General features: G+C 43.3%; 2 protein-coding genes across 6 annotated transcripts; one reads left to right on the forward strand and one right to left on the reverse strand.

Annotated features, from left to right (window-relative positions):
* The first annotated feature begins 18829 nt into the window (after positions 1-18829).
* LOC124799257 (ejaculatory bulb-specific protein 3-like) lies at positions 18830-93516 on the forward strand. 5 transcript variants are annotated; one of them, XM_047262816.1, is made up of 3 exons: positions 18830-19046; positions 42358-42565; positions 93265-93513. In XM_047262816.1, exons 1-2 carry the CDS (start codon positions 18842-18844, stop codon positions 42549-42551), a joined length of 399 nt encoding a protein of 132 aa, XP_047118772.1. In that variant the 5' UTR covers positions 18830-18841; the 3' UTR covers positions 42552-42565; positions 93265-93513. The 5 variants fall into 5 exon arrangements, with proteins under 5 accessions (XP_047118772.1, XP_047118773.1, XP_047118774.1 ...); XM_047262817.1 differs by lacking the exon at positions 93265-93513 and adding an exon at positions 60699-60714; XM_047262818.1 differs by lacking the exon at positions 42358-42565 and having other exon boundaries at positions 93265-93516.
* Positions 93517-124731: 31215 nt separating this feature from the next.
* LOC124798550 (allergen Tha p 1-like) lies at positions 124732-134984 on the reverse strand. The gene is made up of 2 exons (XM_047262002.1): positions 134764-134984; positions 124732-124994 (listed from the first exon to the last, which is right to left on the reverse strand). Exons 1-2 carry the CDS (start codon positions 134966-134968, stop codon positions 124801-124803), a joined length of 399 nt encoding a protein of 132 aa, XP_047117958.1. The 5' UTR covers positions 134969-134984; the 3' UTR covers positions 124732-124800.
* Positions 134985-144179: the final 9195 nt, after the last annotated feature.

Genomic DNA, 144179 nt, shown 5'->3' on the forward strand with positions numbered 1-144179 from the left:
TCACTTGGTGTCAGAAAGTGGAGCTGCTCTTTTTTCTAGCACACTCCACGAGCACACCGATTAATGAACATACCTGCGATGTTTCAGCGTGCCGCGATGTATAAAACCTGCACTGCGGCACTTCGAACACTAGAAAAAGCTCTCAACAGTGTCAAATAGTGCAAGATGTTAGAAATGCTGAGATAAATTTGGGTAAGCTATAGGGAAAGTCGGGTAATATGCAATATGTACTAGAGCCAGCAGGGAACAATTAGTGTGGAAGACCAAGAACGACACTCTCGAATTAAAAAGGGTGTAAGGCAGGGACGCAGTGTTTCGACACTACTGTTCAATCTGCACGTCGAAGAAGCAATGATGATAATAAACAGAAGTTTCAAGAGTGAGATTAAAGTTCAGGGTGAAAGGATTTCAATGATAAGATACTCTGGAGACATTGCTATCTTCATTGAAAGTGAAGAAGAATTACAGAATCGCCGGCCGGAGTGGTCGAGCGGTTCTAGGCGCTACAGTCTGATATCGAGCGACCGCTACGGTCGCAGGTTCGAATCCCGCCCCGGCCATGGATGTGTGTGACGTCCATAGGTTAGTTAGGTTTAAGTAGTTCTAAGTTCTAGGGGGCTGATGACCTCGGCGGTTGTCCCTTAGTGCTCAGAGCCATTTTTGAATTACAGAATCTGCTGAATGGAATGAACGGTGTAATGGGTATAGGATATGAACTGAGAGTATATCGAAGAAAGACGAAAGTAATGAAAAGTAGCATAAATGAAAACAGCGAAATACTTAACATCAGGACTGACGGTCACGAAGTAAATGAAATTAAGAAAAATTCTGCTACCTAGTCAGCAAAATAACCAATGACGGTAGGAGCAAGGAGGACATCAAAAACAGGTTAGCACCGGCAAAGAGGGCGTTCCTGGCCAAGAGAAGTCTACTAGTATCAAAAATAGGTCTTAATTTAAAAAAAAAATTCTGAGAATGTACGTTTCGAGCACAGCATTGTACTGTGGTGGGATATGGACTGGATAAAAACCAGAACAGATGTGAACCTAAGCTTTTGAAATGTGGTGCTACAGAAGAATGTTGAAAATTAGAAGAAATGAGGTTCTCCGCACAGTCGGCGAAGAAAGAAATATTTGGAAAACACTGTGAAGGAGAAAGGACGGGATGATGGAGCGCTATTAAGACATCGTGGAGAAACCACTATGGTACTAGGCGGAGTTTTAGAGTGTAAAAACTGTAGAGGAAGACAAAATGGTTCAAATGGCTCTGAGCACTATGGGACTCAACTGCTGAGGTCATTAGTCCCCTAGAACTTAGAACTAGTTAAACCTAACTAACATAAGGACATCACAAACATCCATGCCCGAGGCAGGATTCGAACCTGCGACCGTAGCGGTCTTGCGGTTCCAGACTGCAGCGCCTTTAACAGCACGGCCACTTCGGCCGGCAGAGGAAGACAGTGACTGGAATACATCCAGCAGATAATTGAGGACATTCGTTGCTATTGCTACTCTGAGATGCAAAGCTTGCGACAGGAGAATAATTCGTACTGGCAGCATCGAACCAATTACATGATTCATGATTTTTTTTAAAAAAGAAAAAGGGACAGGTCTACCATTTCCTGGCCACGCCCGCTCGCTGCTGTGATCGCCGGCGATAGTTTTTCTTTTTCTATAGGTAGGGGCCGTTATCCATATAAGTGGTGATTTTTCCCCAACACGTTGGCTCGAAAGACAGGTCAGGAGAGCACATTCATGTGAAAAAAATCACATAAAATGTAGTTGCTTTACTCCATCATTTCTAATACAAGACACTTGTAGTTTCAAATTTTGAGAAAAAGTCTAGGATGGCTGCACATATGACACGTTTCATTGTAAGATGTGAACTCAGCATGTCATGAGGAAACAGACTACTGCAGTTTAATTATCTCATAAGGCGAATTAGATACAAAAACTAGTTTTCACGTCCACAGTATGCGATTTATTGAGTTGACGAATAGAAAAGACGATGCACGTACATAGAAATCACTGCATCTGTGAATAACGATGTGGCCAGAGCCGGTTTCAGTCGTTTCAAGACTTCAGAAACTCAATTACACTCCTGGAAATGGAAAAAAGAACACATTGACACCGGTGTGTCAGACCCACCATACTTGCTCCGGACACTGCGAGAGGGCTGTACAAGCAATGATCACACGCACGGCACAGCGGACACACCAGGAACCGCGGTGTTGGCCGTCGAATGGCGCTAGCTGCGCAGCATTTGTGCACCGCCGCCGTCAGTGTCAGCCAGTTTGCCGTGGCATACGGAGCTCCATCGCAGTCTTTAACACTGGTAGCATGCCGCGACAGCGTGGACGTGAACCGTATGTGCAGTTGACGGACTTTGAGCGAGGGCGTATAGTGGGCATGCGGGAGGCCGGGTGGACGTACCGCCGAATTGCTCAACACGTGGGGCGTGAGGTCTCCACAGTACATCGAAGTTGTCGCCAGTGGTCGGCGGAAGGTGCACGTGCCCGTCGACCTGGGACCGGACCGCAGCGACGCACGGATGCACGCCAAGACCGTAGGATCCTACGCAGTGCCGTAGGGGACCGCACCGCCACTTCCCAGCAAATTAGGGACACTGTTGCTCCTGGGGTATCGGCGAGGACCATTCGCAACCGTCTCCATGAAGCTGGGCTACGGTCCCGCACACCGTTAGGCCGTCTTCCGCTCGCGCCCCAACATCGTGCAGCCCACCTCCAGTGGTGTCGCGACAGGCGTGAATGGAGGGACGAATGGAGACGTGTCGTCTTCAGCGATGAGAGTCGCTTCTGCCTTGGTGCCAATGATGGTCGTATGCGTGTTTGGCGCCGTGCAGGTGAGCGCCACAATCAGGACTGCATACGACCGGGGAACACAGGGCCAACACCCGGCATCATGGTGTGGGGAGCGATCTCCTACACTGGCCGTACACCACTGGTGATCGTCGAGGGGACACTGAATAGTGCACGGTACATCCAAACCGTCATCGAACCCATCGTTCTACCATTCCTAGACCGGCAAGGGAACTTGCTGTTCCAACAGGACAATGCACGTCCGCATGTATCCCGTGCCACCCAACGTGCTCTAGAAGGTGTAAGTCAACTACCCTGGCCAGCAAGATCTCCGGATCTGTCCCCCATTGAGCATGTTTGGGACTGGATGAAGCGTCGTCTCACGCGGTCTGCACGTCCAGCACGAACGCTGGTCCAACTGAGGCGCCAGGTGGAAATGGCATGGCAAGCCGTTCCACAGGACTACATCCAGCATCTCTACGATCGTCTCCATGGGAGAATAGCAGCCTGCATTGCTGCGAAAGGTGGATATACACTGTACTAGTGCCGACATTGTGCATGCTCTGTTGCCTGTGTCTATGTGCCTGTGATTCTGTCAGTGTGATCATGTGATGTATCTGACCCCAGGAACGTGTCAGTTAAGTTTCCCCTTCCTGGGACAATGAATTCACGGTGTTCTTATTTCAATTTCCAGGAGTGTAGTTTCAAAAATATTTACGAAAACTCCTTCTCTATTCTTTCGCGCTTTTTTAGTTCTGTTGTGTTTCACTCGAGTGACCGTCAGGCAGCGGCCTGTTGTATTTCCTGGTGTTGGACCGTGAGTTTGCGGTACTTCTTATTGGTTCCTAGAGAACGTTGGACCATTTCCAGTACATCTACGTCTACATCTAGGTCATTTTTAGATTAGATTAGATCAGATTAGTTTTTCGTTCCATAGATCCGTGCTGAGGAGATCCTCGTGGATGTGGAAGATGTCAATTTTTTTTTAAAAAAAAAGCTGAAATAACAATACTAATAGTATGAAAATATACAACACATCATTTGTTTCTATTAAAAAATTCGTCAATGGAGTAGAAGGAGTTGGCCACTAGTAAACCTTTCAGGCTCCTTTTAAACTGATCTTTATTTGTAACTAAATTTTTTATGTTTGCTGGCAAATTATTGTTGATGAGTGTTCCTGAGTAGTGAATTTACTCCACAAATAATACGTATTACACGCTTTTGGACTCTGAAAACTTTTGTTTGACTTTAAGAGTTACCCAAAAATGTTATACCATATGACATTATGGAATGAAAGTAGGCAAAGTATGCAAGCTTTTTTCATTTTTATGTCGCCTATGTCTGCTAACACTCGAATTGCAAATACAGATTTGTTAAGGCTTTTCTGCAGTTCTGTGGTGTGCTCCTCCCAACTGAATTTATTATCAAGTTGTAATCCCAGGAATTTTGACTGTCAACCTCTTCTATCTGCTCTTCTTCATACTTTATGCATATGCTGGGTGGAAACCTCTTACAGGTTCTGAATTGCATATAGTGAGTCTTTTCGAAGTTTAATGTCAGTGAGTTGGCTTTAAACCATTTATTAATATCCATGAAAATATCATTAGCAGATCTTTCTAGAACTACACTCGACATACTATTTATTGCAATACTTGTGTCATCTGCAAAGAAACCGAACTCTGCTTCTGGCAGTGTAACTGATGAGAGATCATTAATGTACACAAGAAAAAGCAATGACCCTAAGAGGGATCCTTGTGGGACACCACATGTAATTTCTTTCCATTCTGATGATGACTGATGACTTAATTCACTAGTCCCTTGCACTGATACCCTTTGTTTCCTGTTAGCGAGTTATGACTTGAACCATTTTGCAGCACTGTCTGTGACACCATAGAATTCTAATTTATTTAAAAGTATGTTGTGGGTAACACAATCGAATGCCTTTGACAAATCACAGAAAATACCTGCTGCTTGTAACTTGTTATTTACTGAATTAAGTACATTTTCACTGTAGGTGTAAATAGCCTTCTCGATATCAGAACCCTTCAGAGATCCAAACTGTGTTCTTGATAATATGTTATTTGTGGTCAGATGGTTGAGAAGCTGCCTGCACATTACTTTTTCTAAAATTTTTGAGAATGCTGGCAAAGGTGAAATCGGTCTGTAATTTTATGGTATTTCTTTATCCCCTTTCTTGAATAGAGGCTTAACATCTGCATATTTTAGCCACTCAGGAAATGTCCCAGATATAATTGACTGGTTACACAAGTAACTTAGAATTGTACTAAACTCACAAGAGCATGCATAAATTAACTTTGTTGATATTTCATCGTAACCACTAGAATGCTTTGTTTTTAAAGATTTTATTATGGAAAGTTATTTCTTTTGGTGAAGTGAGTGACATATTCATGTACCTGAAGCTATTTGTAAAGGCTAGTTTCAGATATTCAAGGGCATTATTTACTGATCCTGACAGTCCCATTCTATCAGTAACGGTTCAAATGGCTCTGAGCACTATGCGGCTTAACTTCTGAGGTCATCAGTCGCCTAGAACGTAGAACCAATTAAACCTAACTAACCTAAGGACATCACACACATCCATGCCCGAGGCAGGATTCGAACCTGCGACCGTAGCAGTCCCGCGGTGCCGGACTGAGCGCCTAGAACCGCTAGATACCAGTAACGGATATAAAGTACTTGTTAAATAGATTCGCCACACTATGCCCATCGGTTACTAATGTGTTATCTCCCCGTAGTGCAATTTACAGTTAAGTGCCTTGCAGAGCGTTTATCGAACAATCTCTAAGCTACTTCTCTACCGCTCCATTCTCGAACAGCGCGCGGGACAAAAGAACACTTCAATCTTTCTGTACGAACTCTATTTTCTCTTATTTTACTATGATGATCGTTTTCCCAGAGTAGGTGGGCGTCAACAAAAATATTTTCACACTCCGAGGACAAATTTGTTGACTGAAATTCCATGACAAGGTTCTGCCGCAGCGAAAAACGCGTTTGTTTTAATGTTTGCAATCCCAATTCGGTTATCCCCGTTGATCTCTCTGCTTTCTTTCGCGATAATACAAAACGAGCTGCCCTTCTTTGAACTTGTTCGATGTCCTCCGTCAGTGTTCTCCGATGCGAATCCCACGCCGCATAGGAATACTCTAAAAGTCTCTTTAGTAGACTTGTTGCACTGCCAATCTATGTGATCGTTCCAAATTAAGTTACTAGTAATTGTAATCCCAAAATGTTTACTTTAGTTTACAGCCTTTAAGATTTGTCTGATTTATGTGTAACTGAAATGCAGAGGATTCATTTTATTGCCCACGTGGTTGACTCGGCGTCAACTCGTTCAAGAAATTAAATGAATGCACAGTACTGGAAGAAATATATACCGAGTAGAAGTCACAAATACGACTAAGGCTAAACTGATAAAACGTGACCAACACAAGATTTACAGGCCACTGTCATCCAGAGTATATGTTACATCAACACGTGACATGTGACAGTGATTGCACTACAGACACTTCATGCAAAGATATGTTGCACCAGACTGAGTGGAGACATGACGCTGTGCTGTGTCCGCCAGCGGCCTCACGGCAGTCAACGTGTTAATCCGGCTAAGTGAGTGTTGCTGTGGGCCGGCCATGTCGCTTTCAAGGACGAGTGATTTGCACAGGATGGACGGTATTCCCCAGCACACTTTAGGAAAGACACTTCTGAAAGTGATGATATGAAGCAGCACCCGATAGGAAGGATAATACTGTGAGGATTAGCAATAAATGGCCAACGTTTTGCTCTGGAACGGTATTGATGTTAATATATATTGTTGGAGCATATTTAGAGCTCGAGAATTCGGGAGTCAGCCGGGAGCTGTCGCGATGGTAGGACGGGGATCTCGAGCCCTCTGACGTGGAGATGAGGTATTAAAAGTGGTGAGTGAGTGATACAAAGTGATCAATGAAGTTGTTGTTATACTACCGTAAACTGAAGTAGTTGGCAAGTGCATTTCCTGCTTATAGGTGTCAAAAGCTCAGTTCTCATGCGATCTTTTTTTTATGAGCTAGTTGGAAGCACCGGTTGATAACAACGAGGCAGACCTGTTAAGGCCTTACAGAAGACAATAAATTCCATTTGTTTCAGTGGAAACTTATGTTGTTAATCGTATCCTCCTTCTTTATTAACCTTAAGCTGTTATGCCCTTTTGCCTGTGGAGAAGCTGTTAGAAACCGGCGCTGGAAGAGGTGTAATTATTTGCGTTGTCCGTTTTTCAATCCAGCGGTTGGATCTGAGAGTCTTTTGAGGCTGTTTGTTTGCTACTGAACTGAGAACTGATTAGTGTGTAGTCACAATTTTGACCCTGTATCCAAAGTGAGACTAGTGACCTTTATTAAGACATGTTCCATACTTACAGCAGTGAATTACTTCGACTCCGCCAATAAGTGGATCCGAACAAATCTGCAGAGAAATGGGTCAGGCCGTTTTCCTCGCGCGCCAGGTGGCTGGTTATATTCTTAATATACGTCCTGTCTGAACACCCCGCCATAAATTGTTCTACACGCATTAGGTTGGTAGCGTCTGTTTTGCTGGTTCGTATTCTGGTCGCTGTAGGTTTATTCAGCCATTGTCATTTTCTGTTTGTAGTTCACTGTTGCTATTTGAGTTTACATATTGTCATTTTATCATTTGGAGACAGTGAGCGAAGCCGTGGACGCTGGAAAATGGAGTGCCAAGTTGAGAAATCAGAACTTTTACGACATATTCTTCTGTTTGAGTTCAGTAGAGGGGTGACATAAGCGGAGGCAGCCAGAGACGTTTGGGCAGTGTGTGAGGATAATGCCAGTGGGCAGAGCGTGGCAAGAAAATGGTTTTCTCGTTTTAAGGAGAAGCTGCTTGACGTTAGTTACTCTCCACGTTCAGAAAGACCGCCTGGGTTTGATAAAGATCGTTTGAACACATTAATCCACAGTAATCCACATCAGTATGCTCGAGAACTGGAAATTTGATGAACTGGGATCATTCCACCATCGTGCGACATTTACATTCAAAAATCGGATGCATGGCTACCGCCTGCTCTGAGCCAAAATCACAAAAATCAGCGGGTGGCCATATGAGCATCTCTGCTTGCTCGTCATCAGGTGGCTTGTGAACAACACCAAACCGTCCTATCGTGTATCGTTACTGTTGACGAGAAATGGTGTCTTGATGCTAAAATAAGGAAAAGAAAGGTATTGTTGAGCCCAAAACAAAGCGGAAACGCCTTGAGAAATCCATGCTTAAACATAAATGCATATGCTAACCAAGCATGCAGGTTACACTCTTTTGTCTCGTCACGAACGGCACCACTGAAATGTCCTCATTACGTTGCAAGTGTTAGTCGAGGTCACAACAGTATGCTGTGAGTGCGTTATGACGGAGCTCAGTGCATTCGAACGGTGGCAGATCATTGGTTCTCGTATGGTGGGTGCCTTTGTAACCAAGGTAGCCTACGTGTTTTATGTTTCAAGACGCACCGTGCTGAAGATTTATACCGCATACAGGGGAAGCGGATAAACATCGTCCGCTGTCACAACGCCAATGACAGTGCGTGCTGAGTGATCGTGATGGACGGTTATTGAAGAAGATGTTAATAAAAAATAAGAAGACGACAGCTGCAAAAGTCACTGCAAAACTGAATGTCGTACTTAAGAAACCTGTCAGCACCAAAACGAAACGAAGGGAGATCCCTAAGCAGGGAACTGGAGGGCGAGCTGGTATTCTAGAAGCACTCATCAGTGTGCATCAATGCCTGTAACAGGAAGACGTGAAGCTGAAGCTATAAAACCTAGACTAAGGAGCAATGGAAGAAAGTAATTCGATGGAATGTTTCTGGGTGAGTTTACATCCGAAGAGTGAAACATGGCGGGGGTTATGTGTCGATTTTGGGAAACATATCGTGGCACTTTGCGGGCCTCGTTGTTTCTCTGTAAGGGTATATTACTGCCAAGAATTATGCGACCATTCTGACTGATCAGGTCAGTCCCTTGGTACAATGTTTACTCCCCAATTGTTGCTGTTTTCCAAGACGACAGTATCCCTGTTCACACAGCTCGAATCATCCAACTGGTTTTGTGAGCACGAGGCTGAACTGTCGCATCTCTTCTGGCAACTGCGGTGACCTGATCGCAGTATTATTGAGATCTTGTAGTTTACTTTCGGAAAAGGGAGAGTGATCGCTATCCACCTATATCATCATTACGTAAAATTGCCACTGTTTTGCAGGAAGAAAAGTGTAACATCCCATAGAAAACCATGGAGGACTTGTATTTTTTCATCACGAAACTACCTGAAGCTATTTTGAATGCTAACTGTTTTCCTAGACGGTATTAAGCATGGTAATTTGTTGCCGACCGGGGTGGCCGAGCGGTTCTAGGCGCTCCAGTCTGGAACCGCGCGACCGCAACGGTCGCAGGTTCGAATCCTGCCTCGGGCATGGATGTGTGTGACGTCCTTAGGTTAAAGTAGTTCTAAGTTATAGGGGACTGATGACCTCAGCTGTTAAGTCCCATAGTGCTCAGAGGCATTTGAACCATTTGGTAATTTGTTGTGTTTTTGGGTTTCCATATTTTTTTCCACCCCTTGTATTAGCCTCATCAATAATTCGGTGGCGAACTTATGAAATAAGTGTCCTCATAATGGATACAGTTACAACAGAAGAAGGGACTTTAGCCTCAGCTGGTAATCCAGTTCTTCGACAGTCATTAGCAGCTTTATGTATACATCTTTGGTCTGCTCTTTTAAGTGCAAAAACCACACTTTCTGATGCTACAAGCTATTTATTTGGAAACATTCTTGTACACGGAGTAAAACGAACAGTTATGATAGTTACTTGGTCATTCTGGAACACGAATGCTTAAAGAGTAAAAGGTATATCACACCTGTAATAAAATTCATCGACTTTATTCTGTATTCACAAAAAAAGTACACCAGGCTTACTAATTTTTCATCTGGGACATATTGTGTTAGAATTAAATTAAAAACAGTTCCCATGCTCCAGTTCTGTCCAAGGTTTGATGGAGGTTTTCCTTGGTTGAAAGTCAACTGTCGGAATTGGAGATCCCGGTCTAGAAGTTCTTAATGTGGACTCCCTCTGCCCCACTACGAGGTCGCCTGGTCTTTGGCTTTCAGCCAGAGTCTCTGACGGTATAGAGTATCCGTACTCTAACATCCTGGTCTTTTTAGATAAAGGAGATTATACCAAAAAGAAAAGAAAATTTTGTAGTTGGTAATAACCTAAAATACTGGGTCTAAGGTCTGCCTCTTTGAAACAACTGTTTTTCCATGTAAACCAAAATTGGTTTCAGCATATTTGTGCCATAGTCAGTAAATATTCCTTACTCTTTGCCGTAAAATGTAACACGTCGTCAGTAATAATTGGTCTAATGAAAATTATGCCTAAAAACGGTTTTTGTCTTTTATCAGTACTTCAATTTTTTCTACATCACTGTGTTATATATGACCCTCTGCAAATAATGACGTATTGGTAGTCTGTCAGCTGCAGTTAAATGATGTTACTCTAACGTGGTTGACAAGTTAACTATTTACTTTATCTCAAAAGTATTTTTTTTTGCGATAATGTACTTCACGACTTTATTTTGTGATTACTTACAGTTAGCTTTTGGAAATTCTTTCTCATCTGCATTCTCATTCGTTGTTAGTAAGCACACACAAGCACTACACATATTTTGTGAAAGTTCACTCGGAAATAACACTCTTCCGATTTACTAAACACAAGTGTTTAAGTTACTCCTGTGTCCAGTCCCTGTCAATGTTTGGCCGTTCTTATATCAGTTTGGCACCTAATCTGAACTTCCTTTTTTTCTCTCCCTTTGCGTTCATGTGTGTGTGTGTGTGTGTGTGTGTGTGTGTGTGTGTGTGTGTGTGTAAGTGTTTTATCTGTTTGTGTCGTCTTTCCTGTACAGTTCCTTTAATGTGTTAAATAGCGTGTCCTTGCATAGTGTAGTGTAGTCGTTTATTAATTTGTTTTCCTTCTACTAATGTCTTCTTTTTCTGTAAATTTGTTTCTATTGTAATTGTGTAGTATAAACTGCGGCTGTATTTTAGTATTCTTAAATCTGCTTCCATTGTAGTTAGATCATGGTTGTGGGCTATTAAGTGATCAGCAATATGGCATTGGAGCTCTTAGTTTTTAAGCCTCTAAGTTTACTTGACTATCTTGTTTTAAAGCTTCTGTATGTTTGTCCATACAGGGTGGTCCATTGATAGTGACCGAGCCAAATATCTCACGAATTAAGCAAGAAACGAAAAAACTAAAAAGAACGAAACTCGTCTAGCTTGAAAGGGGGAAATCAGGTGGCGCTATGGTTGGCCCGCTAGATGGCGCTGCCACAGGTCAAACGGATATCAATTGCGTTTTTTTAAACAGGAACCCCCATTTTTATTACATATTCGTATAGTACGTAAAGAAATATGTATGTTTTAGTTGGACCACTTTTTTCGATTCACAAAGGTACACGTATCACATTGGAACAACCGAAATAAAATGTTCAAACGTACCTAAGTTCCGTATTTTCATTTAAAAAACCTACCTGTTACCAACCGTTATTCTAAAATTGTGAGCCGTATGTTTGTGACTAATACAGCGCCAACTGTCATAAAGCGAAAAAAGTGGTCCAACTAAAACATTCATATTTCTTTACGTAGTACACGAATATGTAATAAAAATGGGGGTTTCTGTTTAAAAAAACCGCAGTTGTCCTATTGTAGCGCCATCTAGCGGGCCAACCATAGCGCCATCTGATTTCCCCCTTCAAGCTAGACGAGTTTCGTTCTTTGTAGTTTTTTCCTTTCTTGCTTAATTCGTGAGATATTTGGCCCGGTCACTATCAATGGACCACCCTGTATGGACAAACATACAGAAGCTTTAAAACAAGATAGTCAAGTAAACTTAGAGGCTTAAAAACTAAGAGCTCCAATGCCATATTTGCTGATCACTTCATAGCCCACAACCATGATCTAACTAAAATGGAAGCAGATTTAAGAATACTAAAATCCTGCCACAGTTTATACTACACAATTACAAACGAAGCAAATTTACAGATACAGAAGAAAAATTAATAAACCACTACACTACACCATGCAAGGACACGCTATTTAACACATTAAAGGAACTGTACAGGAAAGACGACACAAGCATTTAAAACACTAACATACATACATACACACATACACACACACACACACACACACACACACACACACACACACACACGAACGCAAAGGGAGACCAGACGTTTTCAATTGGTGAGAGATCTGGAGAATGTGCTGGCCAGGGCAGCAGTCGAAGATTTTCTGTCTCCAGAAAGGCCCGTACTGGACCTGCAACATGCGATCGTGAATTATCCTGCTGAAATGTTGGGTTTCGCAGTGATCGAATGAAGGTTAGAGCCACGGGTCGTAACATATCTGAAATGTAACGTCCACTGTTCAAAGTGCCGTCAATGCGAACAAGAGGTGACCGAGACGTGTAACCAATGGCACCCCATACCATCACGCAGGGGGGATACGCCAGTGTGGCGATGACGAATACACGCTTCCAATGTGCTTCACCGCGATGTCGCCAAACACGGATGATGGTATAAACAGAACTAGGATTCATCCGAAAAAATGCCGTTTTGCCATTCGTGCACCCAGGTTCGTCGTTGAGTACACCATCGCAGGCGCTCCTGTCTGTGATGCAGTGTCAAGGGTAACCGCAGCCATGGTCTCCGAAGCCATGGTCTCCGAGCTGATAGTCCATGCTGCTGCAAACGTCGTCGAATTGTTCGTGCAGATGGTTGTTGTCTTGCAAACGTCCCCATCTGTTGACTCCGGAATTGAGACGTGGCTGCTCGATCCTTTACAGCCATGCGGATAAGATGTCTGTCATCTCGACTGCTAGTGATACGAGGCCGTTGGGATCCAGCACGGCGTTCCGTATTACCCTCTTGAACCGACCGATTCCATATTCTTCTAACAGTCATTGGATCTCGACCAAGGCGAGCAGCAATGTCGCGATACGATAAACTGCAATCGCGATAGGCTACAATCCGATCTTTATCGAAGTCGGGAACGTGATGGTACGCATTTCTCCTCCTTACACGACGCATCACACCAACGTTTCACCAGGCAACGCCGTTGAACTGCTGTTTGTGTATGAGAAATCGGTTGGAAACTTTCCTCATGTCAGCACGTTGTAGGTTTCGCCACCGGCGCCAACCTTGTGTGAATGCTCTGAAAGCTAATCATTTGCATATGACAGCATCTTCTTCCTGTCGGCCAAATTTCGCGTCTGAAGCACGTCATCTTTGTGGTGTAGCAATTTGAATGACCAGATGTGTAGCTTCCAGTGAGCAATGATTTACATCAGTGGGGCAATTTGAAAGTTTGTGCTACACTGAGATTCGATTGCAGGTCTCCTGGTTGCTTGGTAAATCACTGACCACAATGCCATTTTGACACAATGGTCACTGCAAGTTCACGGTATCACCGGTTAAGCGCTTTCGGGCTGGGCTAGTTCTTGGATGGGTGACCATCCAGTCTGCCGTGCTCTTTTGGCAAGCGGGGTGCACTCAGGCCTTGTGAGGCAAACTGAGGAGCTACTTGACTGAGAAATAGCGGCTTCGGTCTCGTTTACTGACATACGGCCGGGAGAGCGGTGTGCTGACCACATGCTCCTCCATATCCACATCCACCGACGCCTGTGGGCTGAGAATGACGCGGGCCGGTCGGTACTGTTGGGCCTTCACGGCCTGCTCGGGCGGAGTTCAGTTTTTTTAAATGGACGGAATACCCTGTCACGCCTCCCCATTGATTTAAACTTGTTTTAAATCAGTGCCCACCAACAGCTAACGTTTTCTTTGTGGCTGCAGGATCTAAATAGTGTCCGTTCTTTCGGACACGTTCGAAAGACCAGACACCACATCCATAACGGAAATTAAGTCAGAAGACAAGTGAAGGCACCTTTAAAGATCTGAAAGTGCCGCAGACAAATATTACACCAAGCTGCAAAATACATGCTGCAACTTCACCACACTTCTATTCAAGTAATTAGCATCCACGAGCAGGCTGAGATACCAACTGTGGTGTCACCGCCAGACACCACACTTGCTAGGTGGTAGATTAAATCGGCCGCGGTCCATTTAGTACATGTCGGACCCGCGTGTCGCCACTGTGTGATCGCAGACCTAGCGCCACCACAAGGTAGGTCTCGTGATACGGACGAGCACTCGCCCCAGTTGTACGGACGACATTGCTAGCGACAATACGGACGAAGCCTTCCTCTCATTTGCCGAGAGACAGTTAGAATAGCCTTCTGCTAAGTCCATGGCTACGACCTAGCAAGGCGCCAATTGTACCAGTGCATGTATCTTACGAGTCGCATTTGTATAGTCAAGAGAGATGTATCACAAGGATCAGTAAAGTTAAGTATAAAGCAGCTACGTACTTTTCTTGCTACCATTCAATAGTTATCCTGTTCCAGACTTGACGCCCGTCGGCGTGTGCGAACGCGTGCCTTTCTTTCGGCTACCTCAAGTGGCGTAACAGTCTTGTTACGTCACTACACCAATCGTCCATAAAAAGATGGAGACAGTGACAGAATCAGAATGTAGAACGGAAAGAGAAAAGCCTTACCCCTCGTTGGACGGGGGTCACAAACATGCTATCCGAATGGTTCAAATGGCTCTGAGCACTATGCGACTTAACTGCTATGGTCATCAGTCGCCTAGAACTTAGAACTAATTAAACCTAACTAACCTAAGGACATCACACACATCCATGCCCGAGGCAGGATTCGAACCTGCGACCGTAGCGGTCGCTCGGCTCCAGACTGTAGCGCCCAGAACCGCACAGCCACTCCGGCCGGCACATGCTATCCGACCAGCGCAGGCCTGTGACTGGCTCTTACATGGTGTCTCCAACGTACGTCATAGCAAAAATGCCGTCACTCGACTAATCAGGCTGTAATGCATTGAGGAACCAAAGAAACTAGTGATCCTGCCTAATACCGTGTAAGGCCCCCGCGAACACGCAGAAGTGCCGCAACACGGCGTGGCATGGACTCCAGAAATATCTGAAGTAGTACTGGAGGCAATTGGTACCATGACCCCTGCAGGGCTGTCCATAAATCCGTAGGAGTACGAAGGGGTGGAAATCTATTTTGGAAAACACGTTACAAGGCATCCCGGATGTACTCAATAATGTTCATGTCTCGGGAGTTTGATGGCCAGAGGAAGAGTTTAAACTCAGAAGAGTGTTTCTGGAGTCACTCTGTAGCAATTCTGGACGTGTGGGATGCCGCATTGTCCTTCCGGAATTGCCCAAGTCCTTTGGAATGCACAATGGACCTGAATGGATGCAGGTGGACTGGATGCTAATGTACGTGTCACCTGTCAGAGTCGTATCTAGACGTATCAGGGGTTCCACATCACTCCAACTATCACCGGATTCTTGATAATCACGGTACACTCGTGGAACGGTCGTACGGGAAAATCCCCACTTCATCGCAGCCTCGGAGATGCTGTGTCCCATAGCTCGTGCGACGACTATAACACCATGTTCCGACTCACCCAAATCATGATAAACTGCCGTTGTAGCAGCAGCAAGCGATCTAACAACTGCGCCAGACAGTTGTCTTATATGGGCATTGCCGAACACAAGGCCATATTCAGCCTTTTTACATATCTCTGTATTTGAATACGCATGCATATACCAGTTTCTTTGGCGCTTCAGTGTATATATTTGCAACATACCTGCGAATCAGAACTTGCAGGAGAATGAATAATTTGAAAGTTAACATTTTAACGAACGATTTTCAGCTCTTCATTCCATTCAACAGGTCCCGCAATTCTTCTGCTGTTTCACTGAGAATAACAGAGTTAGAAGGAATCTTATCACTGACAACCTTACAACCTGACTTTTAATGTAGCTCACGAATATTTCTTTAATTTCCTTATCGCTTCTTCGATGTACAGGCCTAGACCGACCAGTAGGAGCGAAAGACTACACCCCTTTACGGTTTGTTAATTATTGCTTTGGGACCGTTTAATCACAACTAAATAAAACATATTTTTTTGCCATCGGTGTTTCTCCTTTATTCTTCGTAAGGTTTTTATTTGGTTTCCATTTATGACGTTGTATAAATAGTTTATAAACAGTTCTGGCACTTTTGTTTTTCTGAGATGCAGTAATAACTTAGGTTGTACTCACAGATTTCGTGCATGTTGATCTACATACACTCCTGGAAATTGAAATAAGAACACCGTGAATTCATTGTCCCAGGAAGGGGAAACTTTATTGACACATTCCTGGGGTCAGATACATCACATGATCACACTGACAGAACCACAGGCACATAGACACAGGCAACAGAGCATGCACAATGTCGGCACTAGTACAGTGTATATCCACCTTTCGCAGCAATGCAGGCTGCTATTCTCCCATGGAGACGATCGTAGAGATGCTGGATGTAGTCCTGTGGAACGGCTTGCCATGCCATTTCCACCTGGCACCTCAGTTGGACCAGCGTTCGTGCTGGACGTGCAGACCGCGTGAGACGACGCTTCATCCAGTCCCAAACATGCTCAATGGGGGACAGATCCGGAGATCTTGCTGGCCAGGGTAGTTGACTTACACCTTCTAGAGCACGTTGGGTGGCACGGGATACATGCGGACGTGCATTGTCCTGTTGGAACAGCAAGTTCCCTTGCCGGTCTAGGAATGGTAGAACGATGGGTTCGATGACGGTTTGGATGTACCGTGCACTATTCAGTGTCCCCTCGACGATCACCAGTGGTGTACGGCCAGTGTAGGAGATCGCTCCCCACACCATGATGCCGGGTGTTGGCCCTGTGTGCCTCGGTCGTATGCAGTCCTGAATGTGGCGCTCACCTACACGGCGCCAAACACGCATACGACCATCATTGGCACCAAGGCAGAAGCGACTCTCATCGCTGAAGACGACACGTCTCCATTCGTCCCTCCATTCACGCCTGTCGCGACACCACTGGAGGCGGGCTGCACGATGTTGGGGCGTGAGCGGAAGACGGCCTAACGGTGTGCGGGACCGTAGCCCAGCTTTATGGAGACGGTTGCGAATGGTCCTCGCCGATACCCCAGGAGCAACAGTGTTTTTGCTGGGAAGTGGCGGTGCGGTCCCCTACGGCACTGCGTAGGATCCTACGGTCTTGGCGTGCATACGTGCGTCGCTGCGGTCCGGTCCCAGGTCGACGGGCACGTGCACCTTCCGCCGACCACTGGCGACAACATCGATGTACTGTGGAGACCTCACGCCCCACGTGTTGAGCAATTCGGCGGTACGTCCACCCGGCCTCCCGCATGCCCACTATACGCCCTCGCTCAAAGTCCGTCAACTGCACATACGGTTCACGTCCACGCTGTCGCGGCATGCTACCAGTGTTAAAGACTGCGATGGAGCTCCGTATGCCACGGCAAAGTGGCTGACACTGACGGCGGCGGTGCACAAATGCTGCGCAGCTAGCGCCATTCGACGGCCAACACCGCGGTTCCTGGTGTGTCCGCTGTGCCGTGCGTGTGATCATTGCTTGTACAGCCCTCTCGCAGAGTCCGGAGCAAGTATGGTGGGTCTGACACACCGGTGTCAATGTGTTCTTTTTTCCATTTCCAGGAGTGTATATGTTGTGCTTGTGTTGCTTTGTTATAGCTGTTCTTCTTTTGGTAATTGCCGTTCGAAGTTTCTTAGGCGTGACATGAAGGAATTTTAAAACACGGTACAGAGAACATATTAGATGCTGGAAGTACAAAACAAACCATTCCACGTTTTCAGAGCACTTAAAACACCACAACCAACATCACAAAAACGTGGAAAAAGATATGAAAATAATCATAACAAACAACCACAACAAATGCCTTGCACGAATGCAGGAAAACCACTACATCCAGAAAGCCAATACCGTACTGAGAACAAACATGTGATTAATGACCAGACATACATCAATAGAGGCTTTCTTCTAAACTTAAAAGAAATGATAAGACAAAATACATTCCATTTGTCCTTGGAGCCATATTAAAACAAATACCTGTTTACACACACACACACACACACACACACATACACACACACACATACACACACAAACAGACCACACACACTGCAAAAGCACATTCAGTAGCTGGCAGCTGCGTTCAACAGTTGACAGCGAAATCCAAAACAAACATCAAAACGTGCGTTCAAGTCCTAATACTGTGAAGTGTAAAAAATAAAATTACAAATGGCAATTATCAGAAGAAGAACAGTTAAAAACCAGGAACAAGAACCCAGCATGTAGATCAACATCCACGAATTCTGTGAGTAGAACTTTAAATTATTGCTACATCACAGAGAAACAAAAAGTGCCAGAACTGTTTACAACCTAAGCACGTCATAAATGGACAAAATAGTACAATCTATATTACGTAAATATTCCAGGATACTGAAGATGCCTTGCAAACAATAAAGGCGAAACTCGTATGACACAAAAATTGTGTTTTATTCGATTGTGATTAGACGATCGCAAAATTATAATTATCACCATAGCGTCACATTGTACGCTACTGACGGCGACAAGACTACAAAAATGAAGACGTTGCTACATCCCTGTCTCAGACTTTTCTAAGACATGAACTACTGTCTTGGTCTCTCATTCTTAATGCTGAGTTTATGACATCGTTTATGGTAAGAGTACAGCATTTAGCAGTGTCGGCCGTTTGCAACACAGATATCAAGACATTTAGTCAAGTGTTGTCTGAGGCAGCAGCGGGCTATATTTTAACATTTGCTTATTGCAAGTTGGCTTCTACGTATGATGACATACAAATTGTGCAGAGGTTTGAGACAGCAAGTTCGGCCGCGACAACCGCTCCGCCTCCTCTCATGCTGACAACATGGGCGCGCCCTCAAGGACGGCTCGCGGCCGTTATAAAAGGCGCTGAAGCCCTGGACCGCTCAGGCAGTGTGCCGACACGATGGCGCGTCTTCACGTCGTCCTGGCCCTCGCAGGCCTTGTGCTCGCCGTCCACACGGAGATTACCGCCGCCGGTTTCCTTGCCCCGGCGGTGCTCGACGTGGACAGTTCAAAACAAAACGAGGAGGCCTTCCAAGACACCATGCGCTGCATCCTCAGCCGTGACGACTACAAGTTCTGCGGCTCGAACTCTGTCTCCATTAAATGTAAGTTCTCTGTCACATCTCCTCCTGCAGGTAAAGATATGTCGTGGATTTCAATCCGAAAACTCGTTTCATGCATTTCTCCATGCTAGTCTATCTCTGCGCAGCTGCTGAAATCTACATTTATTTCAACCTGTTTACTATATTCGAGCCTTCCATAATTTTTACCTACCGTTTCTTTCCATTACCAAATACCCGATTCCTTACACGAGGCATCACAACAACGTTTCACCAGGCAACGCTGGTCAACTGCTGTTTGTGTATGAGAAATCGGTTGGAAACTTTCCTCATGTCAGCACGTTGTAGGTGTCGCCACCGGCGCGAACCTTATGTGAATGCTCTGAAAAGCTAATCATTTGCATATCACTGCATCTTCTTCCTGTCGGTTACATTTCGCGTCTGTAGCACGTCATCTTCGTGGTGTAGCAATTTTAATGGCGAGTAGTCTATTTACTTCGTGTATACAGAATGGCAGCTTCCCAACCTGCTGGAACAAAGCAAACATAATCTTACTACATAAGAAGGGAAGTATTCACGATTTGAAGAACTAGCGCATTAGCTTACTTTCTGTTATATATAAAGTGTTTACTAAAGTCCTGATAAATCGCATTAAAATGGTAGTGGAAACTGCACAACCCATAGAACAAGCTGGATTCCGCAGTGGTTTCAATACAATTGACCATATAAACACACTGCGTGAGGTAATTAGTCGAGCCAATGAGTATGAAACGCTACTATGCACAGCCTTCATTGACTTCGAAAATGCCTTTGACTCTGTCAGCCACATTGCAACCATACAAGCACTGGCCGAGCAAGGAGTGGAAAAAAAATAAACATATTGTGCAACATTTGTGACACGTCTGTAGCATCTATCAACATAGGAAAAAAACAAGTGTGCATTTCCCATTGGATAAGGAGAAAAGCAGGGCGATTCTATATCCTCGAAGTTATTTATAGCAGTTCTCGAGATGGCTATGTCCAAAATTGTTTGGAACAACAGAGGAATGAGGATAAATGGTAAAAGGCTCCCCAACTTGAGATTTGCTGACGGTATAGTGGTCCCAGCTAACAGTAAGATGGAAATTCAGTCCTCTATAAAAGACTTAACAGATCGTTGTCAGGCAGTTGGACTTCAAATAAATTACTCCACAACTAAGATTATGCGTAATAAGTGGGTAGTTGCAGGACAAGTAACACTGAACGGCAACATCCTAACCAATGTTACAGAATACTTTTATCTGGGGTAATTAATTGACACAAAAAGGTATTTGAAACCTGAAATTTTTCGTCGAATGAAACTGGGTTGGAGGGCCTACGGAAAGAATGCAACTGTTTTCAAATCTAACATGCCCGTCTACTTAAAGATCAGTGTGTACTACCGGTTTTAACGTACGGGTGTGAAACTTGGACTTTAAATGAATTTTTCAAAAGGAAACTTAGAACTGCTCAGAGAGCTATGGAAAGGTCAATGTTAGGTCTCACTAAGAAAGATCAACAGAAAAGTGAAGACATTCGAGAAATAACAGGAGTAAAAGATATTATAGAACGGGTTAAGACTCTAAAATGGCAGTGGGCAGAACATAGTGTACGAACGAAGGACAAAATCAGTTTTAGAGTGGAGTCCCAGAGAAAAACGAAGACCACCTGGGAGACCAAATGATCGCTGGGATAAGGAACTCAGGAAAGTTGCGGGCTTCAACTGTCAGAAGACAGCAGCGGACAGAGATGCATGGAAAAACCTCTTAAATATGTATTTAATAACTTACAGAGGCTACATCTTGTATAGACTGAATTAGCTGAACCATAAATAAATTTGGACGTCAGCGATTTTGGAGTTCATATAGTGTCATAGAAGATTCTTCTGCTGATTTGTACATTTTACAACGATGCTAAAATTTTCCACCGATGGAAGACTGGAACATTATAATTTCATGGATAAATACATTACCATATTTCAACGTTCTAGTGTAAATCCGTGTGTAGTCGTGGATTCACTTTAAAACTTCAATTTGTTGGGAACCTAATGGTCTGTATTTCAAATGAACATGGATTTTATAAAGTTCGGCTCTTGTGATATATAGTGCGGCAGCTGGCATGCGAATAAAGCGAGTTCGAGTCAGGCCTATGTCACTAATGAATTTTCAAATGAGATTCTCAGTAATTAATGTTCTCTTAGTTATTAATTATTCAATTTGTTTGATGCTTTGTTCTGGTAATGATTTTCCACATGATTCTTTCCTCATTGATTCTTTCTAGACCATTTTTATTTTGCGATGGAGAGTGTTGTCAGACTGTCGTCTCTAGTCAGAACTGTAACAGAAGTTTAATATATTTTCTTGTATCATTTTTAATTGATGGCATCCACTTATTGTGAGCTTCAGCCTTCTTCATAAATTAAAAAATACAAGAAACAAAAATAAAAAAGAAGATACCGAAAAATTAAGGAGTTTCCGAATGTTTTAAGGTGCAACATGCACACTGTTCGACATAACACCTGGTCGGCGCGCGGCCGCCGCAGTCTGAGTGCGCGCCGATCGCGACATGGGACAAATAAACTGGCCACGCTGATAATACCCTGTTTCCGGCTATCTGCACAATCGGACAACATTGTAGGCTGCAGCAATTTCTGGAGGAAGTCTTGTATTCTGCTACTGTTGTTCTGCGACATCTACACCTGTGATCTAGCAGTAAACTGGGTATTATCTGAATTACTGCTACTCAAGAGTAGGTGGGGCTGTTATCACGTAGTGGTGGATTGTCGAGGCGCTGGTGGTGGCCAGGGGTGATTAGGAAAACCCCGCTGCATCTGTTATTTAGTCTGAACTACAGACCTGAAGTGCTGCGACGCCACCACATACGCCCTTCGCAGCCGCGTGGTCTGTCTGTGGTGTCGCTGACATCGGAAGATCGTGTCGGCGAGATGGCAGTTTGACTCGTGTGTCCTGTTTTCTGACGCTGTTTAACCAGTGCGTGCCTTAGTATGCTCTATGTGGTGCTGTGTGAGCAGTGCCAGTGCCATGGCCACGAATATCTGCTGAATATTCGTAGGCGTCCACCGCTGCCAGGTAAGAAGCTCGCCCTGGTGGAGCTGGATGTCAGCAGTACCGCTCTGGCTGTGAACTACTGCCCTCCAGGGCAGGAGCTCGGCTGCTACCATGGAGCCTGGGGATGGCTCGTGTCGTTTTGATTCCACACGTGCGGACTTAGAATTGCGAACTGGTCTGGTAGAGATGCCTGCCTGGACCGGCGTTGGCTGCTGCACGACCCATAACAGAGACATGCGTGGACCCGATTTCGTGGAGGATGCTACCAGACTGCGAGTAACTGTGCTAGAATCAGAGGGTTAATAGCACAAAGCAATAATGCGGACGCGATCGAATCACGCTATTGTCCTTCTAGACATGCTTGAACTACAGAGAACACGAGCCGTGTACCTCCTTCCTGGTTGAATGACTGGAACTGATCGGCTGTCGGACCCCCTGCGTTTTATAGGCGCTGCTCATGCATGGTTGTTTTCACCTTTGGGCGGGTTTAGTGACATCTCTGAACAGTCAAAGGGACTGTATCTGTGATACAATATCCACAATGAACGTCTATCTTCAGGAGTTCTGGGAACCCAGGTGGTGCAAAACTTTTGTTTGATGTGTGTAGCTTGGTATTCGTAAGTAGACATGTTGTGTAAGGTTTCTCGTCAGCTTTTGTTAAAAAATTTCTTCTAGCTATTAGCACTCCATTAAATAAAACGGAAAACGAGGACATTAGGGGCACTGGTCTGCCCTACGGTAAGAAATGACCACAAACAACTGCATCACAAGACATGCGGAATCAGTGACCTAACGAAACGCTGCTGGGGACAGCTCTCTCTCATCGCAGTACTGGTCGCTGAGCGTCATACAGTAACATTATGCATGAGAAAAATTTCTACTTATGAGAAGTACCAAAACTAAATTTTCTGTCTCAGTGTGTCATCTTATATGAGGATTATGTAGCATAACTCGTCGAGGTGGAAATGCCAAGTGAATTCAACGGAGCAATTCAGGACCACACGCAGAGGTAAAGTGACTATCACAGAGACGCCATATACACTCCTGGAAATGGAAAAAAGAACACATTGACACCGGTGTGTCAGACCCACCATACTTGCTCCGGACACTGCGAGAGGGCTGTACAAGCAATGATCACACGCACGGCACAGCGGACACACCAGGAACCGCGGTGTTGGCCGTCGAATGGCGCTAGCTGCGCAGCATTTGTGCACCGCCGCCGTCAGTGTCAGCCAGTTTGCCGTGGCATACGGAGCTCCATCGCAGTCTTTAACACTGGTAGCATGCCGCGACAGCGTGGACGTGAACCGTATGTGCAGCTGACGGACTTTGAGCGAGGGCGTATAGTGGGCATGCGGGAGGCCGGGTGGATGTACCGCCGAATTGCTCAACACGTGGGGCGTGAGGTCTCCACAGTACATCGATGTTGTCGCCAGTGGTCGGCGGAAGGTGCACGTGCCCGTCGACCTGGGACCGGACCGCAGCGACGCACGGATGCACGCCAAGACCGTAGGATCCTACGCAGTGCCGTAGGGGACCGCACCGCCACTTCCCAGCAAATTAGGGACACTGTTGCTCCTGGGGTATCGGCGAGGACCATTCGCAACCGTCTCCATGAAGCTGGGCTACGGTCCCGCACACCGTTCGGCCGTCTTCCGCTCACGCCCCAACATCGTGCAGCCCGCCTCCAGTGGTGTCGCGACAGGCGTGAATGGAGGGACGAATGGAGACGTGTCGTCTTCAGCGATGAGAGTCGCTTCTGCCTTGGTGCCAATGATGGTCGTATGCGTGTTTGGCACCGTGCAGGTGAGCGCCACAATCAGGACTGCATACGACCGAGGCACACAGGGCCAACACCCGGCATCATGGTGTGGGGAGCGATCTTCTACACTGGCCGTACACCACTGGTGATCGTCGAGGGGACACTGAATAGTGCACGGTACATCCAAACCGTCATCGAACCCATCGTTCTACCATTCCTAGACCGGCAAGGGAACTTGCTGTTCCAACAGGACAATGCACGTCCGCATGTATCCCGTGCCACCCAACGTGCTCTAGAAGTTGTAAGTCAACTACCATGGCCAGCAAGATCTCCGGATCTGTCCCCCATTGAGCATGTTTGGGACTGGATGAAGCGTCGTCTCACGCTGTCTGCACGTCCAGCACGAACGCTGGTCCAACTGAGGCGCCAGGCGGAAATGGCATGGCAAGCCGTTCCACAGGACTACATCCAGCATCTCTACGATCGTCTCCATGGGAGAATAGCAGCCTGCATTGCTGCGAAAGGTGGATATACACTGTACTAGTGCCGACATTGTGCATGCTCTGTTGCCTGTGTCTATGTGCCTGTGGTTCTGTCAGTGTGATCATGTGATGTATCTGACCCTAGGAATGTGTCAATAAAGTTTCCCCTTCCTGGGACAATGAATTCACGGTGTTCTTATTTAAATTTCCAGGAGTGTATTTGCAGCGATGTTGTCAGCTGTTAACCGTGCTAGAAACTGCTGTGAAGTAAAGTGCTTATTGTGCTCGTCTTACGTGCGCTCTCAGATGAGAGGCGTGAGCGCCTGATGCCTTCCAATGTCACCCTTCGGGCTATCTATATTTAAGGCATTCAGTTATATTTAATCTAGAATTCCTCATTTGTGATATTTTCCTGCGTGGAAGGGAGCTGTTAAAGCCGGTGTTATACAGGGCGTGTCAAAAAGAATTATCTGATTTAAAATAATCATAACTATTATGTTATGTGAAATACACTCCTGGAAATGGAAAAAAGAACACATTGACACCGGTGTGTCAGACCCACCATACTTGCTCCGGACACTGCGAGAGGGCTGTACAAGCAATGATCACACGCACGGCACAGCGGACACACCAGGAACCGCAGTGTTGGCCGTCGAATGGCGCTAGCTGCGCAGCATTTGTGCACCGCCGCCGTCAGTGTCAGCCAGTTTGCCGTGGCATACGGAGCTCCATCGCAGTCTTTAACACAGGTAGCATGCCGCGACAGCGTGGACGTGAACCGTATGTGCAGTTGACGGACTTTGAGCGAGGGCGTATAGTGGGCATGCGGGAGGCCGGGTGGACGTACTGCCGAATTGCTCAACACGTGGGGCGTGAGGTCTCCACAGTACATCGATGTTGTCGCCAGTGGTCGGCGGAAGGTTCCCGCGCCCGTCGACCTGGGACCGGACCGCAGCGACGCACGGATGCACGCCAAGACCGTAGGATCCTACGCAGTGCCGTAGGGGACCGCACCGCCACTTCCCAGCAAATTAGGGACGCTGTTGCTCCTGGGGTATCGGCGAGGACCATTCGCAACCGTCTCCATGAAGCTGGGCTACGGTCCCGCACACCGTTAGGCCGTCTTCCGCTCACGCCCCAACATCGTGCAGCCCGCCTCCAGTGGTGTCGCGACAGGCGTGAATGGAGGGACGAATGGAGACGTGTCGTCTTCAGTGATGAGAGTCGCTTCTGCCTTGGTGCCAATGATGGTCGTATGCGTGCTTGGCGCCGTGCAGGTGAGCGCCACAATCAGGACTGCATACGACCGAGGCACACAGGGACAACACCCGGCATCATGGTGTGGGGAGCGATCTCCTACACTGGCCGTACACCACTGGTGATCGTCGAGGGGACACTGAATAGTGCACGGTACATCCAAACCGTCATCGAACCCATCGTTCTACCATTTCTAGACCGGCAAGGGAACTTGCTGTTCCAACAGGACAATGCACGTCCGCATGTATCCCGTGCCACCCAACGTGCTCTAGAAGGTGTAAGTCAACTACCCTGGCCAGCAAGATCTCCGGATCTGTCCCCCATTGAGCATGTTTGGGACTGGATGAAGCGTCGTCTCACGCGGTCTGCACGTCCAACACGAACGCTGGTCCAACTGAGGCGCCAGGTGGAAATGGCATGGCAAGCCGTTCCACAGGACTACATCCAGCATCTCTACGATCGTCTCCATGGGAGAATAGCAGCCTGCATTGCTGCGAAAGGTGGATATACACTGTACTAGTGCCGACATTGTGCATGCTCTGTTGCCTGTGTCTATGTGCCTGTGGTTCTGTCAATATGATCATGTGATGTATCTGACCCCAGGAATGTGTCAATAAAGTTTCCCCTTCCTGGGACAATGAATTCACGGTGTTCTAATTTCAATTTCCAGGAGTGTATGTGTGTGAATAACGTACTGTTGGAAAGAGCAAACTCTTGACGTTTACATGGTCCCCGCTAGATAGCAGCAGTGTGCTCCCACTTCAGTCCTAGTAAAAATGGTGACGGAACGACAGAAAGCATTTTGTTTACTACGTTTTGCACAATGCGGGTCAGTAATAACTGTTCAGCTTAACTTTCGTACTAGGAATGTTGTGGATCCTCCTACAGCACAGATTATTAGACGCTGGCATGAAGAATTCAGAGAAACAGGTTGTTTGTGTAAAGACAAATCGCAGGGCCGTCACCGAGTGTTCAAAATGGTTCAAATGGCTCTGAGCACTATGAGACTTAACATCTATGGCCATCAGTCCCCTAGAAGTTAGAACTACTTAAACCTAACTAACCTAAGGACATCACACAACACCCAGTCATCACGAGGCAGAGAAAATCCCTGACCCCGCCGGGAATCGAACCCGGGAACCCGGGAACCCGGGCGTGGGAAGCGAGAACGCTACCGCACGACCACGAGCTGCGGACGTCCTCGAGTGTCTTATACAGACGTCGGACTAGCCCGCCATAGTTTCACAAGGAGTCCGCAGAAATCCGTTCGCCGTGCAGCTCGACAGCTCATCATGCCCCTGACATCCGTCGGGCGTGTGTTGCATCCACGTTTATACATGAAACAAAACAAAATTCAGCTACTGCAAGCTCTTCATGAAGGTGGCAAACAACAACGTGTGGAATTCTGTAATTTCGTTCTTGGAAAGACGGAGCATGGAAGTTATCTTCCATTTAAATGGAAAGGCGAATCGCCATAACGTGGGGTACGGAACAGTCACATCAAGTTGTACAACACGAGAGGGACTCTCCAAAATTTAATGTGTTTTGTGCAGTTTCATGGGAAAAGGCGTATGGTTCATTTTTCTTTGTCGAGAACAGTGCTACAGGATCCACCGATATAGTCGAGAATTTTTTTCCCACAGTTGGAGACTACTTCGAAGTACTTCGTTTACCAACAGGATTGGGCGCCGCCACACTGGCACCTGGAAGTGCGGGAATTCTTAGATCAAAGGATTACCGAACGATGGATCAGTCGGACTGGACCGATTCAGTCTTACGTTAGTGGGATCCAACGTTACCGGACCTGACTGTGTGTGATTATTTCTTGGGGGGGGGGAGGGTCTACAAAAGACTCTGTTTATGTGCCACCATTACAGACAACAATGAATGAACTGAGACATCGCATAACAGCAGCTGAAGAAGCTGCAACTCAAGACATGCTCTCTGCAGTGTGGGAACAATTATAATACCGCATTGAAATATGCCGTGGATATCAAGGGGAGGCATGTTGAACGCCTATGAAAAGGTACCAAAAAAACTTTTTCAGTTTCCCGTTCACAAGAAACAAAATTCGTTGTATATGTTTATTAGTTCGATGATTCTTTTTGATACACCCTGTATAACGTCAGTGCAGGTATAGCGAAGCTTATGATATTAGTTTCTGCTTATGCAGCATACAGTATATAAGATATGGAGGTATATAGTTTTCCATGATGATTACAATTTCTCCAAACTACAAGCAAATAAAACACTTACATTGACAGTTTGCAATGAACCCGCCAGGATAGCCGAGAGCGCTAACGCGCTGCTTCCTGGTCTCGGGTAGGCGCGCCAGCCCCGGATGGAATCCGCCCGGCGGATTAACGACGACGGCCGGTGTGCTGGCCATCCTGGATGTGGTTTTTAGGCGGTTTTCCACATCCAACTAGGTGAATACCTGGCTGATCCCCACGTCCCGCCCCAGTTACACAACTCACAGCCATTTGAAACACATTCATACTATTTCACGATTTACACTCGACGCAGACAGCTTGGGTACACTAATTTCGTCCTGGGGGGTACAGGGTGGCGGCAGGAAGGGCATCCGGCCACCCCTTAAAATTAACATGCCACCAATTCCGGTTAACCATGACCGACCCTGCTAACCACACGACAAGGCGAAAGCGATAGAAAAGCGATAGAACTGACAGTTTGCAATAAAAGCTTATTTCAATAGAATAAAAAGTAATTGACATTAATCTGGCACCACACAGGCACAGAAACTAAACTGTAGATGCGGCCAATGTGCATTTCTGCAGCTCAATACGTTTTTCACATTGAGATCTATTCATATAACACGTAGCGTACTGACTGGCCTGTTCACTGATTTGGTATTGTTCCCCTCTCATTTGATCCCTATATGATGTGAAGAATCCGAATCCACGTCACTGCTAGTTCATTAGAATCTTCCCAGCAACTTTTATCAGGTGCTGTTGCTTGGTATTGGTTGTCACGATTCCTGCTCCCACGAGGTACTGGATCGAGGTTGCCAGAAAACTTGTGAAATGTATCCGCAATCGAAAGTCATAACTGAAACACGCTTTTAACAATACGGAATTTTCATGTTAGTTTACATAGCTACGTAAATAAAAGCCAGTTAAAACCCTAGTTCATCCATTAGAATAACTACTTCGAAAAGCAGCGAAACAAAACTATCGAACCTAGTCTTCCATTTACAGTTGTAACACTATAACCAGCATCTGAGTTAGTGCGAAAGAATGGTCGTGGTCACAAATTCGAAGCTACTTATAGCTGTGGCACAGCTACGAAACCCGATTCTTCTCGCCTGTAGCGTAGTCAAGACATTGCAGCGTCTTGGCCATTGTTTGCCTACCTTCTTGTTACAACACTGGGATGTTGTAACCAGGATGGAGTAATGTGTAAAGCAATAACGAAGTATTAATATTGGAGTGTGTATGACTTTATTTTTGTACGTTATGTTTATTTCTTTGATATATTTATTATACAGTTGCTTTTGTCAGTTCCCTCATGTTAACCAGAATTATTTTTATTTGTAATATATTGTGTATATGTATTTAAGGATTTATACAAGTAGTTAATGCAGTCATGATCATTATTTATCTTTTAAAATAATAAATTTTGACCTGATTTGACTGGAAATTATGTAAATATATTTTCACAGCCACTGTGAAATTCTGCTATCTCCAGTATTTATTTTATTGAAATAACATTGTAACAATAATAAACATTTTGCACATTTAAAAAAATTTCATTTCATAATGTCATATGGGATTATTTTTTGGAGTCATTCATCAAGCCAAGCTATAGTTTTCCGGGCACAAAAACGTGCAGTAAGAGTTATATGTGGTGCGAACTCAAGAACATCCTGCAGAAGCCTGTTTAGGGAACTAGGGATACTAACTACTGCTTCCTAATATATTTATTCTTTAATAAAATTTGTCATTAAAAATAAATCACTTTTTCAAACTATCAGCTCAATTCATGGAATCAATACTAGAAATAAGAATAATCTTCACAAGGATTTAAAGTCACTCAGTCTTGTACAAAAAGGTGTGCATTATTCAGGAAAATACATTTTCAATAACTTGCCAGCAGCCATAAAAAGCTTAACAACCAATGAAATTCAGTTTAATAGAAGCCTAAAGGATTTTTTGATGGCCAACTCCTTTATTCCAATGATGAATTTCACAGTAGAACCAACTGATTTGTGTATATTTAAGAACAATATAACTTCTGCACAATTTCAGTGCAGCAATGTGTTCATTGTAAATAAGTGTGTGTGTGTGTGTTTGTGTGTGTGTGTGTGTGTGTGTGTGAAAGAGAGAGAGAGAGAGAGAGAGAGAGAGAGAGAGAGAGAGAGAGAGAGAGAGAGAGAGAGTGTGTGTGTGTGTGTGTGTGTGTGTGTGTAAGTACAATTTAACTTCTGCACCATTTCAGTGCAGTAATGTGTTCATTGTAAATAAGTATTATAGTAGTTGTATTACACATTTATTATCTTATAAATAAGTTAAAAAACTTTTTTTATTTTAAATTCAGTGCATTAGTATTTGTAAAATGATTCTTTCATATAGTGTTCATTAAAAAATGACGATCATTCAGCTTAGGACCTGTGGAATGGTACATTAGCTTATTTGTTTGAGTTGTAAATATTTGTCATGTATTGTTGTTTTTCTGACATGTTCTACATCCTGTAGGACCTCCTCACTACGGATCAATTGGAAAGAAAGTAAATCTAATCTGATCAAAATAGTGAAATTCAAGTGTGGGACTGATTTATGCTGATAAATTAACTTGTCTTCTCCTTGTCATCTGTCGTGGCCACAAATTCGTAGCTATCTTGCGGTTGTGGCAGAGATACTAAAACTGATTCTTCTGGCCGGTAGCGTGGTCACGACATTGAAGCATCTTAGACATTGTTTGGCTACCATGTTGCTTGACAGTGATTTTCGGGCGTGGGACTGATTTATCCTGTCAAATTCGCTTGAAGTTTTGTTGTCATCTCCATGAAATATTCTGAATAATTCCCACTTAAGATATCACGTAGAGTTACTAAAGTAAATGTTTTTGATTCCAAAAACGTTGTTTTAGGCGTAAGCTACCCCTACTCGCATCTTTCACGTTGCAATCTAGCTGCTTCAGCTTCGATTATGGCAATGAGATAGTGTTTAATGCAGCAGTGCTTTGTCCACCTAGTTGTAACGTGCTCACTTTCCAAAATGGTAGCTGCTTTCAAAATCAGTTCCAATGTTGCGGCAGAATTTGTGCTTATCACTTACTTTCACTACTATTTTAATTGAGCTGCTAACTGTCACAAGTAAGTGATGAATTTTAACCCTCCTTGTCATGTCCTCTGGCAACCTCTCAGGGGTAGCCATACACATCTGATTCGTGAATACGAAGCTACATCACTAATAATACAAGAGAAAGACTCTTGAGAGAGTCAAAACAGCTATCAGTGACGGATCTGAATTTTACTCATCATCACGATATCAGACACGACGGGAAAAATGTATGGAAGCAATGAACAAGCTTATGGAGGTGAAAACCAAATGAACGTGAACAATTGCACGTTTGCCAATTTCTTGTGTTTTGTTTCTGTTTCAATAGCCTTACATTCAATTTTCTTCTTTTGAATCCTCGGTTTGATTTATTACTCAGTGTCATCGATGTGGTAGTCTATCATCCATAACATCTCCGGATATTAATGGTGTTCCTTACATTCAAGTTGTTTGTGACACAATGCAGGACTAACATACAATTCGTTTGAGGTCAACAGTGTGCATACCCTCAAAGTTTCGCGACATATTGGGCAAGGAATTTTTGTACATATTTTTGTTTTATTAGAGAAAGCTTTCACCCAAGCCAAAGAAAATAAGTGTGCAACTCATCTGTTTGCTGGAACAGGTTGTGGACAGCGGTGAGGACGCTGTGAACTGTCCATGGAGTTCTTTGTATTGCTAATCCAGTTAAGATTTGGCAACGACGCTGACGATATGTGACACTTCGTGATCGTTCATTCACTTTCGGGATTGGTGCTGAATGATCACCCTTAATTCTCGTAATATTTTCTTTCCATAGTGATGAAGAAATGTGAATAGTCTTCGTACGAGATCGAGATCGTAAATTCTATTTTTGACCTTAGGACTGTCATTTACGCTCAAATTTCAACCAGTTTCGTATTTTATGTTGTGAAATATCTGCATTAACTAACACCGGAGCAATAGCGTACAACTAAATAAGCAGTGTCATGTTTTCTCCATGGCACCATGCTTGTCTCTTGATCTAAGGCAAGGGTAGACCTCGTTGGGCTACCGATGTGTATCGATTCAGTTTTTTCTTTGTAATCTGCATATAGAACGTAAATTTGTAACAAAATGCTAAGAAAACCTCTGCATTATGCCAACTGAAAGATCAGCTTATTTCTGTTTATTTTTATTTTTAATTGGTCAGCCTTCTCCCATACTACAATAATTTCATTCATTATTAGTTTGTCATTGTTACTATTATTATTCTCATTCCTTCATTCACTAGAGATTTCCAATTACTATTTGGTACCGGTGTACACGACCAGTATTAATTCTGCATGAGTGGAATGGTGGATGTTTTTCTACCCAGAGTATGCATATTTACCTTGGCGTCTCATTTTTAGGACAATAGGAAAAGCCCAATAAGAAAAGGCAAAGTGAGGCCGGTGATGCAGTCAGAAGTCAACAACAGTTCCTGTTGATTTAAAACAGTGATGAACATGGAGATTAAGAGGAGTTGTCATAACGTCACAGCCCTGAAACTCACATCCGCCCTGTTAGTAGCCCCAAACATAAGCTTCCGATGTAAGTGTTTTGATCAAAAATGCCAGTTGCAACACATATGGGTGTACTAACCGTTGTCATTATAGTGTAAAGTGTAAAGGAATCACATTTCATTTGTATGTGTACCCCTTCAAATGATATTTTCTTTTATATACATTAATCTTGGTTGCTCTGTTTACTTTTATTTTGTTTTCTTTATGTCATTTGACCTCAGAGTTCCTGTCGATCCAACCCAAAAAGCTCACACGGTGCAGTCTGTGAGACGAAGAGATTGGAAACCGACCAAACGTAGCAATTTCAGGAAGAGAACATAAGCCGAGAATTAGTTCTTCAGTCCGTATTTCAAGGAAACTTTCGATTACGAAAGCAGTTTTCTCACAACACATACTTCTGTTATTTGTTATTCGAAACGCATAGTTAGTTAGTTAATTGGTTGCGTGTTCCATTGATCAATCGCACAGTACGTTAGCCGTTATGACGTGGTACGTGTCAAGTGCACAAGCAATGCACATATGAAAGAAGATTTTTTAATATATATATTACAATACAGAGTTAAAGATTAATATTTCTATTATTTACCCAATTCAATTAAATGGCACAAAATGCATGTACTTTATTTATAGATTTATTTATTCTTATTCAAGAATTCGTCTATGGTATAGAAGTAGTTGTCAAGGAGATACGATTTCAATTTATTTTTGAAGCTATTACTGCTGTCTGTCAGACATTTTATTTCATCTGGTAATTTGTCGAAAATTCTTATAGCACCATATTTACCCCTTTCTGTCCCAAAGATAGGTTGACTAAAGGGTAGTGTGAGTCTTTTTTTCTGGTATTGTAATCATGAATGTCACTGTTGTTTTTAAACTGGTCCATATTGTTGAGAACAAATTTCATTAGTGAGTAAATGTACTGTGAGGCCCTTGTAACAATTACCAATCTTTTAAAGAGATGCCTACAAGATGTGCGACTATGAACCCCTCACGTTATTCTAACCACTTTCTTTTGAGCAGTGAATACTTTTAGATTAAATGTTGAGTTACCCCAAAATATTATTCCGTATGACATCAGAGAGTGAAAGTATGCAAAGTATGTTAGCTTAATAATTTCTATATCCTCAAAATTGGCAATTATTCTGATTGCAAAAGTTGCTGAACCTAGTCGCTTTAGAAGATCCAAAATATGAATTTTCCAATTAAAATTCTCATCTATATGTACACCCATAAACTTAGTATGCTCTACCCTATCTACTGACGTCTGTTGATGTGATATATTTATTGAAGGAACTGTACTTTTTGCACCAGCAAATTGGATGTACTGTGTTTTTTCAATGTATAGAGCAAGCTCATTTGCAGAAAACCAATAAATGACTTTTCCAAAGACCTTATTTGTATCATTTTCAAGTGGAGTTTCTTTTACTGGATTAATAATGATGTTTGTATCATAAGCAAACAGTGTCAGTTCAGCCTCCTGTTTCAGACAGGAAGGGAGGTCATTCACATATATGAAGAACAGAAGGGGACCCATGTTTGAACCCTGTGGAACACAGTGTAATTTCACCCCAGTTAGATGAAGTGGCAAACTTACTTAAATCACTTGACCCACGTGAGGAAACTTTTTGCTTCCTGTTCTGTAGGTATGACTTAAACCACTCGAATGCTATTTCATTTATACCATAGAATTGTAATTTGAGTAACATAATATCGTGGTTCACACAATAAAATGCTATAGTATAAACAAAGTTACATAAACGAGGTGAAACGAATAGTAATAGCGGATCAGACATACATTTGAAGCCAGATAAACATCTGAAAATGCCTTCCTGCAACTATATTATTCAGGAAAGCACTGAAACATTTTCTGTTTAAGACAACACAAACTGTACTAAGTTCGACAGTACAGCACTGCGGTGGATGATCCATTGACAGAATTGAACACGCAGCTCAAAATCCGTTGGCCTCAGCGCGTGCACACATTATTTACGACGGAGGTATATACCAGTTCCATCAGTAGTCTCCATACTGAATCCTTCAAAGTATGCATTTTGTGGGCTACAGTCCAAGCTGTCTGTCTCCTGCAAGGATCTTTGAGAGAGTACGACAGAACTTCATGTGCCATTGCCATGCATGCACTGAGACTGTCGGTCGTCACTTTGAAGGAACCATCAGAGATACGGATTTGGATTCTTTACCTCATTTCGGGACCAAACAAGTGGGCAACAATACAAAACCAGTGGAGAGGCTAGTTACAGTACATGATAGTGGGTGCTCTACCGATTAACCTGAAATAGGGAGCCAATGGTCAGAAATGCATGTTTATTGTGTTACAGACGTACACAGTATACACAGCATAACAACAAAATAGATCATAATAGCTGTTCGACCGTCAGCGTCAATGTATGCATGGCAATGCCGCATGAAGTTCTGTCGCACTCTCCCAAAGATCCGTGGTGTCTGTTGTACCAGAAGACAGGCAGCTTGGGCCCTAGCAAGCAGGTCTTCTTTCGTTACTACGGCGATTTCATATAAGAAAACCTTGACATAACCCTACAGGAAAATGTCCAGAGGCGTGAGATCCGGTAATCTCGCTGGCTGCGAGACAGGACTTCCTCTTCTAATCCAATGATGACGGTACTTGTTGTTCAGGTGCTCGCTGACATTAACATAGGAAAGGGTTGGTGCACTATTGTGTTGAAACCACATCCTTTCGCAGACAACAAGGGGTACAGTGTCCAAGGACTGTGGCAGCACTTTACGTAGGAACATCAGGTAATATGGACCAATCAAAGAGGAGGCAGTAAATTAGGGTCTATTATGTGATCTTGGACAATGTCCTCCACACATTGACAGAAAAATTGTCTCTGGTGACCACCTATGTGGGTGACGTGGGGATTGTCTTCACTCCGGACACGGCTGGCACGGCTGTTGAAACAACCATCGTGGCTGAATGAGGCCTCATCCGTGGACAATACATACTGCACGAAGTTCGGTACTACAGCACTGCGGTGGATGATCCATTGACAGAAACGAACGGGGGGCTCAAAATTCGTTGATACAAGTACTTGCACACGTTATTTGTGATAGTGGTGTAATACCAGATTGACCAGTATCCACTGTATCGTTGGAAGTGTGCGTTTCATGGGCTAGGGCCCAATCTGACTGTCTCCTGGTGCAATAAACACCAATGATCTTTGAGACAGTACGGCATAACTCCTTGCGCCATTGCCATGCAGGCAAGGAGATTGGCGGTGGTTACTTTGAGCAATAACTATGAGCTACGTTGTTGTTATGCGGTCTGCACTGTATATGCCCATAACACAATAAATATGTACTTCCGACCTTTGGTTCCCAATCTCTATGTAATCGCTTGTAGACCCACTATTACCTGTTTCAATTTGACCCAAAAGGCTTGAGACACCTTGTCTGTATAGATCTCAATGTGAAAAACTCATGAAGATACAGAACTGCATATTGCCCACATCTGCAGGCCGGATTCCTTGTTAATGAACATAATTTTCAGATGCTTCTCCTCCGAATCCTCAGATGAATTGATTACTGTGTGGCATTGGATGATTAGTTAACTGTGTTTCTTAATGCTTCCATCCTCACCAACATACTTCTGCATTCTCGTGGTAGTAGTGAAATTCTAACTGTATGTGCCACAAGACTGCACGTAGTCGATTTGATTTCGATGTGCAAAGCGTTTGATCTCTTACTGTTTAGTGACGGGTGGAGCAAGTTGATTTCCAGTTACCTTTCATTCCATTGAAATGAACTTTCATTGCAAACTGTCAATGTTAGCACTTTATTTGTTAGTATTTTGAGCAAATCGTAATTGTCATGCAAGTTTGCAACCTCAGTATTTTATGTGCTATAATTTGCAAAGGCGGAAACTAATGTCACTAACTTTGCCATACCTCTGCTGAAATTCCGCAACACCGGCGTTAACAGCCCCCTTCCATACCGGAAAGAATCACAGCAGCTTCTCGTTAGTTCAGTCGTTCTTCAAATGTACGAGGACGGTGTGAGTTGTCAGTTCTAATCACAGTGCAGATCAATGCACTAGAAGTTCTTATTTCTCGTTTTATTTAAAGGAGCTGCTAGTTGCTAGAAAAAAATTCTTTAACAAAACCTTTACACATTAATTCTTCACTTATGCTCGTCTCAGTCGGCTCTACCAATGGCCATAGATGTCCGCTTTGCGAATACCAAACTGATAACTGTGCAGACGTTTCTGAAGAGGTTCAACTTCATCTTCAACGATACCAATTTTAGTTTTGTTCGACACGTAGATCCATGCGCCAGGGAAATATTTATGGAGTGAACATACAGATTAACATACCTGTTCTTCGTTAAATCTCTGTGATGGTAATTAGGCACCCTTATAGACTTTTGTCAACACTGGCGTTAGAAACTTCCTTCACTCTAAGTAGCTTATAAAAGCAATTTTGTTGGTTTAAATCTGAGTACCTTGAATATCACTTTATATCCGCTCTGAGATTGCCGTGAACGTGTGTGTTGATGTAGAGCACGCAGTGCAAGGAATTCACACAGTTCATCGCATATATTTACCGTCGGGAATCAAATAATGACAGTAAAACAAATTACACCACAGTTACTCACTTCAACATCCTGACGAAAAAATTGCGTGGAGAATCACTTCTAAAAGAAAATGGAACGATGTACAAAGCATTACTCATCACATTAAACCATGTAGTGTGAGGTACTCTGATTGGATCACAAACTATATAATTAATTTTGAGTCACACTTACGTCTTCCATGTCAGCGTAATACGCGGAGGTGATAGCGATGTTCACATATACATATGGCAGTAGTATCATGTACGCAAGGTATAAAGGGGCAGTGCATTGGCTGAGATGTCATCTATACTCAGGTGATTCATGTGTAAAGGTTCCTGACGTGTTTGTGGCTGTACAACGGGAATTAACAGACTTCGAAAAAGGAATGGTAGTTGGAGCTAGATGCATGGGATGTTCCATTTCGGAAATCGTTAGGGAATTCAATATTCCGAGACACACTGTGCCAAGTGTGTGCCGAGAATAGGAGCAGTGGCGTTTACGTAGAGTTGTCAGTGCTAACAGACGAGCAACATTGCTTGAAATAACCACAGAAAGCAAAGGGACGTACGACGAACGTATCAGTTAGGGTAGCCCAGTGAAATTTGGCGTTAATGGGCTGCGGCAGCAGATGACTGACACAAGAGCCTTTGCTAACAGCACGACAGCACCTTCACAGCGCCTCTCCTGGGCTCGTGACCGTATCGGTTGGACCATAGACGACGGGAAAATCGTGGTCTGGTTGGATGAGTCCCGATTTCAGTTGGTAAAAGCTGATGGTAGGGTTAGAGTGTGGCGCAGACTCCACGGGGTCACTATGCAATCTGGTGGTGGTTCCACAATGGTGTGGGCTGTGATTAATTGAATGGACAGGGTTCTCTGGTCCAGCTGAACCGATCATTGGCTCTAAATCGTTATGTTCGGCTATTGGAAGACCGATTGTCGTCATTCATGGACGTCATGTTCCCAAACAACGATGGAATTTGTATGGACGACGATGCGCCGTGTCACAGAGTCACAACTCTTCGCCATTGGTTTTAAAAACATTCTGGGCAATTCGAGCGAATGATTTGGCCACCTAGATCGCCCGACATGAAACCCATCCGTGCCCGGGTTCGATTCCCGGCGGGGTCAGGGATTTTCTCTGCCTCGTGATGACTGGGTGTTGTGTGATGTCCTTAGGTTAGTTAGGTTTAAGTAGTTCTAAGTTCTAGGGGACTGATGACCATAGCTGTTAAGTCCCACAGTAAAAAAAAAAAAGAAAAAAAAAGCCCATCGAACATTTATGGAATATAACCGAGATGTCAGATCATGCATAAAATCTTGCACCGGCAACACTATCGCAATTATTGGCGGCTATAGAGACAGAGTGGCTCAGTATTTTAAATCCATACCACGTCGAGTTGTTGCACTAGACCGGGCAAAAGGATTCCGATACAAAAAAAGTCATGTGACTAGGGCCTCCCGTAGGGAGGTGCAGGTCTTTCGATTTGACGCCACTTCGGCGACTTACGCGCCGATGGGGATGAAATGATGATGATTAGGACAACACAACACCCAGTCTCTGAGCGGAGAAAATCTCCGACCCAGCCGGGAATCGAAACCGGCCTCTTAGGAGTAACATTCTGTCACGCTGACCACCCAGCTACCGGGGACGGACAAAGGATTCCGATAAAATATTAGAAGGTATCGCATGACTTTTCCTAGATTTAGAGCCAGCTGCCATTCACCACAGCAACTACAAATTTAATCTAAGTCATCTTACATAATTCTACAGCCGATTAACGACGACATTAGCAAACAGCCATGAATTGTTGATCGCCACATCCGTCGGGTCATTTACTGATACTGAGAATAAAAGCACACCTATAATACATCCGTGGTGCTCTCCTGACGAAACCTTCGTCTCTGATGGAAACTGGCCGTCGAGGACCACTTACTGGGTTCTAACGTAGAAACATCTTTTAACCACTCACATATCTGGGAAACTGAAATGTATGCTCGGACCTTCATCAGCCATCTGCAGTTGGTCACAGTGTCAAATGACTTCCGGAAATCTAAGAATGTGAGAGTTCCTTCTTGCCCTTCATCCATTGTTTGAAGATAGGATGTCATGTGAGAAAAGTGCCAACTGAGTTTCGCACGAGCGATGCTCTCTAGCTTCTTGATGTTTTGTTGGCGGAAGCTTTTCCGTCTCAAGGAAATTTATTATATCCGAAATCAAAATGCGTTCAAGAATTCTGCAGCAAACCGATATTGAGGGTATTGACTGTAATTACGTGTGACAGTTCTTTTACCCTTCTTATACAGGGTGGTCCATTGATAGTGACCGGCCAAATATCTCACGAAATAAGCATCAAACGAAAAAACTGCAAAGAACGAGACTCGTCTAGCTTGAAGGGGGAAACCAGATGGCGCTGTGGTTGGTGCGCTAGATGTCGCTGCTATAGGTCAAACGGATATCAACTGCGTTTTTTTAAAAATAGGAACCCCCATTTTTTATTACATACTCGTGGAGTACGTAAAGAAATATGTATGTCTTAGTTGGACCACATTTCTCGCTTTGTGATAGATAGCGCTGTAATAGTCACAAACATATGGCTCACAGTTTTAGACGAATAGTTGGTATCAGTAGGTGGAGCACGAAAACAAATATCTTTCAACTTTCCCCACAGAAAGAAATCCGGGGACGTCAGATCTGGTGAAAGTGCGGGCCATGGTATGGTGCTTCGAAGACCAATCCACCTGCCATGAAATACGCTATTCAATACCGCTGCAACCGCACGCGAGCTATGTGCCGGACATTCATCACGTTGGAAGTACATCGCCATTCTCTCATGCAGTGAAACATCTTGTAGTAACATCGGTAGAACATTACGAAGGAAATCAGAATACATTGCACCATTTAGACTGCCATCGATAAAATGGGGGCCAATTATCCTTCCTCCCATAATGCCGCACCATACATCAACCCGCCAAGGTCGCTGATGTTCCACTAGTAGCAGCCATTGTGGATTTTCCGTTGCCCAATAGTGCATATTTTGCCGGTTTACGTTACCGCTGTTGGTGAATGACGCTTCGTCGCTAAATAGAACGAGCGCAAAAAATCTGTCATTGCCCCGTAATTTCTCTTGTGCCCAGTGGCAGAACTGTACACGACGTTCAAAGTCGTCGCCATGCAATTCCTGGTGCATAGAAATATGGTACGGGTGCAATCGATGTTGATGTAGCATTCTCAACACCGACATTATTTGAGATTCCCGATTCTCACGCAATTTGTCTTCTACTGATGTGCCGATTAGCCGCGACAGTAGCTAAAACACCTACTTGGGCTTCATCATTTGTTGCAGGTCGTGGTTGACGTTTCACATGTGGCTGAATACTTCCTGTTTCCTTAAATAACGTAACCATCTGGCGAACGGTCCGGACACTTGGATGATGTCGGCCAGGACACCGAGCAGCATACATAGCAAACGCCCGTTGGGCATTTTGATCACAATAGCCATAGATCAACACGATATCGACCTTTTCCGCAATTGGTAAACGGTCCATTTTAGCACGGGTAATGTATCACGAAACACCGTCCGCACTGGCGGAATGTTACGTGATACCACGTACTTATACGTTTGTGACTATTACAGCGCCATCTGTCACAAAGCGAAAAAAGTGATCCAACTAAAACATTCATATTCTTTTACGTACTACACGAATATGTAATAAAAAGTGGGGGTTCCTATTTTAAAAAACCTAGTTGTTATCCGTTTGACCTATGGCAGCGCCATCTAGCGCGCCAACCATAGCGCCATGTGGTTTCCCCCTTCAAGCTAGACAAGTTTCGTTCTTTGTAGTTTTTTCGTTTGACGCTTATTTCGTGAGATATTTCGCCCGGTCACGATCAATGGACCACGCTGTATACAGGAGTCACGAGCGACGATTCGATTTGGACTTCTCTGTGCGCGAGAGATTCTCAATGAACGAGGGCTAAGTAAGGAGCCAGTGCTCTGTAAAACCAAACTTGGATTCCGTCTGGACCCGTTGACTTCTTTGTTTTCAACTCTTTCAGTTTGTTCCCTACGCCACGGATCTCAATTTTTATGTCCTCTGTGCAGGAGTCTGTACGACAGAAAACAACGGTATCTTTGTACGATGGTTTTGCGCGTATGATTTCTTAAGCGGAAAACGTAAAACTGCAGCTTTCCTTTTGCTGTCTTTTGCCGCCGCCCCAGACTGGTCGACACACGCGCACAGGTAGTTTGGTAACTTAGCTGAACCAAGTTTGTTTCAGGGTTTATCAGTGCGCGGATCGTGTTCTTTAATTAAAGACTATCCACCACTAATACGAACATTTGTTTGTGTTGCTAAGAATAATAAGAGTATTTTAAGTAACGCCGAGAACAAAAATGTTGTTTATGTCCACTCCCCGGCAAGTGTTGATGGTCGTTGTCTCCACACGCAATTTTTTCGACACGCATACAATACATACCACAGTGACATTCAATTTATTTCTGAAGCAAGTATTTACAATTAACCTACATTAATTTCGTGAATGTCTGGTTACTCATATTACAAATGGATGACTAAACTCTCTATATGGGATCAGTTTAGATAAAGTCGCATTTCAGGGCACAAGACAAGTGGATACACTAACGTAACGAAATAATAACGCTATCTCGGATGGAAGTGCGTAGAAAATTTGTTGGGGTCCTGTTGTGGCTGCTGTTGCAGTCTACAAGGGGCAGTCAAATGAAAACGAGACAGATGGAAAAAAGTGCGTCAGCTGCTCATTATTTCAAAAGTAATCGCCACAACTGTTCATACATTTATCCCATTGCAACAAAAGTCGCTCAGTGCCATCACGGAAAAATGTTTGCAGAAGCCTACGGAACCATGATTGTACCGAGGCATACACCTCTTCTTCCGAAGTAAATCGATGGGCCCATGTGTTGCCAAGGTTATTTCGAGTGCGCTGAAAAATTTTCGCTGGGAAGCTCTTACAGTTCCCCCATACAGTCTCCCCAAGCGATTTACATATTTTTGGAGCCCTAAAGAAAGACATTCGGGGCCGTCGTTTTTCTTCGGACGTGCAGGTGCACGCCTGGGTACAATAATGCTTCCGCAGGTAACCGCATTTTTCCATGAAGGCATTCACTGTCAGATCTCACAGTGGGTTGAGTGTATTTACATTTATTGCGATTACCTTTGAAATAATAAACAGTTTACTTACTTTTTCCCGTATGTTTCCACTTACATGTAGTCATAATTAATACTCGTGAACAAACACAATTGTGGCAGATAAAAAATGATGAAAAACTACATTTTTATCTATCGGTAATGCTTTATCACACCAATTTACTTTCGACAGATACCATGTGGCGGCTCTTGGAGAAAGGCTGCAACAGCTGTACGGAAGACGAGCGGAAGGTGTACAGTTTCATGGCGTACCTGTCCAACAACAGGCCGAATGAGTGGCAGCAAGTCCTGAATATGTACGACCCCCAGGGCGACTTCAAGAGGAAGAACGGCGACCAGTGGAAAGAATACGGCGTCCTTGTGTAAAGCTCTTGTATCCGGTAAAGAATTTATTCTTGTGTACGTCAATAAAAGCATTGCTTACTTTGACAATAACATTTCAATCAGGCAATGTTTTTTTTTTTTTTTTTGAGTTATCAGTCTTGTGACTGGTTTGATGCGGCCTGCCACGAATTCCTCTCGTGCGCCAACCTTTTCATCTCAGAGCAGTGCTTGTAACATATGTCCTCAATTATCTATTGGATGTATTCCAATCTCTGTCTTCCTCTTCAGGTTTGACTGCCTACAGCTCCGTCTAGCACCATAAAGGTTATTACACGATGTCTTAATAGATGTCCTATCATCCTGTGCCTTCTTATTATCAGTATCATATATTTATTTCCTCGCCGATTCTGCGGAGAAGCTCGTCATTCCTTACCATAAGAGTCAACCTAATTTTCAATATGAAACTTCCTGGCAGATTAAAACTGTGTGTCGAACCGAGACTCGAACTCGGGAACTTTGCCTTTTGCGGTCAAGTGCTCTACCAACTGAACTACCCAAGCACGACTCACGACCCCTTCTCACAGATTTAATTCCGCCAGTACCTCGTCTCCTACCTTCCAAACTTCACAGAAGCTCTTCTGCAAACCTTGCAGAATCTGAACTCCTGGAAGAAAGGATATTGCAGAGACATGGCTTAGCCTCAGCCTGGGGGATGTCTCCGCAATATCCTTTCTTGCAGGAGTGCTAGTTCTGCAAGGTTGGCAGAAGAGCTTCTGTGAAGTTTGGAAGGTAGGAGACGAAGTACTGGCAGAATTCAAGCTGTGAGGGCGGGTCGTGAGTCGTGCTTGGGTAGCTCAGTTGGTAGAGCACTTTCCCCCAAAAGGCAAAGGTCGGAGTTCGAGTCTCAGTCCGGCACGCAGTTTTAATCTGCCAAGAAGTTTCATATCAGCGCACACTCCGCTGCAGAGTGAAAATCTCATTCTCGTTATTTTCCATATTCTTATGTAGCACTGCATCCCGAAAGCTTCGATTCTGCTCAGTTATGGTTTTCCCACACTCCGCGTTTCACTGCCATACGATGCTGTGCTCCAAACGTACATTCTTGGAAACTTCTTCCTCAAATTAGGACCTACGTATGATACTAGTAGACTACTCTTGGTCAGGAATGCTCTCTTTACCTGCACTAGCCTGCTTTTTATGTTCGCCTTTCTCCGCCCATCGCCGGTCATTTTGCTGCCTTGGTGGGAGAACTCCGTTACTTCGCCTACTTCGGGGTCCCCAGTTCTTACGTTAAGTTTTTTGCTGTTATCATTTCTGCTGCTCCTCATTACTTTTGTCTTTCTTCGATTTACTCTCAATCCATATTCTGAACTCATTACACTGTTCATTCCATACAACAGATACTGTAAAAAAATGTTCAAATGTGTGTGAAATCTTATGGGACTTAACTGCTAAGGTCATCAGTCCCTAAGCTTACACACTACTTAACCTAAATTATCCTAAGGACAAACACACACACCCATGCCCGAAGGAGGACTCGAACCTCCGCCAGGACCAGCCGCACAGTTCATGACTGCAGCGCCTGAGACCGCTCGGCTAATGCCGCGCGGCAACAGATACTGTAATTCTTCTTCAATTTCATTGAGGATAGCTATGTTATCAGCGATTCTTAGCGTTTATATCCTTTCACCTTGCATTTTTATCCCACTCTTGAACCTTCCATTCATTTCCGTCATTAATTCTTCCATCTGTAGATTGAACAGTAGGTGTGGAATAGTACATCTCTGTTTTAAACGCATTTTAATATGAGCACTTTGCTTTTGTCTTCTAGTCTTAATGTTCATTATTGGATATTATACATACTTTTCCTTTATTTTTCTAAGAATTTCGAACATCTTGCACCATTTGACATTGTCGAACGCTTTTCCCAGGTCGACGAAGCGTCCTCTCTCGATTTTTGTACAGTCTTGTAACCATCATCAACCAGCTTCAGAATTGCCTCTCTGGTGCCCTTATTTTTCCTTAAGCCAAACTGATCATCATCTAGCACATCCTCAGTTTGATTTTTCATTCTTATGTAAATTATTCTTGACAGTGACTTGCATGAAAGAGCTATTCAGCTGATTGTGCTATAGTTCCGGCACTTGTCGACTTTTGCTAACTTTGGGATTGCGCTGATAACGTTTTTCTAAAAGTCTGATGATATATGGGTATATCACCAGACACATACATTATACGCATCAACGCGAATAGTAGTTTTGTGGCCGCTTCCCGCACGATTTTAGAAATTCTGATGGAATTTTACCGATCCCATATGCCTTATGTGATATTAATTGTCCAAAGGTCTTTTAAATTCTGTCTCTAATACGAGACCCCTATCTCTTCCTTGTCAACTCCTGTTTCTTCTTGTATTACGTCATCAGGTAAGTTCTCCCCCTCGTAGAGGCTCTCAGTTAACTCTTTCCGCATATCCGCTCTCTTCACCGCGTTTAACAGTGGAGTTCCCGTTACATTCTTAACGTTACGGATGGTTGTATTGACTTTCCTAAGTCTCTTAGCCTCAGAGAACTTGGAGAACTTCAAGCGTACCTCTTCAATCCTTAGTACTTCCGTATCCCACTTCTTTGCACACTGATTCTTCCCGAGTAGTCTCTTAAACGTCAGCCTACTTGTGCTCTGAGTCTATACCTGCTCCTGAGTAAGCATTAAAATTCAGTATGTGATTTTGAAATCTCTACCCGACCATGGTAGAATGTAACTGGAATCTTCCTCCATCTCTCCGCCTTTCCCAAGTATACTTGCTCTTGTTGTGATTTTGAACAGATTATTCGCTACTACTAGCTGAAATTTATGGCAGAACTCAGTTAGTCTTTCTCCTCTCTCACTCTTACTATCAAGTCCATAATTATTATCTCGTAACTCTTTCTTCTACTCCTTACCCTACACCGCATTCCAATCCCCCACGACTATTAGTTTTTTTATCAACATACTCAGTTACCCATTCAGTATCCTCGTATATTCCCTATATCTCCTCCTATTCTGCTACCGACGTTCACATGTATACCTGAACTATTGCTGTCGGTGTTGGTTTGCTATCGATTCTGATGAGAACAACCTTATCACCGAAGCGTTCACAGTAACTCACTCTCTGCCCTGCCTTCCTATTCATAACGAATCCTACTCCTGCTACAGCATTTTCTGTTGCTGTTGATATTACCCTATACTCATCTGACCAGAAGTCTTTGTCGTCTTTGCATTCACTTTACTGATCCCCACTACTATAGGTAGATATAATCTTACAATTTCCATTTTCATATTTTCTATCTTTCATATCACGTTCAAATTTCTGACATTCCATGCCCCGACTCGTAGAACGTTACCCTGCCTTCGGTTATTTGATCTTATTCCCATGGTCATCGCTCCCATGGCAGTACCTCGCGGGAGACCCGAATGTGGGAACGCTCCAAAATATTTTGCCAATGAACAGATTATCATGACGCTTTGTTCAATTACAGGCCACATGTCCTGTGGATACACATTATGTATCTTTAACGCAGTAGCTTTCGTTGGCTTCTGCATCCTCACACTGTTGATCACTGCTGATTCTTCCTCCTTTTAGGGACAGTTTCCCTCCCCAAGCGGAAGAGAATGCCCTGAACATCTGTCCCCTCCTCCGCAGTGCCGTTGGTAGTAGAGGTTATCTTCTTATGCTGGTCTTTGGCTGCCATTGCTGATGAGTATTTATTCAAAATTTAAACAGGGGCAGGGTTCGAAACCAGTATCCATATAATACAAATATATTGACCTTGAGGATCACGTGAACTTTCAACTCTTATTAATGTTACACAGAATCCACCTTTCAATTCAGATGCGTGTTTTGCATTATTTGTGTAACATTCAGACGTCCATTGAAAGCTCATATCGTCGTTGCGACATTCCATTCAGATGTTGGGGAAAAATAGACATGAACAATAGATGGTACATTTCACTCACTTTATTCTGTAATCGGTGTCGATTAGGCGCAATTAGCGAAAGCTGGTGCTTTATGACTCTCATTAGCTTAATAAGAGGTGAGCATTCATTTATAATAAATAATATTAAAATCAAAACTGTTTTAGTAGCTTCATCCGCGCGCTCGATATTAGCCTAGAGTATATTACTATCGTTCATTTGCAAATGAACAAAGGCCAAAATTTCAGTCATCGTTTCTCATTAGCAGCAAAAACTTAGAAGAATTGATGCATATGTCGTTCATCGGTCAAATACACACTGTGCACCCATCAGAAAGAAACCTTTTGGATTCAAAACCAAGGTTTCTGTCGATGTGTATGTGGCACGAAGATTTATTTACAGTGCAGAAGATTATATGGGATTTTCACTTGTAGAGGTATTTTCAAGGACAGCCATACTCAAATTATCCCATCACAACGGAACAGATGACATCTCATCGATATAACTATAGATGCCGCATCTCACGCAGAGCTCACAGTTTAATGAATAGCTTCGACGTCAACGGAAATGTAAAGAAGTGTTCTCCACACCAATAACTAAGGTAACGTATTTCGAGGTAGCCGTTTGAACATTTTCCATTTGATCACCCTATATGAGTTACCTTTAATGTGAGATGAAGGCTTTGGAGAAATATACAATACTGGCCATTAAAATTGCTACACCAAGAAGAAATGCAGATGATAAACGGGTGTTCATTGGACAAATATATTATACTAGAACTGACATGTGATTACATTTTCACGCAATTTGGGTGCATGGATCCCGAAAAATCAGTACCCAGAACAATCACCTCTGGCCGTTATAACGGCCTTGATACGCCTGGGGATTGAGTCAAACAGAGCTTGGATAGCGTGTACAGATACAGCTGCCCATGCAGCTTCAACACGATACCACAGTTCATCAAGAGTAATGACTGGCGTACTGTGACGAGCCAGTAGCTCGGCCACCATTGATCAGACGTTTTCAATTGGTGAGAGATCTGGAGAATGTGCTGGCCAGGGCAGCAGTCGAACATTTTCTGTATCCAGAATGGCCCGTACAGGACCTGAAATGTGTTTGTGCATTATCTTGCTGAAATGTGGTGTTTCGCAGGGATCGAATGAAGGGTAGAGCTACGGGCCGTAACTCAACTGAAATGTAACGTCAACTGTTCAGAGTGCCGCCAATGCGAACAAGAGGTGACAGAGACGTGTAACCAATGGCACCCCATACCATCACGCCGGGTGATACGCCAGTATGGCGATGACGAATACACGCTTCCAATGTGCGTTCACCGGGATGTCGCTAAACACGGATGAGACCATCATGATGCTGTAAACAGAACCTGGATTCATCCGAAAAAATGAGGTTTTGCCATTCGTGCACCCAGGTTCGTCGTTGAGTACACCATCGCAGGCGCTCCTGTCTGTGATGCAGCATCAAGGGTAACCGCAGCCATGGTCTCCGAGCTGATAGTCCATGCTGCTGCAAACGTCGTCGAACTGTTCGTGCAGATGGTTGTGGTCTTGCAAACGTCCCCATCTTTTGACTCAGGGATCGAGACGTGGCTGCACGATCCGTTACAGGCATGCGGATAAGATGCCTGTCATCTCATCTGCTAGGGATACGAGGCCGTTGGGATCCAGCACGGCGTTCCGTATCACCCTCCTGAACCCATCGATTGAATATTCTGCAAACAGTCATTGGATCTCGACCAACGCAAGCAGCAATGTCGCGATACGATAACTGCAATCGCGATAGGCTACAATCCGACGATTATCAAAGTCGAAAACGTGATGGTACGCATTTCTCCTCCTTACACGAGCCAGAACGAATGTTATGGCTATTTTGGTTCTGGGTCACATTACACGTGAATAACATTGAAAAATACAAGTCCTAGATGGCTAAATATCAGAAGCAGATGCATCAGATCACAAGCCACCTAACCCTTATATATGACGTCATCATCATCGTCACGTAAGAAGACATGCTCCCTTATGTATGACGTCACTCGCAATGCTAGAAGCTACACCTTCTTTCTTGGAATGGTGGCCGCCATTAAACCGAACCAGTCACATCCTAGTAATTTACAGGTCCACCATCTTGGCCATATTCAGAAGTATCAAACCCAAACCACTGACTTGTTTTCAGTAGGATACTGGAACATATACAATGTCGATCGTTATGAATTACCTCGATGGTAACTGTCCATTGAAACATAGTATAGATCCAGAAAATATAATTTTTGTGAAACACAACCAGCTCTTTATTTCACGAAGTAATGAGTGCTATCGACATGGGATCTCAAATTGATTGCATATTCCTAGATATCCATAAGGCTTTTGACACCGTTCTTCACCTCGCAAGAGATTTCTAATCAAATTGAGTGTCTATGGAGTATGACTTGTGCGACTGGATTTGTGCTTTCCTGTCAGAAAGGTCAAAGTATAGAGTAACCAACGGAGAAGCATCGAGTAAAATAAAAGTGATAACCGGGGTTCTCCAAAGACGCGTCATAAACCCTCTATTGTTATTAGTCTATACAAGGTCAATCACACAAAAACTTGCACCTCAAATACGCAGAAATGGAAAGCGCTACTGGGACTTTCACGTCTAATTGACTAGCAAATTTCAATCCACTTAAGGGAAGCACAAGCACACTTTAAGCAAACATAACAACATCGTACCTAGCATTTACGCATGCTGATTGGCTTAAAACAAGTGACGTTGTGGAAACTTTTCAAAATACGATATCTCGTAAACGACTCGCACAAGACTCCTGCAACATAACACCACCGACATTTTGATTTAACCCACTTTTAGTCAAAATGGTTAAAATGGATCTGAGCACTATGGGACTTAACTTCTGTGCTCATCAGTCCCTTAGAGCTTAGAACTAATTAAACATAACTAACCTAAGGACATTACACACATCCATGCCCGAGGCAGCATTCGAACCTGCGACCGTAGCGGTCCCGCGGTTCCAGACTGAAGCGCCTAGAACCGCACGGCCACACCGGCCGGCCTACTTTTAGTCTGTTAATGTCAACAGGCATTTTTCCATTTGAAAAAGTGTATGTTTGCAGAAAAAATACACTTACATTTTGTTGATTGGCTAATAATACGAGCCACTGACTAGCATTCCATTCTGTGCAAACCGCAAATCAATAGCACTTTCCATTACCGAAATGTTGGAGGTGCAAGTTTCAGGTGCTTCACCCTGTATCAACGATTAGGAAAGAATCTGAAGAGACTTCCTAGATTTTTTTTTACAGATGTAGCTGTCATTTAACGTCTAGTAAAGTCATCAGACGATTAAACCCAATTACAAAATGACTTTGACAAGACATCTGTGAATGGCAATTGTCTCTTGAATAAGAGCAAGTATGAAGTCATTCACATGAGTAAGGAAAGAAACTTAAATTACGGTTACAAGATATATCACATATATTAAAAGGCTGTCAGTTCAACTAGATATCTGGGAATAACAATTATGAACACCTTGAACTAGAAGTATCACACAGATAGCGTTGTGAGGGCGGCAAACCAAAGACTAAGGTTTATTGAGAGAATACCTAGAAAATGCAACAAATGCGGTAAAGAGACTGTTTACGCTAGGCTTTTACATCCTATTATTGCTGTGTGGTATGGGGCTTTTACCAGATAAGCTTGACAGATTAATTCCAAAGAAGGGCAGCAAGTTTCGTATTTTCGCGAAATAGGGAAGTTTGCGTCGTTGATATGATAAGCGATTTGGCGAGGTAATCATTAAAAAAAAGGCGTATTTCGTTGCGGCAGGGTCTTTTCACAAAATTTCAGACACCAGCTTTCTCTTCTGAATGTGAAAATATTTTATTGTTGCCAACGTACTTAGAGAATAATGATCATCGCAGTAAAATAAAGGAAATCAGAGCTCGTAAAGAAAGATTTAAGTGTTCATTTTTGCCACACATTGTTAGAGAATGGGACGGTAGAAAAGTGGCTCAACCACACATTGTTAGAGAATGAGACGGTAGAGAAGTAGTCTAAAGGTGGTTCGAAGAACCCTCTGCCAGGAAATTAAGTGTGAATTGGAGAATAGTGATACAGATGAAATTATCTGAAGTTTTAGTTCCATGTTCAAAAGTGTATGATTATATACAAAAATACGAAGTAACTTGGCGCTAATGATCTAATTTATATGACATCACTTGCGAACATCTATAGTTAGATCTATGTAACACACTTAACAGTAACTGGCCGACTTCTTACAAAAAACATGGCTGAGTCAGTAACCCTGTTAACACGTTAAATCTTCTCCTTAAAATTTTTGGAAACTATTTGGCCAAATCACAAAACCTTAAAACTCTCACCACGTTCGTTTGGCCGTTACCTAAAATAGAGGATGTATATACCGGCAAAAAATCTGCCACTACACGCTGATCGAAAATGAAACACAGCCTTATAAAACGTGGAATGTGGCTAACAGTAATCTCCCCCCCCCCCACCCCCCCCCCCCCTCAAGTACCATACATTGAAGGGTCCTGTCGCCGTAGCAAGAAGCCATGCGACACAGAGCTATGGTATACGCGCAGACGAGTAAGGAAAACCTCATTCTGTCTGCGTGGATGGAAGGAGGTCGACCACCACCGCGTTTTGGCCTTTACTGAACGGAGCTTATTGTCTGTTACTTCCAGCACATCTCAGTACCTCAACAGACGATAGCATGCAGGGGGATGGTACACTGAACTAACCGAGGAACACAGCACCCCTCCTTGGCTGCTACATCTGCCCTTTCTTTCCCGAAAATACCCACGTGTCCTGGCAACCCAACGTTTGTAGCCAGCTGGACACAGGCCTTGCAGAGACTAAAGGGCACTCAGGGATTCGGAACAGACGAGGAATTTAGCGGGCATGGCACGTCTCATTTGCTCAGCACCCTCAAGATCTGGATAGTTCAGCATCGAATACTGTGAACTTCAGAGGCAACTGAATCTTGAGGACAACAACAGACCAACCAACGGAGTCTCACTGTTGAGACCCATACGATTACATAGTCGGGGTACTGATTTAAAATGTGGGATAATATCGTATTAAAAACAGGTGCTGGAGTACAATCTCACCTGTACTGCGTTAAGTAAAAAATTATTCTGGGCGTCTGCAGTAACCATGGTGGTAGTCGGTTAAAACCCCCGATTTGAGCCCATACATGCCCCACACCAAACGACTCCAACATACACTTCCCACAGATCCCAAACGACCACGTTGCTTGCGGACGTTTGGTAAAGAGGCGTTCCATAGCTTGACGAGCAACGGTATGGTAAGCTGGGGAATAGGGTGTAGCGAGGAACTGACGCGCCTGATGCACCATGAGAAGCTGCCGCCGGATGGTGAGTAGCGATTCACCAGACTTAGCGCAAGCTCAGGGTATGGGGCTGGTCTTGTAAGCGTCCATAGCCAGCCTGATCACCTTATTGCGTACAGCATGAACTTCAGGTATGCAGGCCTCGCTGACTCATACACCATATGCCCATAATCCAGCCCTGTAAAACTGGAGCAGACGCACCCCACCTGTTTCCCAAGACCTGTGGCTAAAACACTTCAAAGTGTTCAGTGCCTTCTGGGACCTTGTCTTCAGGTCCTTGAGGTGCAGTAACCAAGACAATTTGGAGTAAAAAGTGAGGTCCAGAAACTTCGCAGAATCGTTGAATGGGGAATGTTTTCGACATACGCGATTCAGGTAAGTTAAAAATGCGACGAGACTAAACACACACTCATTTCTCTGCAGAAAATGTAAAACCAGGCTTGCGTCCCACTCCTCCAGCCTCTGTGCTGTAAGATGCAACTGTTGAGTTGCTGTTTCAGTACTGGAGTAGGAACAGAAAATTGGAAAATCGCCCACAAATAAGGAACATTGTACAGCACTACTTACTGTAGATGTGATACCGTTTATGGTTAAGGCAAAGAGGGTAACACTTGAAACTCTGCCATGAGTACCACCAGTCTGCCGCTCAAAGCTTATCAACAGCATGTCTCCATCTCGGCACCGAAAAAACCGCTTTGGTAAGAAGGATCAAATGAAGATGGGGAGATGGACACGGAAGCTGGTGGAGCTGTCCTAGCATACTGTGTCGCCAGGTCAAGTTGTACGGTTTACCGATAGCAAAAAATATAGTTATAAAATGCTGTTTGCATAGGAAAGCCTGCTGAATAGCTGCTTCTAGCATGGTTGGGTTGTCGAAGTGGATCGAAATCTCCTGGATCCACAGTAGGAGTGACTTAGGAGCTGGCTGGTCTCTAACACCTAGAGCAGACGACGGTTAACCATTCGTGCCAAGGTCTTTCCTATATAGCTCGTTAAGTAGACGGTCTGGTAACTGCTGGGGCATGTTCGGTTCCATCCTGTTTTGTGAAGAGATATCAAAATTGTCCCCATAAACGAGTTCGGGAAGTTTACTGTCTGCCATATCAAATTAAAACATTGTAAGAGGACTGCCTTTGACGCTGGTTTCATGTTCCTCAGCATACTATGGACACGAGGTCTAGGGGTTACGTATATGATTAGTAATCAAAACGTCGTCAGTCCCGGGTTCGAAACTCACACCACTTAAATTTTGATTAATAGTCGACATTGGCGGCCCAAGACTTCCGGCATAATAAGTCACCCTCATTCTGCCAATGGCCTTGTCAAAAAGGGCGGAGAAGCGGACAGAGGTTCTGGGCACTCCCTTGTCTTTGGGATGGGATACTGCCCCTAAAGGCAGAAAAATCAACAATGATCACCGGGCGAGGATGAAGAAAGCAACGGAAACTACTTCGTTGAAGACACATAACGTATATCGACAGGACAAGTGGCCTACACATGAAAAAGTGTGGTGATCATCTCTCCATTGGCAAAGGACTCCAGAATAGTCCTCCAATCAGGTCTCTGGAAGGGGACTGTCAAAGGGGTGGTGACCACGAGAAAAAGATTGAATAACCGACGAAAGTATAACGTTCTACGAGCTGGGGTGTGGAATGTCAGAAGCTTGCATATGGTAATTGTTGTTGTTGTTGTTGTGGTCTTCAGTCCTGAGACTGGTTTGATGCAGCTCTCCATGCTACTCTATCCTGTGCAAGCTTCTTCATCTCACAGTACCTACTGCAACCTACATCCTTCTGAATCTGGTTGGTGTATTCATCTCTTGGTCTCCCTCTACGATTTTTACCCTCCACGCTGCCCTCCAATGCTAAATTGGTGATCCCTTGACGCCTCAGAACATGTCCTACCAATCGATCCCTTCTTCTAGTCAAGTTGTGCCACAAGCTTCTCCTCTCCCCAATCCTATTCAGTACCTCCTCATTAGTTACGTGATCTACTCATCTAATCTTCAGCATTCTTCTGTAGCACCACATTTCGAAAGCTTATATTCTCTTCCTTTCCAAACTATTTATCGTCCATGTTTCACTTCCATACATGGCTACACTCCATACAAATACTTTCAGAAATGACTTCCTGACACTTAAATCAATACTCGATGTTAACAAATTTCTCTCCTTCAGAAACGCTTTCCTTGCCATTGCCAGTCTACATTTTATATCCTCTCTACTTCGACCATCATCAGTTATTTTACTCCCTAAATAGCAAAACTCCTTTACTACTTTAAGTGTCTCATTTCCTAATCTAATTCCCTCAGCATCACCCGACTTAATTCGACTACATTCCATTATCCTCGTTTTGCTTTTGTTGATGTTTATCTTATATCCTCCTTTCAAGATACTATCCATTCCGTTCAACTGTTCTTCCAAGTCCTTTGCTGTCTCTGACAGAATTACAATGTCATCGGCAAAGCTCAAGGTTTTTATTTCTTCTCCATGGATTTTAATACCTACTCCGAATTTTTCTTTGGTTTCCTTCACTGCTTGCTCAATATACACATTGAATAACATCGGGGAGAGGCTACAACCCTGTCTCATTCCCTTCCCAACCACTGCTTCCTTTTCATGCCCCTCAACTCTTATAACTGCAATTTGGTTCCTGTACAAATTGTAAATAGCCTTTCGCTCCCTGTATTTTACCCCTGCCTCCTTCAGAATCTGAAAGAGAGTATTAAAGTCAACATTGTCAAAAGCTTTCTCTAAGTCTGCAAATGCTAGAAAAGTAGGTTTGCCTTTCCTTAATCTAGCTTCCAAGATAAGTCGTAGGGTCAGTATTGCCTCACATGTTCCAATATTTCTACGGAATCCAAATTGATCTTCCCCGAGGTCAGCTTCTACTAGCTTTTCCATTCGTCTGTAAAGAATTCGCGTTAGTATTTTGCAGCCGTGACTTATTAAACTGATAGTTCGGTAATTTTCACATCTGTCAACACCTGCTTTTTTTGGGATTGGAATTATTATATTCTTCTTGAAGTCTGAGGGTATTTCGACTGTCTCATACATCCTGCTCACCAGATGGTAGAGTTTTGTCAGGACTGGCTCTCCCAAGGCTGTCAGTAGTTCTAATGGAATGTTGTCTACTCCCGGGGCCTTGTTTCGATTTAGGTCTTTCAGTGCTCTGTCAAACTCTTCACGCAGTATCATATCTCCCATTTCATCTTCATCTACATCCTCTTCCATTTCCATAATATTGTCCTCAAATACATCGCCCTTGTATAGACCCTCTATATACTCCTTCCACCTTTCTGGTTTCCCTTCTTTGCTTAGAACTGGGTTTCCATCTGAGCTCTTGATATTCATACAAGTGGCTCTTTTTTCTCCAAAGGTCTCTTTAATTTTCCGATAGGCAGTATCTATCTTACCAGTAGCGAGATAAGCCTCTACGTCCTTACATTTGTCCTCTAGCCATGCCTGCTTAGCCATTTTGCCCTTCCTGTCGATCTCATTTTTGAGACGTATGTATTCCTTTTTGCCTGCTTCATTTACTGCATTTTTATATTTTCTCCTTTCATCAATTACATTCAATATTTCTTCTGTTACCCAAGGATTTCTACTAGCCCTCGTCTTTTTACCTACTTGATCCTCTGCTGCCTTCACTACTTCATCCCTCAAAGCTACCCATTCTTCTTCTACTGTATTTCTTTCCCCCATTCCTGTCATTGTTCCCTTATGCTCTCCCTGAAACTCTGTACAACCTCTGGTTCTTTCAGTTTATCCAGGTCCCATCTTCTTAAATTCCCACCTTTTTGCAGTTTCTTCAGTTTTAATCTACAGTTCATAACCAATAGATTGTGGTCAGAGTCCACATCTGCCCCTGGAAATGTCTTACAATTTAAAACCTGGTTCCTAAATCTCTGTCTTACCATTATATAATCTATCTGATACCTTCTAGTATCTCCAGGATTCTTCCATGTATACAACCTTCTTTTGTGATTCTTGAACCAAGTGTTAGCTATGATTAAGTTGTGCTCTGTGCAAAATTCTACCAGGCGGCTTCCTCTTTCATTTCTTACCCCCAATCGATATTCACCTACTACGTTTCCTTCTCTCCCTATTCCTACTACCGAATTCCAGTCACCCATGACTATTAAATTTTCGTCTCCCTTCACTATCTGAATAATTTCTTTTATCTCATCATACATTTCTTCAATTTCTTCGTCATCTGCAGAGCTAGTTGGCATATAAACTTGTACTACTGTAGTACGCGTGGGCTTCGTGTTTATCTTGGCCACAATAATGCGTTCACTATGCTGTTTGTAGTAGCTTACCCGCATTCCTATTTTTATTCATTATTAAACCTATTCCTACATTATCCCTATTTGACTTTGTATTTATAACCCTGTATTCTCCTAGGGAAGCTAGAAAATCTGAAAAGGGACATGCAAAGGCTCCATATAGATATGCACCAGTATACAAAATTCAAGCAACAGTCTGCTATTTCCCCGTCCTGATTCTAATTCACTATATAATCATAAAAACTGTCAACAGATGTCGAAACGATCGTGTTCTGCACGGAAGATGGCATTCCGATCAACGGACAACCACGCCATCAATGCCGTCAGTGCACCTATCAAGCTGGGTAGCCTTTGCAGGGTGGTCCAACATCCACAGTCGCTGCGTACACAGTCTCGGACGGGGCAGTATGGCACGGAGAAGACGCGTACAGACTCTCTGAGGTGGAGGGCCAAAGGAAGAATGGAAGCAGGAGAGTCGCTAATAGATCTGGCCTGATGGCTTAATGTGAATCATTCTGTTGTTTCTCGGATAAGGCGATAGTTTATACAGGGTGTTAGAAAAAGGTACGGCCAAACTTTCAGGAAACATTCCTCACACACAAAGAAAGAAAATATGTTATGTGGACATGTGTCCGGAAACGCTTACTTTCCATGTTAGAGCTCATTTTATTACTTCTCTTCAAATCACATTAATCATGGAATGGAAACACACAGCAACAGAACGTACCAGCGTGACTTCAAACACTTTGTTGCAGGAAATGTTCAAAATGTCATCCGTTAGCGAGGATACATGTATCCACCCTCCGTCGCATGGAATCCCTGATGCGCTGATGCAGCCCTGGAGAATGGCGTATTGTATCACAGCCGTCCACAATACGAGCACGAAGAGTCTCTACATTTGGTACCTGGGGTGCGTAGACAAGAGCTTTCAAATGCCCCCATAAATGAAAGTCAGGAGAATGAGATTTTCACTCTGCAGCGGAGTGTGCGCTGATATGAAACTTCCTGGCAGATTAAAACTGTGTGCCCGACCGAGACTCGAACTCGGGACTTTTGCCTTTCGCGGGCAAGTGCTCTACCAACTGAGCTACCGAATTAGCTCAGTTGGTAGAGCACTTGCCCGCGAAAGGCAAAGGTCCCGAGTTCGAGTCTCGGTCGGGCACACAGTTTTAATCTGCCAGGAAGTTTCATATCAGCGCACACTCCGCTGCAGAGTGAAAATCTCATTCTGGAAACATCCCCCAGGCTGTGGCTAAGCCATGTCTCCGCTATATCCTTTCTTTCCGGAGTGCTAGTTCTCCAAGGTTCGCAGGAGAGCTTCTGTAAAGTTCGAAAGGTAGGAGACGAAGTACTGGCAGAAGTAAAGCTGTGAGTACCGGGCGTGAGTCGTGCTTCGGTAGCTCAGTTGGTAGAGCACTTGCCCGCGAAAGGCAAAAGTCCCGAGTTCGAGTCTCGGTCGGGCACACAGTTTCGAAAGTCAGGAGGGTTGAGGTCAGGAGAGCGTGGAGGCCATGGAATTGGTCCGCCTCTACCAATCCATCGGCCACCGAATCTGTTGTTGAGAAGCGTACGAACACTTCGACTGAAATGTGCAGGAGCTCTCCATCATGCATGAACCACATGTTGTGTCGTACTTGTAAAGGCACATGTTCTAGCAGCACAGGTAGAGTATCTCGTATGAAATCATGATAACGTGCTCCATTGAGCGTAGGTGGAACGAAACTAAAATGAGCTCTAACATGGAAATTAAGCGTTTCCGGACACATGTCCACATAACGTCTTTTCTTTATTTGTGTGTGAGGAATGTTTCCTGAAAGTTTGGCCGTACCTTTTTGTAACACCCTGTAGAGACCGAAACTGTATCCTAGAGACCAGGACATCAGAAAAAGTGGACTTATATTTGGCTGTAAGGGAACGACGGTACCGGTACTGCACTGCAACTAGCATCTGACCTTACAGCATCCCCTTGACATGTTGCATCGAGGCAAAAGGCATGCAGAAGGCTACAGCAGAGTGGCCTTTATCGTTGGAGACCTGCTGTCTATTAACCTCTGGCGTGTCTTCACAGAAGGGAACATCTAGAGTGGAACCATCAACATACCATCTGGACGATAGAACGATAGGCCAATGCTATTTTCATAGATGGGTCCCGATTTGGTCTGGAGAGTGATTCCCGACGGATTCGCATCTGCAGAGCACGTGGAACACAAGTTTGGGACCCATACATTTTGGAAAGAGACGATATTGAGGAGGATCTCTAATGTTGTGGGAAGGGATTATGTTGATCACTCGAACACCACTTCTGAAATTGTGCGGGTGAATTAGGAAGATTTGATTGCCGTCGGGTACCGTGAAGAGATCTTGGGATCTCATTCGCGGTTGTTGAAGGTGTTGTAGGCCCAGACTTAATATTGATGGACGATAATGTTTGACCTTATAGAGCACAGATGGATGATGTTCCTTTGGAAACTGAAGATGCTGTTGGTATGGTGTGGCCTGCTAGTTCTCCTGATTTGAATCCCAAAGAGCGCGTTTGAAATGCATTAGGGATACGGGTTGTAACACGGCAGTATCCACCAAACACTCTCCAATACTTGCGAGCAGCTCTGCATTAAGAATGGGCGTTATTGCCTCAACATGAGATTGTTGACATCATTAACAGGATGTCCTGTCGTTGGCAGACCTGTATTGCTGCCAGAGGCGGTCACAACACATACTGAGCACATTAACCTGCTGTCAGAATGCGTGTGCAAATCAGTTAAGTTGGAAAAAAAACGAAGGACATTTTTGTCTACCGTTACGCATGTTGCAGATGATTATTTTCTGGATTTTTTACATTGTTTCTACTTTACCATCGCCTGTTTATAATGTTTTGTGTCAAAATAAATGCAACCTTGCGAAATTTCCGTTTGTTGCTTTAATTTTTGATACAGTTTAGTAGGGGGTCAATGAAGTGAAAAGGAAAGAAGACAGGGATTTCTAGTCAGATGAATATAAAGTAATATCAACATCAGCAGAAAATGGTATAAGGGAAGTAGCATTCGTTATGAATAGGAAGGTAGGGCAGAGAGTGTGTTACTGTAAACAGTTCAGTGATAGGGTTGTTCTTATCAGAATCGACAGCACACGAGGACTGACAACGATAGATAGTTCACGTGTAGATGCCGACGTCGCAAGTTGAAGATAAAGAGATGGAGAAAGTATTTGAGAATACTGAAATGGTGGTACACTACGTAAAGGAGGATGAAAATGTAATAGTCAGGTGGGAGTGGAATGCAGTTGTAGGGGAAGAAAAGATAACAGTAGAATATGGGCTTGGGACAAGGAATGAAAGAGGAGAAAGACTAATTGAATTCTGTAATAAATTTCAGCTAGTAATAGTGAATACTCCGATCAAGAATCACAAGAGGAGGAGGTACACTTAGAAAAGGCCAGGTGATACAAACAGAGTTTAGTTACATTACATCATGGTCAGACGGAGATTGCGAGATCAGATACCGGATCGTAAGACGAACCCAAGAGCAGATATAGACTCAGATCGCACTATAGTAGTAATAAAGATCAGGCTGAAGTTTTAGAGATTAGTCAGGCAGAAACAGTAGGCCAAAGAAATGGGATACAGAGGTATTAAGTAATAACGAGATAAGCTTGAAGATCTCTAAGGCTTTAGATACAGCAACAAGGAAAAGCTCAGTAGGCAGTACAGTTCAAAAGGAATGGAAATCCTTAAAAAGGGCAATCACAGAAGTTGGAAAGAAAAACATACGCACAAAGAAGGTAACTTCGAAGAAACCATGGGTAACAGAAGAAATACATCAGTTTCTAACGTTTCCTGGCAGCACACACACTATTAATAAAATGAAATGACATTTAATTGTACTATGTACGCCACTATGAAGCAATTCGTATGTACTGTAATTGTTTAACAAAAAAATATTATTTAATTTTGTATAAAGGACATGCGTTATTATTGTAATATTTTCTGCAATAATATTCTCGATGTATTTATGATTGTAATATTTATATACTCATAATGTAATTACGAAATATGTTAATATCTGCGATAAAAAAAATGTAAAATACAGCCAAAGAGGAAAATAATGTTGTAAGATTACAAAGAGGCATTAACAATCAGCAATAGTATAAATAGGGATACATAATGTGCATTCTTTGTCGTCTTCCTCGAGAGCTGAGAGAGAGAGGAACCTGTGACGTAGCATTTTATGAATGAGTAGACTTCTTTTGTCTGTATCTATCTTTAGCCGCCATTAGAGGAGAAATTACAAAGTAATGTAAGTTTAATTATTGTTGTGGTCTAAATACATTATAATTTATCAAAATTGTGTATTACTAATGTAAATTAGCTTGCCCATGTCATCTATAATATTTCTTTAAAGAATTTTCAGAATTTTTTAGCGATTATCGTTGGTGTTGCTGGGCTGTGCCGCGACCGAACGATTTGCAGCGGCGGCACATTTAAATATTGTTCCGCTAAAAAATTAACCAAACCCGTAAATCGGGAGCAGATAAAATTAGCAGTGAATTACGAAATATTTTTCTTTTACAGCGATCCTGAGGCTGACGGAATTTCTTACTGGTTTTACATTTGTGCATTCATAGGCGGATAAATAACGTTGAAGTTGTTAATCTGTTGGTTCCTTCAATTTCTAAAGCAAGTAACTTAAACGTATAGTGAAGTGTGTTTTGTCAATGATAATTAAACGTTCAGGTCGGCTTGGCAATATTTAACCATTTTATGCTAACAGAGACAGTCTTGTGTTCCATAGCTAACGCCGGGAAGGAATTCAGTAAATATTTAAAAAATCACTGCATTTAGAAAATGTGTGCCAAGGCCGAAATACGTAAAAAATTTAATTTATATAACTTTCAACTAAATGTTCTTAATCAGTTAGTATGAATTTATCAGCATGAGAGGGTTGCTAAGGTTCACGTAATTTTAAATGTGCTTAATTCTGTCTAAATGAATTTTTATTACCACACGTAAATAAGGGGTTCTACAACAAAGTTCGTACTGAAAGAGCGAATAACAAAAATATTTAAAGCAACATTTCTTCTCTCCATTTTCAAATCCATTTTTATTCATTTTCTTTTTTACATTATATATATATATATATATATATATATATATATATATATATATATATTATTTCATTAAATTGGCGCACAGTAACGCGGGGCACGAGTAAGCAGTGGCCACAAAATACCCATGAGATAACTAGGGAATTATTGTAGTCGAACTTTGTTGGAGAACAATTAATAATTTTTCATGTATTGTATGTATTGCCTAACCAATATTGTATGGTAATACCTGTATATTATTTTTGGCATGAGAACACTATATACCCAGAGGCAAGCTGAAGAAGAGAGCTCATTATATCAAAAAATTAATTACCTACCACAATACCAGGAGGCAGCTGCACCCAAGATAGATCACCAAAAGGTAAAGTTCAGTGTAGTTGTCCTGTGGGTAGTGAAGCAGCCTCAGTGCGGTGTTCTCGGATCATTAGTGGTGTGCTTGTTGTCAGTGTTCTTTTTTAAAAATAACAGGACATTTGAGTAGTTAGTCATTGTAGTATATAATAAGCGTGTTTCAACAAATGACCATTTCTTGTGTGATTATGTCAGCGAAATCTGAGTGTTAGGATATTTAGTTCAGATTTTGTTTCTTTTGTTGACTATGGTTAGATTGCGTAGTCAGAAAGATATAAACATGGATAATGAACAACAGTTAGCAAGTAGTGATACCGAGTTAGAAAGTGAGGCACAAAGTAATGTTAGTGACGTAGTTCAGGAAGTACAAAATGAGAATCTGGGGGCAGAAGGGCAAGAAATGTTGCCACTGCCAGCCAGTGATTCAGTTGATAGTAGAAATACTGTGCCACCCACAAGCACTAGACACGGACCAGAGAGTGGTGAGGTGTCAGAAGTGCAGGCATAATGTAAGATTATGAGCAAAAGATCCGAGACCTATTAGATCCGACGACGTACCGAAAACTAAGTGCAGATCCGACGCAGCGTATCATACGGAATACGAATCGATTAATCAAGGCGTCTTCTCTGCCAGCGGACATACAGAGATACCTGCGCAACACAGAAGCCCTACCACCTCGGCTGTATGGATTACCCAGGATCCATAAGAACAACGTTCCATTAAGAACGATTGTTAGCTCTCCTGCCACACCGACGTATAATCTAGCAAAACACTTTGACCTTTCTGCTCCAGCCACACGGGGGGAAGACCGACACATACATAAAGGACTCAGGACATTTCATTGAGAAGCTGAAGAAACTGAAACTTGCACCAAACGACATCCTGGTCAGCTTTGTTGTTATTTTTTTGTTTACGATCGAAAGTGCCTCTCATTTACGCTCTGGAGCACATCGGTTCCATTGCCTCGCAAGACATCACAAAGCTCTTCCATGCATGTCTCGCTACGGGCTACTTCAAGTGGAATGGCGATTTCTACGAACAGCTGGAAGGCGTCGCCATGGGTAGTCCTCTTAGTCCAGTGGTGGCCAACTTCTTCATGGAACTATTCGAAGCACAGGCACTGGACTTGGCGACTTGCAAACCTAAGGTGCGGTACAGATACGTCAATGATACGTGGAGCCATGGTGAAGAACAGCTCGGTGACTTCCTAAGACACCTGAACAGCCTCCATCCCAACATAAAATTTACCAAGGAAGTAGAAAGGACAAAAAAACTGCCATTTCTAAATGCGATGGTCACAACGGATGGCGAAAACCTGGGACACATCGTGTATCGAAAATCGACACAAACGGACCGATACCTGCACAAACTATCAAACCACCACCCGAGTCAGAAAAGAGGCATGATTAATACGCTCGTAACGCGAGCAGTACGAATATGTGAGCCGCAGCACCTCAGACGAAAAATGCAACACCTGGAAAGTGTTCTGAGGAGCAATGGGTACTCCACAAATTATATCAGAAGTTTAACAGCCAAACTCTCGGCGAAGTAAGGAATCAGAAAAAGAAATGTCGGATACGGCCTTTGGGCTATGAGCACTATGGGACTTAACATCTATGGTCGTCAGTCCCCTAGAACTTAGCACTACTTAAACCCAACTAACCTAAGGACATCACACAACACCCAGTCATCACGAGGCAGAGAAAGTCCCTGACCCCGCCGGGAATCGAACCCAGGAACCCGGGCACGGGAAGCGAGAACGCTAAAGCACGACCACGAGCTGCGGACCGGTACGGTCTTCCTGCCATACATTCCCAGAGTGACGGACAGAATCGGCCGTATATTGCGCAAACCTGGCGTAAAGACGATCTTCACACCAACAAGGAAGAGCAAAGAGTGTCTTAGGCCGGCAAAGGAGAAGAGGGACCCACTTGCAATGTCGGGAATATACCGTATACCATGCACATGTCCGAGCGGTTCTGGGCGCTACAGTCTGGAACCGCGCGACCGCTACGGTCGCAGGTTCGAATCCTGCCTCGGGCATGGATGTGTGTGATGTTCTTAGGTTAGATATGTTTAAGTAGTTCTAAGTTCTAGGGGACTGATGACTACAGAAGTTAAGTCCCATAGTTCTCAGAGCCATTTCAACCATGCACATGCGGAAAAGTTTATATTGGAATGACTGGACGAACAATCAACACCAGGATCAAAGCACATAAGCGACATTGCAGGTTGAGGCAGGTGGAGAAATCGGCCGTGACAGAGTACGCACTGAGTGAGACCGACCACGGTAAAATTCGCCGACACGGAAGTTCTGACTGTAGAGAAGCACTATGAAACGCGCTTGTTCAGAGAAGCTGTAGAAATACAAAAACACGCGAACAGCTTCAACAACGTATCCTGGCTTCCCGCACTGCAGCGAACGACCGTCGCAGGTAGCAAGAGGAGAACCGCACCGCGGAGAAGCCCTCGGACGGTGGCGCGCCCGGTACATGTACAGGGTGTTACAAAAAGGTACGGCCAAACTTTCAGGAAACATTCCTCACACACGAATAAAGAAAAGATATTATGTGGACATGTGTCCGGAAACGCTTAATTTCCATGTTAGAGCTCATTTTAGTTTCGTCAGTATGTACTGTACTTCCTCGATTCACCGCCAGTTGGCCCAATTAAAGGAAGGTAATGTTGACTTCGGTGCTTGTGTTGATATGCCACTCATTGCTCTACAGCACTAGCATCAAGCACATCAGAATGTAGCATCAACAGGTTACTGTTCATCACGAACGTGGTTTTGCAGTCAGTGCAGTGTTTACAAATGCGGAGGTGGCAGATGCCCATTTGATGTATGGATTAGCACGGGGCAATAGCCGTGGCGCGGTACGTTTGTATCGAGACGGATTTCCAGAACCAAGGTGTCCCGGCAGGAAGACGTTCGAAGCAATTGATCGGTGTCTTAGGGAGCACGGAACATTCCAGCCTATGTCTCGCGACTGGGGAAGACCTAGAACGACGAGGACACCTGCAATGGACGAGGTAATTCTTCGTGCAGTTGACGATAACAATAATGTCAGCGTCAGAGAAGTTGCTGCTGTACAAGGTAACGTTGACCACGTCACTGTATGGAGAGTGCTACAAGAGAACCAGTTGTTTCCGTACCATGTACAGCGTGTGCAGGCACTATCAGCAGCTGATTGGCCTCCACGGGTATACTTCTGCGAATCGTTCATCCAACAATGTGTCAATCCTCATTTCAGTGCAAATGTTCTGTTTACGGATGAGGCTACATTCCAATGTGATCAAATTGTAAATTTTCACAATCAACATGTGTGGGCTGACGAGAATCCGCACGCAATTGTGCAATCACGTCATCGACACAGATTTTCTGTGAACGTTTGGGCAGGCATTGTTGGTGATGTCTTGATTGGGCCCCATGTTCTTCCAGCTCGCTATCATGATTTCATACGGGATACTCTACCTGTGCTGCTAGAACATGTGCCTTTACAAGTACGACACAACATGTGGTTCATGCATGATGGAGAGCTCCTGCACATTTCAGTCGAAGCGTTCGTACGCTTCTCAACAACAGATTCGGTGACCGATGGATTGGTAGAGGTGGACAAATTCCATTTCCTCCACGCTCTACTGACCTCAACCCTCCTGACTTTCATTTATGGGGGCATTTGAAAGCTCTTGTCTACGCAACCCCGGTACCAAGTGTAGAGACTCTTCGTGCTCGTATTGTGGACGGCTGTGATACAATACGCCATTCTCCAGGGCTGCATCAGCGCATCAGGGATTCCATGCGACGGAGGGTGGATGCATGTATCCTCGCTAACGGAGGACATTTTGAACATTTCCTGTAACAAAGTGGAGTCACGCTGGTACGTTCTGTTGCTGCGTGTTTCCATTCCATGATTAATGTGATTTGAAGAGAAGTAATGCAATGAGCTCTATGGAAAGTAAGCGTTTCCGGACACATGTCCACATAACATATTTTCTTTCTTTGTGTGTGAGGAATGTTTCCTGAAAGTTTGGCCGTACCTTTTTGTAACACCCTGTAGTCTGCGGCCGCGAGCTCGGCTCCAGTTCACCACCGGCAATGGAGGGCGAAGCTTTGACAATGCCAGCCACTCGTGCTGGCGAAACGTCAGTAAAATCATTAGATGAACGTCGGCCGAAGAACCCGAGACAGAAGCCAATAGTCAGTTTGGTACCAAGAAATGTAGAAGTTTGGTTTGGAAGTTTGCCAGAGAACTCTGTGTGACCGTGTAAATCCTGAATCCAAGTCCCTGGCTGCCGTCAGTTAACTTGTGGGTACCACCTGGCGTTTAGTTGTTATTCCTCGTACGAGTAATGGTTGCTTATAAACTTGATGGTCCGGCGGTTCCACTGGGATATTACACTGAAGAGATAAAGAAACTGGTATACCTGACTAATATCGTGTAGGGCCCCCACCCCCTTAACATTGACTCGACTAATGTCTGAAGCAATGCTGGAGGGAATTGACATAATGAATCCTGCAGGGCTGTCCATAAACACGTCGGAGTACGAAGGGGTGGAGATCTCTTGTGAACAAGCACATTGCGAGGCATCCCAGATATGCTCAGTAATGTTCGTGTCTGGGAAGTTTGGTGGACAGCGAAGGTTCTAAACTCAGAAGAGTGTTCCTGAATCCACTCTATAGCAATTATAGAGGGGGGTGTCGCATTGTCCTGTTGTAATTGCCCAAATCCGTCGGAATTCACAATGGACATGAATGGATGCAGGTGATCAGACAGGATGCTTACGTACGCGTCACTTGTCCTAGTCGTATCTAGACGTATCAGGGGTCCCATATCACTCCAACTGCACACGTCGCACACCAGATTGAACAGTCCCTTGCTGACATGCAGGGTAAATGGATTCATTAAGTTGTCTCCATAACCGTAGACGTCCCTCCGTTCGATACAATTTGAAACGAGACTCGTCCGACCAGGCAACACGGTTCCAGTCATCAACAGTCTAATGTCGATGTTGACGGGCCCGGGCGAGACGTAAAGCTTTGCGTCGTGCAGTCATCAAGAGTAGAAAAGTGGGCTTTCGGCTTCTAAAGCCCATATTGACGCTGTTTCGTTGAATGGTTCGCACGCTGACACTTGTTGATGGCCTAGCATTGAAATCTGCAGTAATTTGCGGAAGGGTTGCACTTGTGTAAAGTTGAACGATTCTCTTCAGTCGTCGTCCGTCCCACTCTTGCAGGATCTTTTTTCTGCCGCAGCGATGTCGGAGATTTGATGTTTTACCGGATTCCTGATATTCACGGTACACTCGTGAAATGCTCAAACGGGAAAGTCCCCACTTCATCGCTACCTAGGAGATGCTGTGTCCCATCGCTCGTGCGCCGACTGTAACACTAAGTTCAAACTCATTTAAATACTGATAACCTGCCACTGCAGCAGCAGTCACCGATCCAACAACTGCACCAGCCACTTGTTTTCTTACATAGGCGTTGCCGACTGCAGTGCCGTATTCTGTCTGTTTACATATCCCTGTATTTGAATACGCATGCCTGTAACAGTTTCTTTGGCTCTTCAGTGTAAAAGTAGTATACCCAACTTCTCCTCAATGGTGTACATGTCTGCACGCAACGAATTTTAAAGCAGGAATGTGCGCGGCCTGCAGGGCAGACAAGTAACAGGCAAATGTGTTGACATTTGACGCAGCATAGCACGAGAGGTTTGCTTGGTGGTGTTAGCACCGGTAATGCAGATTTTAGGCACCGTGTTCGCAAATACTTGAACTTCTCTCGATTTTTTGTTTACTACAGGCTTAAAAGTCAATATTCGTAAAGGCTATATCAAAGCTGTTGTCTTCTCAAGAGCTCTCGAATGGTTTTATAAAAAGTATACGGTTCCATTTAAAGAAACCTACTTCTTTCAGTACCTCAATTGATACCAGCGCTAAAAACATAAGAAATAGGAAAAGAAAAATACGTGCCTTTCGACGCTCTAACATTTGCCGAAGCCGCGTTTCGATGTGCGTAACCCTTCAAGAAATAAAAGGAGTGTTGGGTCTTCCGTGACTCACCCTTTATAAGGGACTCCTACTACGCATGTAGAAAACTATAATAATATATTTATATTTCCGACCAGAAACTTGACTACTATTATTGTCCTCTTAGAAGAAATTTTCTCAGTAGTTTTTCAGGATCAGAATGGGCAAGTTGCTACAACTTCAGCCTATAAAAGAGGTGTGCGGTGTCTGTCAGCCTGTCATCCATACCGCAAGATGCCCAGAGGTTGTCCTGTATGCTGCTGTTTGATACACTGTGGTGGACGCCGATTTTCTGTTGGATGCCACATACGTAAACGTCCGTCATTGAATCCAACGCACAATCTTTTCTTCTCATTACAAACAGCTTGGAGATATTCATCTCCCCATTTGTTATTCTCACTCCGGAGACGGAAACACGTTTTTTTTTAAAAAAAAATTCCATGGTCCGTCCGTACTCTAGATGCAACACAGGACACAACGTGCGCTGCGAGCACCGTGTTGTCACAATTTTTACTCGTTTGGTGCGGCCGTCCAGGTGTGAGTCATTTTGCCACTGCCTTTTGGTTGAAGCATTTTGTGAATAAGGGACGACAGGTGGTCTGGTGTTCCGGCCAGGGAAGTATGATATCAACAGGAAAACAGTCATATTGAAATACTGCTTTTAGAAAGTAAATGATTTAGACGAAGATAGAATAGTTCTGAAACATTTCTTTTCTGTTGCTTGGTTCTTATACATCACTCGAAGGCATTCTTCTGTTTGTCGGACAGTCTGACTTCTTATCTCAGAGCAACGTAGCTTTACATGGTTTAATAAATACGTGTGTCGACGAGTGACAGGAGATACATGTGGCACTTTCATTGAACGCGTATTTGCCTTCCAAAAACAGATAGTTATGTAAATACCTGACATTGTCAACTGAAGAGCGGTTAGTTAATTCAATGAAAAGAAAGATTCTGATATGAAGTTTTTAATTGCCTCGATTTTCGACAGGACTAAGCTGCCATCTTTATGTGAAGTCATCCTGGGCAATAAATTACACGTTTGTTTTCGCACCATCGAAATGGGCTCATAATAAACAGAGAGTAGAACATTAAAAACTCTAATAAACAGCTAGTTTTATTATGATTGATAAATGAACTCATACTAAAAAGAGAATAGAACGTTAAAAATATGAAGACATGACTATTTTTTATTATGAGTCCGTTTCGATGGCACGGAAACCAACCTGTGGTTTATTGCACAGCGTGATTTCGTAACGGTACTCTGTGGATCTGAAGATGGCAGCTTACTCTTGTTGAAAGTAATTCAGTGTACATGGACGCCATCATGGAAGTAGAAGAAAAGTTCATATCAGAAGCTTTCTTTGCATTGAGATAGTTATGTCACATGTGGAAGGTTATATCATGCGTGCCTTTTTATTTATCTCCTGAGGAATTGAGCTGCGACGATGAAACATGACGGTGTTAGCCCTTCTGCACATATTCGCCTTTCGATGTGATACAGTTTCACCAGCGATGGATGGTTTGTCGAATACATTGGGTGTAGAATTTTGCGTGTTGGCAGTTCTGGAAACTTTCCATCTCGAAAATCACGTCTCTGTCATCCGGGAAATATTTACCACACAAAAGTTTCTTCATCCAAGGGAAGAGTAAGAAAGCACTGTCAGGGGGATACGGGTAATCAGGCAAAATCTTATAGCCCACAGAAGTAGAATGTGTGACAGAGTCCCATGCAGATTGAGCTGGGGCGTTGCCGTGAAGCAAAAACCCACTCCTTGACAGCTCCCACCCCAGGCGTTTCGTCTTGACAATCAACCGTCACCTTGTCGGTAGATTCGAGTGTGCCCCATACGAGCATAGTCTATTAGCTACATCCCATGGAAGTCTGTAAGTGCATTCAGCATCGCCTTATCCTTTGATGGTTCGGTTTTCGCCTTTTTCGGTGGTTGTGAATCAACATGTCTCCACTGTTTGCACTGCTTCTTTGTCTCAGGTTTATAGTGCTGCATCCAGCTCTGGTCCATGGTGATCGTATTCCAGAATACATCATTTGGAATGTCCTAAGACAGCTGCAAAATATGCGCGGCTGTCTCGATTCGGAGGGAGTTTAGTTTAATTTATATTTCGCGGAACCCAGCCAGCGCGGATCTTTGCCATGTTCAAATCTTCGTGCAACATGCTTAAAACTGATCCATGACTGATTTTCACTTTTTCCACCGTCCTGTTGATTATGATACGACGGTTTTCGAGGACCAGGTGGAGTATCGCCTTCTTGGACACTGCGGTGGCTAGTAATAATACGGTTAACTAAAACACTCTGAATGCCAACGGCCTTACCGCAGTGGTAACACCGGTTCTCGTCGTATCAGCACTGTCGGGCTGGGTTAGCACTTGGATGGGTGAGCATTCGGTCTGCCGAGCGCTGTTGGCAAGTGAGATGAACTCAGCCCTTGTGAGGCAAATTGAGGGGCTACTTTATAGAGAAGTAGCGGCTCCAGTCTCGTAAACTTCCATACGGCCAGGAGAGCGGTGTGCTCGTTCATTACAAAATATAGGTTCAGCTCCACATATAGGACTCGATACATCACATTACCAAAGACAAAAATGCGACTTATTTAAATGTAGAGAATAGAACTTTGAACGATGATGACTTTTGGACTGTTAGTACAATTAGTAGAATGTCTAATTGTCAGTTGTGGATATAGGAGCAACCTGAAGGCGCATGCTTGTGCTACTTGAAGGATTTAAGAAAAATTAGTTTCCAAGAACGGATAATCCATGCACAATATGAGTTACGCTCTTTGCAGAAAGCCACAGGCGGATGTAATTTTATGATGCTTGTGCATTTTCCTTGTTATAGAGGAAAAATTACCAAACAACGCCACCTCTTAATGCATTAAACATGGGGTCACTAGGTCTTCTCAGAAATTCCTTGTAGTACGTCATTCATATTAGAAGTCGTTTCCCGTAGTATATAAGGGAATATAAGTTCGCACAGCAGCAGTCAACGGCGAACATTTGCAAGTAGTGTCAAAATGCAGAACTTGGTCTTGTATGTGACATTTCTAGCCGTGGCCAGTGGCTGCATCACCACATTCAAAGCCGATGTACAGCAGGTGCATGTCAATGAACATGTGTTCAGGAAGGACCATGAGTGTCTCGTCTCAGACTCCGACGTCGCTTGCACTGCCGAGGGCAAAGGCCTCAAAAGTAAGTGGACCCTCGATACGAGGGTAAAATAAAACGTTTGGTAACAAACAGATGATATAACACTTTTATGGGTAAAGAAGAAGTATTAAATAATGGAAAATCCAGGATGGAATAATGATGATAGGTCACAAGCAGGCACAACAAAATACTACTAAACGCTTAAGCTTCCCCCACACATCCGCATTCACGCAGGCGTAGCTCACACACAGATGACCATTGTCTCTGGCTGCTGAGGCCAGCCTCTGAGGCCGAGTGGAGGGTCGGAGCAAAAGGATTCGTCGACTATGTAATGATCCTGGATGCAGATTTCTAGATTATCGTTATCGTGTGAGGATTTGTAGGACTCCCCTTGATAGGACACGGGTACGCTACACAAAGGAAGCAGCTATTCGGGTTGCAGACTTGTTGTAGAGTGCACATGAGGTTTTTTTAGGCTAGACAGTAGTTTCAGGTGATCTGATGAACCGTCGCCAGCCAATAAGCACGAAGAAAGTCTGAGTACAGACACTTCGACTATCAAAATTTTATCAGCAAACTGTCGAAGTATTCATAGTAAAGTTCCCGAATTTACTGCCCTCCAGGACAATTCTCATTCTCAAATTAATCTTGGGACCGAGAGGTGATTGAAACCCAAAGTGGGAAGCTCTGAGATGTTTAGCAAGCTGCTGAACGTATATCGGAAAGCTAGATAAGAGGCCGTAGAAGGGAGAGAGTTCATTGCAGTTGACAAAATATTATCGCCATTGAGGTTGAAGCTGCGTGCGACAGTAAAGTAGTCACTTATAGCAGGTGCAGGTGAAACCAAGTTATTTGTTGCATTTTTGTACTGGCCACCCGACTCCTCTATTACAGTTCTTGAGTCATTCAAAGAAAGTCTGCTGTCATTACCGCGGAAAGTATCGTCGTAACTGCCGTCCGCTTCACATCTGCTGTGCAGCAAGCCACGTAAATTTAAGTATTGACTGTGTTTTTCTTACTTGCCACTTTTTTTCTGTGTGATTTTGCTTTTAGGAAGCTTTAATTTTCGAGTACTAGTAATAGTGTTCCATAGATTTCGTGTCTGTTTTGAATACAATCCAGAGACAGACAGTGCTTATTTTCATCGTTTCCAACAAGAAGTGTCTAGTAACCACAGATTAGTCAGCTATCAGCCGCCTATAGTGAATTGGCAGTCTAGTTAAAAGTTGATTAACTCTCTACAGTAAATTGTTGATTTCTTAGGATGGATAGGATGTGTGACTGTTGTGTACGGACGCAGGAGGAGCTGGCCACTGTTCGCGAACAGCTGAACGTGCTGATGGCCGCGGTCAGCCGTCTTCAGGCTGCTGCCTCGGAGTGTAGCGGCAGTGGGGACTCTGGTGCGTCGCATGGTACACCCGAGGTGTTACATGCTTCACCCACGGTCCCTGCTGTCGAGACATCTTCGCTGGTACAGGGCGCGGTTGGGCCACCCTCTCTCCTAGGGGAGTGGCGGGTTCAGCGGCGTTCGCGTCGCACGAGGCGGAGGGTCAATGTGGAGACTGGCCGTGTGGCGTCGCCCGCTCTGCCTGTGAGTGGACATGTGGCCGCTCCTTCAGCAAGGTCCGAGCAGGCACACGGGGAGGAGCGGCTTATTAATGATTGGGAGCTCCAGTGTTAGGTGGGTGCTGGGAGCCCCTTAGGTAAATAGCGGAAACGTCGGGGAAGAAGGCCAGTGTTCACTCTGTCTGCTTGCTGGGGGGGTCTCATCCGAGATGTGGAGGAGGCTCTGCCGGCGGCAATAGAGAGCACTGGGTGCACCCGACTGCAAATTGTTGCTCATGTTGGCACCAATGACTCCTGCCGTCTGGGTTCAGAGGTCATCCTCGGTTCGTACAGGCGGTTGGCGGAGTTGGTGAAGGCGGAAAGCCTCGCTCGCGGGGTGGAATCTGAGCTAACTATCGTTCCCAGAACCGATCGCGGTCCTCTGGTTTGGAGCCGAGTGGAAGGCTTAAACCAGAGGCTCAGACGATTCTGCGGAGATCTGGGGTGCAAATTTCTCGACCTCCGCTATCGGGTGGAGAAATGTAGGGTCCTCCTGAATAGGTGAGGCGTGCACTACACGTAGGAAGCGGCTACAAGGGTAGCGGAGTACGTGTGGAGTGCACAGGGGGGTTTTTTAGGTTAGAGAATTCCCTCCCTTGGCCCGACAAGACGCCTCCTGAGACGCGACAAAGTAGTAGAAGCTGTTTCACACAGGAAGACTGCACTGTAGTTCCTTCTCTAGATTTTCGCACAGATGACAAAATGGTAGATATCGAAATAGATGACAGAGGGATTGAAAAACAATTAAAATCGCTCAAAAGAGGGAAGGCCGCTGGACCTGATGGGATACCAACTCGATTTTACACAGAGTACGCGAAGGAACTTCCCCCATTCTTGCAGCGGTGTACCGTAGCTCTCTAGAAGAGCATAGCGTTCCAAAAGATTGGAAAAGGGCACAGTTCATCCCCGTTTCCAAGAAGGGACGTCGAACGGATGTGCAGAATTATAGACCTATATCTCTAACGTCGATCAGTTGTAGAATTTTGGAACACGTATTATGTTCGAGTATAATGACTTTTCTGGAGACTAGAAATCTACTCTGTAGGAATCAGCATGGGTTTCGAAAAAGACGATCGTGTGAAACCCAGCTCGCGCTATTCGTCCACGAGACTCAGAGGGCCATAGTCACGGGTTCACAGGTAGATGCAGTGTTTCTTGACTTCCACAAGGCGTTTGATACAGTTCCCCACAGTCGTTTAATGAACAAAGTAAGAGCATATGGACTATCAGACCAATTGTGTGATTGGATTGAAGAGTTCCTAGAAAACAGAACGCAGCATGTCATTCTCAATGGAGAGAAGTCTTCCGAAGTAAGAGTGATTTCAGGTGTGCTGCAGGGGAGTGTTGTAGGACCGTTGCTATTCACAATATATATAAGTGACCCTGTGGATAACATTGGAAGTTCACTGAGGCTTTTTGCGGATGATGCTGTAGTATATCGAGAGGTTGTAAGAATGGAAAATTGTACTGAAATGCAGGAGGATCTGCAACGAATTGACGCATGGTACAGGGAATGGCAATTGAATCTCAATGTAGACAAATGTAATGTGCTGCGAATACATAGAAAGAAAGATCCTTTATCATTTAGCTACAATATAAGCAGGTCAGCAACTGGAAGCAGTTAATTCCATATATTATCTGGGAGTAGGCATTAGCAGTGATTTAAAATGGAATGACCATATAAAATTAATTGTCGGTAAAGCAGATGCCAGACTGAAATTCATTGGAAAAATCCTAAGGAAATGCAGTCCAAAAACAAAGGAAGTAGGTTACAGTACACCTGTTCGCCCACTGCTTGAATACTGCTCACCGGTGTGGGATCCGTACCAGATGGGGTTGATGGAGGAGATAGAGAAGATCCAACGGAGAGCAGCGCGCTTCATTACAGGATCATTTAGAAATCGCGAAAGCGTTACGGAGATGATAGATAAACTCCAGTGGAAGACTTTGCAAGGAGAGACGCTCAGTAGCTCGGTACGGGCTTTTGTTGAAGTTTCGAGAACGTACCTTCACCGAGAAGTCAAGCAGTATATTGCTCCCTCCTATGTATATCTCGCTAAGAGACCATGAGGATAAAATCGGAGTGATTAGAGCCCACACAGGGGAATACCGACAATCTTTCTTTCCACGAAGAATACGAGACTGGAATAGAAGGGAGAACCGATAGAGGTACTCAAGGTACCCTCCGCCACACCATGTCAGGTGGCTTGCGGTGTATGGATGTAGATGTAGATGTAGAAATATCCACGTCGAGTAATACAAGTTGTAGGCGACTTTAACCTACCGAGTACAAACTGGGATGCCTAAGGATTCACTGCGTGAGCTACAGACAGACGGTCATGCGAAATACTTTTGAGTACGTTACCTGAAAACTGTCTTGAGGAGCTAGCTCGGTACCCCACACGCAGACATGGTGGGCAGTTGACTGCTGATGGTACCGTGGTGTGCGGTAAGGCGTCGCTATATGAGGATACAGGATGACTAAGCCAAAATTTCTAGTTGGTGTGATGAGTGGCAGCTAGTTATAAATGTAGAAAAATGTAAGATAATGCGGATGAGTTGGCGGAACAAACCTAAAATGTTCGGATACAGCTCCCGTAGTGTCCTGCTTGACGCAGTCACATTGTTTAAACATCTGAGCGTAGCGTTGCAAAGCGATGTGAAATGGAACGAGCATGAGAGGATTGTGATAGGATAGGCTAGTGGTCGATTTCGGTTTATTAGAAGAATTCTAGGAACGTGCGGTGCATCTGTACAGGAGACTGCTAGTAGGACGCCAGTGAAACCTGTTCTTGATTACTGCTAGAGTGTTTTGGATTCGTAACAGTTCGGATTAAAGGAATACGTCGAAGCAATTCAGAGGCGGGCAGCTAGTTTTGTTACTGGTAGGTTCGAGCAACACGGAGATGTTTCGGGAACTCAAATGGGAATTAATGCAGGGAACGCGATTTTCGCTTCGAGGCACACTACTGAGAAAATTTAGAGAACCGGCATTTGAAGATGACTGCAGAACGAGTCTGTTGTCTCCAACATACATTGTACGTAAGGACCACGAAAATAAGATACGAGAAACTAGGGCTCATACGGAGTAATGTAGACATTCGTTTTACCCTCGTTCTGTCTGCGAATGGAACAGAAAAAGAAATGACTAGTGGTGGCGAAGTGCACCCTCCACCAGGTACCGTAGGGAAGCTTGCGAAGTTGGATTGATTGGGGGAGGAGACCAGACAGCGAGGTCATCGATCTCATAGATACTGCGAAAAGGAATAGTTCAGTAGGCAGCTCAATTGAAGAGGAATGGAAATCTATGGAAATCTCTAAAAAGAAGGTGGAAAGAAAAACATAGGTAAAAAGATAACTCCGAAGAAGCCATAGGCAACAGAAAAAATAGTTTAAATGATCGGTGAATGAAGGAAGTAGAAAAATCTTCAGGGAAACTCAGGAATACAGAAATCTAAGTCGCTTGGGAATGAAATAAATAGGAAGTGCAGGAAAACTAAGGCGAAATGCCTGCAAGAATAACGCGAAGAAATCGAAAAAGAAATGATTATCTTAATTACTGACTCAGCACATATAATCTAATTTCGGTGAAATTATAAGCTGGCTTGGTAACGGTAAGAGTGAACTGGAAATTCCATTGTTAAATGCAGAGGAGAGAGCTAGTAGGTGGAAAGAGCATATTGAAAGCCTCTGTTAGGGGAGAGACTTGATGATGTTATAGAGGAAGTAACAGGAGTCGATAGAGAGGAAATAGGGGATACAGTACTATAATCGAAATTTAAAAAAGCTTTGGAAGACTTAAAATGAAATGAGGCAGATGGGATAGATATCATTCCATCAAAATTTCTGAAATCATTTGGGGAAGTGGCAACAAAACGACTGTTCACTTTGGTGTACAGGATGTATGAGTCTGGCGATATACCACACCACTTTCGGAAAAATATCATCCGCACTATTCCGAAGACTGCGAGATCTGAAAATTGCGAGAATTATCCCGCTATCAGCTTAGCACCTCATGCATCCAAGTTACTGACAAGAATAATATGCAGAAGAATTAAAAAGAAAATTGAAGACGTATCAGATGACAATCAGTTAGGCTTTAGGAAAAGTAAGTGCACGAGAGAGACAGTTCTCACGCTGCGGTTGATAATGGATGCAAAATTAAAGAAAAATCAAGACGCGTTCAGTGGATTTGCCTGGCTGGAAAAGGCGTTCGAAAATCTCAAGTGGTGCAGGATATTCCAAATTCTGAGGAAAATAGGGGTAGCTACAGGGAGAGACTGATGATGTACAACATGTACGAGAGCCAAGAGGGAATAACAACACTGAAAGTCCAAGAACGAAGTGCTCGGCTTAAAAAGGTTATGAGAAAGCAATTTAGTTTTTCTTCCTTTTCATCGAAATAGCAGTGACGGAAAAACAGTTTCAAGAGCGGAATTAAAATTCAGAGTGAAAGAATATCAATGATAAGACCCATTGATGGCATTATTATCCTCAGTGACAGTGTAGAAGAATTACAGGACCTGATGAATGGAATGAACAGTCTAATGAATACACTACATGGATTGAGAGTAAATCGACGAAAGATGAAAGTAATGAGAAGTAGCAGAAATGAGAACTATGAGAAACTTAACATCAGAATTGGGAATCACGTAGTAGACGAAGTTAAGCAGGTCTGCTAACTACGCGTAAAATTACCCATCATGGACGGTGCAAGGAGGACATAAAAAGCTGACTAGCACTGACAAAAAGGGCATTCCTTGCCAAGAGAAGTCTACTTGTATTTCTGACAACGTACGTTTGGAGCACAGCGTTATATGGCAGTGAAACATGGACTGTGAAAAAACCGGAACAGAAGGGAATTGAAACATCTGAGAAGTTGAAAATTAGGTGGACTGATAAAGTCCGCTGCTCGTGGTCTCGCGGTAGCGTTCTCGCTTCCCGAGCACGGGGTCCCAGGTTCGATTCCCGGCGGGGTCAAGGATTTTTCCTGCCTCGAGATGACTGGGTGTTGTTGCGTCGTCCTCAACATCAACATCATCATCATTCATCGCCTAGTACGGCGGTGCGGGTCTCCCGCATCGTTCCCCTACGCTCCGTCACGGATTATGGGACTTCATGATCATCATGATAAGGTAAAGACAGGATCGGAGAGGAAACGAATATATGGCAAACACTGACAAGAAGAAGGGACAGGATTAAGCGGCAGAGGGTATGGCGTAAGTAAAAAAAGAACCATCAGTGATGCCTATTATTATGTTGTCCGTTCCTCAATACCAATGCGCAAAGGCCAAAAGAAGGTATGTTTCACTTTTCTCCAGTGTGAATGGTTTCTTAAACGTGAAATTTAAAATTTCCGCTTCCTCTTTGTTATCTTGAACTGCCACCCCAGACTGGTCAGTGAGGCGCTGGATAGAAGCCTCCGACACTCTTAACAGTTTTACAACTGTAACAATCTCGGGTTCGGCAAGATCTTTTGGTAAGGTATGACGGTGGTAGTTATATTCTTCGTGCGTCGATCTTTTTACAGGCGCACGATTCTGTACTAACTTTGGCTGCCGTCATTCGGGTATTCTCTCTTGAACCGAATGTGCAAAAGGATTTGCTTCCTCAGTCGTTTCAGAATTTTGTTGACAAACCACAGTGGGTCTTTTTCGTATTAATCCACTCATTGGACACATACTTCTCCAGAGCTCAATTTACAGGCCGCTCCTATTTTACCCAAAGTTCCTCTACATCCGTCATACTGTAACGAAATGATACTTCATTGTTCAAGAGGGTGCTAACAACTGTTATCTGCTCTTATTGGCACAAGTATTTTGCTGGACTTCTTGGCTGAATTATTGACTTAAGTAACAACCGTCGCTATGATGACATCGTAATCACTATTACCTGTCTCTGTACTCACACCGTGGATAAGGTCAGGTCTGTTTATAATTACAAGGTGTAAAATATTTCCATTGCGTGTGGGTTGTCTATGTGGCGTCTTTAATTTTGGGTGGCATGGCATTTTGCTGGTGCCACTAACTTCCTGGGCTGTAGATATAAATCCTGATCATATATCACAGGCTACGGTCTTTGGACGAGGAGGGTGCGGTTTTTTGTGTTTTGGCGGGCCCTGGGACTGACAATTAGCTGGAGGCCATACGGCTGGCAGGTTGCTGCTTTGGAGGACTCCTGCTATCCGGTACGGGCCTCGAGGAGCCGCGAGGCTTAAATTGGTCGGAGGAAAGTTTTCCCGGCTGGATTAAGGATTCATAGCGGCGAGTTGCGGGAAGAGCAGCGGATACCGCGTGCGATCTGGTCAGCAAGCTCCAGGCTAATTGTGCAAGCTCAAATTTTACGGTAGCTGAAAGATCGCCTGTATGAATTGGAGGCAATAACACCCCTGCTTGGAGTCCAGGAAGACACGGCATCTGCGTACTTGAGTGGAGGCCATATTTTTTGCAAGTGTACGAGCATTCTCTGTTCTAAATTGAATTGATGAGACTGAAATTGCAACATAGTCTTTATTGAAGAACTGCTACGGTCGCAGGTTCGAATCCTGCCTCGGGCATGAATGTGTGTGATGTCCTTAGGTTAGTTCGGTTTAAGTAGTTCTAAGTTCTAGGGGACTGATGACCACAGATGTTAAGTCCCATAGTGCTCAGAGCCAGCCTTTATTGAAGACCATAGTAATTTGATTTGTAGGTGCTGATGTTTCACCTTGTTAGTTTTCTAATAATTTTAAGGACTGTTAAGCTTGTAATTCGTATGTGTAGTCACTTCCGGAATAACTTAATATTGCCTGCATTCTAAACATTCTCGTCTGTACCCTACTTCGGCCAGATCGCTTTTCCCTTCCGACATGAGTTGGCAGAGTTGGTCGGACAGCGGATGACGCAGTCATGTTTTCTGGGCCCGGAGCAGAGAAGTGTTTTCTTTCTGCTGCGACGACACTTTTTTCAGTCGTCGTCCGACACCTAGGTTAGCCCGCAATTAGACGCCTCTATCAGCCGCCTCGTACTGGCTCAAGCTACGTGAATTTGGTAGTTTGATACGTGTCACGGCGAAGTATCGCTAATTAATTCCGGAACTATTGATCTACGGAGAATTGTGAATTCACCAAAAATTTAAACTTTAAGGGGTATTCTGCAAATGCGAAATTCCTTCTGACTATATTTGCTCTTTAATTACTTGTTTTTACTTATGAGTATGAAGGTTTTTTTTTTTTTTTTTTTTTTTTTTTTCATCCACAGCCATTAGCTAACTCCATTCATTGTGAACTTAGCTGCGTCTTGCCTGTTGGATATAACAGCCACCGCTGTAATTTGTTAACTTTATTGTATTTTGAGGGATTCTGTATTTATTTAAGGGTCATTATTAATTTTTCTGCTGGTGTGTGTACCAGTACCATTATTTTGGGAGATTGTGTATTGTATTCCTTAAGGGATTTTATTAAGGTTTATAAACCCTAAGTGCTTTTCTACAGCGTCAGTCAGTGGCCTGACTTGTATTATTTCTGTATTTCAGGTGGGCGTTGTCTATTTGTTTAAAATTTTATCTATGCTTGGGAATTGCTAGCACTTTCAGTGGCAGTCATTTTTAATTCATTTTACTGGCAAAACTTAGTTTGTTGAACCATCTTGCAGTCACAGCTAGTTGTTGTGACTTCTTACTTGCATCTGTGCATTCGTAGTTTTGATCCCTGTTCTTGATGGTATAAATTGTTAAAGTTTTTTCATTAATGAATTGTTCCAGTTCAAGATCTTTAAATTATTGTGAGCGCTGTTATTTATTTTTGACAAGGCTATTTAATTTGTAATAGTAGTGATTGTTGTTAAGCAATAAAGTGTATTCCATGTAACAACAAATGACGAAATACGCGGGTTCACGTCAATGTGTTTTCTCTTAAAATTGTCCCAATCCGGTTTGTGAGGTATCAATCTCCTCAAGACAGTTTATGGAAAACTTGTTGAACAGTGCTTCACAACCGTGCAGTGAATCCATAGACATCCCAGGCTGTACTCGGGAGGCTCAAGTCGCCTCCAACTAATGTTGTATGATTTACTGGGCATAGACTTTCTTTGAATGAACCTAAAACAGCCACGGCGGAATCGGGCGGCCGATAAAATCATGTTGTACCTTAACTTGTGTGCTTCCAGAGAGCATATTAGTCACACTCAAATTTGATCTCAATAGAAACAATAATTCTGTTGATAGCATTGAACGCTCCACTTCAGTGGCGTCTGATCTGTCTCTCCCATAACGTTGAATGACTTGCTAAACATTTCGGAGCTTTTGCTTCGTGTTTCAGCCAGCTCTAGGTCCCTCGAATAATTAGAATGCGACCAGTTACTTAGAGGGCGATGAATTCGGAAATGATTACTTCGATATTTTACTGTCAAAATTTGAAGAATCGAGGTGTCCTTACTATGAACGTGATCTGATTTCACTATCTGTGTGTCGGCTGGTGAGTGTTCATCGGAGTACTTGAAACAACCGCCAAGTCTAAAAACCGCTATGTGCATTCCACAAGTACTAGCTACCGTAGTAGCTGCTTCGTTTGTGTAGTGGACCAAGAAGAGTCATTCAAGCCTCCAAATCAAGAAATCTGCAGCAAAGACTGTCACAGAGTCCTCTAAGCCTTTGGTTTCGTACTCTTCACTCGACTCCAAGCCAAAGGATCCCTATCAGCACTGGGAAAGGTGAGGCAAATTGCGAGCTCAGCTTGCACCTTGTATACGAGGCCAGCAGACTTCAGTACTTTCGCCAGCCGCTTGTGTGAGGATGGTCTCAGAACCCAAGCTAAAGGCGTCGCTAGTGCCACCGTGAGCCACAACTTGCAGAAAACTGCAGCCTGCATGGTCGATGAGCGCTGGCAGTGCCTCCGTGTCTCGTACAAGGGCCCACGACAGACATACCGAGTGCACGTTCTCTTTCTTTCGAGGCCTCAACGCTATCTGCCTGCTGAAGAGCAACCACCTGTGTACTCCCAGAACGAATGACCGAGGTGAGACTGCCAGCCTCCACGTTGACCCTCCGCCGCGATCGATGCGAACGCGTCATCATCCGCCACTCACCCCGCAGTAAGGGAAGATCCAGTGCGTCGGGTACACTGTGTGTAGAGCCCGTGGGCGAAACAAGTGATACCTGAGCGTTCCCACTCAACATGTCAGATTCTCAGAAAACGCTACAGTCCGAGGCAGTCATCTGAAGATAGGTGACAGTAGCCAATCGAGGATTCAGATATTTGCGAACTGTGGCCAGTTCCTCCTGCAACCAGTCACGTAAAGACATTCCCAAAAAATTGTAGTTAGAAATGGGGGGGGGCATTTTGCTTGTGACGACAACTGCCAGTGCTCGTGTGTCCTGTCCTCCTTGAGCACGTCTCTCATTGGCTGTGTACATCTCTGTACTTAGCCTTATGGTGAGAGAAAGCACACACAATTGTCTTCACCATCAGTCATTCAGCACATACTTCATTCAGGACACCATTCTGAGATTGTGGCCGCGCGGGATTAGCCGAGCGGTCAGGGCGCTGCAGTCATGGACTGTGCGGCTGGTTCCGGCGGAGGTTCGAATCCTCCCTCGGGCATGGGTGTGTGTGTTTGTCCTTAGGATAATTTAGTTTAAGTAGTGTGTAAGCTTAGGGACTGATGACCTTAGCAGTTTAGTCCCATAAGATTTCACACACATTTGAACTTTTTTTTTTTGAGATTGTGCTGGCGTCAGATGAAAATCTGTCATTTCGTCTACTAAGAACAAAGTAAACAATAGAACGAAGTCATTCTTTTCATAGAGATTAACGGCAGACAGGATTTAGCCAACGATGTTAATCGGACGGAACATTTTGAGTAAGGGTTCATGTTTTTACGAGATTCCCTTTCCTTTTTTACCTCTCCGGTTGCCCTCATTCAGGTTTGTGGCGTTTTCTAATCTCGAGGTAAATAGACAATTGAATTATGAGTATTTATTGCGCCACAAAGACACATTATGGATGTCATACACAGACAATAATGAATTAAGCAAAACGTCAGCAGTCCATTCCACGAGTTTGCTCGCGGGGTTCTCTTTCGCTGGCACTGTTTTCCATGTATCAAGCAATAAATGAAACGTGTCGCATATTTTTACAATAATCATATAAATACAGTTCACATACACAATGTCAATATGCAACTTGCATATTTTTGGGCGACTTCCCTACAACTTAATTTTGGCATACTTTTACAAAAATACAGATATTGTCGGTCACGGTGACTCATCTCGACATAAGCTTCTGCTGAATTGCCGATGGCATCTCCTAAAAATCTATAGAGGGTGTTTCAAAAATACTTTTTCAAACCATTTACATCAAAGAAGAACAAACAAATTTTCACAACAAACACATATTGGACTATCGCAAACAGTATAGGCTAGGCATCAGTATCATGTGCGGGCTGGAATTCTAGATGACTGTCTGGTAGGTCCATACGTGCTCCCAGCACGTCTCACAGGCCTGCCTACCGGGACTTTATTCAAAACAATCTCCAAGCGCCACTAGAGGATGTGCCCCTGCGTATAAGAAGAAACAAGAGGGTTATGCATGATTGAACTCAAGCGCACTTCAGTCTCAGTGGTCGAGATGCTCTTTCCGGTATTCACTGTGACAAATGGATAGGTAGAGGAGGACAAGTTCCACGGATACGTGTTCCTCATTCAGTCCTTTGGATTACTATTCTCTGGAGGCACCGTAAACAAATGGTCCACGCAGCAGATCACCGGATGCCGAAATTCTTTTTCGGCGTGTCACGGACGTTTTTGGATAGACGATCGCATGCATCTTTAGAAGCAAGAGAGAACATTTAGAGCATTTGGATGAAATTACGTGTTGATGAGCTGCAGTCACCTAAACTGTAAACTTTAATTAACAAATCGAAAACGAAGGATTTAAGATATATGTTTATATGGGCTTTTTTACCTGTTTTGATATAAGGAACGTGTCCCCAAAGTTCGAGAAAGTACCTTTTAAACTCCCTGTATAGAAGCATACCTCTCACCACTAGTTTAAGAGATGTGACTTCATAAAAACGAAGTATAAGTATGTATTTCACAGTGAGATTAAGGTGCCTAAATTCCAGCACTGTTTTAATTTGCTTTAATTTGTTTTTTGTATGTTTGTCTTTTGTATGTTAAATTAATTGTTATGTATGTGAATGTGCCAGCAACCATGTTCGATTTACCTATTTCTCCCATAACTCGTTCTGCGCTGTAACAGAATAAAATGCACATTATTTTTACGAAGTTTAAAACAACTTTAAAATGATGTGAAATATTATCATCTCAAAAGAAATTTCATACTAATTCTAAAACTGGTCATGGATTTTACTAGTCTCTAATATTTCATAAGGTACGGAACATTTAACATAATAACAAGTTTGTTTGTGTGGCCATCCTCCGCAGCAAACATATAAATACTTGTTTTGTAAATAAAACTGCCTTTCCTGCTGCTATTTACTTTATTTATCCCATACGCGTTTCGCCTTCTCCTGTTCTAAGATCAGTGGGATCTATAACGATACAGTTTTGTTAGTTATAGATTATCAAACAGTTCACTTCGCGATTTTTTGTAAAAAAAGTAATTACTTACGATTTGCTGATCTGCGTTTCCTCACATCTGTAACTAGTAGCAGGAAAGGCAGTTTTATTCACAAAACAAGTGTTTAACATAATGATTAATCACTTCTTAATATTAATTCCTTGATGCATTTTGGTAACAGATGTATGTGTAAAACACAATTTTTTGTTCACTAGTATCAATTGAATTAACGTTACATTTGAAAACTGCTTGCTAAGTTTAAATTTGTGTTCACTGTCCTATAAAACATTGCACCAGCCACTATGCAGCCTCATTGTGAAAGCTGTTTTCAAACAAGCAATTAGTTAGTTGACGTTCGTAAGCATCTAGAAATCGCCCTGACTACCATCAAACGATTAGCAGGGCTTCTGAGAGTCTTATACCAGACGTACCAAAGGTACCCCAAGTGCTCTCCTCTTCTGCGGACCCTGTCTCTTCTGCTGGAAGTGTGGCATTTGTCATTACATGACTGCGACTGGTGTGTCATTTGTTGGTCTAGGCGTCCTTTACGGGGTAGACCGGAACCAGGGAGGATTCATACCCATCCCTCTAACAAGCAGGTTCGAGACGCTGTCTTTTGGTTCAAATGACTCTGAGCACTATGAGGCTTAACACCCTAAAACTCAGAACTACTTAAACCTAACTAACCTAAGGACAACACACGCATCCATGCCCGAGGCAGGATTCGAACCTGCAACCGTAGCGGTCGCGCAGTTCCCGACTGAAGCGCCTAGAACTGCTCGGCCACAAGGGCCGGCGGCGTTGTAGAAATTGAGACAGTGGGACACACTTCACCTGATGGGAGACCAGCTTTGTCCTGTATCGAGAAGAGACAAACGCAGAATCGTTGGCAGTATAGCGAATAGTGGTACCCATTAAGAAAATGTCAGCAATGAACAGGAAAGAACACCATGTGCGCTCAGATGTGTTTGGTTCAGGGCTCAATCAACATGTTGAAGTAACTTCTCCAGCAGCCATTGAGGGAACAGGGTGCAACCAGCGCAGATTGTGGCACACGTTAGAACACATTATGTCCGTCGCCTGCGCTCCAAGATCATACTGGGATCATTCCAGCAATTGACAGAGAAGGTTGAGAAGACCAGCCTTTTGCACAGAGTTTCAATGAAGCTCACAATTTGCAACACTGCTCCCAGAAAAGATGGTGGCCCCCTGTTTCTGAAGCGAGTGTACGGACTGAACCAGGGACTTCGAAGATTCAGAAAAAAAAACAAGGTTGCGATCTGCTGGACTTGCGCCATAGGGTTGAGAACTGTAGGGTCCCCCCAAATGGGCCAGATGGGCATTACACACCCATGTAGCTGATTGTGGTTGGGGCGCACAGATTAGTCGATCCAGTCCAGATAATGACAGCTGTAGGAGACATGGAAGTGTTAGTGTGAGATCCAATGAAATGCCCCCACAGGCGAGAATCCTAATTGTTAACTGTCGAAGCATTCACAACAAAGCGCTAGAGTTTGAAGCGCTCCTGAAAAGCACTGAAACTCACATATTACTGGGTACAGAAAGCTGGTTAATTCCTGAAGCTGATAGCAGTGAGATTTTTGGGGAAAATTTGATTGTGTATCGAAATTACAGCCAACGGAGAATGGAGGATATGTATTAGTCGCTGTAGACAATTCATTCAAATTCACCCAGATACAAACGGAAGCAACATGCGAGATTCTTTGGGCAAGACTCCATATCAGAAGTGGTCATAAAATTGTAATTGGATTCTCCTATTGATCATTAGGCTCGCCTCGTGAAGAAACTGAAAATTTTGGAGTAAACCTCAATACCATTGTACTTGAGGTCCCCAATCATATTATAATCATTGCAGGAGACTTCAATGACCAAAATATCAATTGGGAAAATTACAGTTCCGTTAGTGGTAGGCGTGACAAGACATCCTGTGAAACATTGCTAAATGGTTCTCTGGAAACTACCTAGAACATATGGTTCGAAACCTTAATCAGGATGGAAATATGTTAGATCTAATGCCAACAAGCGGACCTGACCTATTGATGTCCACATCGAAACTGGTATCAGTGACCATTGTGGCAACAACGATTAACAAAGTACAAAGAGCAACTTAAACAAGTAGAAATATTTGTATGTTTAGTAAACTAGACAAAAAGCAATAGTGTCATATCCCAACGAACTTAAAGCACAGGATAGGAGCACGTAGTGAAGCTTTGGCTGGAGTTTAAAACAATAGTTGATCATGAACTGAATAGAGCTGCATCGAATAGAACTGTTCATAACGTGAGGAACCCTCCGTGTTATACAGTCACTGTAAACAAACTTCTATTGAAACAGAAGCAACTGAACAATACGTGTAAAAAAAAAGCTTAGGGTATAGCTAGAGAGATGCTGAATGAAACTCGTTTGGCTGTTAAGATAGTAATCCACGAAGCCTTCAATGACTATCATAGCAGGAATTTGTCTAATGATCTTTCACCAAACCCAAAGAAATTCTAGTCATATGTAAAGGCTGCTAGTGTCCAGTTACTCGGGGTAGAGACACGAAGTGAAACTGATACTATTAAAACGAAAAGAGAAATGCTTAACCCCGTTTTCAAACGTTTCTTTACAAAGAAAAACCCAGAAGAACTGCCCTAGTTTAATTCCCGTACCACTGAAAGATGAGTAAAATAGATATTAATGTCACTGGTGTTGAATAACTGTTGAAATCATTAAAATTCAACAAAGCTCCAGGGCTCGATGGAATCCCTATTGGATTTTATACTGAATTTTTGGCTGTTAGTCTCTCTTTTAACAGTAATCTCTCGTGGATCCTTCGAAAAAAGAAAACAGTACTCGGTAGTTGTAAGAAATCACAGGTCATATCCGTTTGCAAAAAGGGTAGTAGAAATGATTCACAAAACTACCGTTCAGTATCCTTGATATTGTGTCTTCTTAGGCTTTCCAGGCTTTCCTTGGGTTTGATGTCGGATCCTAAGATCAACTCGATTCCATACTTCGGCGATCCACCATCATCAGGTGAACGCTGCTGCTGCTGTTGCTAATAGCCGCTGAAAACTGTAAAATAAATCGTCGACGATTTGCAGCCTCGGTATCAGTTTCCAGCGGGGTGCAGCCAGCAGCAGCGTTCTTCTGAAGACGGCGGACAGTTGCATCGCCGAAATATTGAATTAAGTTGATTTCAGGATCCGGCAGCAAACCCCGGGATATGTTCAGTCCCTGATATCTGTTTGTCGGTGACTATTAGAATATACTTTTAGCTCAAACATAATGAGATATCTTGAACGGAATGCATTTTCCATGCCAACCAGTACGGATTCCGAAAACATCGATCATGTGAAACTCATCTCGCACTTTTCTCACGAGACATACTAAAGGCTTTGGATCAAAGCATTCGGCTAATGCAGTATTTCGCGATTTGCGAAAATCATTAGATTCAGTACCACGTCTACTCTTATTATCAAAAGTACGGGTATGTGGAATATGAAGCGAAATTTGTGACTGCAATGAAGCTTTTTTTGGCAGGTAGACGCAGCAAGTTATTTTGGATGGATGGTCATGGATAAATGTAGAAGTAACTTCGGTTGTGCTCCAGGAAAGTCTGTTGCGACACTGTCTGTATATATTGTCTAATAATGACATTGCAGACAATATTAATAGTAACCTCAGGCTTTTTTTCCAGATCATGCAGTCAATGAAGTATTGTCTGAAGGAATTTGCACAAACACTCAATCAGATCTTGATAAGATTTCAAAGTGAAGCAAATATTCGCAACTTTCTTTAAATGTTCGTAAATGTAAAACTTCGGTCTTCACAAAATCAAAAAAATGTAAATATCCAATGAATATAGTACCAGTGAGGCAACACACAAATACCCGGGTTTAACGCTTAGTAAGCACATGAAATGGAAAGTTTACATAGGCTCAGTCGTGGGTAAAGCACCGTGGTAAACTTCGGTTTACTGGCAGAAAACTCAGGAAATGCAATTAAGATGCAAAGGAAATTGCTTACAAATCACTCGTTCAATCCATCCTAAAATACTTCTCAATTTTGTGGGATTCGTACCAAATAAGACTAACAGGGGATTTTGAACGTATACAGAGGAGGGGTCACGAATGGTTACAGATTTGTTTTATCAGTGGGAGAGTGTCACAGATACGCTGAAGAAACTGAGTTCCTAGTCTCGTAAAGACAGACGCAGTCTATCCTGAGGAAGCCAACTTACGAAGTTTTCAGAACTGGATTTGAAATATACACACTGAGGTGACAAAAGTCATGACATACCTCCTGATATTTTAACGGACCACCTTTTGCCCGGCGTGGTACAGCAACTCGATGTGACATGGACTCAACAAGTCGTTCGAAGGCCCTTGCAGAAATATTGCGCCATGCTGCCTCTACAGGCGACCATAATTACGAATGTGTTGCCAGTGCAGGAGTTTGTGCGCGAACTGACCTCTCGATTATGTCCGATAAATGTTCTATGGGTGGCCAGATCATGCGCTCGAATTGTCCGGAATGTTCTTCAAATCAGTCGTGAACAATTATAGTCCGATGACATGATGCACTGCCTCTACAGGCGACCATAATTACGAATGTGTTGCCAGTGCAGGAGTTTGTGCGCGAACTGACCTCTCGATTATGTCCGATAAATGTTCTATGGGTGGTCAGATCATGCGCTCGAATTGTCCGGAATGTTCTTCAAATCAGTCGTGAACAATTATAGTCCGATGACATGACGCACTGTCATCCATAAAAATTCCATCTTTATTTGGGAACATGAAGTCGATGAATGGGTGCAAATGGTCTCCAAGCAGCCGACTATAGCCATTTCATGGCTGCAAATGGTCTGCAAGTAGCCGATCCAGTCAGTGATCGGTTCAGGTGGATCCTAGGGCCCAGTCCAAGCCATGAAAACGCAGCCTACACCATTATGGAGCCACAATTAGCTTACCCAATACCTTCTTGACAACTTGGGTCAGTGGCTTCGTGGGGTCTGTACCAAACTCGATCCCTTCCTATACCTCCTAACAACTGAAAACTGGACTTATCTGGCCAGACAACGATTTTCCAATCCTCTGGGGCCAACCGATATGGCCACGAGCCTAAGAGAAACGCTGCAATCGATGTTGTGCTGTTACGATAGGCACTCGCGTCGGTCGTCTGCTGTCGTAGCCTCTTGACGCCACATTTCGCCGCACTGTCCTGAGGGATACGTTCGTCACTCATTCTGCGGATCAGGGATCCGACAGTTTGTTGGTAGGTTTGTGGATGTATTTGGTGTTAGACGTCCACGGATGTTTATGTACAGGTCATGTAATTCACGTAAATAACGGGCCGTTGATTTGCGTACTCGGTGGTGGCGACCTATGCCGACCAAGGTGAGTTCTATAGGATTTACATCAGGCGAACTTGGTCGCCGAGATATTAACCTGAGTTTACTATAACGATCCTCAAACCTCTGTAGCACGGTTCTAATTCCAAGACATTGACAATTATACTACTGAAAGATGTCATCGCCATCGGGGAAGATATCAGTCATGAAGGGATGTAGGTGGCTCACCGCTGTCAGTGTGCCTTGGATGACTACCACAGGTCCGATGCAAACGCAGGAAAAAGTCTCCCACAGCATAATACTGCTCCCACCAATCTGCATCCGTGGCGCGCTGTGCGTTCGTGCCGCCGTTCACCTCGATCACGGCGTTTGTGGAGACGACCATCGATCTAGTGTAGCAAAAGTGAGACTCACTCGAAGAGCCAACAGGTTTCCTTTGATCGACGCTCAAATCCCGATTGACGCCTGCCCGCTGCAGTCGTAACAGACGATGTCGTTGAGTCAACATATGAACACCTAGGGGTGGCCTGCTGCAGAGCTCCATGTTCAGAAATGTACGATGGAGAGTGTGCTCCGAAACACTTGTGCATGCACAAGCATTTTGCTCTTTTAGCAGAGATTCCACTTATCACCATCTATCTTACTTTACAGAGCAGATAAGCCTGCGAATCCTACGTTCTGTGAAGAGTCGTTAACTTCCAACGATTTAGCACCTAATTGTACTTTCACTGTCCATCTACCTCTTTCCATAGATGCTCACGACTGTAGCATGTGAACATTCGACCAGTTTCGCGGTTTTCCAGATACTCGTTCACAGGCTCTGCGTAATAACTATCTGCCCTTTCTCAAAGTCGCTTATGTCAATGGAATCCCTCTCCCTTTTTTTTTTTATCAGATCAATGTGCAACCTGTATTATTGGTGGGTTTCGGCTTCGTGTCCATCTACGATAGTGCATTCGCTGTTCTGCTGACTGAAGTTGAGCTGCATTCCTATTTTCTTTTTTATTTTAATACATATTCCAGCGTTAACTACATGTGATGTGTTGATACTATTATTCAACGGATTAGAAATCCTGTTCTTCCTACCATTACGTTACTAATCCCCTCTGTATCTAACTTCAAACTATCCGTTTCCCTTTACAAGGTCTCTAACCTACCTACTCGAATAAGGCATCTAACATTACAAGGTCTCTAACCTGCCAACTCGAATTAGGCATCTAACATTCCTCACTCCGACCAGTACAACGCCAGATTTGTTCGTTCTGGCTACGACATCCTCATGAGTAACTCCTGCCCGCATATCCGTCATGGAATCTACTGTACTTCACAAATATTTTTGCCCAAGCACATGCTGTGAGCATTAAAGCGTACAGTAGAGCTGCTCGTCCTCAGAAAAAAACATCAGCTGCAGCTTACGGTTCGTTTCAGCTGTTCGCACTAGAAGCTTTGCAAGACCATGTAGTTTAATGTTACAAGGTTAGACTAGTGCCCTAGTGAGAATGGCCGGAAATGGATTTGAACCGTCGTTATCACGAATGCGAGTGCAGAGTGCTAACCACTGCGCTACCTCACTCGCTGTGTTTGTTTTAAAGTTCATTGTTCCCACGTTATTTGAACGTCATATTGGAAAGGCAGCTAGACCCCACCCCTTCCCCCCCTCAGGAGCCATACGTCAGTCGGGGATCTTCACAGATATTTGTGTGTTTGTTTTGGTTGGTTGATTTGGGAAAGGGGACTAAACAGCGAGGTCATCGGTGCCATCGGATCAGAGAAGACTCTAAAAAATATGGGACTTAACATCTGAGGTCAGCAGTCTGCAAGACTTAGAACCGCTTAAACCTAACGAACCTAAGGACGTCACACACATCCCTGCCCGAGGCAGGATTCGAACCTGAGACCGTAGCAGCAGCGTGGTTCCGGACTTAAGCACCTAGAACCGCTCGGCGACAGTGACTGGCTGATTAGGGAAGAATGGGGAAGGAAGCCGGCCGTGCCCTTTCATATTTGCCTGAAGAGATTTAGGGAAATCACGGAAAACCTAAGTGAGAATGGCCGGAAACGGATTTGAACCGTCGTTATCACGAATGCGAGGATAGAGTGCTAACCACTGAGCTATCTCACTTGCTGTGTTTGTTTTAAAGTTCATTGTTCCCACGTTATTTGAACGTCAGTGATATTGAAGTTTCGGTAAGAGCATCGAGGGTTCATTTCGCGATTTGTACATTCTACAACAACACTAAAATTTTTCAATGATAGATAACGGAAAATTATAATTTCCTGCACAAACACATTATATTAGATCAACTTTTAGGGCGAGTCCGTGGCTGTGGGTGGATTACTTTCAAACTTTAGCTTGTTAATAACCTGATGGTCTGTGTTTCAAACGCTTGGATTCTGTGAAGCTAGGTTCGTATGGTACATGTTGAAAGACTGCTCGGAAGAACACGAGTTCGAGGCCAGTCTATGGATGTAATGAATTATTTTATAAAATTCTCAGTAATAAATGTACTCTTAATTATTAGTTATTCGTCTTATGTTTTGTTCTGTTAACGGTTTCCACATGATTCTTTTCTCATGAATTCTTCCTAGAATGTTTTTATTTTATGCTTTATGTATCATGCAGTATTTTATTGATGCAGTTTTTTATCATCCTTCGGTGCAGCAATATATAAAATATTTCCAGTATTTTTTCCTACCATTTATCACGATCCTATCTAAGTTTCCACACAACGCCCTGCTTCAGACATCTGATTCAAAAACGTTTCCAAAATTTTACTCTCATCTGTAGCAGTAAAGCTCTCGCAATAACTCCTTCAGCTCCGTTATCTTGTATACTTATTCTTCATACTCTTTAATTTGTCTTAGATATTATACCAAGGCTCACCCTTATTCAATAATTTTTTTAGTTAGACAGTTCCTACTCTCCATCGGAGAACTATCGTCACTTAGAATACGAGCCTTTTAGATGTGCTTGCTAGTAGTCAGAGTTCCCTTTAAGAATCCTGAAATTAAGATGTTTTATAGCTGACATCCAACCTTCTAACCACTTGCTAAAAATTATCACTGACCTTCGACCCACTGTTGCGCCTGATCAAAGGTTAAATGGAACCATACTGTTCGCCTGCGTACACAACTCAACAAATTAACTGGTAAGTTGGGTGGTACTGTCCTGAATGCGTGTAGTTTTATACTGAGGTTTTAGTAAGAAGGTTTAGTGCGAAACGAATGGTTCCATTTACCGTTTATAGCACGCTTCTCTTCAGAATGATGTGGTATGTATGTAATTATGGACACCCATGTGCTACAAACACACACACACACACACACACACACACACACACACACACACACACACACACAGAAACAGAAATAGTTTAGTGTCTTCTTGTTCCTTTAACGTGTTACTTGGGCGTGGATCGCTATCTTTAACTAAAGAATATCCATTACCAACACGAACATCTGTGCTTGTGAGTACAATAGTGTATTTTAAGTAAGTCTTACAAAAAAATTTATGCCTACTCCTCGGTCACTGTTGACGATCGTCGTCTCTACATGTACTTTTTTTTAATACACTTTCCACAAACTTAACGATACTTTTCAGTTTCATTTTAAATTAAGTATTTCAAATTCAGTATTCACTACTGCTATGAAAAATCTAGTTACTCATTTTACAAATGAGTGACTAAACACACTTTATCCAAAAAATGTAGACTAAGTCACATTTTAATGCAGAAGGCATGTGGATGCAACAATGTAACACAACAGTGATTCTGTGTCTGGATGGAAGCGTATAGAAAACTGGTGTGATTAGGAGCCTGATACGGCTGGTGTTGCAATCTATATAGTCATAGTTAATATTCATGTGCAACCATAGTTTTCGGAGACGACCTTCTACAAAACAAATGAAATGTAACTGTTTTATCCGTGTACAATGCTTTATGTAACCAATCTACTGTCGATAGATACCATGTGGCGGCTATTGGAGAAAGGGTGCAACAGCTGTACGGACGACGAGCTGAAGGTGTTGAGGTTCATGGTGTACCTGTCCAACAACAGACCGAATGAGTGGCGGAAGATCCTGAACCAGTGCGACCCACATGGCGAATTCAGGAGGAGGAACGGCGCACAGTTGAGACAATACGGCGTTGCTGTGTAATCCTCTTGTATACAGTACAAACTGTAGATCTGTGCACGACAATAAAAGCGTTGCTTACTTAAAAATCAATATTTCAATTAAACCATTGACGAGCCCCATGAAATAACAATAGTATGGTTGCCACGAGTTCGTACGGCTTTTATTAAGAAGAGGACCGTCAGTGGAGGCAGAAATGACCTACCTAGTATAGACTGGGATGTCTATGGATTCATTACAGGTGGTGTGAATTACTTTTGAACACATTATCGGAAAACTGTCTTGAGCAGCTAAATCGACAGCCAACGCGTAATGTAAATATTTTAGATCTGGTAGCCACGAACAGACCAGGCCTCATCGAAGGTGTCAGTGTTGAGACAGGGATTAATGATCATGATGTTCTCATTACGACTATGGTTACGAAAGTTAAAAAGTCGGTCAAGAAGGCTAGGAGATATTCTTACTAGAAAGAGCAGATAAGCAGTTGTTAGCATCCCACTTAGTAAATGAATCGACTTCATTTACTTCCGGTACGATGGACGTGGAGGAATTATGGGCAAATATTAAAGACATTGTAAATCACGTTTTCGACAAGTATGTGCCGAAAAAGTGGGTTACGGACGGGAAAGACCCACCGTGGTTTAACAGCGCAATTCGGAGAATGCTCAGGAAGCAAAGGCCAGTTGCACTCGCGGTACAAGAAAGAGCGGGAGAATGAGGACAGGCAAAAGTTAGTAGAGATTCGTGCTGCTGTAAAAATAGCGATGCGCGAAGCATTCAACCACTACCACCGTCATACCTTAGCAAAAGATCTTGTTCAAAACCCAAGGAAATTCTGGTCTTACGGAAAATCGGTAAGCGGGTCGAAGGTTTCCATCCAGTCACTCACTGATCAGTCTGACCTGGCAACGGAAGACAGCAAAATGAAAGCTGATATTTTAAATTCAGCATTTGAGAAATCTTTCACGCAGGAGGATCGTACAAACATACCGCCGTTTGAGTCTCGTACAGATTCCCGTATGGAGGACATAGTGATAGACATCCCTGGGGTTGTGAACCAGCTGAATGGGTTGAAAATAAATAAATCGCCAGGTCCTGATGGGATTTTACAGAGAGTACTCTACTGCATTGGTTCCTTACTTAGCTTGCATTTATCGCGAATCTCTTGCCCAGCGTAAAGTCCCGAGCGACTGGAAAAAAGCGCAGGTGACGCCTGTATATGAGAAGGGTAGAAGGACGGATCATCAAAATTACAGACAAATATCTTTAACATCGCGTTGTTGCAGGATTCTCGAATATATTCTCAGTTCGAATATAATGAATTTCCTTGAGACAGAGAAGTTGCTGTCCATGTATCAGCACGGCTTTAGAAAGCATCGCTCCTGCGAGACGCAACTCGCCCTTTTTTCACATGATATCTTGCGAACCATGGATGAAGGGTATTAGACGGATGCCATATTCCTTGACCTCCGGAAAGCGTTTGACTCGGTGCCCCACTGCAGACTCCTAACTAAGGTACGAGCATATGGGATTGGTTCCCAAGTATGTGAGTGGCTCGAAGACTTCTTAAGTAATAGTACCTAGTACGATGTCCTCGATGATGAGTGTTCATCGGAGGTGAGGGTATCATCTGGAGTGCCCCAGGGAAGTGTGGTAGGTCCGCTGTTGTTTTCTATCTAAATAAATGATCTGTTGGATAGGGTGGATAGTAATGTGCGGCTGTTTGCTGATGATGCTGTGGTGTACGGGAAGGTGTCGTCGTTGAGTGACTGTACGAGGATACAAGATGACTTGGACAGGATTTGTGACTGGTGTAAAGAATGACAGCTAACTCTAAATATAGATAAATGTAAATTAATGCAGATGAATAGGAAAAAGAATCCCGCAATGTTTGAATACTCCACTAGTAGTGTAGCGCTTGACACAGTCACGTCGATTAAATATTTGGGCGTAACATTGCAGAGCGATATGAAGTGGGAGAAGCATGTAATGGCAGTTGTGGGGAAGGCGGGTAGTTGTCTTCAGTTCGTTGGTAGAATTTTGGGAAGATTTGGTTCATCTGTAAAGCAGACCGCTTATAAAACACTGATACGACTTATTCCTGAGTACTGCTGGAGCGTTTGGGATCTCTATCAGGTCGGATTGAGGGAGGTCAAAGAAGCAATTCAGAGGCAGGCTGCTAGATTTGTTACTGGTAGGTTTGATCATCACGCGAGTGTTACGGAAATGCTTCAGGAACTCGGATGGGAGTCTCTGGAGGAAAGGAGGCGTTCTTTTCGTGAATCGCTACTGACGAAATTTAGAGAACCAGCATTTGAAGCTGACTGCAGTACAATTTTACTGCTGCCAACTTACATTTCGCGGAAAGACCACAAAGATAAGATAAGAGAGATTAGGGTTCGTACAGAGGCATGTAGGCAGTCATTTTTCCCTCGCTCTGTTTGGGAGTGGAACAGGGAGAGAAGATGCTAGTTGTGGTACGAGGTACCCTCCGCCACGCACCGTATGGTGGATTGCGGAGTATGTATGTAGATGTAGAAATATCTCCCCTTTTCTAAGATTTTTTATTTTTATTGTTTTATTTATTTTTATTCATACAAGAAATTATCATGGTAATAGAATGAAAGGCAATAGCTCAGAATACAAATATACACAGAATACGTAAGTACACTCTATGAAGATTGAGCAGGTGGTCGACCGTGGCCTTGCAGAACGAATCATCTCGGCATTTTTCCTGAAGTCATTTAGGAAAACTACAGGAAACCCAAATAAGGATGACCGCACAGAGCGAACTCCATACCCTCGAATATGAGGTCATTGTCTATACAGCTGCACTGTTCATTCAATTGTTCCCTATTATACAATGTTATTTGATTTACACACAATTACATACAATATACAACGTCGTTATGCTCTTCGTCACCGCACACATCAAGGAAACCCGCTGTTGACTTTTGAGCCATGAAGATATTGCTACGCTCCTTGCACGAACTTCTGCCTGTTCGGAAACCTGACTCCACAGCCACAAACATTCAGCTGCGCTCTACGTTTATCTGAAAAACTGAGTCGACGTCCCCACATGACGAGTGAGTCGCTGAACTCAGGACATTGCGATTTTCTTGTAAAAGTTGTAGGTCGTGAGATCATGCATCGGAATTAACAGGGTGTTCCAGTTATCCCTCTTCATTATTAACCACTACTCCGAGTCCTCGAAGCAATCTTTGACTGTGTAGTATCCGTTACTTATGAAGAATATTTTTACTGCCTTTTTGTTCGGATGTATTTTAGTAACTCCTCACATTTCCCTGCTAAATTTGATAAAAAATCTTATTCTCGGTCAGAAAATGTTGGTTTGAGCATTTGGTTTTGACATTATGAACAACTTCCCCTTTTCGTCCAAATACGCGTTTTACGTTCTTTGTATTTCATTCAGATTTCCATTAGGGAGCTTGTTTGAAGCTCTTGTCTCGACAGCGACATTCCATTTAGTTGTTGCGGAGAAAGAGACGTGAGCAACGGATATTACACTACACTAACTTTTTGCCTGCTTGTCGTTAGCGAAAGGTCGCGTTAAGAGATCGCGCTTGTTTTGTGACTCTCATTACCAACGTAAAAAAGAAGTAAGTATTCATTTAGAATAACCAGTATTAAAATTTTTAGTGTTTTAGTAGTTTCATCAGCAAACATGATAATCCTAGAAGATCAAAAAATACCTTAGAAGACAATATTATCGTGCATTAACAATGGCATGATTAAAAAAAACTAAATAACTTTGATTTATGAGATGTGTTAAAGCACTAAATTGTTGCTTTTGCGAAGGACCAAAGGCCCAGATTACAATCGTTGGTTTTAAATAAGGTTATAGTCAGAGGCGAAAATGATGTCATGTAAAAAGTTTTATGTGGATGAACTCCAGAGAAGAAAAAGTAACCAAATATTTAAGATGTAGGTGTATATTTAGGAAGGAGAAGACTACACTGTGATTTTCACTTTTAGGGGCATTTTGAAGGGCCAGGTGTATCAAACAATCTTATCTCAATGGAAGCGCTGCTGTTGGTAGTTGAAATAACTATAGGTGTCACACTACATGCTCACAGTTTAATAAATCGTATAGACGTCAAGCAGGTATAATGGATAGCCAACCAGTTGCAATAAATGGCGGTTTTCGAATAAGCTTTGTCGTGGTTTCGACGGATTTTAAACCCGTCTTCCTCAGAGGGACATGTGGCTCCTATTTAAGATATTAGTTTTACTGATGTGACGAGCCCTTGATTCGAGGAGCCTTAATTTTTACATACGGACATACAGAACGCTGCCGTTACATATCGTGTGGAAACAGCTTTTCTGGTTGATTGCTAATATGAAGTTTGTTTGCCCTTCTAAGGAAGACAGGTTTATTTGAAAACCTCCATTTATTGCAACTGGTTGGCTGTGTGTTATACCTGCTGTCCTGTAACCGTCGATGTAGTCCAGCCATGTTCAAAGTATAGGCGTCAAGCTATGTGTACAGAAGAGCTCTCCTCATCATTTAATATGGTAACGTATTTCGAAATAGGCGTATTAACATTTTCTGGGTAAGTTTCATTTGATCACTTGTAAGTAGGCTGTTTATGTTTTCTTTATGTAAGTAGGCTGTTTAGGTTCTTATATTGGTAACGCCGCCGCCACGTAGCGCTCTCTGTATGAAAATGAAATCACTGGCTGTGTGCAGTCTGTGGCTAGTTTGCATTGTTGTCTGCCATTGTAGAGGGGCAGCTGGATGTTAACAACGCGTAGCGTTGCTCAGTTGGAGGTGAGCCGCCAGCAGTGGTGGATATGCGGGGAGAGATGGCGGAGTTTTGTAATTTGTAATGAACTGCTATATTTATATATGATGATATCAAGGTAAATGCATTGTTTGTTCTCTACTAATATCTTTCATTTGCTAACTATCCCTATCAGTAGTTAGTGCCTTCCATAGTTTGAATCTTTTATTTAGCTGGCAGTAGTGGCGCTCGCTGTATTGCAGTAGCTTGAGCAGCGAAGATTTTTGTGAGGTAAGTGATTTGTGAAAGGTATAGTTTAATGTTAGTCAGGGCCATTCTTTTGTAGGGAATTTTGAAAGTCAGATTGCGTTGCGCTAAGAAAATATTGTGTGTCAGTTTAAGCACAGTCATGTATAAATTGTTCAAAGGGGACGTTTCATATGTCGACCCTTAGCCGAGGATACCTCACTGGAATCTTCTGATTTTTTTATTGTAGTTTGTGTAATTAGTGTAGATTTTGTTTATTGATAGCGCGTAATCATAGAGAGAATTTCCTTTGTTGTTGTAGTTTTTCATTGTTGTACAGTAAAACATTTGTGGCATGCATGTAGATTTGCACCAAGTATTTCGCAGCTGCGCTGGCAATTAAGTAGACATTATTTCCATTGCTATGTTATTTTATTTTGCTCTTCAAATTGTGCTTTTCTGTGTTATCGTGTGAAATATTGTGACAATTATGGCGTGTGAAAAACGTAATACTAGGCTCCAAAGTAAACTGAGAAATGACAGTGAAGACGAAAGCAGTGTGTTAGCGCCGCAGAGTAATGAATTAACTAATGTTCAAAGTAGTAATTTGGTAATTGCGCATAGGGAAATGGAGCGGGCGGCAAACAATGGTGTAGACAGTGAAACAGGTAGTGAATAGGGAAGCGTTATCGATCGATTGGTCGGCAACAGCTCGCCTCAGGAATCGGGAATGACAGAACACAATATTGCAAATACTGCAGACTCAGGTTTTGGGTTCTCACCGTTTTCTCAAATGAGTCAAGACACATTTTCAGCTTGTCAAAATGTGAATGTTGCCGGTGCAAATTCACTGCCGAAAAGCACTGAGGAAAGTGTTTCAGACACCAGTGCATTGTTATTACAATTAATGCAACAAATGGGAGAAAAGCTTCAGAAGTTAGACACAATGGAACAACACCAGAGACAAACACAGCAACAGTTAGACACAGTGGAACAAAATCTTAAAAAGTTAGACACACTGGAACAAAATCAGAGACAAACACAGCAACAGCTTCAAAAGTTAGACTCATTGGAACAAACTCTTGAACAAACGCGTGAAGATTTAACTACTGAGTTACATAACATTGAATCGAAATGTCAAAAAGTCTGTAATGACGTAAAAACTCAAATTTGTGAGCATTTTCAACCTATTTTTTCGCGGCATGAAAAGGCATTACAGAATAACGAAGCAGCCATAAAAGAACTGCAAATTATTGTTCATGAAAATCATGAGACCTTGCAAGCTAAATTTGACTCAGTTGCATCTACCGATTCGGTTACACAACTTGCAAAAACTCAGGAAAACTTAAAGAACACAGTAGATTCGATTTCAACACAAATGGACAATCTGAAACTTGGTTCAGAAAAACACATTGAGGAAATGTGTTCACTATCGGAGAAAGTAGCCGAACTTTCGGATCAGTTCACTAACTTATCTACGAAGGTAGATGATAATCTGAACGACACAAAACCGATAGTCTTTAATGACACAGAAGAGTGCGAACAAATTAGGAAATTCAAACAAAATCAGAATCAAATTAATACGCAACACCAAAGAGAAATCCGGGAAGTACAAGATCAGCTGACTCAGGTAATACAAGAATTACGTATTTCAGAGGCCACTCGCGCTCCAATACGGGAAGAGGGACTTAGAAATACGGAACAACCACAAAATAATAACACAGGACACTTCGGAAGTTATGAAAGAAATTGGCAAGGTGCACCGAATTTTGAAATGGAACCGCCGAAACGACGTAACAATGACCGATATGCGTCTCGCCGACATGATGACTTTGACTATAAGCTGTTCATTACTACACGTAAATTCAAAACATTTAAGAATTCTGGCAACGACATTCATCCACAAGCATGGCTCCATCAATTCTCTCATTGTTTTCCTCCCAACTGGTCATTGGAGCACAGGTTAGAATTTATGTGTGGCTACTTGGAGAATGAACCAGCTGTAAGAATGCGATCGGTCATTCACGATTGTCACAGTGAAGGAGAATTTTACCATGCGTTCCTCTCAGCGTATTGGTCTCAAGCTACACAAGACCGTGTAAAACATAGCATCATAATGATGAAACACTTCGAACAATCTGAATTTTCCAGTCTTGTGAAATATTTTGAAGACATGTTGCACAAGAATCAGTACCTGTCAAATCCATACAGCCCCTCAGAACTCATCCGCATTTGCTTAATCAAATTGCCTGAACATTTACGACACATTATTTTGGCAGGACGTTGCAAAGACGACATTGAAGCTTTTCAGGGACTGTTACAAGAATTGGAAATTGATACTGACAATCGCGGGATGCGAAAACAGGAAACCAATCACTACAGGTCACATCCGTCACAATTCCGTGACGACAGAAACAATAACTGGACACGACAAGGCTATTCTTACAACGCAAATTGTGACCAAAACAGACACCACCCATATGACAACCACTGGCAGAGTAATAATAGTTACAGAGAAAGATCGCATTTCCATAGTAATGACTATCACAGAGACAATCAGAGAAACAGGCAATATGGGAACCAAAATAATTATTATCAAGGGAGACAGAATAACTTCAGATGCAACGGTCCAGCGCACAGTTACAATTCAGGGAGAAATTCTCCACCACATGACCGACAAGAAAGGAACTATGGAATCTACCGACATGACGACAGACGATATGATCGTAACGACAGACCTGAATTGCATCAGAACTGGCGGGATTCAAACAGAGCAGAGCCCTCTCGACAAAGTGAATTTGTAGAAGTTCGGTCTCCTAATCCCAATAACGGCGCGCACCAACAAAGAAACAGACAATGACTCGCACCGCAGGCAGCCACCTGCGCCGGCTGGCTCAGAGAAAAATAACATAGAAGCTAACCTTGAGAGAAATTCCAGTATTCTTTACCGACGTATACTGCATGATAACTGCGTTCAAGCTGAAACTCTGAGTACTTTGAAGAGTAAAAGATTGTACCACATTTCAAATGTAAAACCATTTATTTTTAACTTTGTCTTTGCCATATAACTTTTCACTTTACATTACTAGTATGCTTTGTCAAACTTAAGAATCTGTTAACATACAACAATGTTTGAAGTTAAATATCCAGTCAAGAACCAAGAGAACTTATTTAAACAGAAATTACGAATGCATTGTTATTGTGAACAGACGACACAGTGTTATTGTGTGTGTACATTCTTGCTTGTTAGTTACACGATTATGTAACGACTATCAGGCTTACATACTTCGAACATGTACTGGTACTGCTAATGAGATTTTAATGCAACATTTTGGTTTACTTGAAAATACATTATGGATTCAAAGTGCTTTCTGAGAGATACCAGCTGACACAGTGGTTAGTTTATTTGACAGCTACACAACTATATCACGACGCTACTAATGTGTGACACAATTTACATTGTTGCTTTTGCGGTGTATCTGTTTTATATCTGCACAGTTTTTCTGAATCCTTCTGGAAAGCAAAATATGTTTTAGTAGTAAGCTACAATGTGAGAGCCTTTTTCGTAGCACAACAATACTTTACAGTATAGTACTTTCTTGATCACAGTAATGTACGTAATAACTAAGATATCTATACGCAAAGCATTTCACTTTTGTTTATCGTGAGGTAAGTACATTGACTTCTGCAGAACTTAGCTTTCGGAGGACAATAACTACGACACTTCCACAGAGATTATCTTACAGCAAGACGCACATTTAGCGCTACAGGACACGTATTTGAGTGATTAATCCTGCACTTAAATCATTTATTTTTAAAGATATTTGAAGTACAATGATACGAAGATTTTCCGTGATACATTTCATTCCTTTGCTGTAATCTGTAGCACTTGAGGATATAATTATATTGATCCTCAGGGGGGTACACACTTACTTTGTGTACCATGTGTGTGGCAACCACAAGGAACCCTAGCTAATATGGTATTTGTTTATACAACTTTACACATCGGTACCATATTTCTCTAACACACAAATTACACAGCTATCTGATCAGTTAACTGAGAGATAAACATTTTTTTACTACGTCAGTGACACATGTTTACGTAATTACACTGTTGGGTAACTTCACACTTATGAAACTGTATTTTGTCTGTACTTTGTAAACTGTTCATATTTTTTCAGAACCATTGTGATACTATGAGAGCTTTGAATGATATATTTGGTAAGGGAGCATGATTTTAAAGTACGTTTGAGGTAGATGACACTATTGAAATGAGCAGAGAATTTTTTTTAGGTTTTGAAATTATTGCAGAAAGCTACGACGTTTTTGAGATTTGACTGAGGTGTTATGATGTTATTATTACGACGACGATGTGTACTATGCTGTTGAGATATGTTTATGATCAATAAGATGATGCTACCGTATATGAGGAATAAGAAGTATGTTGGAAACCAAGAATCGTACTTTAAGAGTTATGAAATGTGCGTAAATGCGTGACTGTATCACAATGCTGACGAATATTTTATTTGGACACTTATATTTATAGGATTTTCTTTCTACAGATTTGCAACGCTAATTCTTGACCTGTGAAATATTTTTATGTGAGACTGTCACTGTAGCGGAAACTGGTGTCGTAAATATTTCCGTAAGAAAGTTAAGTGACCACCTGTACGTAATGCGTTGTGGGCACGCAGCTGTGTCAAACACCTGGAGAACAAGCCATTAGGGTGTGCCTTTCTGGAAGCACAGGTAAAAAAAAAAAAAAAAAGAAAAAAGGCAGGCCTTTACCTCGCCATTGACATTCCTTTAGAGAAAATATTGCAAATGCGACACCCTCATTACTTCCATTAACCTTGCTATTGACATTCCTTTGTAGAAAGCATCGCAAATATTACACGCTCATTACCTGAAAACATATGATTACTCGTACTTTGTGCTAATTACTGCAATGCTTATGAATTGATGGGAAATATTCGTACATCTGCACACCTGATTATGACAAGTGTCGTTCTATGAGAGTTGAGAGCTACTGACTTACGAAATGCCACATGACTATTGAATGATGTTTTGATGCTTTGGTTTGCGTAATTGCTTATTTCATTTGACATCTGTTTTTCAGCTGTGTTGCAGTATTGGTTTCATAAAATAAAATTAAATGCATTTGCTAATGTGAACACTTTCTGTCAACAGATCTATTAAATAATAATTTTATGATCCACATTCTTCAAAAAAGGAGCACTTGGAAAGGAAAGAACAATAAGAAGGGACTAGTAACAGTAACTGCATACATAATATTCTTTTCAAGTACATGGTAATATTTCTTTTACAATAAGTTGTTGTGGTGCACCACTTTAATTACTTAGACATTAAGATGTGATTATACATTTTCCTTATCTGCATTGTTATCTTTAGTGTACTATTTTTCCTGCTTGAGCTATGTCATGTTTAGATATAAACTGCTGTTTGCCAGGCATAGTGTTACTGAATTTGACTTTGTGTTACTCTGCTAAGCCAGTTTTACTACTCATTTATTTTTCTTGTTGCTGCACATTGGCTCATATTAGTTGTAATGTTGAATTGCTTGGTAATTTAGATTTACTGTAGCTTGCTTTGCGATTTTCCATTTTTTTCATTGCTGTTTATATTAATTGTTTTATGTGCTGCTGCATTGCCTCGTCCCTTAGTTTAGCATCTGAGCTCAGTAGATTTAAGTTAGCTTAAGAGGGGTAGACTATATAAGAAACTGACTATGGAGAGTAGGTAAAGAATGCGTTGCGAAGTTATATGAAACAGACTTGGGCCAAAATGAGTATTGTGCACTGAGAAATAATTATATTGAAAAAAATATGAATAGAATACAGAAAGCAGGTATAGATAGGACTTTTTGGGAATAATGTTGAATGAAGGGAGATCTCCAAGAAGTAAAGAAAGTTTTGTTTGCAAAATACTGCAGTACAACAAACCCTGTCCTTTCCATTGTGTTATCCCCCTATGTGTTTGTGTACCCTTGTGTATTTGTTTTCTTCCTGTCTGTGTACTGTTTCATAGAACTTTTTTCTCTTCTAATACTACGTTACATTCACTATGATGAGGAATACTGTTATCCTCAAATACAATTGGCATTAATAATGTGTTATTTACTTTGTAAAGATGTTTAGACATTATTTACTCTGTTTTGTTTTAATGCTCATGTGTGAAGTTGATGTTTCGAAAGTGATTCTGATCTTTTATTTATGTACTCATGTCATAATTCCTGTAACATTGATGTATATGTTTATTTCTATTCTTTTGTAAAGCCCCTATTATCTACAAATGTTATCTGTATTATTATGTTTCAATGATGTTTTCTGTATCTTTGTAATTGTATTCTCATGTTATAAAATTGTACTTGACACCAGTTCATCAAATTAAGTAACTTGTGAGTTACATTTCACTGCACACGTTTCTGTTGGTCATAGTATATGGACAATATGTGAGAAGTAGGGACTGATAGTGTTTGCACGTGTGTTAATGATTCAGCAAGGGACTGGATAACAGCATTGCTGGATCTAAGGACAATTCCAGAAACCTTGTGAGTGCACAAGTGGTGGTTTATGGACTTGCTATATTGTCCGCAAGACTCTTCGATGGTGATTGTGCACCTGCACAGTCGCAACAGATCGCAACAGATGGCTGCTGGCCATCTCTACAAGGACTACAGTGGGTCTGCATCTTTGATGACCCACCAATACCATCATCTCTACAAGGACTACAGTGGGTCTGCATCTTTGATGACCCACCATGCCATTATTTCTACAAGGACTACAGTGGGTCTGCATCTTTGATGACCCACCAATACCATCATCTCTACAAGGACTACAGTGGGTCTGCATCTTTGATGACCCACCATACAATTATTTCTACAAGGACTACAGTGGGTCTGCACCTCTGGTGGCCCACCAATACCATTATCTCTACCAGGACTGCAGTGGGTCTACTCTGTGATGACCTAACTACCAATATTCTTCAAAACGTCGAATGACTCTCCTGTGGGTCTACTCTGTTGTGGCCCATTACCTGTCTGCATGTCGAGTCAGCACTGTCTTTCCGTTGGAAGGACAACACTACTTCTTCAAGACTGCATGGAAATCCACTACTTCTGTGTGCATTTTCTTTTACTGCTCAGACTTTGAGAAAAACTCTGCATTTTTACTGTGATGAACAATCTGGACTGTCTTTATGGACTGTGAGAAATTTTTAGCTTTTGACCAACATTGTATCAATAAGTGTGTGCATTTGATATCTTTGTTATTGCAATTATGAAAAATTTTTTCAAATCTGTATTGGCCACTGCCCAGCCCAATTTGTAAAATTTTTTTGTGGGGAGCATGGGGGCTATGTAAGTAGGCTGTTTATGTTTTCTTTATGTAAGTAGGCTGTTTAGGTTCTTATATTGGTAACGCCGCCGCCACGTAGCGCTCTCTGTATGAAAATGAAATCACTGGCTGTGCTGTGTGCAGTCTGTGGCTAGTTTGCATTGTTGTCTGCCATTGTAGAGGGGCAGCTGGATATTAACAGCGCGTAGCGTTGCTCAGTTGGAGGTGAGCCGCCAGCAGTGGTGGATATGGGGGGAGAGATGGCGGAGTTTTGTAATTTGTAATGAACTGCTATATTTATATATGATGATATCAAGGTAAATACATTGTTTGCTCTCTATTAATATCTTTCATTTGCTAACTATCCCTATCAGTAGTTAGTGCCTTCCATAGTTTGAATCTTTTATTTAGCTGGCAGTAGTGGCGCTCGCTGTATTGCAGTAGCTTGAGCGGCGAAGATTTTTGTGAGGTAAGTGATTTGTGAAAGGTATAGTTTAATGTTAGTCAGGGCCATTCTTTTGTAGGGAATTTTGAAAGTCAGATTGCGTTGCGCTAAGAAAATATTGTGTGTCAGTTTAAGCACAGTCATGTATAATTGTTCAAAGGGGACGTTTCACACTCTAATTGTATTATCCATTATTAAAAGAAATAAAGAAGACTAGAATTTTTTCCTACTCACTAATTACTCAAATGTTTACTAAGAGTTAAGAGTCACATAAGAGTTTCAAAGAAAGTAAAGGAGAAAAATGCAGGTAAATACGGCTCACGCACAATATGTTACTAAATAATATTCGCTGATGACATTGTTATCTTGAGTGAAAGGGAAGAAGAATTACATGGTCTGCTGAACGGATTGAACAGTCAATGAGTACAGAGTATGGACTGAGAGTAAATCGAAGAAAGACGAAGGTAATGAGAAGTAATAGAAATGAGAACAGCGAGAAACTTAACATCAGGACACGAAGTAGATGAAGTTAAGGAATTCTGCTACCTAGGCCGTTAAATAACCAACGACGGACGGAGCAAGGAGGACATCAAAAGCAGACTATCAATGGGAAAAAGATCATTATTGGCCAAGAGAAGTCTACTAATATCAAATACCGTCCTTAATTTGAGGAAGAAGTTTCTAAGAATGTACGTCCGGAGTACAGCATTGTATGGTAGTGGGAAAACCGGAACAGAAGAGAATCGAAGCGTTTGAGTTGTGGTGCTACAGACGAATGTTGAAAATTTGGTATTCTGATAAGGCAAGGAATGAAGAGAGGAAAAGAACATATGAAAACACTGTGAAATAGAAGGGACAGGATGATTGTTAAGGCATAAGGGAATGACTTCCATGGTACTAGAGGGAGCTGTAGAGGGCATAAACTGTAGAGGAAGACAGAGATTGGAATACATTCAGCAAATAATTGAGGACGTAGGCTGCAAGTCCTACTCTGAGATGAAGAGGTTAGAACAGGAGAGGAATTCGTGGCGGGCTGCATCAAAGCTGTCGGAAGACCGATGACAAAGAAAAAAGGAAAAAAAATCACCGTGATTGATATTGCGAGATCACAGTACATCAATAACAGGTGTAACTGACAGAACGTTGAATGCAAGTAAGCAAACGTGCATGTAAAGTGTACTGTGATGTCAGGTTGTGGATGGAATTCCATACCTGTTGCCCTCCGTCGGTCGATACAGGAGCGGTCAATGCTGCTTGTGGATAACGCTAGAGCTGCGTCCGATGCTGTCCCATATGTGCTAGATTGGAGACCGATCTGGCACCGAGGCAGAAATAGCTTTCATCAGAAAGCACATCAAAGCACACCTCCGCTCTGCTGTAATGATATCTCGTCTGACACCACTGAAGTCCCAAATGGCGGTGGTGTGGGGTCAGTGGAATGCACGCTCCAGGGCGTTGGGGCGGAATTGTCGCTGAAGTAACCAATTTGTAAGAGTCCGTTGTGTCATTGTGTTGCCACCTGCTACTCGAATTACTGCTGCAGAAGCTATACGATGGTTTGCCCTCTCGGGCCAAGAGGTCATCTGGAGCCCGATTTTCTTGCAACTATACATTCCTGTGAACACCACTGCCAACAATCGTGAACAGCGGCTACACTCTTGCCAAGCCTTTCTGCAGAAAGAACATCCAGCTTCTCGTAGCCCTATTGCAAGACCTCACTGAAACTCAGAGAGATGTTGATAATGGTGTCTTTGTCGCATTAGAGACATTCTTCACTAATGTCAACTCACCACGTCCAATGTCAAAGATAACTAATGCACATGAGCGTTACAAGGTGTATTTAGACCATTATATGAATCTTCGTAGTGGCGCTACTATTGCCACTCTTTCGCGATTGGGGCGAAATTTTATAGACAGCATCTTTCAGGTGTAGAAACCGCCCTTACGAACTTTCATTTATGTCGCACAGCTCCTTCTTCATGCTGCAGTTTTTTTCCGTCATTGTATCTTTGCACTTTTATGCAAAACACATATTCAAATGTTGGATCTTAAATAAATAATATTAATATGAATTATTTCGAAAACTTAATTGTTTTATTCATATATTTGATTTATTTCGAAATTTCCTTGTACAATTTTATTTACGTGTAGAGATATCGATATTAAATTGTTAACTAAAATTTTCTAAAAAAACATTAAATAAAAGGTAACCGATAAGTAAGTACTTGTTGTGCAACCTTATTTGATACACATATAATTTGTCCATCTTGCTCAGTGGTTGGTTGTCGTATATCGGGGAGCACTTGATGTCGTTGGCGCATCCTGCCATGTTGAAGTTTCATGATTTTATACTTAGAAATTAATTGAAATGATTGTATATGACGAAAGTCGCGAGTGTAATAACGCACTGATGTATTTCTTTACTTGCGCAACGCATTTTTTTCTGGAAAAAGTATAATTTCTTATTTGTGGGACCACTGTGCCTGATTACAGTGAATTAGCTCTAAATTTGAAACATGGAAAAAACTATAGGTGGAATAGAGGAAATAAATCAACAGGTAAATGCGTTCTAACCATACGATGTTTTTATTTGAAAATAATAGCCTGGATCGTATTACCTGCCTGGAAATTATTCTTCCAGCAAGCAACGTTTTCGCTGTGGAGCCGCAAGAAATAGATCTGTAATCAAGTTTTTATTGTGTGCCATTCTTTCTCATACATGTTAGCTGCACTACACTAGCGTTTACCACTGCCAAAATAGTGTACCTGATTTAAACAACGCTTAAAGACTTTTCTCAAGTTAGAACATTTAAGTTCAAATGGCTCTGAGCACTATGGGACTTAACTTCTGAGGTCATCAGTCCCCTAGAAGTTAGAACCACTTAAACCTAACTAACCTGAGGACATCACACACATCCATGCCCGAGGCAGGATTCGAACCTGCGACCGTAGCGGTCACGTGGTTCCAGACTGTAGCGCCTAGAACCTCTCGGCCACCCCGGCCGGCGAACATTTAAGTATTTTACGCAATAATACACGGGAGGGTCGACGCAACACTTATGTTCAAAAATGTGTGTGAATTCCTAAGGGACCAAACTGCTGAGGTCATTGGTCTCTAGGCTTACACAGTACTTTAACCAATAAGTTTTTCATAATGTGGGGCCACAGTCATAATAAATATCTTTAAAGTCAGTACCGCTGTTGTTTAACTACAGTGTTACATTTGCACTTACACAATCATGATCACTTTGAAGCCGAAATCATGACTGTGTAACTGTAAATGTAGCACTGCAAATAAACAACAGTCTAATGGCGGTACTGACTTTGAAGAAGTACTTTAACTAACTTATGCTGAGAACAACACAGACAGCCATGCTCGAGGGAGGACTCGAACCTCCGGCGAGAGTGGCCGCGCAATCCGTGACATGGCGCCTTGAAGCGCGCGGCCACTTAGCGCGACGCAACACTTATGACACTGATGAATGCAGTTATTTTCCTCAGGGACTCAACAAATAGATACATACATTGTGATGGCGTACGCAGAACTGGCTCGAATAAAAAGACGCCATGGTGGCACTCCAGTGCCAAGTGGTGCTATTGGGCGCTCCACTGCCACTACGCCTCTTTCTGATGCCACATCAAGGTCAGCTGTAACAGTGGTCGACATGCTGACAGAAACCGTCGCACTCTCCATGTGGATATTTGTCTTATAGCAGCCAAGCACGAGATACGAGACGTTTTGCACAAACCTGGGTGAGAAATGTGCCTTTCCTCTCGGGCGCTTATCACGCCGTGCCTTGAGATTCTTCATGCCGTTGAGATATGGCCTTTTAAATCCATCGAGTCTACATTCCTGTGATAGTTGTAGGACGACGACCAAAGCGAGAAGTAATATTGCGGAATGATATACAGCAGTGTGGTTAACCCACGATCCTGCCACAGTCGAATTCTCCTTCTTACAGGTGGCGTAATACCATCTCACAAACAAATAAAGTTCATTTCCGATTTCTAAATGAAAATCCTGGATGGCGTTGCTGCTACATACACTGTGTGATTACACTGAAAAGCTAACCGCTCTCATATCCAACGATTTAGTACGTTTAATGCCGTTTCCACGATTACTGCAAAACGCTCTTTTGACATTGCAATTTTAATGATCACCAGTGTGGTCGGATTTGTAATCATAGTCCTTCAAAACATCCGAAACACCGAATCACTCCAGCTGCTCAGTTGTATTCCATCTCACTGTAAACGTCTCTTACTCCTATAACCAAGCTCAACTTATCTTCGACCGTTTTTTACCTGTCGTAGTTCAACCTACCCTCTTCCCGGTCTGTCCTCGTCCATAGACGATTAGGGTGCGCCATGGATGCCCCATGTCCACGTTACTGTACGCCATCGCACTGGAACTCATCATCGTCGGTTTTACGACTCGTCTACAAGGTTATACAGATGATCCCATAGCTCTCGTCCACTCCAGTAGATGATGATGCATATCGGGCGTGGCGCTGGATCCTCTTCCCGTTGGTACCATCCTTCGTTACTTAGAGATCGCATTCACAGGCTCCATGCACCGTGCCGAGGCTTTGGCTTATCAGCGGCTTTTATGGTCCATACGGAACCACATACAGCACCATGTTGACTGCCATGTCCACTGTAGCTTGAACTAACTACAACGTGTGTCCTAAGTCAACACATATGTGGCCCCAAAACCGCCACATGTTGTCCGGATCCTCCTGATGCCATCGCTCCTTGGTCGCCATATTCAGTCGGCCTTCAGATACTTGCTGTCAGCAGACGCTCTTTTCAAGGTCCACTACAACACTCTAACTCTGCTCCCTCTAAACGCTGGCCTTGGGGTCGTCAACAAGCGAGCGCGATCTACCGCGTTCATTGCGCTGCTATGCTACGGCACAGGCATGGTTCCTCCCCGTCTTTAATACGCAGTCTCTCGGATATCTCCGGATCAACTTCTCTTCAGCCACCGTTCGACACAGCACATATCTTCCCGTTATTGTACCATATTGTAATTTATTAATCGTTTGCATCGTCAACCCCTCACAACCCTACGGAGGTACAGCACCAGACGTTAAGTGACGGATGGTTTGGGGCTGCGTCCCCCGCCCCCACTGAAAGTGTCTGCACCCTTTATTGTCGTTGTCAACGGTAAATTCCCGACCACTCGTCGGCTTCATCATCTAGGACTGGCTTCTTAGTCACTTAGCTCTGACTATCAACTCGACGTCACTGACGAGCATCGTATTATGTGCCCCCTGAAGCGGGACGTTCGGCTCCTTGTCCAACACATCGCAGACTGCTACTTCCCCGCATCTCGCCGGCGACAGTTACTCCAAAGTGTGTATTGTTGCCCCAGATTTCACGTTATTGTGAAACACCACACACTCATCAGGTTTCTAGAACGGCCTTTGGAATATCTCTTTCATGACGCTCCTCATACGGTACTTGACTTCTGGAATCAAATTGTGTGCGTGCATAAGACCCTCATCCGGTGACCCCATTACCAACGAAACTTCGCAGGATATCTCTACAGCGTCTTTATTGACCTCACTACCCCCCCCCCCCCCCGCCCCCTCACAGTTGTGATGTGCCCCGTCCACCCATTTCAAGACACATCCATGATTACCTTCCACGGGAATGTGCACTGGTATGTACAGGCCAACGAACGGATATAATAAGAAAAAAAGACAACGATTGCCCCTTTCATTTAACTTAGTTTCCTTATGTGAAGAGGGAGGTTTAGGTGCAGTTAGGATGGCGACGACTGCAGAGGGAACAATTTATTTTTGTTTTGGTAGCGTCAGAAGTGGCGGTGCCCCGTTGGGTTACTCCTGTTGTTTCTTGTTTTCTTTCGTTGGGTACCCTTAATGGAAGAAAAAGCTAGGCGACCGCTAACAAGAAGCGGAAAAAAGTAGTCAACGTGACAGACCGTTATGTTCGATTCCTTGTACTTCGTTGGATGGAGGAATGCACTGTGGTAAACTTCACCTCGTGAAACCAGTTGAGGAGCTACCTGATTGAAAGGTAGCGGCTTCAAGATCCGAACGTCGACAACATCCATAAGTGCAGTGTGCTGACCTCGCCCCTCCACAGAGCATCCAATGATACCTTACTGAGCATGACAAGGCGGTCGGTCGACTTTGCCTTGTTCTTCAGGGCCTGATCGCGGGATCTCCTTTTTCTTTTTTTCTTTTACTTTCCTGTCTACTTACTCAAAATGGCGGGAAGCAGTGCAACTTGGCTTATCACCACAATTCCAATGTGCGCCAAATTCCATCTCTAAACACTGCAGGGAATTTCTGATGTGTTCTCCTTCCAGACCAAGAATACCCTTTATTCCAAACATTGTCTACCTAGACAAACCACCCTTTCTTTTACGAGCTCGCATCCCACATATCAGTTCATTTTCGCATAGATGTCCCATATCCTTTTCAATATAACCTCCACTCTAACGCTCCACACATCCCAATCACCACCCATGATGCCAGTAACCCAAATTACATCATACAAAAAAAGAGAATGTGAATAACAACATCATTGTCTATTTTTCAACTTCTTAAATTACTTCATGTGGTTCTCGCGCATGTCGATCTCACTGAAGTCCAGACCGGACACAAAGTTATTAAGGAAAAGTTCCTGTATAATAGGCTGAAGCACTCTGTATTTCGTTTAGTAAACTGTTGAGTTTCATTGATGAACATCCTACCATAGTATTTTACTATATCTGATACACATGGCACGTATTCTAGTTGTGAATAAGGACAGCCATCGGCTGTGTAATGGAATGACGACAATGAAAACTTTTGTCAGAGGGGGACTCGAGCCCGGATTTCCCCACTTATTGAGAGCGGTCGCTTTATCATTTGGCTATACGAGAACGATTCACAGCCATCCTCAAACTTCAATATGCCGTCAACCATGTGGCTATAATCTGTAATTCGGAATAACAAGGGGCTGCAATATCGTATAAATCTGATAAACGTCCTACAAGTTTAGAGATTTCCGATGACATTTGAACACTCTTCTCAGTAGGTCACCCGGTTAGCTTTTATTTGTTGGCAAGTTATTGACATTAAGTCGTGTATGGTCGTCTGCCTCTGGTACCGCAATGCTATTGTGCTCCTCACAGGATGTGTCAATCTGATAATATTTGTTACGGCAACAAGAAAATGCAAAGCGGGTCTAAGGCCTCCATCCAGCCACTCGTTGACCAGTCTGATGCGGCAGTTGAAGATAGCAAGACGAAATCCGAAGGTCTAAATTCTGCGTTTAAAAAACTGCTCACACAGGAGAATCATACAAACATACCGTCGTTTGACCAGCACACAGAGTTTCGTGCCGATAACAAAATAATAAACATCCCTGGATGAGAGAAACAAACGAAAACGTTGGAAACGAATAAGTCGCCAGGTGAGGATGAAATCGCAATTCGGTTTCACAAAGAATCTCTACGATACATTGCTTGTATTTATCGCGAATATATTGCCTATCGCAAAATCCCAAGCGAATGGGAAAAGGCGCGAGTGATTCCTGGATATAAGAAAGGTAAAAGAACGGACCTGCAAAATTGCAGATTCTGAATTCGAGTATAGCAAATTTCCTAGAGACAGAAATGCTTATGTCACTTACAAGCGTGGTTTTAGAGTGCATCCCTCGAGTGAAACTCTGCTTGCCCTTTTCTTACATGACATCTCACAAATCATAGATGAAGAACGACAGGCAGAATCATCTTTCTAGATTTCCGAAAACTATTTGACACGGTGCACCACTACTAATAGTAACGAAGTAGAAGCATACAGAATAGGTTCCCAGGCGTATGTTCGTCAGAGACAAGGTTATCGTCAGCAGTGCCCCTGGGAAGTATGATAGGCCGCTACTGGCCGGCCGAAGTGGCCGAGCGGTTCTAGGCGCTACAGTCTGGAACCGCGCGACCCCTACGGTCGCAGGTTTGAATCCTGCCTCTTGCATGGACGTGTGTGATGTCCTTAGGTTCGCTAGGTTTAAGTAGTTCTAAGTTCTAGGGACTGATGACCTCAGAAATCCCATAGTGCTCAGAGACATTTGATAGGCCACTACTATTTTCTGTATTCATAAATGAGCTGGTGTACAGGGTAGGCAGCCATCTGCGGCTGTTTCCTGATGATGCTGTGGTGTGCGGAACAGTTACGGAAATGTGTGGCCGTAGGATGATACAAGATGACTTATACAAAATTTGTAGTTGATGTCATGAGTGGCAGGTGGCTCTAAATGTAGAAAAATGTAGGTTAACGTGAATGAGTTGGGGAAAACAAATCCGTATTGTTCAGATACAGCGATAGTAATGTACTGTTTGAAACAGTAACGTCGTTTTCATATCTGGTTGTAACGTTGTGGTAGGGAAGGCAAATGGTCGGCTTCGGTTGATTGGGAGAATTCTAGGAAAATGTCGTTCCCCTGTATAGGGGGCCACATATAGAACGCTGATGCTACCTACGCTTGAGTACTCCTCGAAAGTTTGGAATCCGTTCAAGGTCCGACTGAAGGAAGATACTGAAGCAAATCAGAGACGGGCTGTTAGATTTGCTACCGGCAGTTTCGAACAACGCGCAGGTGTTACGGAGATGCTTCGGGAACTCAAATGGGAATCCCCGGAGTAAAGGTGACATTCTTTTCGAGAAACATTGCTGAGAAACTTTAGAGAAACTGACTGCAGAACCATCCTGCTGCCACCAACATACGATTCGCGTAAGGATCACGAAGATAAGATAGGAGAAATTAGGACACATATGGAAGCATACAGAGAGTCGTTTTTCTTAACTCTTAGCAACTAGTGAGGAGGTCAGTCTTTATATTACATAGAAGATAATACACACAGGGTGATCAAATCAAAACTTACCCGGAAAAATTTGGTACGTCTATTTCGAAATGCATTACCATGTTTACTGAACAGGAGAATTTTTATTTACACTTACCTTGACGTCGATATGATTTATTAAACCGTGAGGACTGAATGGTGTGTGACACTTACCGTTATTTCAATGACCAGCAGCAGCTGATGGATTGTGATAGGACTATTTGAGTACAACTGATCGTTCACAATGTCCTTACAAGTGAAAACCACATTGCAGTGTTCTCCTTCCTAAATAAACACCTACATTTTAAATATGTGGCTATCTTTTGTTCGCTGAAGTTCAGTTCCGCGAGTTCCTGTCGGCTCTCGGAGCTGGGAGACTACATCTGCCCCCTAGATAGATGGGGGCACTTCCCTCCCTGTTGCTCCTGCTCCTGCGCCACTTACCTCGGGAGCACTGTCCCTCCCCTCCCCCCCCCCCCCCCCCATCCCACCATCGGGGACACCAGTCCCCACTGCTCAGCCAGAGAAGCATAAGTCTTCTTCAGCTCCTCTCGCTAGGAAGGGGTCACTTTGGTCATTCCCTTCCTAGGTTTCTGCTAGTGGGAAAGATGACACCCGCCAGTGGCTGAAGTGCCAAAAAGCAGCTGGTCACAGGGCTTCACGATCGTCCTCAGTCCCAGAGACTGAATCAGTGTAGCCCTCCCAGTCAAACCCAAGAATCAGCGAGAGGAATCCAGAAAGAAGACCCCCAAGATCAAGGGAATTGCGGTGGCACTCACACCACCACTGCCTACAAGCTCTGCGTCTGAGGATGACGTGAAGATTCTGGCATCTGCTGAGGATTTAGATCTCACCAGACCCTCAGACGCAATGGATATAGCCTGTTAAGGAAATAAGTCGGTGGCGGCAGGTGACCCTGAGGTGTAGACTGCCTCATTGAGTATTTCATGCCTTCCCAGTCAACCTCCAGTGGAACTGCGACAGTTTTTTCCACCACCCGCCGGAACTATAGCAACTTTTAAGCTTTACACTTGCTTTCTGCATGGCCCTCCAGGAAACCTGGTTCCCGACAATGTGAACCCCTGCCCTTCCTGGATACAGAGGATATTACAAGAACTGCAGCGAACATAATCGAGTGTCAGGGGAAGTTTGCGTCTATGTCCTGAAGTCGGTATGTAGTGCGCCTGTGCCCCTTGAAACTCCTCTTGAAGCTGTGGCCGTCAGGATACGCATGCAACGTACATCTCCCCTCTCCAGATGGTGCGATACCCTGAACGTATTGGCTGCACTGATTGATCAAATCCCTGAACCTTTCCTAATTTTAGGAGATTTTAACCCCCGTAACCCCTTGTGGGGTAGCGCCATGCTTATGGCCGTGGCAGAGATGTCCAAAATTTACTGTCCCAACTAGACCTCTGCCTCTTAAATACTGGGTCTGCCACACATTTCAGTGTGGCTCATGGTCGTTACTCGGCCATTTATTTATGTTTGCAGTCCAGGATTTCCCATCTATGCACTGGAGAGCACATGATGACCTCTGTGGTAGTTTCGTTTTATTTTTTTATTTTTTTTCACCTCAAGTTCCGTAGGACCAAACTGAGGAGCAAATCTCCAAGGTCATGGAATGTGTCAGTACATAAAATTACAACATAAAAGTAATAACAGATAATAAATGTTTATGAACCCGAAAAAGCCAGCCTATAAGTTTAAGTAAACGCACTCAACAATACAATAAGAATCAGCTTAATTTTTCAAGGAACTCCTCGACAGAATAGGAGTGACCCATGAGGAAACTCTTCAGTTCCGATTCGAAAGCGTGTGGATTACTGCAAAGATTTTTGAATTCGAGTGGTAGCTTATTGAAAATGGGTGTAGCAGTATACTGCACACCTTTTTGCACAAGAGTTAAGGAAGTCCGATCCAAATGCAGGTTTGATTTCTGCCGAGTATTAACCGAGTGAAAGTCGCTTATTCTTGGGAATAAGCTAATATTGTTAACAATAAATGACAGTAGGGAATATATATATATATATATATATATATATATATATATATATATATATATATATATATATATATATTGAGAGGCCAATGTCAAAATACCCAGACTCGTGAACATGGGTCGACAAGAGGTTCGTGAACTTACACCATTTATTGCCCGAACCGTTCGTTTCTGAGCCAAATATATCCTTTTAGAATGGGTATAGTTACCCCAAAAATGCAATGCCATACGATATAAGCAAATAAAAGTAAGCAAAGTAGTCTAATTTTCGTGTCAAACGATCGCTCACTTCTGATACCGTTCGAGTAGTAAAAATGGCTATATTGAGTCTTTGAACAAGATCCTGAACGTGGGCTTTCCACGACAGCTTACTATCTATATGAACACCTAGAAATTTGAACTGTTCAGTTTCACTAATCATATGCCTGTTCTGTGAAATGAAAACTTCAGGTTTTCTTGAATTCTGTGATAGAAACTGTAAACACTGAGTGTTACTGTGATTTAGCGTTAGTTTATTTTCCACAAGCCATGAACTTAGGTAATGTACTGCACTATTTGAAACCAAGTCAATATTGCACACAACATCCTTTACTACCAAGCTAGTGTCATCAGCAAACAGAAATATTTTAGAGTTACCTGTAATACTAGAGGGCATACCATTTATATAAATGAGGAACAGAAGTGGCCCCAACACTGATCCTTGGGGCACCCTCCACTTGACACTACCCCACTCAGACCCCACATCACAGCCGTTATCAACATTGTGAATAATGACCTTTCGCTGCCTGTTGGTAAAGTACGAGGTGAATCAATTGAGAGCTACTCCCCGTATTCTGTAATGGTCTAACTTCTGGAGCAATATTCTGCGATAAACACAACAAATGCCTTAGGTAAATCAAAAAATATGCCAAGCGTTCGAAACTTTTTGTTTGCCCGTCCAGCACCTCACAGAGAAAAGAGAATATAGCATTTTCAGTTGTTAAATGACTTCTAAAGCCGAACTGTACATCTGATAGCAAATCGTGTGATATGAAATGATCAATTATCCTTCAATAACTTTTCTAAAGACTGATGGTATAGAAATAGGTCTAAAATTATCTACATTATCCCTTTCTCTCTTTTTATAAGGCGCCTTTACTACTGAGTACTTTAATCACTCGAGAAACTGTCCATTCCTAAAGGAAAAATTTAAAAATATGGCTAAATACAGGGCTAACATGTACAGCACAGTACTTTAATATTCTGCTAGACACTCCATCATAACCATGATAGTCCTTAGTCTTCAGTGATCTAATTACTGACTCAATCTCCCTCTCATCTGTATCACAAAGGAGCATTTCAGGCATCAATCTCGGAAAGGCGTTTGCCAAGAAAGTTATATGACTTCGTATAGAAAATAAATTTTTATTTAATTCACCAGCAATGCTCAGAAAATGATTGTTAAATACTGGACATATAGCTGATTTATCAGTAACAGAAATATTTTCACTTCGAACTGACTTTATATCTTCAACCTTGTGCTGCTGACCAGACACTTCCTTCACAACTGTCCATATGGTTTTAACTTTATCCTGTGAATTAGCTATTCTATTTGCATACCACATACTCATTGCCTCCCTAATAGCATTTTTAAGCACCTTACAATACTGTTTGTAAGAGGCTCCTGTAGCTTGATTGTGACCTAACATTTTGATATAATTCCCGCTTTGTTCTACAAGATAGCCTTATCCCCCTAGTCATCCACTCAGGCTGTTTATTATTGATAGTACCCCCGTTTGGAACGTTCTAATGGAAAGCAATTCTCAAAGAGCATGAGAAATGTGTTAAGGAAAGTATTATATTTGTCATCTATGTTATCGGCACTATAAACATCCTACCACTCTTGTTCCTTGACAAGGTTTAAAAACCTCTCTATTGCTGTTGGATTAACTTTCCTACATAATTTGTAATTAAATAAGACACTGTTTTGAGTATAAAAGCCTTTTAGTGTTAAAATTTGTGCATCATGGTCTGAAAGGCCATTCACGCTTTTACTATTAGAATGTCCATCTAGTAATGAAGAATGAATAAAAATATTGTCTATGACTGTGCTACCGCTCCCCTGCACCCTAGTTGGAAAAAACACAGTCTGCATCAGATCTTATGAATTTAGGAGATCTACAAACATCCTTTTTCTTGCACCATCACATACAAAGTTAATATTGAAGTCACCACATGTAACTAATTTCTGGTACTTCCTACAAAGTGAATCGAGAACCTTCTCTAGCTTGAGCAGAAGTGCTCTGAAGTCGGAGTTAGGGGACCTATAAAGATCGACAATTAGAAGTTTAGTTCCATTAAATTCAACTGTCCCTGCACAACACTGAAATATCTGTTCAGTGCAGTTTCGTGATACGTCTATGGACTCAAATGGAATACTGTTTTTTAAGTACACAGCCACTCCCCCACCCTGAAAGGAACTCCTTGAGAAGCAGCCAGCTAATCTGTATCCTGGTAAAGGAAGCCTCTGAATTGTCAAATTATTTAAGTGGTTCTCTGATATACCAATAATATCAGTGTCAACATCTATAAGCAGTTCACTAACTTTATCTCTAATACCTCTTATATTTAGATGAAATACGCTAATTCCTTCTCTACTTGGAAGCATTACATCCTCAGAAGGTGAGCCCTTAGTTAGAGGGACTTCATTTAAGCAGGCATCATATCAGCTGACTTCAACCTGCCTGAAAAGGGTGCAGCTCTAACACCAACGACTACAGGAATTTTTCCATGAGTGACCCCACCACCACCACCCACTACACTCACTACTCTGTCACCTATAATCTTAGCCAGCCTCCCCTTCCCGTACCTATTGACGTGCAGGCCATGCCTAGTGAAACCCAATCTACTGATAGACCCAACTGGCACCATTGAGATATGACCCATGCCCTCTGCCATCAGCGCCCTCCCCAGCCACATGTTACCGCGCCCAACAGCCGCATTAAGGTGAGGCCAATCATGATGCTGAAGCAGTTGCACGAAATGCACGTTAGTTCCACCAGTTTGAGTAGCTATCTTTACCAGGTCACCACCTACATCATATTCCCCGTCCCTATCTAGGCTGTTGCCAGCTCCACCAACTATCACTACCTGATCCTCCTCCATAAAATTCCTACATAGCTCCCCTACGCTGTCAGTCACTTGAGCCAGCCCTGCACTAGGCTTCACAATGCTGGTCATCTGGTACTCACTCCCCAACATTTCCTGCAACTGCTGGCCCACACCTCTACCGTGAGAACTACCGAGCAGCAGAACCTTCTTCTTTCTGCTAGATTTTGCAACTAACCTAGGCCTCCTAATTACTGAGGACTTCTGCATGTTCCCCCTACATCTAGAGCTACACAAGACTCCTCTCCACTCAACTCAGTTGGTCAAATCTATTGCATATACGCAAAGTATAACTGTCTGAATACCTCCTCTTCCTAGCTGTCTTCTTCCCAACTGCCAGACCACTTCCCCATTTTCTTGTCATTTCCCTGGCGTCATGGCCATGGACACCTACCCAGATGGGCTCTAAACAAGGCAGACTGTGTAGCCTTTCAACTCTGCTGTCACCGTTGACTCTCCCCACATGATGCCATCGATGTTGTGATTGAGCAGGTCACTACAACGATCCTTCTTGTGCGGAAAACGCGATCCCTTGTTCAGGCTCTGAGCACTATGCGACTTAACTTCTGAGGTCATCAGTCGCCTAGAACTTAGTACTAATTAATCCTAACTAACCTAAGGACATCGCACACATCCATGCCCGAGGCAGGATTCGAACCTGCGACCGTAGCGGTCGCTCGGCTCCAGACTGTAGCGCCTAGAACCGCACGGCCACTCCGGCCGGCGACCCCTCGTTCTCTAGCGTGTCCCTGGCGAAAGGCAGTCCCTTGGTGGTCACCGGAAGTCGCTGAGGCAATTTAAGGCCGCCGGCTAGCTCTACAGCGACATAAGCGGCACCCTTTCCGAGAGCACCTAATAGCCTTTAAGAGTCTCCGTGCCCGCGATCGCCTGCTTATAAAACGACGGAAACAGGAGTGTTGGGAGAGGTATGTGACGACCATTGGGGGCCATACGTTACCTTCCCAAGTCTGGACGAAGATCAGACGTCTTTTTGAGTACCAGACCCCAACAAGTGGTCCTGGCGTTAACATCAATGGCGTGCTCTCTACCGACGCAAAAACGATTGCCGAGCACTTTTCTGAGCACTGTGCTCGAGTCTCTGCGTCGGAGAATTATACCCCCCCCCCTCTCCTCCCCCCCCCCCCAGCCTTTCGCACCCTGAAACGGCGGATGGAAAGTCCTCTCGTTCACCATATGCCACAGTGAACCCTATAACGCCCCATTTACAGAGTGGGAGCTCCTCAGCGCCCTTGCACACTTCCCCGACACAGCTCCTGGGCCGGATCGATCCACAGTCAGATGATTAAACATCTCTCGTCTGACTACAAGCGATATCTCCTCGTCCTCCAACCGGATCTGGTGCGATGGCGTCTTTCTGTCGCAATGGCGGGAGAGCATCATCATTTCGGTGCCAAAACCAGGTAAAACCCGCTTGATGTGGATAGCTATCAGCCCATCAGCCTCACCAACGTTCTCTGTAAGCTGCTGGAACGTATGGTGCGTCTGCTGTTGGGTTGGGTCCTGGAGTCACGTGGCCTGTTGGCTCCATGTCAGGGCGGCTTCCGCTAGGGTCGCTCTACCACTGATAATCTTGTGTCCCTCGAATCTGCCATCTGAACAGCCTTATACAGACGACAACACCTGGTTGCCGTTTTTTTTTTTTTTTTGACTTAAGTAAAGCATACGACACGACCTCGCGGCATCATATCCTTGCCACATTGTATGAGTGGGGTCTCCGGGGCCCGCTCCCGATTTTTATCCAAAACTTCCTGTCGCTCCGTACATTCCGTGTCCAAGTTGATGCCTCCCATATTTCCCCTTGTATTCAGGAGAATCGCGTTCCGCAGGACTCCGTATTGGGTGTATATATTTAATGTCCATTAACTGCCTAGCAGCAGCTGTAGGGCCATCGGTTTCCCCTTCTCTGTATGCGGATGACTTCTGCATTTCGTATTGCTCCTCCAGTACTGGTGTTGCTGGGCGGCGCCTACAGGAAGCCATTCACAAGGCACAGTCATGGACTCTAGCCCACAGCTTCCAGTTTTCAGCCGTGAAGTCGTGCGTCATGCACTTCTGTCGGTGTCGTATCGTTCATCTAGAACCAGAACTTTAATGACGATCCACTCACTGTAGTAGAGACATATGGATTCTTAGGACTGGTTTTCGACGTCCGATTGACTTGGCTACCTCACCTTCGTCAGCTTAAGCGGAAGTGCTGGCATTACCTCAATGACTTCCGTTGCCTGGGCAACACCAACTGGCGTGTAGATCGCTCTACGCTGCTGCAGCTCTACAGAGCCATTCTTCTGACTATGGGAGTCTGGTTTACGGTTCTGCGGCGCCCTCATCGTTGCGCTTACTCGACTCAGTGCACCACTGTGGCGTTCGCTTAGCGACGGGAGCTTTTAGAACGAGTCCGGTGACCAGTGCCCTTGTTGAAGCCACAGTCCCTCCATTGCCGATCCGAGTGCACAACTACTCGCCAGTTATGTTCCACACATTCGCAGTTCTCCTAAGCATCTTTTACCACCTCTACTCGAGGTCCATTCTCGTACACGTCCGTGGTATACTCCTCCGCCGAAGCTTCGTCTAGACCTTTTGTATGGCCCTAAGGACTTCGTTAATCCCGCCGCTCTCCGCTGTCACTTCCTCTCGATTCTTGGCGTGTTCCGGGGTTCTGAAGTTGTTTACACCGACGGCTCGATGGCTGATGGTAATGTTGGCTTCGCCTATGTCCACAGAGGCCATATTAAACAGCATTCCTTGCCCGCTGGCTGTAGTGTATTCACTGCAGAGCTTGTGGCCATATCTCGGGCACTTCAGTACATCCGTTCCTCTTCTGGTGAGTCGTTTCTCCTCTGTTCTGAATCCCTGAGGAGCTTACAAGCAATCTACCAGTGATACCCTCGCCATCCTTTGGTAGCGAACATTTAGGAGTCCATCTCTGCCCTGGAATTGTCCAGTCGTTCAGTGGTGTTTGTGTGGACCCCAGGACACGTTGGAATCCCAGGCAATGAACTAGCTGACAGGCTGGCCAAACAGGCTACGCGGAAACCGCTCCTGGAGATGGACATCTCTGAAACTAACCTGCGTTCTGTCTTACGCCACAAGGTTTCTCGGCTTTAGGAAACGGAGTGGCATAACAGTATGCACAGTAAACTGGTTGTCGTTAAGAAGACTACGAATGTGTGGAAGTCTTCCCTGTGGGCTTCTAGCACGGAATCAGTTGTCCTTTGTGGGCTCCGCATTGGCCATATGTGGCTCACACATGGTTACCTCCTCTGTGGCGAGGACCCACCTCAATGTCGCTGCGGCTCCCAAATAACAGTCGTCCTACTCTTGCTGGACTGCCCACTTTTAGCCGCTCTGAGCCGAACTTTTAACTTTCCCAGCACCCTACCTCCGGTGTTGGGCGACAATGCCTCAACAGCAGCTTTAGTTTTAGTTTTATTCGTGAGGGTGGGTTTTATCATTTGATCTGGGTTTTAGCGCATGTCCTTTGTCCCTCTGTGTCCTCCACCCTAGGACTTTTAGGGTGGAAGTTTTAATGTGTTGCAGAGTGGCTGGCTTCTCCTTTTTTATTCTCATGGTCAGCCAGCCATGGTAATCTGCTTTCTTGTTTTTAATCTCTGTTTCCTGTTTCTTGCGTCTCTATGTGGTTTTCGTGCCCTATTTTGTCCATTGCAGTGTTTGTTGTCCTTCTGTCGTTCTTCTGGAAAACAATGTCACATTCCAAAACATGAGCTCACGACCTACTGCTTTTACAAGAAAATCATGTGTCTCAAGTGCATGATAGTAGTGTCTTGTAACTCTCCTGAGTTCAGCGACTCATTCATCATGTGGAGACAACGACTCAGTTTTTCAGATGGACGGAGGAAAGGGCAGGCAGACAACGTAGAGCGTAGCTGAATGTTTGTGGCCATGGATTCAACTTTCCGTCCAAGACCGTAGCAACATTTTCATCACCTAAATGTCATCAGCGGGTGTCCTTGATATGTGCGACGATGAGGAGCAAAATCATGTTTTACATTATGTGTTACCAGAAGTATATGAATCAAAGAACATTGTACAATAGGGATCAAGCGAATGAGACAGTGCAGCTGTTTAGATAGTGACCTCGTATTCGGTGGAGTTCGCTCTGTACGGTCATCCTTATTTGAGTTTTCTAAAGTTTTCCTAAATGACTTCAAGGAAAAAGGCCGAGATGATTCGTTCGGCAAGGCCACGGCTGACCATCTGTCCCATTCTCATAGAACGTACTTAGGTATTCTGTGTATATTTACGTTCTGAGTTATTGTGTTTGATTCTATCAGCATGACAATTCCAATGTTGTTGCGAGATGATGCTTCGATGAATAAAAATAAATAAAATAAAAAATAAAAAAACATAAAAAGGGTACGTATTATTGCCTCCGCTTATGGTGCGCTTCTTAATAGGCGTAACACGAAATCGTGGGAAGCATGCGATTGGTATTTCATGGGGCTCGTCAATGGTTTAATTGAAATATTGATTTTTAAGTAAGCAACGCTTTTATTGTCGTGAACAGATCTACAGTTTGTACTGTATACAAGAGCATTACACAGCAACACCATATTGTTTCCACTGTGCGCCGTTCCTCCTCCTGAATTCGCCCTGTGGGTCGTACTGGTTCAGGACCTTCTGCCACTCATTCGGTCTGTTGTTGGACAGGTACGCCATGAACCTGAACACCTTCAGCTCGTCGTCCGTACAGCTGTTGCACCCTTTCTCCAATAGCCGCCACATGGTATCTGTCGACAGTAGATTGGTTACATAAAGCATTGTGCACAGATAAAACAGTTACATTTAATTTGTTTTGTAGAAGGTCGTGTCCGAAAACTACGGTTGCACATGAATATTAACTATGACTCCGTTGATTGCTACACCAGCCATATCAGACTCATTGTGTCACACTATTACATCCACTTGCCTTGTGCCTTGAAATGCGACTTAGTCTACATTTTTAGATAAAATTTGTTTAGTCAAAAATGAGTAACTGGATTTTCCTAGCAATAGTGAATACTGAATTTTAAATGCTTAATTTAAAATGAAACTGAAAGACATTGCAAAGATTATGTAAAGTGTACTTAAAAAAGTACATGTAGAGACGACGATCGTCAACAGTGACCGATGAGTGCACATAAACTACATTATTCTTCTAAGAGTTATTTAAAATACACTACTGTTCTCAGAACCACAAAGAAATGTTCGTATTAGTAACGAGTAGCCGTCAAATAAAGATCATGATCCACATACAAATAAAACGTGGAAACGAACTAGAAGATTCAAGTGAAGTTACTTAAGTAATTGTGTGTGTGTGTGTGTGTGTGTGTGTGTGTGTGTGCGTAGAAAGAGGTGTTCATAAGAGAAGCGTGATGTAAGATGTAAATGGAACCATTTGTTTCGCACAAAACCTTCTTATAAAAACTTCAATATAAACCCATTCAGGACAATACCACCCAACTCACCAGTGAATTAGTTTTATTGTGTACGCAGGTTAACAATAACGTCCCCGTTAACTTTTCATCAGGCGCTACAACTGTCGTACAGCAATGATAATCTTTTTGCAAATGGTTAGAAGGCTGGGTGTAACCTATAAATTATCCTAATTTCAGGGTCTTAAAGGGAACTTACATCTTAAAGAATCTTATTCTAAATGACGGTAGTTCGTCAACGGAAAGTATGAGCTTCCTAACTAAAAAGTTATTGAAGAAGTGTGAGAATTTTGGTATAATATCTAAGACGGATTGAAGAATTTGAAGAATAAGTACACAAGATAACGGAGCTAAAGGAGCTCATGCAAGAGTTTTTCTGGTACCTATAAGAGTAATATTTGGAAGTCAGATGTCTGAAACAGAGCATTTTGTGGATCACGAGAAATGGCAGGGAAAAAGAATTAGAAATATTTTATACATTGTCCCATGGAAGACTGATAAAAAACTGCATGATACGTAAAGTACAAAATAAAAATATTCTAGAAAAAATTCGTGAGAAAAGAATCGTGCAGAAACTGCTACCAGAACAAAGCATAAGGCAAGTCGAATAACTAATAACTAAGAGCGCAAACTCGTAAGATAATTCGTTAAATCCATAGGCCGGCTTCACACTCTCTTTCTTTCGAGATGTCTCTTAACATATGCCATATGAGCTTAGCTTTATAGAATTCAAGAACGCTTGAAATACAGATCATCAGGTTATTAACAAGATGAAGTTCGAAAGTAATCCACGCACAGACACGGACTTGCCCTAGCACTTTGGCTAATATAATGGGTGTGAGCAGGAAATTATAATTTTCCATTCTTCCATCATTGAAAATTTTTAGTGTTATTGTAGAATGTGCAAAGCACCAAGTGAAACCACAATGCTCATATCGAAACCCAAGAGCATAGACGTTCAAATAACGTGGGAACAATGACTTTTAAAACAAACACTCCGAGCGAGGTGGCGAAGTGGTTAGCACACTGGTCTCGCTTCGGAGGAACAACGGTTTAAATGCCCGTCCGGCCATCATGATATAGGCCTGCCGAAAGAGGACAATACTGGTGCACGTACAAGTGTGTTTCGGAGCACATCGTTCGTCGTACATTGCTGAACAAGGAGCTCCGCAACAGATCACCCCTACATGTTCACATATTGACCCAACGACGTCAATTACGATTGCAGTGGGCACGGTACCATCGGGATTCCACAGTCGATCAACGGAAACATGTGAGCTCTTCGAGTGAATAGCATTTTTGCTACAGTAGGTCGACGGACGCCTCTGCAAACGCCGTCATCGAGGTGAACGGCATCTCGAAACGTGTAGTGTGCCACGGACGCAGGCTGGTGGAACAGGTGTTATGCTATGCGAGATATCCGCTGCTCTTTCACGGAACGCCGGCCGGAGTGGCCGTGCGGTTCTGGGCGTTACAGTCTGGAACCGAGCGACCGCTACAGTCGCAGGTTCGAATCCTGCCTCGGGCATGGATGTGTGTGATGTCCTTAGGTTAGTTAGGTTTAATTAGTTCTAAGTTCTAGGCGACTGATGACCTCAGAAGTTAAGCTGCATAGTGCTCAGAGCCATTTGAACCATTTTTTCATGGAACCGTTGGCGGTAATCGAAGACACGCTGACAGCTGCGAACCGCCTGCATCCCTTCAGGCTTGATGTCTTTTCCGATGGCGATGCCACCTTTCAGCAGTATAACTGTCCGTGTCTCGGAGCTACAACCTTGTTACAATGGTTTGAGGAGCATTATAGCGAATTCTCGATATCTCTGCGACCAAATTCTCCTGATGTAATTCCTAGGGGAAATCTCACCAATGCATTGCTCAAAAATAGTTATTCGTTCGCTGAGGTGATAAAAATGTTAACGCTACCGCGTAGAAATCACAGGGATGCTCAAGCACGAGTGAAATCGATAATTTTCTTGTCCTTCATTAAGGGCGTTACTGAACGCATAGGAAAAATCTTGGAAAAGCGGAATATCGTGGTAATATACAAGCCGACCCGGAAGATACAAAATGGCCCAAAATCGGCTAAGGATACTAGCCAACCGCTGGAATAACCAGGAATTTATAGGATTCCGTGTAGTTATGGGGAAGTGTACATGGGTATTACGAAAAGAATGATCAAAAAACGATTAGAAGAGCACAAAACAGTTGTAGAAGAGGGTAGAGTGACAGATCAGCTTTTGCGGGACATGCTTTGCAACCAGTAGAACACCACATTCAGTTTGATAGAACCCAAGTACTGGCACGCACAAACAGGTACTCCGTAAGGTTTTACGGAGAGGCCAAAGAGATTGTAAAGCACCCGGAATTTTAATAGGAAGGAAGAGGGCATGAAACTGGATGACACCTGGATTTCGGTGCTGAAGATGATGAGTACTAGCCTTTCACCATGGTGTGGCAGCAACAGCGGACGACAGCTACTGACAACATCCAATTGCACTCGAGCTTTCAGAACATGTGACGTCACGCTACTGCGCGGAAGCGTGCCGAAGCGGAATTTCGCTGTTGTCAGTAGCGCGCCATGATGCGAATCGGACATTCAAAGTAGCTATGATCCCCCTTGAAAATTTTCTCCGCAGGTGGGGAAGAAACGTTGGGTTTTAACATGAAATACATTCGACCACGCTATAATTACCCAGAACATATTATTAATTGTGAATCCTATGGAACCTGTCTGGGTCGCTATAGTGCGCCACCACCGCGTACGAAAATCAGCGGACCGTTAATTATCTACATCTACATCTATACTCCGCGAGCCACCTTACGGTGTGTGGCGGAGGGTACTTATTGTACCACTATCTGATCCCCCCTTCCCTGTTCCATTCACGAATTGTGCGTGGGAAGAACGACTGCTTGTAAGTCTCCGTATTTGCTCTAATTTCTCGGATCTTTTCGTTGTGATCATTACGCGAGATATATGTGGGCGGTAGTAATATGTTGCCCATCTCTTCCCGGAATGTGCTCTCTCGTAATTTCGATAATAAACCTCTCCGTATTGCGTAACGCCTTTCTTGAAGTGTCCGCCACTGGAGCTTGTTCAGCATCTCCGTAACGCTCTCGCGCTGACTAAATGTCCCCATGACGAATCGCGCTGCTTTTCGCTGGATCATGTCTATCTCTTCTATTAATCCAACCTGGTAAGGGTCCCATACTGATGAGCAATACTCAAGAATCGGACGAACAAGCGTTTTGTAAGCTACAATTTTCGTCGATGAGTCACATTTCCTTAGAATTCTTCCTATGAATCTCAACCTGGCGCCTGCTTTTCCCACTATTTGTTTTATGTGATCATTCCACTTCAGATCGCTCCGGATAGTAACTCCTAAGTATTTTACGGTCGTTACCGCTTCCAATGATTTACCACCTATGGCATAATCGTACTGGAATGGATTTCTGCTCCTATGTATGCGCATTATATTACATTTATCTACGTTTAGGGAAAGCTGCCAGCTGTCGCACCATGCATTAATCCTCTGCAGGTCCTCCTGGAGTACGTACGAGTCTTCTGATGTTGCTACTTTCTTGTAGACAACCGTGTCATCTGCAAATAGCCTCACGGAGCTACCGATGTTGTCAACTAAGTCATTTATGTATATTGTAAACAATAAAGGTCCTATCACGCTTCCCTGCGGTACTCCCGAAATTACCTCTACATCTGCAGATTTTGAACCGTTAAGAATGACATGTTGTGTTCTTTCTTCTAGGAAATCCTGAATCCAATCACAAACCTGGTCCGATATTCCGTAAGCTCGTATTTTTTTCACTAAACGTAAGTGCGGAACCGTATCAAATGCCTTCCTGAAGTCCAGGAATACGGCATCAATCTGCTCGCCAGTGTCTACGGCACTGTGAATTTCTTGGGCAAATAGGGCGAGCTGAGTTTCACATGATCTCTGTTTGCGGAATCCATGTTGGTTATGATGAAGGAGATTTGTATTATCTAAGAACGTCATAATACGAGAACACAAAACATGTTCCATTATTCTACAACAGATTGACGTAAGCGAAATAGGCCTATAATTATTCGCATCTGATTTATGACCCTTCTTGAAAATGGGAACGACCTGCGCTTTCTTCCAGTCGCTAGGTACTTTACGTTCTTCCAGCGATCTACGATAAATTGCTGATAGAAAGGGGGCAAGTTCTTTAGCATAATCACTGTAGAATCTTAAGGGTATCTCGTCTGGTCCGGATGCTTTTCCGCTACTAAGTGATAGCAGTTGTTTTTCAATTCCGATATCGTTTATTTCAATATTTTCCATTTTGGCGTCCGTGCGACGGCTGAAGTCAGGGACCGTGTTACGATTTTCCGCAGTGAAACAGTTTCGGAACACTGAATTCAGTATTTCTGCCTTTCTTCGGTCGTCCTCTGTTTCGGTGCCATCGTGGTCAACGAGTGACTGAATAGGGGATTTAGATCCGCTTACCGATTTTACATATGAACAAAACTTTTTAGGGTTCTTGTTTAGATTGTTTGCCAATGTTTTATGTTCGAATTCGTTGAATGCGTCTCTCATTGCTCTCTTTACGCTCTTTTTCGCTTCGTTCAGCTTTTCCTTATCAGCTATGATTCGACTACTCTTAAACCTATGATGAAGCTTTCTTTGTTTCCGTAGTACCTTTCGTACATGATTGTTATACCACGGTGGATCTTTCCCCTCGCTTTGGACCTTAGTCGGTACGAACTTATCTAAGGCGTACTGGACGATGTTTCTGAATTTTTTCCATTTTTGTTCCACATCCTCTTCCTCAGAAATGAACGTTTGATGGTGGTCACTCAGATATTCTGCGATTTGTGCCCTATCACTCTTGTTAAGCAAATATATTTTCCTTCCTTTCTTGGCATTTCTTATTACACTTGTAGTCATTGATGCAACCACTGACTTATGATCACTGATACCCTCTTCTACATTCACGGAGTCGAAAAGTTCCGGTCTATTTGTTGCTATGAGGTCTAAAACGTTAGCTTCACGAGTTGGTTCTCTAACTATCTGCTCGAAGTAATTCTCGGACAAGGCAGTCAGGATAATGTCACAAGAGTCTCTGTCCCTGGCTCCAGTTCTGATTGTGTGACTATCCCATTCTATAACTGGTAGATTGAAGTCTCCCCCTATTACAATAGTATGATCACGAAACTTCTTCACGACGTTCTGCAGGTTCTCTCTGAGGCGCTCAACTACTACGGTTGCAGATGCAGGTGGTCTATAGAAGCATCCGACTATCATATCTGACCCACCTTTGATACTTAACTTAACCCAGATTATTTCACATTCGCATTCACTAATAACTTCACTGGATATTATTGAATTCTTTACTGCTATAAATACTCCTCCACCATTGGCGTTTATCCTATCCTTGCGGTATATATTCCATTCTGTGTCTAGGATTTCGCTACTGTTCACTTCCGGTTTTAACCAACTTTCCGTTCCTAATACTATATGCGCACTATTTCCTTCAATAAGAGATACTAATTCAGGAACCTTGCCCTGGATACTCCTGCAGTTTACCAATATTACGTTAACTTTTCCTGTTTTTGGTCTCTGAGGACGGACGTTCTTTATCAACGATGATAATGTCCTCTCTGGTAAGCCGTCAGGTATTTTATCGTTTCGCCCAAGGGGGGGTCCCTCTAACCTAAAAAACCCCCGTGTGCACGCCACACGTACTCTGCTACCCTAGTAGCTGCTTCCGGTGTGTAGTGCACGCCTGACCTGTCTAGGGGGGCCCTACAGTTCTCCACCCAATAACGGAGGTCGATGAATTTGCAACCATTATAGTCGCAGAGTCGTCTGAGCCTCTGGTTTAGACCCTCCACACGGCTCCAAACCAGAGGACCGCGATCGACTCTGGGCACTATGCTGCAGATATTAAGCTCAGCTTGCACTCCGCGTGCGATGCTGGTTGTCTTCACCAAATCAGCCAGCCGCCGGAAGGAACCAAGTATGGCCTCAGAACCCAAGCGGCAGGCGTCATTCGTTCCGACATGTGCTACTATCTGCAGCCGGTCACACCCAGTGCGTTCAATAGCTGCTGGAAGGGCCTCCTCCACATTACGGACGAGACCCCCCGGCAAGCACACCGAGTGCACACTGGCATTCTTCCCCGACCTACCCGCTATTTTCCTGAGGGGCTCCATAACCCGCCTAACGTTGGAGCTCCCTATAACTAATAGGCCCGCCCTCTGTGACTGTCGGGACCTTGCCGGAGAATCGGCCACTGGCCCAACAGGCGAGGCATCCTGTGGTGGCTCGGAAACGATGTCATCACCACTAGGAAGCACCCCGTACCTGTTGGAAAGGGGTAAGGCAGCTGCCACGCGGCCAGATCCCACCTTTGCCTTTCGGCCAGGCACGCGCGAGCCCACCACTGTCCGCCATTCACCCTGGAGTGATGGCTGACCGGTAAGATGCTCACTGCCGGAAGACGCAGCGACATCAGGGGTTCCATGTGATTCCAAGGCCACCGAAGTAGGCATAGGTCTCACCACAGTTGCCCCAACGCCACTACGAGCCGACGCCTGCGCCTCGAGCTCGATGAGCCTAACAGACAAAGCCTCCACCTGCCCCCGAAGAGTGGCCAATTCTCCTTGCGTCCGCTCACAACAACCACAGTCCCTACACATGACTATGTTTACCCTACTCTATACGGTGACAAATTCCCAAGATAATCTTCTGATGAGCTACTCTGATAATCAAGAAACACTCACTGAAATACGAGACGCGAAAACTACTCTAGGTTTTGCCAGAAAAACTATTTAAAAGCTAAGCGCAGCAAATCAGTACAAAAACGCTTTATACAAACAGTACTCGCTGCTGCTGGTGCTCTCGCTCTGGCTGTCACAAGACAGTGCGTAAACATCTAATACCGCATACATCCTCAAACCTACCAACAAACTGTAGTATCCCTGGTAAGCAGAATCAGTGATGTATTTCGTTCCAAAGACGGACGAACAAGCTACTAAGCAGGTGTTTCAGTTCATCTGTGTATGATTCCTACTACCTGATCAGCGACGAAGAGATTGAAATAATGTATGAAGAGATAGAAGAAATCACACAGATCATTAAAGGAAACGAAAAGTTGTCTAGAAGGAATTGATACCGGATTGTAGCTTATCCCTCATATTCTTCAATCTATATTTTGCACTAGTTTTGAAGAAGATCAAAGATAAATCTGGAAGGGATAATAAAGTTCAGTGAGAAGAAATATAAACCTTAGGGTTTACTGGTGACATTGTGATTCTATAGTGGACTTATATCAGTTGAACGGAATGAACAGTGTGTTGAAAAGAAGTTATAAGACGAACGTCCACGAATGTAAAACAAGGATAATGGAATTTAGACGAATTAAAGCAGGCGATGCTGAGGGAATTAGATTAGCAAGTAGTGGATGAGTTTTGATGTTTTGGGCAGTAAAAGAACTGAAGACGGCAATACAGTGAATATATGAAAAACAGACTGACAGTAGCAGAAAGGCGTTTGTATGTTAATATATAGTATCAGGTTAAGCGTTAGAAAGTATTTTCACAAAGTATTTGTCTCAAGAGTAGCTTTGACTGTGAGTGAAACGTGAACGACAAACACTCCAGGTAAGAAGAGAATAAAAGATTTTCAAATGTGGTACTGCAGAGGAATTCTGAATATTAGATGGGTAGACTGGATAACTAATGGCAGGTACGGAATCGAATTGGAGAAAAAAAAAGACATTAATGGCACATATTGACTAAATGAAGGGATCTATTGATACATCATATCCGAAACGCATGCAGGAATTTGGTTTTGGACGGAGGTGTGGGAAGTAATATTTGTGGAACTTCCGAATATAGTAAGAGGGTTGAAATAAATGTAGGTTACAGTAGCTACATTGAGATAAAGAAATTTGCACAGTATAGACCATGGTGAAGACCTGCACCAGTTTTCGAACTGAGGTCCACAATAGATCAATATACAGGGTGAAAAGTATTTAAACCGACAAACTCAGGGAGGTTGTAGGGGACATCAAAACAAATATTTTTCCCTAATGTTATTTTTTCCTATGAGGAGTATTCAAACCGGTAGAGGAAGATCTCTCTGGTCGAAAATTAATTAAACCAACAAACACTTTTCCATTTTTTTATGACCAAGAGACAAAACATTAACACAACCCAATTTCAGTTCCTCTTCTGATGCAACAGGAGTTGCGTAAACAGGGTTGCGCATCTAGCCCCAGACAAAAAAGTCCAGAGGGGACATATCTGGGGATCGAGCAGGCCATGGTACCGGACCACCTCTGCCAATCCACATTTCTGGAAACCGTCGGTCCAGGAATCGACGCACACGACGACCGAAATGTGTCGGCACCCCGTCATGTTGGTACCACTTCCGTTGTCTTGTAGGGAGCGGGACATCTTCCAGTAGTTCTGGCAATGCTCTGGCGAGAAAATTGTAATAGTGTCTGCCATTTAATGGGCTAGGTAGCAGATACGGCCCAATTAAACAGTCCCCAACAACACGGACCCACACATTAACGAAGAACCGCACTGATTGAAGGATCCCGCTCCACATGCTGCAAGACAGCTTCCTCAAATTGCAGCGTTCTTACCGTGCGACGGCGTCCCTGTACAGGTAATCTGCTAAATGACCCGGTCTCACGCAGACGTTGGTACACAGCAGCAAAGATCGTATGATGCAGGATGCGGCGATTAGGATATTGTTGTTGATAAACCCGTTGTGCAGCTCGTCCGTTGTGGTGCGCTACGTAGTACGCACCAACCATATCAGTGTACTCACTCCAGGTGTATCGCTCCGTTAGTAAACAGAGACAATGCACTACTACACTGGTGGACAGCAGTTGCCATCAACTGAAGAGCGTATTACGGCGTCTAACAACTGACGTGCGTAATACGGCCTCCACCGGTTTAAATAATCCTCATAGGAAAAAATGACATTAGGGAAAATTTTTTGTTTTGATGTCCCCTACAACCTCCCAGAGTTTCTCGGTTTAAATACTTTTCACCCTGTATAAGGCAGTTGCAGAATAAAAGAAAACTCACATTTAATGGCGACTGTGTTGGAGCCGCAGACTTGGTAGTCATCACTGCCAAAGATGCAGCGCATGGTGTCCTGGAAGGCGGCCTCGTCCCGCATCGGAGAGTCGACGTCGAGCACCGCCGGGGCGGCGAAACTGGCGGAGACCATCTCCGCGCAGACGGCGAGCAGAGCGCCTGCGAAGGCCAGGGCTATGTGAAGACGCGCCATCGTGACCGCAGTCTGAGCTGGCCAGGGGTCCGCGTCTCTTATAGTGGCCACCAGACGTCCTTGAGGCGCGGTCTCAGGCTGACGTAGTAAGCAGCGCGAGAGGAGGCGGAACGAATGCAGCACCCCGACTTCCTGTCGCAGAGGTCGTTACTTGCCGTGCTTCGTCTTACGTCAAAGCAACGTTGCATACGTGATATGTTAATCACAGTCCGTTGCTATCTCGGACCGCTCCGGACAGCATGCGCTGTTATCTGCGTTGCAAACGGACGAGACTGCGGTAGAACCTATCGTAAGTGATGTGGTAAATTCACCTCGTAAGAATTGGAGACCGATAAAGCAGCGTTCAGACTAGAAAGAGTATAAGGCAGGGATGTAGACTTTCGCTCGTATTGGAAGAACCAACGTTGGAAAGAAAAGAAAGAGTCATGCGAGGGATAAAAATTTAGAGCGGAATAATGATAAAACCACATAAAATCGTGGTGGCTTATGCCCCAGAGAGGAAAAAAATTACTTCTGCCACGAATTGACGGCATACAAAAAGTTCTTTTTCTTTTAGGACTGCTCCTCCTGTCGTATTTTTCTTTTTTAATTTGGTGGCAGTATTGAACACACAACAGACATATACTCAAAGTCACAAAAATACGTAACTATACTAGTATACAGGGTGGTCCCTCGATCGTGACCGGGCCAAATATCTCACGAAATAAGCGTCAAACGAAAAAACTACAAAGAACGAAACTTGTCTAGCTTGAAGGGGGAAACTAGATGGCGCTATGGTTGGACCGCTAGATGGCGCTGCCATAGGTCAAACGGATATCAATTGCGTTATTTTAAATAGGAACCCACATTTTTTATTACATATTCGTGTAGTGGTAAAGAAATATGAAAGTTTTAGTTGGACCACTTTTTTCGCTCTGTGATAGACGGCGCTGTAATAGTCACAAACATATTGCTCACAATTTTAGACGAACAGTTGGTAAAAGGTAGATTTTTTTAAACTAAAATACAGAACGTAGGTACGTTTGAACATTTTATTTCGGTTGTTCCAGTGTGATACATATACCTTTGTGAACTTATCATTTCTGTCAACGCAAGATTTTACAGGGTGATTACCTGCAAATACCACATTAATGCAATAAATGATGTCCGTCAACCGCAATGCATTTGGCAATACGAGTAACGACATTCCTCTCAACAGCTAGTAATTCGCCTTCCGTAATGTTCGCACATGCATTGACAATGCGCTGACGCATGTTGTGAGGCGTTGTCGGTGGATCACTACACCAAATATCCTTCAACTTTTCCCACAGAAAGAAATCCGGGAACGTCACATCCGGTGAAAGTGCGGGCCATGGTATGGTGCTTCGACGACCAATCCACCTGTCATGAAATATGCTATTTAATACCGCTTCAGCCGGCCGATGTGGCCGAGCGTTCTAGGGGCTTCAGTCTGATGTCCTTAGGTTACTTAGGTTTAAGTAGTTCTAGGGGACTTACAACCTCAGATGTTAAGTCCCATAGTGCTCAGAGCCAATACCGCTTCAACCGCGCGCGAGCTATGTGCCGGACATCCATCATGTTGGAAGTACATCGCCATTCTGTCATGCACTGAAACATCTTGTTGTAGCATGGGTAGAACATTACGTAGGAAATCAGCATACATTGCACCATTTAGATTGCGATCGATAAAATGGGGGCCAATTATCCTTCCTCCCATAATGCCGCATCATGTGGTACGGGTGCAATCGTGTTGATGTAGCATTCTCAACACCGACGTTTTTGAGATTCCCGATTCTCGCGTAATTTGTCTACTACTGATGTGCGGATTATCCGCGACAGCAGCTAAAACACCTACTTGGGCATCATCATTTGTCGCAGGTCGTGCTTGACGTCTAACATGTAGCTGAACAGTTCCTGTTTCCTTAAATAACGTAAGTCCGGCGAACGGTCCGGCCACTTGGATGATGTCGTCCAGGATACCGAGCAGCATACATAGCACACACCCGTTTGGCATTTTGATCACAATAGTCGCACATCAACACGATATCGACTCTTTCCGCAATTGGTAAAGGGTCCATTTTAACACGGGTGATGTATCACGAGGCAAATACCGCCCGCACTGACGGAATGTTACGTGATACCACGTACTTATACGTTTGTGACTGTTGCAGCGCTATCCATCACAAAGCGAAATAGTGGTCCCACTAAAACATTCGTATTTCTTTACGTACTACACGAATATCTAATAATACATGGGGGTCCTGTTTTAAAAAAACGCAGTTAATATCCGTTTGACCTATGGCAGCGTCATCCAGCAGGTCAACCAAAGCGCCATCTGGTTTCCCCCTTCAAGCTAGACGAGTTTAGTTCTTTTATGTTTGACACTTATTTCGTGAGATATTTGGCCCGGTCACTATCAGTGGACTACCCAGTATACTCCTAGTATCGTGCCGGAACTCCTTTTGCCCGGCGTAGGACAGCAAATCGATGTAATACAAGTCGTTGGAAGTCCCCTGCAGAAATACAGAGCCATACTGCCTCTACAACCGTCCGTAATTGCGAAAGTGTTGCCCGTGCAAGATTTTGTGCGCGAACTGACCACTCGATTATGTCCTACAAATGTTCGACGGGATTCACATCGGGCGATCTGGGTGGCCAAATCATCCACTCGAACTGTCCAGAATATTCTTCAAACCTGCATGATGGCGCATTGTCGTCGATAAAAAAAATCGATCGTTTTTTGGGAACATGAAGTCCACGAGTGGCTGTAAATGTTCTCCAAGCAGCCGAACAGAATCATTTCCACCAGCTAAACACAGCCCACATCACTAGAGAACCATCACGAGCTTGCACAGTACCGTGTTGAAAATTTTGGTCCATGGCTTGATGGCGTCTGCGCCACACTCTAACCCTACCATCAGCTTTTAACAACTGAAATCGGGACTCATGTGGCCAGGCCACGGTGCCTCAGTCTTCTAGGGTCCATTAGATTTGGTCACGAGCCGAGGAGAGGCCCTGTAGCGATGTCGTGCTGTTAGCAGAGGCACTCGCGTTGGTCACCTGCTGCCATAGCACATTAACGCCAAATCTTGCCGCAATGTCCTAACGGATACGTTCGTCGTATGTCCCACATTAATTTCTGCTGTTATTTCACGCAATGTTGCTTGTCTTTAATACTGAATAGGCAAACGCCACTCCATTGCGCTGTCCATGTTGAGAGGTAATGTCTGGAATTTGGCGTTCTCGGCACACTCCTGACACTGTGTATCTCGGAATATTGAATTCCCTAACGATTCCCGAAATTGAGTGTCCCATGCGTCTAGCTCCGACTACCATTCCGCATTCAAAGTCTGTTAATTCCCATCGTGTCACCGTACTCTCGTTGAACACGTTTTCGTGTGAAAAAGCCTCACGCTAAAACTTGCAGCTGGTGTGGCCCTTTTAGTTAGGTTTAAATTAAGTTTTACAAGAGAGAAAACTATCAAAATGGTCTACAGTGACCCTCAATTATCTTTAATTACTTATGTAACTTGTCGTAAATTACAGTGGCTGATGTGGCTTCTCAATAACTATATAAGAGAAAAATCATCGAGGTTCAGATTTTTACTTCAAGTGGCAAATGTGAACACCATGAGCTTTAATTGACGATCGACACTAGTATTACGCAAAAAGGGGGTGTAACAGATGAGACTTCTGCAGTTCTGAGTGAAGCTTTATGCGCTGTTATGCGGCATCACGTGCGTTCATTACCTTGTCGGTGTTCGTCAGGGGGCGGTGGACAGCACAGCTCCACTCACCTCGCCGTCTCAGAAGCAACTCCCTCCTAACTTCTCCTTACTATAATTTACCGAAGTTGGTTTAAAAAAAACTATATGGCTGTGTTTTTATCTGACCAATCAGGGTCTCAATGTTAACCTTAAGCTCTGTCTACAAAAATTCTGTCTATCCAATGAGAAACGTTATACTTTTCGTGGTGGGGCAATGTTTTTAAAGTTTGCAACGTAACAGAGACGCGAAAAAGTCTCACGCTAAAACTTGCGGGTGGTGTGGTCCTTTTAGTGTTATCGTAAGATCTATACTGTTCTTCTGGAGGGCTCTAGCTTTTAAATTGGGCTGGGGGTGGTCCTAGCGGTTAGCTGGCGGCATGGGTGTCCGTCCCTTATCGTAGGGCCTTCCAGCTTAACACGGTTCTGCTCTCAGCTTCTGTTCTCGTTCCTCCCCTCGGAACTGCGTCTGTCTCATGGTGGGAAGGTATGACATGCATTTAGGCATTCTTGTGTTAGTCTGTGGTATTCCATTTGCTCACTCGTTACTTGTATTACTTTGGTTAATTTAATGTCACGATTTATTTGGTTCTATGTGACATACTACTGGATTTGCTTATCATGTCAGGGTTTTCATGGAAGGTGTTGGATTTGCCTGACACCTTATATATCACCACCCTTCGAACTTAATTTTTACACTGAAGTTAGGCAATGATTGAATCGTTGTCTAAGTCAGTCAAAAATTATTCCGTTATCTAAATTTTGTTGCCTACTGTTCAGCCACATTATTCTGTTCTATGCTGGTTTGCATTACTAATTTATATCTTTATATTCTTCCACATTATTATCAAAAATATGTTTATATTGACAAGGGAAGAATGTTTTTATTCTATTATAATTATTATTTTTTAATTATTTTCTTTCTTTATTTAATTGTGAAGTTTGTTTTTTAAGAAGTTTGTTATCGAAAGTGAGGAGTCTTTCACATAGATTTTCTTAAAAATATTGTTTTTATAAACGTAGTAATTAAGTAAAATCTATTCCTAACACATTTCCTAAATATCATGTACAAGTAAAATGTTTTTTTTTTCTAGACACCCATTTCAACATTGATAGATTAACAAATAAGAATTATTTCCAAGAATTGTTTAGACAAAGAAATATACATACACAAGTATTGAGATATTATCCTAACAAATGGTACAAATGTTAAAAAAAAGGGAAAACATCCAACAAGATAATTTTTTATTCTTTGTTTTTATAAGGAGAAAATCAGTAAAATATAGTTATTCTTTTATTTTTATGAGGAGAAAATAAGTGGCATATAGTTTTAGTGTTTATTATGCCTTACTTTTGTTCTTTATATACTGTCCATTTCAGAACTAATGACTTATTTTTATCGATAGTCTATTTTTTACATAAGTCCATAGTCAATGACTGTTATTTTGTAGTTTATTAGCTGTCTGGTGTGCTTAACTTATTTAGTTTTTCACACGTTTCTTTTGCACAATTCCTACATCACATAATTTGATTTTACACATTCACACAATCCTATGAATGTTTAAGTATGAGGTTGGCGAATGTTTTTGCATGAAGGTGATGGACTTGAGCGAGATGGATGTGGGCAAGTATTTGATGTACAGCTTCATTCGTCATTCCTTGTTGGCTTTGCAAGTGTGTGTTGCTGTTGTGGAGGTCCCACAATGGAATGGAGCTGTGAGTACAGAATCTCGTGGTTTACTGGCTTTGTATGCGTGAAAGTCATCGTTATGTGTTGCTGAAAGCGGTCGTTTTTCGTTGTAAAACTTCGCAGACGACTAGTTTACAATAGGATAGGGATTTGGGAAGGTATGTCGTCTATTCTTCACCCATCTTCTTTCTTGGTCTCAATCTTGCGAATCTTCAACTTCTGTTCTTCCTGCTTTTTCTCTGCTTCTTACTTGCTTCTTGGTTCTTCTCTGGGCAGGATATGGAAATATTTATTGATAAGTACTCACTTTGAAGTTCTCCTCTTAGTAACAGTTTGATAAATTGTTTGGGCATGTCATTTTTGCTTTGTGGAAGTTTTCTTCAGTTTCATGCATCAGCGTGCTGTTTAATAGCAGTTGTGTGACTTTTACACATCTTTTTTTGCCAGTGGTGGCTTGCCCAAGCGGTCTTCTCGTTGGGCCGTTTTTTACTCGCTCTGCTCAGTCGGGGCGTTCCGGGGTTTACGAGCAGTGAAAGTCTGGTGTTTGCTTGTCAGTCCCTGCACCGGTCCCTTCTGGCGTTCGGTGTCCTGTCGTGTCTCTGCAGGGTTCCACCACCGTGTGGTTCCATGTTCTGTCCCAGCAGGGTTCCGCTTAGCAGGCAGATCTACAGCCCACTTCCAATACAAGGGCCTTCTGTTGGTCTCGCTGTCCTTTCCTTTCTCTCGACACTTCTGCCTTGTAGGAATCGTGTCTTGCTAATTACGTCCTTTTCTTTCTTGATACTTCACTCGTTGCAACTTGTGGGTCGTTCCATCTCATCCTCGATGGAGTTTTTACAATGGTTCTTACAAAAAGTTTTACTTAAAATCATCTAACATATGTCTAGTACCTACATTGTTTTACACCTTCTTAAAAAGCTTTACAAATTTCGGCACCCTTTCCATGTTACAATTCTAAGATATTTTGAGTCTTAACTTCTACAAAAATCCTCAAATTCGTTTTTTTATTTTTTGTGTAGTGTCGTGGTGTATAGCATTTTAGTATTTCATGCTGTTAGACTATCTACGCTTTATCCCTTCACCTTAATCTATGGTACTATTGGTGTTATTTTTGTTTTTAATGAAACTACTTTCTTTTTCCCACCTTCCTCTCTCTTCATTCTTCTTTCTCCTGACGATCTTATCTGCAACATAATCTTGAAATATTGTGCTGATTATTTACCAGTAATAAAATTAATCTTCAAACTTGTACTGAAAGTGTTTAATGTTGCCAGTCATAGGTAAAAGTACCTCTGCTTTATCTCGTAAAATACCCTCTAATTCTCTTATACTGTGTTCCGAAATACCTTGAACTTCTTGCAATTTTTCGTCCATTTCTTTATGAACTTCTAACATGAGTTGAGGCGATTCCCCCTTTTTGTGGATACCATTCTAATTCTCCATGCTCTTTATCTCACGTCATTCTTAATTGTTTGTTTATAACTGGTATTTCTTCTAATTTTAGCTTTTGCTCAAAGAGAAGTGTGACATTCCTGAATGTTACGCTACCTTTCCCCATATCCATTATCGCTTGTCTCTCATTTAAAAAATCTGCACCTATAATCAAATCTACAGTTAGTTTAGGTATAATCACGAAGTTAGCTTCGATCTTTTGACCTTGGCATGAAAGAGTTAACCTTGTTTGTCTCGTAACTTCCGCAGCATTGTTTCTAATAGGACCTCCTACTTTAATCTTACGTGTTTTCAGAACTGGCAATTCCTCATTGGCATTACACTGCATGAGTAAATTTTCTGAGATCGCAGTCAGTTCACTTCCGCTATCAATTACAACACTGACTGGGATATGCCTTACCATGGCCTTCACAATTGGTTGAATTTGAAAGGGTTGGTTCTGTTCTTCTTCTTCTTCTTCTTCTTGCATCAACGAATCCTCCACTGAATCATACATGAGTCTTTTTAGGAATTTCCCTTGTGAATTCGAACTCTCTGTAGGATAAGCTTCGACTGCTACTTCTCTCTCTTTTATTTCCTCTTCTCTATTTCTTCCTTCATTTACGCTTTCTTCAACATCCTCTTCTTTTTCCTCATCCTCGTCTATCTTCTCCTTCTTCGTCGCTACTTCCACATAATCGCATCTAAATGCTCTAATTATCGCTTCATAACTTCCTTCATTATATACGTTGGGTTGTGTGCCCACTAGTAACTTATTTTCAACTTCTGTCGACTGCGCATCATCCTCATTGAATTCGCTTTCCCTGGTTTCCATCTCAAATAGCTCTGCAGTACTCATTACTTCGTCCTTTCCTCCTACATTCGTTGTGCATGCCTCTGGTAATTCATCTTCCTCGTCAGTATTCTCCCAATTAATTTCGTCCCAACACGATATTGTTATTTTCTCGTTTTCTTTTTCATCTGGTCCCTGCGGATTTTTTCTTCCTTCTTCTCTTCTCGTGATAAGGTATTTACTTCTCTGTTCAAGGTGCTGCAATTGTCCTGGGTCGGTGCGTCATTCCCTTTGGCATGGGCGCTTAGCTGCCAATTCGAACGTTTATCGGGGTTTGGTGGTCTTACCTCCACCTCTTCTATCTGTATTCTCTTTTCTTGTTCAGCTTGTTGATAGTGGTTCCTTTGTTGATAATTTGTCGGTCTATTGGTTCTCCAGTACCCGTTCCGGTTGTCGTTATTCCCTCTGTAATAGTTGTTGCCGTTCCTGGGTGAATTATAGTTATTGCCATATTATCTTCTAAATCCATAACCGGTTCTTTGCTGGAATCTATTGTCGTTTCTTGGTGCGAAGTTATCACATGGTTCGTAATTATTGTTTCTTCGTACTGTGTCTCGTGGATTCCACTAATTTTTTGCTTTCGTTTTCACGTGCGCTTTGTCTTTTTCTTGCGTCATCTTCCGAAAATATGAATTCTAATTCCCTTAGAATACCTTTAAATGCTTCGACGTCATTGCCTCCGCGACCTACTAATGATTGGTGGTATTTCAATGGTAGCTTCATCGCGCATAATTTAATCAACTCTCCGTCACTGTATGCTACATCTAAGCATTGATTTTTCTTTGCCATTAATTCGAAAAATTTCACGGGACTCTTCTCTCCTGAATTTTCAAAATATGGGTTCTGTAATAATTCTTACTTCACTCTGTTCTGTGCTTCGCTGGACCAATATCGTGAGAGAAACTTCTCTCTGAAATCTTCGTACGATCGGCATGTCGCTGCAACATTCTACATGGTTTCTGCGACTGTTCCTGCATGTGTGCACATATAAAGTCTAATTTGTGTGCTAGCGTCCAGTGTTCTGGTAATCCTACTCGGAATTGATCAATAAAAGTTCGTGGGTGTAATGAGTTTCCTTCTCGAAAGTGTTGAAATTTTCTGACTGTGAGAAAATGATCGTTGTCGTACTTCGTCATAGTTCCATATGAAATTCGTGATTCTTCGCCACTTTTGTTTCTCATCATTTCTCCCGTCGTTCTTTCCGGTTGTGGTAGATCCATTGGATATTGTCCACTGTAACTTTTGTGCCGGCCGAAGTGGCCGTGCGGTTAAAGGCTCTGCAGTCTGGAACCGCAAGACCGCTACGGTCGCAGGTTCGAATCCTGCCTCGGGCATGGATGTTTGTGATGTCCTTAGGTTAGTTAGGTTTAACTAGTTCTAAGTTCTAGGGGACTAATGACCTCAGCAGTTGAGTCCCATAGTGCTCAGAGCCATTTTTTGTAACTTTCGCCTACCCTTGCGTAGTATCGTTGG

This window comes from Schistocerca piceifrons, chromosome 5 (assembly GCF_021461385.2).
Source record: "Schistocerca piceifrons isolate TAMUIC-IGC-003096 chromosome 5, iqSchPice1.1, whole genome shotgun sequence".
Classification (NCBI taxonomy): domain Eukaryota; kingdom Metazoa; phylum Arthropoda; class Insecta; order Orthoptera; family Acrididae; genus Schistocerca; species Schistocerca piceifrons.

What these genes read in the sequence shown, in the direction of transcription:
- LOC124798550 (XM_047262002.1), bottom strand. Translation starts at nt 134,968, where the DNA reads ATGGCGCGTCTTCACATAGCCCTGGCCTTCGCAGGCGCTCTGCTCGCC. An exon ending in CAACACAGTCGCCATTAAAT is followed by an intron (nt 124,995 to 134,763) that starts GTGAGTTTTCTT and finishes TACTGTCGACAG; the next exon opens with ATACCATGTGGCGGCTATTG.
- LOC124799257 (XM_047262818.1), top strand. Translation starts at nt 18,842, where the DNA reads ATGGCGCGTCTTCACGTCGTCCTGGCCCTCGCAGGCCTTGTGCTCGCC. An exon ending in GAACTCTGTCTCCATTAAAT is followed by an intron (nt 19,047 to 93,264) that starts GTAAGTTCTCTG and finishes TACTGTCGATAG; the next exon opens with ATACCATGTGGCGGCTATTG.